Raw genomic sequence first — 121,896 nt, forward strand, 5'->3', positions numbered from 1 at the left:
GAGCATCACGCGAATGTCATTGAGTCAATTTGAAACCTATTGGGAGATCACACCCGACGGCACTGTTCTACTAGACCTAGCACAATGAATACAAACCAAATAATCAACGTATTTAGTATGGATCCATACATGTCCCAGTACAAGTCCTATTGTATACCATCGGACTTCATTGAAAAAAATCCAAGTGTTAACAATACCTTAATCATTGTTAATTGCAGTTCATCGACTTTGAAGACAGGTCACTGGCTACGCATCTTTCAAACAGCAAAGAATATTGAATTTTTTGATCCTCTTGGCCTATCGTATAAATTCTATACACCATACATCAGCAACTTTATTGAAAGCAGTGGGAAAACTATTATTCAAAATCAACAAAAAGTACAGGATTTAACGACTAAGACATGTGGCTTTCATGCAATACTCTTTTTCATGTTCAGATGTCTTGGCTATACCTACTGGCGGCTTCTCGACATCTACGTTGACTTACCTCGATTGAACGACTTTCTAGTGGAAAATATACTAACAAGCGTGTTTAAGATTGATTTTAGTGCCCTACGAATAAAATGTTCCAAAAATGTATGTGAAATTTTTTATTAATAAAAATAATGTATATACATGATAAAAACGACTTTTCTACTCTTTAGATTTCATCTTCTACTAGGTATAGGTATTCGTCGACAACAACTAATGCAGGTAGATTATCCGAATTGACAGTATACTGATCTTGATGTACTGCAATTTCAGGGTCACATTTTCTACAGTAGAGTGTAACTTCACTCTTGTCATATCTCTTTGTATAGTCAATTATACTATTCTCATTCATTCTATAGAATTCACATGTTTCAATTTGCTTATTTGAAGCAATTTCACAAACAGTGTCCTCAAGTGTCGAATCACACTCCGTCACAGCCAAATAAAAATCAGTGGGTTTATAATCATTACATCCATTGTCTTCACAACGTTTACTTAGAAACCATATTCTTTTGTTGTTCCAGCATTTGAATCACTGACTCGGTTGCACCTCTCAGAATAATATAAAACCACGATGATACCAATCACGTAGCAATAAACTAAAATCACGCTTAGGATTCTTTCCAATCATACCGGGATATGTATTCTCCCCCTGATTACATTTATCATAGTGGCAATTGGAGCATAGGTGCCCTCTAGGATGAGAGTCACACACCTCTTCAAGACAGGAATTACAACCTTTAATTTTTACAGCATATCCTCTGTGCAATTTACACGGGTTGTACAATCTACACTTTTCATCATACTCATCAATCACTGTGCAATTCTCACATGATGACCAGCTGCCTAGTGTGTACATACATAGCGGGCATGTATGGAACATTTTTTCTTGTGTTGACACTCTCACTGCCACAAAGAATATGAGCTAGCAACAACAAAAATTTGACTTGAATAGAGAGAGAGAGGGAGAGAGAGAGAGAGGAGTATATCATCCTTGAACGCCATCTTTCTCATGAGAAAAGTCCTAAATTTCTAAACTAATGTTTAAAAGCAAATCCACAATATTATTTTGCCGTGTCGTGATCAATACATCAATAAAGTGTGTAAATGCATTTGAATCACGACGTAGAAGCTTCATACAATAGTCTAATGATGGAGAATCAGTTTTCATTATATCGACAAGCATTCCCCGAGAAAATATCTTCCTTTGAATAGACAGCTCTAGAAAATCGTCATCTAGAATCAAACGTTTTTCCATAAGCACTAGATTCCCCATGATTCGTTCTTTCTCAAATCTATCCATTTCTTAGAGTCCTAACACTCTCACTACCAACTTCAGACTAACCAGAATTTTTTCTACTCTAAAAAATATACGCTAGTCTACTATAGAAAGAAAATTACCTTTGATTTAGAAACAATTTTATTGAGCATAATTACAACAATAATATTCACTGATGCATTTTTTTTCTCATCAATATATTTCACTAGCACATCTAATGCGGCCCGAAGTCTATTTATATGCCCAATATTCAGTTTCGCAGCAAAACATAGTTGCTCCTCCATCTTAAAATTGCTTAATGATATTACGTATCTAGCATACATATCGTCCCATTCAAGGCATAGTCTACAGCCTCCGGTTATTTTCACAGCCACATTTGGTACTCGTATATCGTTGCTGCTGCTGCCGGCTCCATCATTAATCTCCAATAATGTAAATGCACCACTCATTTTCTCTACTAATATCCTCTCAAATAAACTATTCCCTCTGAATTCAATTCTCTTACTAATATGAATTGTAATGAAAACCATTCCTTTTATTTGAATCCAATCACCAATCAAGTTATCGTATATTGAGCAAGCTCCGCTGTCTCTGATTGGCTCATAAAATGGATGTTGCCTCAAAAACCAGTCCGGTTGACTTATACAACCTTGACTATAGTTTCAAAACATGCTTGGCCACTTTGTAGGTAAAGGATTGATCGCTTTTTACAATGCATACGTCAAACAACACTGCATATTCTTATGCAATTCCTTGTACAATTCAAATATATAGATACATTACTACTGTTGTAACCTCTCACATAATTGAGAAAATAATAAGCCCCTTCTCTCCGAAATTTATCATACAAAAGTCAAACTTTACTATGAAGGGGGGAGGGTAGAGGAGGAGGCAGCAGCTGCACTCGTATAGATCTGCACATTGTACTGATCATGGTATTAGAAAATGACAAAAATCATAACGTACCTGAGGAAAACTGATTGATTTAAAGGAAATACAACTTAATAAGTCCCTTCTCTTGAAATATAAAAGAAAAACTTTAGCGTAAAGAAATGAAGGGGGGATAGAAGGTAGTAACCCCACTCATATTTAGTATGGCCCTGAATATAAAATAGAAAAAGAACAAAAACTAAAAAATGGGTGAATGCCTCCAACCCATGATATACAATAATAAATGGTCTAACAGAAGAGTAAAGCGGTGAAAGTCTAAATTTTCACCACAATGCTTCAAGAGTGAAAGAGCTCAGTTAGTTTTACGCATCTTGGTTTTAAATGATAAAATTTTCTGGTCATAACCACATATCTAGACACCTGGTTATATTTGTCTCATTCTAAAATAGAATCAGAAGAACGCAAGTTGAACTTTGGAGTAAAAAGCGGGTGAGGGAGAGGGGAGAGGTAGTTGCACCCGCATTTAGGATAATTTATGTTCCCTTAAATTTTCAATGTCAGTGTTCATTATGGTTTTAAAAAGAACACTTGTTTTTATTTCATCACAAGTAAGATACTGACTTCATAACTCCGGCTAAAAAAAAGTAGAAAACGTATAGATAAACAAATAATTCAATGTTATCCCTATTTAAGGCATTTTTATTTTTCGTAAGAAGCATCTTAATGAAACACATGGAAAGTATTAGATGAAGTGGAGAGAAGAAAAAGAATTTTCCTACGTATATGATAATGACTCGGAAATTTTTTTTTTGGGTTTCTCACCCCTTTGAAATTGTAAAACAACCTCTCTTCACCTTTAGAAGCATACTATAAAATCCTTACTGAGAGAAAACTGTATATATGTACAATATCTGACAATTGCATGGAAATCTTTCTTCCATGCAATTGTCGTTATCACGTTAACACGAACTGTTAAAAAAACATACTTGGCTAGGAATGTTGCTCGTGTTATGGCATGAATGTGCTTCCAGGCTTTTGTCCCACCCTTTCCTTTCTTTCAGAATATTGACGTCTCATACACTTAGGAAACTCATGTGAACGAAAGGTGAACTTAGGTGAACGAAACTTTCAGGAATGGGTTTATAACCCAGAATAGAGCATAGGAAGATATTTTCGGCCTCTTTCATCTCAAACCTTATCTTATATATTAGGTTTAAAAGATTCCACTAAAATAGCTCCTAATTTAGTTAAATTGCAAAAAAGAACAATTTTTTTCAACTGAAAGTAAGGAGCAACAACATCCTTTCTCGAGCCATTAGTGGTGCAACAGTCCCGGTTGCGATCCCCTTGTCAAAAAAAAATTCTGTTGAAAATAAGTAACTCACTAAAATGCATCAGGTAGAAAGTTCGCGATAATTTTACGATGATTTGATCGATTTAATTGCTTTGAATTGAATAATTATATATTAAAGAGTATTTAAAAAGACCTGGAGGACACTGTGATTTTTGCATATTTGAGCCATTATTACGACCTTCTTACCATTTTAATTTCTCATTTGGGTTTAAGCATATTTTCTTATCAAGGAAATATTCAAGGCAATTTCTTATCATATTTCTTATCATATTTTCTTATATTACTTTTGGTCATTTTTAAAATTAATAAGTAAATGAATCTTTTGACACAAAGAATGGTATTTGCAAGTATTTTATTTACCAATCGACATTCAAAACATTTGAACAGGAAATATTATCACTTGAAGCAAATACAACTAACTAAACCCTTTCATCCTTCAAGAATTAAACTTTAAAATTTAAGGTAAAATTTAAACTTTTTGTCTTTTCATCAGTTTTGATCGGACCTCCTGAGGCATCTCTACTAAAATGCCTATCTCAAAATTTTGATCGGGTGACTTTGGGAAAAAATAAGTGTGGGAGGGGGCCTAGTTGCCCTCCATTTTTTTGGTCACTTAAAATGGACATTAGAAATTTTAATTTCCGTTCCAATGTGCCCTCCCACGATATTCTAGGACCACAGGGTCGATACAATCACCCCTGGTAAAAAAATAAAAAACAAAAAATAAAAAACAAACAAACAAATAAACACGCATCCGTGATCTTTCTTCTGGCAAAAAATGTAAAATTCCATATTTTTGTAGATAGGAGCTTGATTACTGCATTCAATGTCATATTTTTTCTACCTAGCACTCAAAAAATGACTTTTTATAATATTTCCCGAGATAATGTCTCCTCTTCTGGAATGCTAATGCACTAAAAGTCGTCCATAAGCTAGAGGGAACTAGCTATTTAAACTTTTTGTCTTTTCATCAGTTTTAGCTAAATTATTCGCTACTCAAGCAGCAAATAATTATTAATAATGACAAAAGCCAAAAAAAGACTTCCCGGTTGTTACACTCTTCTGTAACTTATCTCTTGCAACAGAGCGTATTTTAGAGCCAACCACTGTTCAAGGAACAAGTTTAATTTGCTTTGTTCACCTACGCTGAACAAAATGGCTATCTCAAAATTTCTGTTGGATGCGTTTCGGGAAAATACAACGTATGTGGAGGAGTTCCCCATATTATCTAGTTCCTCATATTATCTTTTCATCCTCAGAATCCAAACACCTATCTAAATTGACAAGTTTATTCATTTATATCAATCAAATGTGTTTATCACCCCTCCTCCCTAAAAACTATGTTTCTTAATAAAAATAGCTAGACGAACGTTTCATAACTGGATTCAGGGCATTTTTCTAATCTAGAACCTTTAGGATATATTTCTTTTATAATTTATTCTAGGTCAAATCATTTGTTAAAGAATTACAGTAATTGAAAAAACATCTTTTAACAATTTTAAGATTAAGTTCGGAAAATTTAAAGACTAGGATTTGGGGAAAGATTTAACAAAGCACTGAATAAAAATCATGAAAATTCCTAAAAATCCTCTGCGAAAAATTATGACAGCGAGAATAATAAATCACTCAAACTAGAGACAAATCAGAAAGGACTACAACCCTGTTGCTACTAAAAAGAGGCTTTGCACTTTCCCAATATAGAAATTGAATGATTAACATCCAAAGACAAACTTACAAGTAGAAACTTGACCAAAAAGGGATAAGTCTCTGTTCCTAGGAGCTGAGAACAGCCCACTGTTTATCGCAGAACCTTTGATGATATCAACGTTGGAAACCGTTCTTGGCATTTGAACATGATTTCAAATCTTGTGGCAGATTGCTTCTCCATGGGAACACAAACTAAAGGCTGAAGAGACGGCCAAACTTCATTCTCAAATGTGCTTGCAGAAATCTAGAATAACTGAAACTTGTCATCAAGTTTTACTTATAAATATAGATATAATTTCTCACAAAAGGTCAAAAGGCCATGGATAATACAAATACAACAAAACACATAAAACATAATAATAAGTTCAAATACTTTTGAAAATAACACTACGATAGAAAACCCTCCCTATGACTCCTCCCCACACTCACAAAATTTCCCAAATTTATAATATCCACTTTGCAACAATTTCCTATTTTATTTTCTAAACCCCTTCTACCATGACATCCCTTCCAAATATTTCCCTTCTAATTACCTTCAGTTCTTCACAATAACATATAAAATGTTCTGAATCTTCAGACTCCCCGCACATCGGACAAGAGAAGGAACCACTCCATATCTTAACCCTCCCTAAATACTTTCTTCTCCCCCCAAGCGGCATAAGCTTTCCCCTTGCTGATAAGACCCATTTTAAAGTACCATTTTGTAGCCCAAATTTTAGATGTATTTCTTCTCCCCAGGCTCCTTTAATTGTATTATATATTCCGAGGGATTGTGACTTAAACTTGTCTTCTTGCCAAACTTGGATCCCTCAATCTTGTAGCACTTTTTCCACAGCTTTTGCAATCAATCCTGTTTCCACCCCTGGTCCAATGCCGTCATTCCACCAGCCTGATAGCCCACAATTGTCTAGTATACTTTTAATTTGCGCAGGCCAAGAAACTTTTCTTTTATCCAATAACAATTCATTGAAAGCATTTTTTGTTAGGCGATAATGTTGCATAGCAATATTTTTTTCCCAAAAACCTACTATGCGTACTAATCTTTTATTTCTTAAACTGAAGAGACCCAGTTCGCACTTTATAACAATGTTATTGAACATTTTATCTATCCCTATAAATCTTTTAAAATAATTAAGCTGTATTCTCTCAATTCCCCCCCCCCTTGGTCTCCATGTCTCTGCCCCATAATGTATAGCAGGTTCTAATCTACTTGCAAAATACGCTTTTGTAGCTTGATATCCTTTGTTCCCATACCCTCAATATAACTCTTTAAAAATATGCCAGTTAAACTTTTGCCTTTACTTGAGTAGGGTAAGAGGTACCATTTCTGACGGAGGTATAGCAATTACCATGTTATTCTATAGAAGCTATAGGAAGACGTTTCTCTGGTTTGGTGGATATAGTCTGGTTTGGTGGGTACAGTCTGGTTTTGTGGGTATAGTCTGGTTTAGTGGATATAATCTTGTTTGGTGGGTATAATCTGGTTTGATGGGTATAGTCTGGTTTGGTGAGTATAGTCTGGTTTGATGGGTATAGTCTGGTTTGGACACTATGAACGATATTAATTAATGTTTTGAACAATAGGAGTGTGATTGATTCTAATTAGTGATTGGATAATTTTTTAACATGAAATCTCTGAATAAAATATTTTTTGGGGGAGATGGGGTGATTGTGTACTGTATAATACACATTTGATGTTTGGACAGTGTTGTCAATTTAAAATAGTTTAACGTTCCCTCCTCCCCCCATTTCTGAGGGCAGGGGGGGTCAATTTTGGAGAGAAAACCTAAAATACTCAGAATCAAAATTAAATGGGGAAGGCTCAGCGACCCCTCCTTCCCCCATTTCTCAGGACAGGGGAGGGGGGATTTTCCATGGAAAAGGGGGAGGATATTTTTATATGAAAACAACTTCAAAGGTATTTCGGGGAGGGTAGCTCACTTCATATACGGGATAATTTCCATTCGTCTTAGTTTTTAACGATGCTCCTTATTTCTAGTTGAAAATGCTTATTTTTTAATTTAATTGGGAATGAAAAGTCAAAGTCTAACATAAAGGACAAGGTATTTCGGAGGGGGGAAGCTAACTTCATATACGGGATAATTTCCATTCGTCTTAGTTTTTAACGATGTTCCTTATTTCTAGTTGAAAATGTTTATTTTTTAATTTAATTGGGAATGAAAAGTAAAAGTCTAACATCAAGAACAAGGTATTTTGGAGGGGGTAGCTAACTTCATATAAGGGATAATTTCCATTCGTCTTAGTTTTTAACGATGCTCCTTATATCTAGTTGAAAATGCTTATTTTTTAATTTAATTGGGAATGAAAAGTCAGATTCTAACATAAAGAACAAGGTATTTCGGAGGGGGTAGCTAACTTCATATACGGGATAATTTCCATTCGTCTTAGTTTTTAACGATGCTCCTTATTGATTTTTCAAAGTTCATTTTGAATTTCTTTCGTTGAAATGCAAGAGTTGGAATATTTCAGAAGTGTTTTGTTGCAGTTTACCCTGTCACAGTTACATTCTCTTAATTTTTCAAAGTTCATTTTGAATTTCTATCATTGAAATGCAAGAGTATTTCGGTAGTGGTTTGTCATGGTTTACCTTGTCACAGTTACATTCTCTTGATTTTTCAAAGTTCATTTAGAATTTCTTTCATTGAAATACAAGAGTTGGAATATTTCAGTAGTGTTTTGTCGTGATTTAGCTTGTCACAGTTACATTCTCTTGATCTTTCAAAGTTCCCTTTGGTTTTAGTTCATTAAAATGGGAGAGTTGGAATATTTCAGTTGTTTTTTATCGTGGTTTATCTTGTCACAGATACATTCTCTTGACTATTTCAAAGATCATTTCGAAATCATTTCATTGAAATTTAAGAGTTGTAATATTTCAGTAATATTTTGTTGTGCTTTACCTTGTCACAGTTACATTCTCTTGATCTTTCAAAGTTCACTTTGGTTTTATTTCATTGAAATGCAAGAGTTGGAATATTTCAGTGGTGTTCTGTCGTAGTTTACCTTGTCAGAGAATGGTTTACCATGTTACAGTTACATTCTCTTGATTTTTCAAAGTTCATTTAAAATTTCTTTCGTTGAAATGCAAGGTTTGGAATATTTCAGTAGTGTTTTGTTGCGGTTTACCTTGCCACAGTTACATTCTCTTAATTTTTCAAAGTTCATTTTGAATTTCTATCATTGAAATGCAAGAGTTGGAATATTTCAGAAATGTTTTGTCATGGTTTACCTTGTCACAGTTACATTCTCTTGATTTTTCAAAGTTCATTTCGAATTTCTTTCATTGAAATGCAAGAGTTGGAATATTTGAGTAGTGTTTTGTCGTGGTTTACCTTGTCACAGATACATTCTCTTGATTTTTCAAAGTTCATTTCGATTTTCTTTCATTGAAATGCAAGAGTTGGAATATTTAAGTTATGTTTTGTTGTGCTTTACCTTGTCACAGTTATATTCTCTTGATCTTTCAAAATTCACTTTGGTTTTATTTCATTGAAATGCAAGAGTTGGAATATTTCAGTAGTGTTCTGTCATGGTTTTCCTTGTCAAAGAATGGTTTACCATGTCACATTTACATTCTCTTGATTTTTCAAAGTTCATTTTGAATTTCTTTCGTTGAAATGCAAGAGCTGGAATTTACATTTCAGTAGTTGAGTTATATTTCGGTAGTGTTTTGTTGCAGTTTACCCTGTCACAATTACAATCTCTTGATCTGTCAAAGTTCACTCTGAATATCGATCCTGGAAATGCAAGAGTTGGAATATTTTGGTAGTAGTTTGTCCTGGTTTATCTTGTTACAATTACATTCTCTTTATTTTTCAAAGTTCATTTTGAATTTATTTCATTGAAATGCAAGAGTTGGAATATTTAAGTAGTATTTTGTCGTGGTTTAGCTTGTCAAAGTTACTTTATCATGATCTTTCAAAGTTCACTTTGGTTTTATTTCATTGAAATGCAAGAGTTGGAATATTTCAGTAGTTTTCTGTCGTGTTTTAACTTGTCACAGATACATTCTCTTGATTTTTCCAAGTTCATTTCGAATTTCTTTCATTGAAATGCAAGAGTTGGTATATTTCAGTAGTGTTTTGTTGTGATTTACCTTGTCACAGTTACATTCTATTGATATTTCAAAGCTCAATTTTTTTTTATTTCATTGAAATGCAAGAGTTGGAATATTTCAGTAGTGTTCTGTCGTGGTTTACCTTGTCACAGAATGGTTTACAATGCCACAGTTACATTCTCCTGATTTTTCAAAGTTCATTTTGGATTTCTTTCGTTGAAATGCAAGAGTTGGAATATTTCAGTGGTGTTTTGTTGCGGTTTACCTTGTCACAGTTACATTCTCTTAATTTTTCAAAGTTCATTTTGAATTTCTTTCGTTGAAATGGAAGAGTTGGAATATTTCAGAAGTGTTTTGTCATGGTTTACCTTGTCACAGTTACATTCTCTTGATTTTTCAAAGTTCATTTTGAATTTCTTTCTATGAAATGCAAGAGTTGGAATATTTCAGTAGCGTTTTGTTACAGTTTACCTTATCACAGCTACATTTTCTTGATTTTTCCAATTTCATTTTGGATTTCTTTCGATGAAATGCAAGAGTTGGAATATTTCAATAGTGTTTTGTCATGGTTTACCTTGTCACAGTTACATTCTCTTAATTTTTCAAAGTTCATTTTGAATTTCTTTCGATGAAATGCAAGAGTTGGAATGTTTCAGTAGTGTTTTGTTGTGGTTTACCTTATCACAGTTACATTTTCTTGATTTTTCAAAGTTCATTTCGAATTTCTTTCGATGAAATGCAAGAGTTGGAATATTTCAATAATGTTTGGTTGTGGTTTAACTAGTCAAAGTTACATTTTCATGATTTTCAAAGTTCATTTCGAATTTCTTTCATTGAAATGCAAAAGTTGGAATATTTCAGTAGTGTTTTGTTGCAATTTACCTTATCACAGTTACATTTTATTGATTTTTCCAAGTTCATTTTGAATTTCTTTCATTGAAATGCAAGAGTTAGAATATTTCAGTAGTCTTTTGTCATGTTATACCTTTTCAAAGTTAAATTTTCTTTATTTTTCAATGTTCATTTTGAATTACTTTTATTGAAATGCAGGAGTTTGAATATATCAGGGCTGGTGTGCAATAATTTACCATGTCACAGTTGCATTCTCTTGATTTTTCAAAGTTCATTTTGGATTTCATTCGATGAAATTCAAGATTTGGAATATTTCAGTAGTGTTTTTTCAACGTTTAACTTTTAACAGATACATTATCTGGATTTTTCAATTTTAATTTTGAATTTCTTTCTTTGAAACTACAAAGTTGCAACGTTGAAATAGCGTTTTGTCATGGTTTACCTTGTCACAGTTACATTCTCTTGATTTTTCAAAGTTCTTTTTTAATTTCTTTCGTTAAAATGCAAGAGTTGGAATATTTCAGTAGTTATTTGTTGTAGTTTACCTTAACAAAGTTACACTCTATTAATTTTTCAAAGTTCATTTTGAATTTCTATCGTTGAAATGTAAGAGTTGGAATATTTCAGTAGTGTTTTGTTGTGGTTTACCATTTCACGGTTACATTTTCTTGATTTTTCAAAGTCCATTTTGAATTTCTTTCGTTGAAATGCAAGAGTTGGAATATTTCAGTAGTGTTTTGTTGTGGTTTACCTTTTCACAGTTACATTTTCTTGATTTTTCAAAGTTCATTTTGAATTTCTATCACTGAAATGCAAGAGTTGGAATATTTCAGCAGTGTTTTGTCGTGGCTTACCTTGTCACAGTTACATTCTCTTAATTTTTCAAAGTTCATTTTGAATTTCTTTCGATGAAATGCAAGAGTTGGAATATTTCAATAGTGTTTTGTCGTGGTTTACCATGTCAGAGTTACATTATCTTGTTCAAAGTTCATTTCGAATTTCTTTCATTGAAATGCAAGAGTTGGAATATTTCAGGAGTGTTCTGTCGTGGTTTTTTTTAAGGTTAATTTAGACGAGGTTACGTGCGCGCACGTCGTGCGCGCACGTAAAAAAACACGTAAAAAAAGCACGTAAAAACACGACTGTAGTGTTCTGTCGTGTTTAAAAAAACACGACAGAACACTACTGAAATATTCCAACTCTTGCATTTCAATGATAGAAATTCAAAATGAACTTTGAAAAATTAAGAGAATGTAACTGTGACAAGGTAAACCGCAACAAAACACTACTGAAAATATTCCAACTCTTGCATTTCAACGGAAGAAATTCAAAATGAACTTTGAAAAATCAAGAGAATGTAACTGTGACATGGTAAACCATTCTGTGACAAGGTAAACCACGACAGAACACTACTGAAATATTCCAACTCTTGCATTTCAATGAAATAAAACCAAAGTGAACTTTGAAAGATCAAGAGAATGTAACTGTTACAAGGTAAAGCACAACAATATATTACTTAAATATTCCAACTCTTGCATTTCAATGAAAGAAATTCAAAATGAACTTTGAAAAATCAAGAGAATGTATCTGTGACAAGGTAAACCACGACAGAAAACTACTGAAATATTCCACCTCTTGCATTTCAATGAAATAAAACCAAGGGGAATTTTGAAAGATCAAGAGAATGTAACTGTGACAAGGTAAACCACGACAAAACACTACTCAAATATTCCAACTCTTGCATTTCAATGAAACAAATTCGAAATGAACTTTGAAAAATCAAGAGAATGTAACTGTGACAAGGTAAACCATGACAAAACACTTCCGAAATATTACAACTCTTGCATTTCAATGATAGAAATTCAAAATGAATTTTGAAAAATTAAGAGAATGTAACTGTGACAAGGTAAACCGCAACAAAACACTACTGAAATATTCCAACCCTTGCATTTCAACGAAAGAAATTTTAAATGAACTTTGAAAAATCAAGAGAATGTAACTGTGACATGGTAAACCATTCTGTGACAAGGTAAACCACGACAGAACACTACTGAAATATTCCAACTCTTGCATTTCAATGAAATAAAACCAAAGTGAACTTTGAAATATCAAGAGAATGTAACCGTGACAAGGTAAAGCACAACAAAACACTACTGAAATATTCCAACTCTTCCATTTCAATGAAAGAAATTCGAAATGAACTTTGAAAAATCAAGAGAATGTATCTGTGACAAGGTAAACCACGACAGAACACTACTGAAATTCTCCAACTCTTGCATTTCAATGAAATAAAACCAAAGTGAACTTTGAAAGATCAAAAGAATGTAACTGTGACAAGCTAAACCACGACAAAACACTACTGAAATATTCCAACTCTTGCATTTCAATGAAAGAAATTCGAAATGAACTTTGAAAAATCAAGAGAACGTAACTGTGACAAGGTAAACCATGACAAACCACTACCGAAATACTCTTTCATTTCAATGATAGAAATTCAAAATGAACTTTGAAAAATTAAGAGAATGTAACTGTGACAGGGTAAACCGCAATAAAACACTACTGAAATATTCCAACTCTTGCATTTCAACGAAAGAAATTCAAAATGAACTTTGAAAAATCAATAAGGAGCATCGTTAAAAACTAAGACGAATGGACATTATCCCGTATATGAAGTTAGCTACCCCCTCCGAAATACCTTGTTCTTTATGTTAGAATCTCACTTTTCATTCCCAATTAAATTAAAAAATAAGCATTTTCAACTAAAAATAAGGAGCATCGTTAAAAACTAAGACGAATGGAAATTATCCCTTATATGAAGTTAGCTACCCCCTCCGAAATACCTTGTTCTTTATGTTAGACTTAGAAATTTCATTCCCAATTAAATTAAAAAATAAGCATTTTCAACTAGAAATAAGGAACATCGTTAAAAACTAAGACGAATAGAAATTATCCCGTATATGAAGTTAGCTGCCCCCCTCCGAAATACCTTGTTCTTTATGTTAGACTTTGACTTTTAATTCCCAATTAAATTAAAAAATAAGCATTTTCAACTAGAAATAAGGAGCATCGTTAAAAACTAAGACGAATGGAAATTATCCCGTATATGAAGTTAGCTACCCCCTCCGAAATACCTTTGAAGTTGTTTTCATTTAAAAATATCCTCCCCCTTTTCCATGGAAAATCCCCCCTCCCCTCAGAAATGGGGGGAGGAGGGGCCGCTGAGCCTTCCCCTTGAGGCAGATCCGCTTTATTTTCGATTCTGAGCATTTTTGTTTTTCCCTCCAAATTTTACCCCCCCCCCTCCCCTGCCCTCAGAAATGGAGGAAGGAGGGGCCGCTGAGCCTTCCCCTTGAGGCAGATTCCGTTTATTTTCGAATCTGATTATTTTTGGTTTTCCCTCCAAAATTGACAAAATTGACATTCAAATAATTGCAAAAATTGACATTCAAATAATTGCAATTCAATTACTTTCCTTTCCCTTAAATAGCTTTCAATGTCATTAATATACAGAAAAAATAACTTGGGTGACACAGTACAACCTTGTTTTACCCCTAACCTGCTAAATATTTCCCTCAATGTTTCCTTACTAACCCGCGCTATAAACTTTACCGTCAAATGCATTTGTAATAAAATTCGCACAAACTGATGTGATAATCCTAAGTTAATCAAACAATGCATAAGAATTTCCCTATTTACACTATCTCAATCCTCTTTCAAGTCCAAAAAGGCCACAAATAACTTATCCTCTTTTTTCCTGGTATATTTCCTAATTAGACTGGTTAAAATAAAAATTTGATCTATAGTACTATAATTTTCGCAAAATCCTGCTTGTATTTCGATAACTTTCTGTGATTTTTCTAGCCACAAGTCTAATTTATTCCCTAACACTTTCGCGAAAAGCTTGCTTGCACTATTGCCTAAACTGATCATACAGTAATTCCCAAGATGCAGGCTATCCCCGTTTTTATATAACGGTATGATGACAGATGTATTCCATTGCTCTGGGCACTGGGGGTTGTTGATAATCGACGAAAATGTCAAAGCGATAATTTGGACGACCCATACTTTTGCCCATTTCCATACTTGCATTTGGATTCCGTCTAAACCAGGAGCTGAATTATCCTTCATTTTTTTCATGGTAGTAGAGTAGTACATTCCATTTCTAGCCGATTATGTTCCTTCCAGTGCTATTTGGGGAGATTACGTTCCATGGCACCTTTCCAGAGCATGTACTTATGGATTCTAGCCGATTACGTTCCTTCCCATGCTATTATGCTTCGCTTATGTTCTTCCCATGCTATTCTAAGGGCTTATATTCCCTCCCATGCTATTTTAAGGGCTTATGTTCCCTCTCATGCTATTCTAAGGGTTTATATTCACTCCCATGTTATTCTAAGGGCTTATATTCCCTCCCATGCTATTTAAAGGACTTTTGTTCCCTCCCATGTTATTTTAGGGGTTTATATTCCCTCCCATGCTATTTTAAGGGTTTATATTCCCTCCCAACCTATTCTAAGGGCTTATATTCCCTCCCATGCTATTGTAAGTGATTATTTTGCCTCCCATGCTCTTATAAGAGCTTATGTTCCCTCCCATGGTCTTCGAAGGGTTTATTTTCCCTCCCATGCTATTCTAAGGGCTTATATTCCCTCCCATGCTATTCTAATGGTTTATATTCCCTCCACTGTTATTCTAAGGGTTTATATTCCCCCCCTATGCTATTCTAAGGGTTTATGTTCCCTTCCATGATATTCTATAACGCTATTTTCCTTCCATTGTTATTCTATGGCAACTCTGCACCTTTTCAAAGAAAGTGAGTATAAAGGGTTAAAGTGATTAGCAATTACGAGCGGGGATTCCCCGCTCGTAATTGCTGTTCTATAACGCTATTTTCCTTCCATTGTTATTCTATGGCAACTCTGCACCTTTTCAAAGAAAGTGAGTATAAAGGGTTAAAGTGATTAGCAATTACGAGCGGGGATTCCCCGCTGTTTTTTTTATCGAAAACTAATTGTATTTATATAATTGTAATTGTATGTACTAATTTTTATCGAATCGAAATTGTCAAATTGCGTATTTAGGAATGCTTTTGTAGGGAAAGCTGTCAATCACCCATGTGTTATCCACAGTTCCATTGTTGAAGTCTGTGCTATCAAGAGCGATTTCTGATTTGTTTTGGAGAATTGCCTTTAGCCAACAATAGTTTAGAAATAAAAAAATTTAACAAGAAATTGCTGAAAAGTGTTTTGGGGGAGATGGGATGATTGTGTACTGTATAATACACAAGTGATGTTTGGACAGTGTTGTCAATTTAAACTAGTTTAGAAATAAAAAAAATTAACAAGAAAAGGATGAAAAGTGTTGTGGGGAGAGATGGGTTGATTGTGTACTCTATAATACACAAGTGATGTTTGGACAGTGTTGTCAATTTAAAATATAATTCGATGTGTTGTAAATTTAAAATAGTTAAGAAATAAAAAATTTAACGAGAAATGGCTGAAAAGTGTTTTGGGGGGGAGATGGGTTGATTGTGTACTGTATGATACACAAGTGATGTTTGGACAGTGTTGTCAATTTAAAATATACTTCGATGTGTTGTCAATTTAAAATAATTAAGAAATAAAAAAAATTTAACGAGAAATGGCTGAAAAGTGTTTTGGGGAGAGATGTGTTGATTGTGTACTGTATAATACACAAATGATGTTTGGACAGTGTTGTCAATTTAAATATACTTCGAAGTGTTGTCAATTTAAAATAGTTAAGTAATAAAAAAAAATTAACAAGAAATGGCTGAAAAGTGTTTTGGGGGGAGATGGGTTGATTGTGTACTGTATAATACACAAGTGATATTTGGACAGTGTTGTCAATTTAAAATATACTTCGATGTGTTGAAAATTTAAAATAGTTAAGAAATAAAAAAAATTAACGAGAAATGGCTGAAAAGTGTTTTGGGGGGAGATGGGTTGATTGTGTACTGTACAATACACAAATGATGTTTGGACAGTGTTGTCAATTTAAATATACTTCGAAGTGTTGTCAATTTAAAATAGTTAAGAAATAAAAAAAATTAACAAGAAATGGCTGAAAAGTATTTTGAGGGAGATGGGTTGATTGTGTACTGTATAATACACAAGTGATGTTTGGACAGTGTTGTCAATTTAAGATAGTTTAACGTTATACTATACGAAGAAGTTGATACTAAAGGGGTGTAGATGACAAAAAAAGAGTTGTAATAATGGATAGCTTTATTTCTTCAATGTGTTCCATATAATACATAAGTGATGGAGTGATGGGACTGGGGTGTTTTATAGTACTTATATTGTGACAGTGGAGGGGAGAGTTGCTAGCGAAAAACCCATGTGGATGAGTTGAAATAAAATTTTTAACGAGAAATGTCTGAAAATTGTTTTTGGAGGGATGGAGCGATGACAGATTGGATGTCTCAGACTAGTGATAGTGCTGTACTGTGGTTCGAATTGCTTGTGAAAAACCCAAATTAATGACTTGAAATAAAATTTTTAACAAGAAATGTCTGAAAAGTAGTTTTTGGGGGATGGGGCAATGACAGAGTGGATCTCTTAGACTAGTTATAGTGCTGTACTCTGGCATGAATTGCTTTCGAAAACCCGGATGAATTAGTTGAAGATAAAGTTTAACAAGAATTATCTTAAAAGCATTTCTTGGGGAATGGGGCGATGACGGAGTGGATGTCTTAGACTAGTTATAGTGCTGTACTCAGGCATGAACTGCTCTCGAAAACCCGGATGAAATAGTTGAAAATAAATAATTAACAAGAAATTTATGAAAATAATTTTTTTGGGAGGTGGTGGCGATGACAGAGTGGATGTCTTAGACTAGTTATAGTGCTGTACTCCGGCATGAATTGCTTTCGAAAACCCAGATGAACTAGTTGAACATAAAGTTTTAACAAGAAATGTCTGAAAAGTAATTTTTGGGGGATGGGGCGATGACAGAGTGGATGTCTTAGACTTTTTATAGTGCTGTAATCTGGAATGAACTGCTTTAGAAAACCCTGATGAATTGTTTTAAAATAAAGTTTTAACAAGAAATGTCTGAAAAGTATTTTTTTGGGGGGTGGGGGTGATGACAGAGTGGATGTCTTAGACTAGTTATAGTGCTGTACTCCGGCATGAATTGCTTTCGAAAACACGGATGAAATTGTTGAAAATAAAGTTTTAACAAGAAATGTCTGAAAAGTATTTTTTGGGGGATGGAGCGATGACAGATTGGATGTCTCAGACTATTGATAGTGCTGGACTGTGGTATGAATTGCTTGTGAAAAACCCAAATGAATGACTTGAAATAAAAATTTTAGCAAGAAATGTCTGAAAAATATTTTTTGAGGGATGGGGCGATGACAGAGTGGGCGTCTTAGACTAGTTATAGTGCTGTACTCTGGCATGAATTGCTTTCGAAAACACGGATGAAATTGTTGAAAATAAAGTTTTAACAAGAAATATCTAAAAAGTATTTTTTTGGGGGATGGGACGATGACAGAGTGGATGTCTTAGACTAGTTATAGTGCTGTACTCTGGCATGAATTGCTTTCGAAAACCCGGATGAATTAGTTGAAAATAAAGTTTTAACAAGAAATGTCTGAAAAGTATTTTTTGGGGGGATAAATAAATTTTTAACAACAAATGTCTGAAAAGTTTTTTTGGGGGGGATGGAGCGATGGCAGATTGGATATCTCAGACTAGTGATAGTGCTGTACTGTGGTACGAATTGCTTGTGTAAAACCCAAATGAATGACTTGAAATAAAATTTTTAACAAGAAATATCTGAAAAGTATTTCTTGGGGGATGGGACGATGACAGAGTGAATGTCTTAGACTAGTTAAAGTGCTGTACTCTGGCATGAATTGCTTTCGAAAACCCGGATAAATTAGTTGAAAATAAAGTTTTAACAAGCAATGTCTGAAAAGTATTTTCGGGGGGGTTGGGCGATGACAGAGTGGATGTCTTAGACTAGTTATAGTGCTGTACTCTGGCATGAATTGCTCTCGAAAACCCGGTTGAATTAGTTGAAAATAAAGTTTTAACAAGAAATGTCTGAAAAGTATTTTTTTTTTTGTTAAACATGATTGGCTGAAATAAAAGCGGAACTCTTAAAATCACAACTAAAGGTCAGTAAATAATTCCTTTGTATTTTTTTGTTTTTTTTTTGTTAAACACGATTGGCTGAAATAAAAGCAGAACTTTTAAAATCACAACAACTAAAGGTCAGTAAATAATTCATTTGTTTTTTTTGTTAAACACGAGCTATTGTAGAAAATAATTTCAAAGTACCAAGTCAAATGATAGTTACGCTATTGTAGAAAATAATTTCAAAGTACCAAGTCACATGGTAGTTACGCTATTGTAGAAAATAATTTCAAAGTACCAAGTCACGTGATTGTTACGCAATTATAGGTAATAATTTCAAAGTACCAAGTCACATTATAGTTACGCTATTGTAGAACATAATTTCAAAGTACCAAGTCACATGATAGTTACGCTTTTGTGGAAAATAATTTCAAAGTACCAAGTCACATGATAGTTACGCTATTGTAGAAAATAATTTCAAAGTACCATTTCACATGATAGTTACGCTATTGTATAAAATAGTTTCAAAGTACCAAGTCACATGATAGTTACCCTATTGTAGAAAATAATTTCAAAGTACCAAGTCAACATGATAGTTACGCTATTGTAGAAAATAATTTCAAAGTACCTTCTCATCTGATAGTTACGATATTGTATAAAATAATTTCAAAGTACCAAGTCACTTGATAGTTACGCTATTATAGAAAATAATTTCAAAGTACAAAGTCACATGATAGTTACGCTATTGTGGAAAATAATTTCAAAGTACCAAGTCATATGATAGTTACGCTATTGTATAAAATAATTTCAAAGTACCAACTCACATGATAGTTACGCTATTATAGAAAATGATTTCAAAGTACCAAGTCACATGATAGTTACGCCTTTGTAGAAAATAATTTCAACGTACCAAGTCACATGATAGTTACGCTTTTGTAGAAAATAATTTCAAAGTACCAAGTCACATGATAGTTACGCTATTATAGAAAATAATTTCAAAGTACCAAGTCACATTATAGTTACGCTATTCTAGAAAATAATTTCATAGTACCAAGTCACATGATAGTTACGCTATTTTAGAAAATTATTTCAAAGTACAAAGTCACATTATAGTTACGCTATTCTATAAAATAATTTCAAAGTACCAAGTCACATGATAGTTACGCTTTTGTAGAAAATAATTTCAAAGTACCAAATCACATGATAGTTACGCTATTGTAGAAAATAATATCAAAGTACCAAGTCACATGATAGTTACGCTAATATAGAAAATGATTTCAAAGTATCAAGTCACATTATAGTTACGCTATTGTAGAAAATAGTTTCAAAGTACCAAGTCAAATGATAGTTACGCTTTTGTAGAAAATAATTTCAAAGTACCAAGTCACATGATAGTTACGCTATTGTAGAAAATAATTTCAAAATACCAAGTCACATGATAGTTACGATATTCTAGAAAATAATTTCAAAGTAACAAGTCACATTATAGTTACTCTATTGTATATAATTATTTCAAAGGACAAAATCACATGATAGTTACTCTATTATATAAAATAAATTCAAAGTACCAAGTCACATGATAGTTACAATTTTCTAGAAAGTAATTTAAAATAACCAAGTCACATGATAGTTACGCTATTGCAGAAAATAATTTCAAACTACCAAGTCACATGATAGTTACGCTTTTGTAGAAAATAATTTCACAGTACCATGTCACATTATAGTTACGCTATTGTAGAAAATATTTTCAAATTACCATGTAACATGATAGTTACGCTATTGTATAAAATAATTTCAAAGTACCAAGTCACATGATAGTTACACTATTGTAGAAAATAATTTCAAAGTAACAAGTCACATGATAGTTAAGCTATTGTAGAAAATAATTTCAATGTACCAAGAAATTTAATTCAGGAAATTATGAAAAAAAAATTTAGACGGGGTTACGTGCGTGCACTTTATTTTCTACAATAGCGTAACTATAATGTGACTTGGTACTTTGAAATTATTTTCTATAATAGCGTAATTATCATGTGACATGGTACTTTGAAATTATTTTCTACAATAGCGAAACTATCATGTGACTTGGTACTTTGAAATTATTTTCTACAAAAGCGTAACTATCAAGTGACTTGGTACTTTGAAATTATTTTCTAAAATAGCGTAACTATAATATGACTTGGTACTTTGAAATTATTTTCTACAAAAGGGTAACTATCATGTGACTTTGTACTTTGAAATTATTTTCTACAATAGCGTAACTATAATGTGACTTGGTACTTTGAAATTATTTTCTACAATAGCGTAACTATAATATGACTTGGTACTTTGAAATTATTTTCTACAAAAGGGTAACTATCTTGTGACTTGGTACTTTGAAATTATTTTCTACAATAGCGTAACTATAATATGACTTGGTACTTTGAAATTATTTTCTACAAAAGGGTAACTATCATGTGACTTGGTACTTTGAAATTATTTTCTACAATAGCGTAACTATAATGTGACTTGGTACTTTGAAATTATTTTCTAAAATAGCGTAACTATAATGTGACTTGGTACTTTGAAATTATTTACTACAATAGCGTAACTATCATGTGACTTGGTACTTTGAAATTATTTTATGCAGTAGCGTAACTATCATGTGACATGGTACTTTGAAATTATTTTCTACACGAGCGTAACTATCATGTGACTTGGTACTTTGAAATTATTTTATACAATAGCGTAACTATCATGTGACAAGGTACTTTGAAATTATTTTCTACAATAGCTTAACTATCATGTGACTTGGTACTTTGAAATTATTTTCTACCTTAGCGTAACTATCATGTGACTTGGTACTTTGAAATTATTTTCTACAATAGCGTAACTATCATGTGACTTGGTACTTTGAAATTATTTTCTAAAGAAGCGTAACTATCATGTGACTTGGGAGTTTGGAATTATGTTCTACAATAGCGTAACTATCCTGTGACTTGGTACTTTGAAATTATTTTCTACAATAACGTAACATTCTTGTGACTTTGTACTTTGAAATTATTTTCGACAATAGCATAACTATAATTTGACTGGGTAATTTTAAATTATTTTCTATAATATCATAACTATAATATCACATGGTACTTTGAAATTATTTTCTACAATAGCTCGTGTTTAAAAAAAAAGCAAAGGAGTTATTTACTGACCTTTAGTTGTTATGATTTTAAAAATTCCGCTTTTATTTCAGCCAATCGTGTTTAACAAAAAAAAGGAATTATTTACTGACCTTGAGTTGTGATTTTAAGAGTTCCGCTTATATTTAAGCCAATTGTGTTTAACAAAAAAAAGCAAAGGAATTATTTACTGACCTTGAGTTGTGATCTTAAGAGTTCCGCTTTTATATCAGCCAATCGTGTTTAACAAAAAAAATACTTTTCAGACATTTCTTGTTAAAACTTTATTTTCAACTAATTCATCTGGGTTTTCGAAAGCAATTCATGCCAGAGTAGAGCACTATAACTAGTCTAAGACATCCACTCTGTCATCGCCCCATTCCCCAAAAACAATTTCAAAGTACCAAGTCACATGATAGTTACGCTATTGTAGAAAATAATTTCAAAGTACCAAGTCACGTGATTGTTACGCAATTATAGGTAATAATTTCAAAGTACCAAGTCACATTATAGTTACGCTATTGTAGAACATAATTTCAAAGTACCAAGTCACATGATAGTTACGCTTTTGTGGAAAATAATTTCAAAGTACCAAGTCACATGAAAATTACGCTATTGTAGAAAATAATTTCAAAGTACCAAGTCACATGATAGTTACGATATTGTATAAAATAATTTCAAAGTACCAATTCACATGATAGTTACGCTATTGTAGAAAATAATTTCAAAGTACCAAGTCACATGATAGTTACGCTATTGTAGAAAATAATTTCAAAGTACCTTGGCATCTGATAGTTACGATATTTTATAAAATAATTTCAAATTACAAATTGACATTATAGTTACGATATTAAATAAACTAAATTCATTGTGCACTGTCATAAAGATTCTAAGCTAGAATAGAAAATAATATAACAGTATCAAGTCACTAGGTATATACGCTATAGTGGAAAAAAACTATTTGTTAAATGCAAACTGGTCGTTGAACTAGTGTTTATAAGAATTTCAAAATACCAAGTCACATGATAGTTACGCTATTGTAGAAAATAATTTCAAAGTACCAAGTCACATGATAGTTACGCTATTGTAGAAAATAATTTCAAAGTACCAAGTCAAATGATAGTTACGCCATTGTAGAAAATAATTTCAAAGTACCAAGTCACATGATAGTTACGCTTTTGTAGAAAATAATTTCAAAGTACCAAGTCACATGATAGTTACGCTAATGTAGAAAATAATTTCAAAGTACCAAGTCACATTATAGTTACGCTATTGTAGAAAATAATTTCATAGTACCAAGTCACATGATAGTTACGGTTTTGTAGAAAATAATTTCAAAGTACAAAGTCACATAATAGTTACGCTATTGTAGAAAATAATTTCAAAGTACCAAGTCACATGATAGTTACGGTTTTGTAGAAAATAATTTCAAAGTACCAAGTCACATGATAGTTACGCTATTGTAGAAAATAATTTCAAAGTACCAAGTCACATGATAGTTAAGCTATAATAGAAAATAATTTCAAAGTAACAAGTCAAATGATAGTTACGCTATTGTAAAAAATAATTTCAAAGTACCAAGTCACATGATAGTTACGCTTTTGTAGAAAATAATTTCAAAGTACCAAGTCACATGATAGTTACGCTATTGTAGAAAATAATTTCAAAATACCAAGTCACATGATAGCTACGCTATTGTAGAAAATAATTTCAAAGTACATAGTCACATGATAGTTACGCTATTGTAGAAAATAATTTCAAAGTACAAAGTCACATGATAGTTAAGCTATTATAGAAAATAATTTCAAATTACCAAGTCACATTATAGTTACGCTATTTTAGAAAATAATTTCAAAGTACCAAGTCACATGATAGTTACGCTATTATAGAAAAGAATTTTAAAGTACCCAGTCAAATGATAGTAACTCTATTTGAGATAATAATTGAAAATTACCAATTCACATGATAGTTACTCTTTTATAGAAAATAATTTAAAAGTAACAAGTCACATTATAGTTACTCTATTATATAAAATAATATCTAAGTACAAATACATATGATAGTTACACTTTTTTAGAAAAATATTTAAAACTAACAAGTCACATGATAGTTAAGCTATTGTAGAAAATAATTTCAATGTACCAAGAAATTTAATTCAGGAAATTATGAAAAAAAAATTTAGACGGGGTTACGTGCGTGCACTTTATTTTCTACAATAGCGTAACTATAATGTGACTTGGTACTTTGAAATTATTTTCTATAATAGTGTAACTATCATGTGACATGGTACTTTGAAATTGTTTTCTACAATAGCGTAACTATCATGTTACTTGGTACTTTGAAATTATTTTCTACAAAAGCGTAACTATCATGTGACTTGGTACTTTGAAATTATTTTCTACAATAGCGTAACTATTATATGACTTGGTACTTTGAAATTATTTTATACAATAGCCTAACTATCATGTGACATGGTACTTTGAATTTATTTTTTACAAAAGTGTAACGATAACGCGATATGTTACTTTGAAATTATTTTCAAAAATAGCGTAACTATCATGTGACTTGGTAGTTTGAAATTATTTTCTACAATAGCGTAACTATCATGTGACTTGGTACTTTGAAATTATTTTCTACAATAGTGTAACTATCATGTGACATGGAACTTAGAAATTATTTTCTACAATAGCGTAACTATCATGTGACTTGGTACTTTGAAATTATTTTCTACAATAGCGTAACTATCATGTGACTTGGTACTTTGAAATTATTTTACGCAATAGCGTAACTATCATGTGACATGGTACTTTGAAATTATTTTCTACACGAGCGTAACTATCATGTGACTTGGTACTTTGAAATTATTTTATACAATAGCGTAACTATCATGTGACAAGGTACTTTGAAAGTATAAAAGTTTAACAATCATGTGACTGGGTACTTTGAAATTATTTTCTACAATTGCGTAACTATCATGTCACATGGTACTTTGAAATTATTTTCTACAATAGCGTAACTATCATGTGACTTGGTACTTTGAAATTATTTTCTACAGTAGCGTAACTATCATGTGACTTGGTACTTTGAAATTATGTTCTACAATAGCGTAACTATAATGTGACTTGGTACTTTGAAATTATTTTCTAGAATAGCGTAACAATCATGTGACTTGGCACTTTGAAATTATTTTCTACAATAGCGTAACTATCATGTGACTTGGTACTTTGAAATTATTTTCTACAATAGCATAACTATAATGTGACTTGGTACTTTGAAATTATTTTTTACAATAGCATAACTATCATGTGATATGGTACTTTGAAATTATTTTCAACAATAGCTCGTGTTTAACAAAAAAAACAAAGGAATTATTTACTGACCTTTAGTTGTTGTGATTTTAAAAATTCCGCTTTTATTTCAGCCAATCGTGTTTAACAAAAAAAAGGAATTATTTACTGACCATGAGTTGTGATTTTAAGAGTTCCGCTTTTATTTCAGCCAATCGTGTTTAACAAAAAAACAAAGGAATTATTTACTGACCTTTAGTTGTGATTTTAAGAGTTCCGCTTTTATATCAGCCAATCGTGTTTAACAAAAATAAATACTACTCTACTCTGGCATGAATTGAAACTTTTCAGACATTTCTTGTTAAAACTTTATTTTCAAATAATTCATCCGGGTTTTCGAGAGCAATTCATGCCAGAGTACAGCACTATAACTAGTCTAAGACATCCACTCTGTCATCGCCCCACTCCCCAAAAAATACTTTTCAGACATTTCTTGTTAAAAATTTATTTTCAACTAATTCATCCGGGTTTTCGAAAGCAATTCATGCCAGAGTACAGCACTATAACTAGTCTAAGACATTCACTCTGTCATCGTCCCATCCCCCAAAAAATACTTTTCAGACATTTCTTGTTAAAAATTTTATTTAAAGTCATTCATTTGGGTTTTTCACAAGCAATTCGTACCACAGTACAGCACTATCACTAGTCTGAGATATCCAATCTGTCATCGCTCCATTCCCCCAAAAAAAATACTTTTCAGACATTTCTTGTTAAAACTTTATGTTCAACTAATTCATCCTGGTTTTCGACAGCAATTTATGCCATAGTACAGCTCTATAACTAGTCTAAGATCTCCGCTCTGTCATCGCCCTATCCCCCATAAAAATTATTCTAAGATGTTTCTTGTTAAACGTTTATTTTCAACAATTTCCTCCGGGTTTTCAAAAGCAATTTATACCATAGTACAGCACTATAACTAGTCTAAGATTTCCACTCTGTCATCGTCCCATCCCCCAAAAAATACTTTTCAGATATTTCTTGTTAAAACTTTACCGGGTTTTCGAAAGCAATTCATGCAAGAGTACAGCACCATAACTAGTCTAAGACATCCACTCTGTCATCGCCCCATACCCCAAAAAATACTTTTCAGACATTTCTTGTTAAAAATTTTATTTCAAGTCATTCATTTGAGTTTTTCACAAGCAATTCGTACTACAGTACAGCACTATCACTAGTCTGAGACATCCAATCTGTCATCGCTACATCCCCCCAAAAAATACCTCTAAGACATTTCTTGTTAACCCTTTATTTTCAGCAATTTCATCCGGGTTTTCAAAAGCAATTTATGCCAGCGTACAGCACTATAATTAGTCTAAGATATCCACACTGTCATTGCCCAATCCCCCACAAAATACTTTTCAGACATTTCTTGTTAAAACTTTATCTTCAACTAGTTCATCTGGGTTTTCGAAAGCAATTCATGCCAGAGTACAGCACTATAACTAGTCTAAGACATCCACTCTGTCATCACCCCCCCCCCCCAAACAAATACTTTTCAGACATTTCTTGTTAAAACTTTATTTTCAACTAATTCATCCGGGTTTTCGAAAGCAATTCATGCCAGAGTACAGCACTATAACTAGTCTAAGACATACACTCTATCATCTCCCCATCCCCCAAAAAAATACTTTTCAGACATTTCTTGTTAAAACTTTATTTTCAACTAGTTTATCCGGGTTTTCGAAAGCAATTCATGCCACAGTACTGCACTATAACTAGTCTAAGACATCCACTCTGTCATCACCCCACCCCCCAAAAATACTTTTCAGACATTTCTTGTTAAAACTTTATTTTCAACTAATTCCTCCGGGTTTTCGAAAGCAATTCATGCCAGAGTACAGCACTATAACTAGTCTAAGACATTCACTCTGTCATCGTCCCATCCCCCAAAAAATACTTTTCAGACATTTCTTTTTAAAATTTTATTTAAAGTCATTCATTTGGGTTTTTCACAAGCAATTCGTACCACAGTACAGCACTATCACTAGTCTGAGATATCCAATCTGTCATCGCTCCATTCCCCCAAAAAAAATACTTTTCAGACATTTCTTGTTAAAACTTTATGTTCAACTAATTCATCCGGGTTTTCGAAAGCACTTCATGCCAGAGTACAGCACTATAACTAGTCTAAGACATCCACTCTGTCATCGCCCCATCCCCCAAAAAAATACTTTTCAGACATTTCTTGTTAAAACTTTATTTTCAACTAATTCATCCGGGTTTTCGAAAGCAATTCATGCAAGAGTACAGCACTATAACTAGTCTAAGACGTCCACTCTGTCATCGCCCCATCCCTCAAAAAATACTTTTCAGACATTTCTTGTTAAAATTTTTATTTCAAGTCATTCATTTTAGTTTTTCACAAGCAATTCGTACCACAGTACAGCACTATCACTAGTCTGAGACATCCAATCTGTCATCGCTCCATCCCCCCCCCGAAAAAAGTAATTATAATATATTTCTTGATAAATATCGATTTCCAACTATTTGAGTCGGAGTTTTGAAAGAACTACATTCAGTGGTGCCGCAATCTAGCTAGTTTAGTAAAGCCACTCTGTCATCGTCCAGCCCTCCAAAAAATACTAATCAGATATATATCTTGAAATCTTTATTTTTAACTATTTCATCTGGGTTTTCGAAAGCAATTCATGCCAGAGTACAGCACTATAACTAGTCTAAGACATCCACTCTGTCATCACCACCACCCCCCAAAAAAATACTTTTCAGACATTTCTTGTTAAAACTTTATTTTCAAGTAATTAATCCGAGTTTCCGAAAGCAATTCATGCCAGAGTACAGCACTATAACTAGTCTAAGACATCCACTCTATCATCTCCCCATCCCCCAAAAAAATACTTTTCAGACATTTCTTGTTAAAACTTTATTTTCAACTAGTTTATCCGGGTTTTCGAAAGCAATTCATGCCACAGTACTGCACTATAACTAGTCTAAGACATCCACTCTGTCATCGCCCCCACCCCCCAAAAAATACCTTTCAGACATTTCTTGTTAAAACTTTATTTTCAACTAATTCATCCGGGTTTTCGAAAGCAATTCATGCCAGAGTACAGCACTATAACTAGTCTAAGACATCCACTCTGTCATCGCCCCATTCCCCAAAAAATACTTTTCAGACATTTCTTGTTAAAACTTTATTTTCAACTAATTCATTCGGGTTTTCGAAAGCAATTCATGCCAGAGTACAGCACTATAACTAGTCTAAGACATCCACTCTGTCATCGCCCCATCCCCCAAAAAATACTTTTCAGACATTTCTTGTTAAAAATTTTATTTCAAGTCATTAATTTGGGTTTTTCACAAGCAATTCGAACCACAGTACAGCACTATCACTAGTCTGAGATATCCAATCTGTCATTGCTCCATCCCCCCAAAAACAATTTTCAGACATTTCTCGTTAAAAATTTTATTTCAACTCATCCACATGGGTTTTTCGATAGCAAGTCCCCCCTCTACTGTCAAAATATAAGTACTATAAGACACCCCGGTCCCATCACTCCACCACTTGTGTATTATATGGAACACATTGAAGAAGTAAAGCTATCCGTTATTACAATTCTTTTCTTGTCATCTACACCCCTTTAGTATCAAATTCTTCGTATAGTACAACGTTAAAATATTTTAAATTGACAACACTGTCCAAACATCACTTGTGAATTATACAGTACACAATCAACCCATCTCCCCCATCTCCCTCAAAATACTTTTCAGCCATTTCTTGTTAAATTTTTTTATTTCTTAACTATTATAAATTGACAACACATCGAAGTATATTTTAAATTGACAACACTGTCCAAACATCACTTGTGTATTATACAGTACACAATCAATCCATCTCCCCCAAAACACTTTTCAGCCATTTTTTGTTAATTTTTTTTATTTCTTAACTATTTTAATTTGACAACACCTCGAAGTATATTTTAAATTGACAACACTATCCAAACATCACTTGTGTATTATACAGTACATAATCAACCCATCTCCCCCGAAAACACTTTTCAGCCATTTCTCGTTATTTTTTTATTTCTTAACTATTTTAAATTGACAACACATCGAAGTATATTTTAAATTGACAACACTGTCCAAATATTACTTGTGTATTATACAGTACACAATCAACCCATCTCCCCCCAACACACTTTTCACCCATTTCTTGTTAAATTTTTTTTATTTCTTAACGATTTTAAATTGACAACACTGTCCAAACATCACTTGTGTATTATACAGTACACAATCATCCCATCTCCCCCAAAACACTTTTCAGCCATTTCTTTTTAATTTTATTATTTCTAAACTATTGTTGGCTAAAGGCAATTGTCCAAAACAAATCAGAAACCGCTCTTGATAGCACAGACTTCAAAAATGGAACTGTGGATAACACATGGGTGATTGACAGCTTTCCCTAAAAAGGCATTCCTAAATACGCAATGTGACAATCTCCAGTTTTTGATTTATAAAAAAAAACAGCGGGGAATCCCCGCTCGTAATTACTAATCACTTTAACCCTTTATACTCACTCTCTTTGAAAAGGTGCAGAGTTGCCATAGAATAACAATGGAAGGAACATAGCGCTATAGAATAGCATGGAAGGGAATATAAACCCTTAGAATAGCATGGGAGGGAACATAAACCCTTAAAATAGCATGGAATGGAATATAAACACATAGAATAGCAAGTGATGGACTATAAATGCTGAGAATATCACGAGATGAAAAATGCACCCGTAGAATAGACTGAGAGGGACTAAAAAACCTTAGACAACAATAGGAAGTAACAAAATCTTCTAAAATATCGTGGGAGGGAACATAAACCCTTAAAATAGCATAGGAGGGAATATAAACCCTTAGAATAGCATGGGAGGAAATATAAAACCCTTAGAATAACATGGGAAGGAACAAAAGCCCTTTAAATAGCATCAAACATGTCCTCAAACCTGTCCCCGCTCATTAATTCTCTATTGGATGTGTAGCTCCTGATTTCTTCTAATTCTTTATTTTCTAAGAAGTCCGCCCATCTTGTAGCCTTGATTGCAGCTTTTTCCTCGTTCGTATTCCCAGTTGATTCTTTAACAAGCTTCCAAAACTCTTTTGATTCATTCTTTCTAAAGACTAACCTTAGCCTTTCAGCTTTTTGAATCTCAAACTTCCTTTTTTTACTTATAATCCTTTCTTTACCTCTTGTAATTCTGATACAGTTGTTGAAAATCCTCTCCTTCTTCATTTAATTTCAATCCCTTATGTACCTCCCAAAGTTCCTCCCTTTTAATCCTACATTCCTTATCATAGACTGTCCTAAAAGCCTGATTCCCTCTATATTTGCATATTTTCTCTCCTGCACCGTAAACTATAAATTTTAATTTATATCACCCAAAATTTACTTTCTGTGCCTTGAATGACCAGAAACGTAATTTTAACGTATAACTCCATCACGGAAGGCTATCATAATGACAATAATTGATGCGAAAACCCACATAGTGCATAAAGTCCAGCTAATCATAATAAAGAGTGCCTACTAGAAACAAGCATTGCCACTTTCCAAGACATTCTAAGAGTTAAATTATGTACACGATCCTAGCTTCATAGCTAAAAATAATAGCAAAATGCTTGCAAGTTGGAAATGCGAGAACGTGTTTGTAGCCTGGGGTCCCGTGTATTCCCCCCGCGGAAAACACATGTAGAATATATTGTGTAGAATCAACCAGTTCGTGGTAACGAACTTTAAGCACCCGTAAGGATTGAATCCGGCCAATAGTAACCAAAACTTTAAAAAAAAAAGTTTTATTGGACTGCTTTGAGTGAAAAAAAGGTGCCCAATGAAAACATCAAAAGAATTAGCTTTTATGCTCATTCTCAATATATACAAGTATTAAGTTTGATATTGCACATCAATGCTACGAAACCGATAAAATTTCCTTAATTTTGAAAAATGAGGACTCTCAAAAAGCTAATTGGTTTGAATGAAAACCATTAGATTCGGTTTACTAAAAATCTTACTGTGGAGGTTTAAAGTTCGTATCTACAAAAATATTGGATTTGGCAGATTTTCCCATAAGAAAATCACGGATGCGTGATTTGTTTCCCCGTCATGATCGTATCAAACTGATGGTCCTTAAAGACCAAGAGAGGACGCATTCGAACAGAAATTAAAAGTTGTAGGGCCCTATTACAGTGACGGAAAATTGTGCCACGGAAAAATTGCGCAATCTTTTTTTGTTTTGCCATTTTAAGGCCCCAAACTACAATTTAGCCCATGGAGGACCAAGTTGTAATTCATTAAAAATCTGAGATAGTCAAATGGTTAAAAAATATCAAAGAACAATATACTGAGATTACCGCTTGCGAAGCTTCTTGTTTTTTTAGTTAAGCTAAACTAAACTAAAAAAGACCCTTAAAGGTCCCTCAGACGGTCGCAAGGGGTGGGCTGGTATCATGTACCATAGTTGTCAGCAGGAGCGTTACATTTGGAGGTGAAGAGGGACATTCTCCCCCAATGTTTTCAGAAAGTCCGACAATAAATTTAAATCGGTTTAATAGTGGCACGAAGCACCACTTATTTAAAGCCTTAATTTTTTTTTTTTTTGGGGGGGGGAGGGGTAAATAAGCTGATGCAAATATGTGACGTACACCTCTAGTCGACACCGGACCAAATCAATGCAAAGCCATTAATAGTACTTCTTAGTCCCAGCCAGCTATCTCTGGGCACTTCAATTGTAGGGCAACTCTTTTACAGATGCCTCTATTATTAAATTATTATTACTATATTGAAAGAAAATTATTTTCTTTACCCTTTATCTTAACCCTGTTATGATAACTGAGCCCGTAAAACATGAAAGAAAATAAAATATATAAAAATATAAAATAAACACAATAGGATATTCTACATTTAACATTCTGCCTATATTTTTTAAAATAGGCAGAGTATTCTAAAATTCATTCTTTTCTTCATTATTTTCGTTCGCTATAGTTTGTCTTTGGCCACTTAATTTTGCATGTGATGGTAACTTTCCCCAGGATGAGTTTTTCACGGGGAGGAATTTTCTGCAAGGAGGCAATTTTCTGCGGGGAGATTTTCCAGGGGAAATACACCTAGCACCAGCAGGCCAAAGTCAAGAAGACTAAGCTGCTAAAATTGGGAATAAACGAGGATGAATAAGTGATGTTAGGTAACAAGCAAATTGACCGAATACCTTGGTTGAGAGTACTAACTAGTCGAATACCTTCATTTAACTAGGTAGGGTCGTATTATTAGTGAGGAAGAAGCAAAGACAAACGAAGTTGAACAGGCGAGGCACAGGGCGTTTTTCACATTTGAACAAGGTTTGGAAGAATAGGAAGATATGAATTTGAGCCAAGGGTTAAGATACAAGACGCCATGATAATGATGGTGGTCATATACAGGTCTAAAATATGGATGCTTCAAAAGGTGGACGAGAATATGCTAGATATTTTCCAAAGGATTTGTCTAAGGCTAGTTCCAGCTATTTATTTGGATGACCGTGCACTAAAGAACAGGCTGTACAAAACATAAGGTTAGATATCCACTTCCTTACCCTATAATGAAAGAGAGATTAAAATCATTTAATTACGTTTTACACATGAAGGAAGTTAGCTTGCCTCAAATTTTCCTTATTGGTGATCTGGATGGGGCTGTTGTGGTAACAGTTCCTTCAGTTGGAGGAGGGGAGCTCTGAATTTTGTTTCCCTTCCTCATAGATTTTGAAAATTACCTTTATGGGGGGGGGGGGTATTTTTATTGAAATATACCGTTTTTGGTATTTTTATGGAAAAAACTGAAAAACAACAAATTTGCCCCTTCTCCTCGATTTTGATAAATACATTATACTTTCTTTTTTTTAATTGTGAATTGAGCCTACTAGGTGGTAACCATAAATAACAATTCAAAGAAAGTAGGATCTTCAAAAGATGGAGTAAAGAGTGAAGCTCTGAATAGACTGCATACCTAACGAGAATGCCTAACTTTATTGTGCACAGACGACTTGGAGTTACAATGAGTTGTCAGTAGTGGTAACAATAAATCAGCTAGCTCTATTCAAAGATAAGCCTGACTAATTCTTCATTTACACGAAAATTACACGAAAGAAATTCGGGTCAAATTACACGACAGAAAGACGAAAAATACTAAAAGTAATGGTACATAATAAGTAACAGGATGATACAAGAGAAGGAAAGGAAAAAGTAAAGGAAGGTTGGTTTGTCCACTATAAGGCTTCTAGAAAACAAAAATTGATCATTCCATTCTACTATATTTAAAATGGCTTCCTTCTTACAAGTATCTTATGTGAACATAGACACACAAACATTTAACCTTTTAGGGGGGGGGCTACCACATTATTTGTAAAAGGGGGGGGGGGGGGCTACCACATTATTTGTAGGGGGGTTACCACATTGTTTGTAAAAGGGGGTGAATTGACAAAAAACAAACATTTAAAGCCAATACTTCTATTTTTTAAGGGACTATTTTATTTAATTAAGCTACAGTTTTGATTATTAATTCAAGAGGTTGTTTGGACAGCGGCATTGAATTCAGGAAGGAGGAGGTTGCAGAGGGGTAGTTGCTCCCTCTGGGACCACCAGTCCCGGCGGATTTTACATATTATCAAACCATGTACACCTTGTACTGGTGTATGTTAACTGAATAAAAGTATTGTATTATAGCCAACATCTCTACAATCTAAATTCAATCCCTCGAATATTCCCAGCTGGTACACCTCATTAGTCAGGTCATAGCTTAAGGCACGCTACCAAAGTTTAATTACCTTAGGACCACAAGCATCTCCCCTATAAAGGCAGAAATAAAGGTATCAGCTACAACTTCAACCTATTACCTCAAAATCACTTTACCACAGCTGGTGGCGGTGGCAAAAACTGGGTCGAAAGGGCTAGATAAAAATTGGACATTGAAAGATGAAAAAATGGCTTCCCTATCAACGGTGCTTGAAATTGCGAAAATTATAACAGAATACGTGGGAATTTCAGATGTCGATGAGTTTATCGAAAAAATAAAAATTTTCGACGAATTAACTGAGTTAGTTGACGATAAGGTCAAAGAGCAATACGTTGCAGCTACATTAAAGGGAAGCACCCTTAAACACTTCAAAACAATTAAGGAAACAGAGCCCAAGGACATTAAAACTCTAACTGAATCTTTTAAAACAAGGTGTTTCTTAGAGACTTAGAACAGATGTAATAACATTCAATACCTCAACTAGTATCCCAGGATTCGTTCTTTATCTTAATGAAAAGTGATATTTCAATACCTCAATTAGTATAAACTAATAGAGGTAGTGACATAATAGGGGAATATGCAGATAAAATTTTTCGGTCTGTGTGCTTACAGTTAGAGAAAGGCGGAAATGACGAGACTATAGAGAAAGTACAATTACATACTTTTACGCAAGGGTTACCAAAAAGGCTATTAAGACCAATATTATCACAAAAACCATAAAATCTAGAGCAGGTTATAATTCTAGTAGAAACAGAGGTAAAAATTGGAAGAATGTATAGAAATAGCTATAGACCCCATGCGGAAGGGCAAATCATCAAGCAATATAGGAAAAATTCAATTGCTATTGTTGCGGCAAACCGAATCACTATGCGGGAGATTCTGGCACAGAATGACCCAAAGATGGCAATATAAGACTACGTACAGAATTAAGTTTTTTTTAAGGAAAAATATTAAGAGTTGGGACAACTCTTCTCAAAATAGGAAGTACTGTGGTGACGCTATCATACTAAGTCAAAATTAGATTTTAGTAAAACATTAAGACGCAAATACAAAGTTGTAAAAAAAAAAATATAAATAAAATGTATTTTTTATACATTTCGTTAACCACATCATATCGGGCCCATTGACGCACATAGCAAGGAAGTGGTGATTTCTCAATTTCCTATTAAGTATACACCTGCCAGGATGTGTTCTTTATCTTAATAAAAAGTGGTATTTTGAAACTTTGTATTTGCGCCTTAATGTTTTGCTAAAATCTAATTTTGACTTAATTTGATGGCATCAACACAATGCTTCCTATATGAGAAGAGTTGTCCCAACTCTTATTATTTTTCTTTTAAAACAACTCGATTTTCTACATAGTTCTTTTACTGCCATCGTTGGGTCATTCTGTGCCAGCAATCTCCCACATAGGAATTCGGTTTGCCACAACAATAGCAATTGAATCTTTTTCTATATTGCTTGGTAATTTGCCTTCCCGCATTGGGTCTATAGCTATTTCTGTATATTCTTGACCTGCCACTATTCGATCTACTATTTTCCTCGGGAGGAGGAGGTGGGTGACCATATAACATGGTATTACAAGTCATTAAGGATCAAAATACCAAAGGATTGGTCGTCAAATAGGGAGGGGTCAGTCCATGGTGGGAGATTTCAGCCTTCGGCCTAATTCTTTCAAAATTGTTTGAAAGTAGTTTTGAAAGAATTAGGTCAAATTATTAACCTAACCTGTGAGCTAATATCAGATTTTAGAGATCACCAGTGTTTGGAAGCCAAAATAACACTAAATAATTATAGTGGTGTATAATAGGGTCCAAATATTCCGGTTTTAATCTCTGATCGTATATGCTATCCTGTATGCTCATGATATATTTTTCAGCTGTAACTTAATACATGAGAATTTCAGGCTCTTAGGTGATTTATAAAACTGCAAAAAAATCACGATTCTAAAGATAATTTAATTTCCAAATAAAGCAATTGAAAAGTTTTATGTTTTTATTGGATTGGTAAGACGTACAATTTTTGGACTGCATACTTAAGGTCTAATTATGCAATAGAATATATTTCTAATAATTATGGGAATTGCTTCAAGGTGGAGGCTAATTCCCTTTTTAATCTGAGTAAAATATTAACAATGGATTAATTTATTAAAAGAGTGAAATTGTGCAAAGATGACGACACCAGCTGCGTTGAATGATTCCAAAAACCTGGTGTCTGACAGGACACATTATCTTGCATGATTGGGGAGAAAAATTATCGTTTCGGTGATAAAGAGCTCGGCACACATAACTGATTTCGGGGACCGGTTTCAGCATCAGTGAACAAACGATAGCGGTAAGATAAATTTGTTGAAAGAAAAATTTATTGCGCGAGATTTTCAAAATAAAAATCATGGACACAAATAGTCAACTGGAGTTTATTAATAGTTGCAATTTGATCTGAGCTTAGTTCTCAGTTTAGTTCTCAGCTCAGTAGTGGGGTTTTTCACCAGAGACATCTCTGGCTGACTGTTTATTTGTATCCCTTTTTTATGATCATGATGAAAATCGGCGCCAAATCAATGCTGATTTGAAAATCAGTTCCTGAAATCAGCTACGTGTGCCCAGGCCTTAAGAGTATTTTATGTTACCAAGATCTTACCGCCGAACGGTAAGATTTTTTGGTTCTTTCGACAATACACTTGCATACCATAGATTTTTCTCCAGCTGGCGGCAACGCTGCTATTGTGAAGGTAAATATTTGAAAATTGACACTGCTTACATTGACAATTTGTAAACATTAGGTATTTTGAGATTAAGGGGTTAAAAAAAACATAAGTTAGTACTCCATATACCTTCGCAAAAATTCTGAAAAGGTATTTATTTAGCCTTGGCCCACCTCATAAGGAGAGATGTTGAGAAAACAATTCTTACTTTAAAATATGTATAATGATCCTAGTTCTTATATTATCCAAGGGGAGAACCTTTATCATCAAGTCTTTCCTCTAAAAATCCTTCTTTTTCAAGCTTAAAAGAAAATGTTTCCAAAACCCATGCTAAAAGTACCACGTTGCTTAAGTCTTTTGAAATTGCCGCTGTAAACTGCCACCAAATAATTTGTTTTATAGATAGCGTATAGCACGTGTTTAGCATGTGTGTCAAAAAATGTGTTTAAAGAAAAAGAAGTGGTAAATTGAAATTATAGAAATTGTGAATCAAAATGAAATTTTCGCCACTGCTCATTAAAAAAACCTAACTTAACCACTAGTACCTGAAGCCGCGCCGCGCCGACATGACGGAGGCAAATGTGTGATTTAGTATCGGCGGCGGCGCGCCACCACGGGCGCCCCCAATTTTTTGGTGGTGCGCCACCGATTTTAGACCGGCGGCGCGCCACGGCGCGCCAATTTTTCTAATTAAAAATAATAATAAAAATTCCACTTCACCAAGCACGTTCAACCTCAATTTTAGTAAGGATTTTTAAATGGTTGGCTAAAAACATACAAGAACAGTATGACAAAACAGGAATTTTTTGGGCCGTGCGGAAAGTGTTTATGTTCACCATCGATCAGACCAAGTAGAATTCTCAGTTTTAGCCACTAGAACCAGGGAAACCTATGTTGTGTTTATGTTTAACATCGCACTGTTCCTATAAAATCCCGTGTTTAGTCATTTCCATCTTGTTAATGATTTGGGCTAATGTGTGTATAACTTTCAAAGTTCGAAGTTCAAACATCTCCTGTTCATCAAATACATACGAAAAGGAAGTGAAAAAAAAAATAACAACATCGAAAAAACACTGTATACAAATCAGATACCATAGCTTAACAACACCAACAATTTTAAATCAGTGGCTACATCACTTCAGTTACAATTGATGTAACAAAAGTCAGTTTTTTCACTCTGCCTGGAGCCATTGATCTTTTTGCAGTCACTATCAGTCCTGTCGTGCTAAAAAGCCGTTTAGCTGGGGCACATGTGGCCGGTACAGCCAGAACTTGACGAGCGTAAACTGCCACTCGTGGGATCTGATACTAATATTGGACCTTGGGGTCCCACAGAATGCTGCAAATGGGCTGCTTCTTTGTATCTGCTGAAGTAAGTTGTTTTATAAGGGAGAACAAACCTGCACCTTCACCATAGGGCTCCTGCGCACTACACTACAGGAGGAACTAAACTGCACCTTTACCCTCTTTTCTTATCAACACGGAATAACCCTCCGAAATTCTTTTCTGAAGGGAGTGGTATAACGTTTCAAGTCAAAGTTTAAGGCTACTTCAACTTCAGTGTGCTCTGCTAACTGCGCAAAAAAAATGTAATTCATTTTTATAGATATATTTCTATACTAGCTCTAGATAATCTACCAAGCAGGAAACTACCGCAAATCAGCATCGATAAATAAATGAAACCCAAAACGAACAAAAATAACAATAAATAACTGAGTCAAACTCAAAACGAGCAGAAATTAACATAAGTTGGGCTCAAAACCCCTATGCCTTTCCAAAGCCAGAACATAATTTTCACTTTACTGAAAAAATATAAATGTTTTTACTTTTATAACTGTAATAAATCAAATAATATTAACATTTTGATAACTAAACATCAGTATATGTATATTAAACTGACAATACATATTCATTTTTGTTTATGTCAGTAAAGTGCAAAATATGTTCTGGCCTTGGGAAGGCACAGGGGGTTTTGAGCCCAACCTATGTTAATTTCTGCTCCTTTGGAGTTTGACTCGATTGTCTATTGTAATTTCGGTTCGTGTCAGGTTTCATTTATTTATCGATGGTGATTTGTGGTAGTTTTCCGCTTGGTAGATTATTTGATTTTAGTTTTGCTCATTTTTGGTTTAATGGAGTTCTTTACTTTTCTTTGAAAAAACTTATTTTTTTGGAAATAGTTTTTTTAATTAATTTCTGTTCGTTTTATATTTACATAGTCTTTTCAAGGAAAAAGAAAATCACACTTTAAATCTTTTCGTTTTTTTAAGAATTTATAGTTTGGCCTGCTATTTGTATGCTGGAAAACAATTTTCAGCAAAATTTAACAACATAGACCCTTATAAAAATCTGGATACAAATAGTAGTGTTTAATTTAGTTTCATACCTCCTCTAGTTGACCTGAAATGGAAAACTTGATAACATTTGCAAAAAATTTGTTTACTTTCTTTGATAGCTTCGATACGCTTACGCTATTTTGATTTGGTCAAATTTTAAGAGCAGAAGAAGCCCTGAAAGTTTGAACATAATACCCTAAGTCGTTCTTGGGATACTGCTGAGATGCCTTATTGGGAATTAGTATAAACACAGTGCATTTTGATTTAATCTTAAGGCAACATTAACTTTTTAAACATAACGGCAATTGGGTGGGGGGGCTTGGGAGGGGGATTAGTTTCCCTTCAATCACTTTCGACTATTAAAAAGGACATCAGCCCTTTCTATTCTCATTCGAATGAGCCCTTTTTGAAGTTCCTACGACAACTTCTTCGATACAAAGTGCCCTGGTCTAAACAACAACAACAACAAAAAAATGATGCATTATACCCACATCGATCTCTACTATAAAAATGTCAAGCCTTCCAATCACTTTCGATTATTAAAGGGCACTAGGCTTTTCGATTTCCAAACTAATGATCCCTTTTTTGAGTTTCTACGAAAACGCTTTCTATAAACACCTTATATGCCCCCAGGGCATAAATTACAACCCTTACCCTAAGGGCTGTGAGGGTGGTTGTCATCCTCTAAGACCTATTTTCTAGAACTTTCAACTACGTTAAACAAAATGGCTATCTCAAAATTTTGATTGTATGTGTTTCGGGAAATGGTGGGCGTGGAAGGGGTGTTAGTTGCCTTCCAATCATTTTCGACTATTAAAAAGGGCACAAGCCACTCTAATCTCTCATTGAATGAACCCTTTTCGAAGTTTCTACGACAACTTCTTCGATATGAAGTGCCCTGGTCTAAAGGAAAAAATAATAAATAATGCATTGTGCCAACATCGTTCTTATACACCCCCAGGGCATAACTACAAAACCCTTGCCCTAAGGGTTGTGGGGGAGTAACCTCCTCAAAAAACATATTTTCTCTCTGGAAATCAGTTACTCTGAACAAAATGGCTATCTTAAAATTTTGATTGGATGTGTTTGGGGAAAGGGTGGGCGTGGAAGGGGTGTTAGCTGCCTTCCAATCACTTTTGACTATTAGAAAGGGCACTAGTTATTCCAATTTCCAATGGAATGAGCAGTTTTTGAAGTTTCTACGAATACTCCTTCGATACGAATTGCCCTGGTATGGAAAAAAAAAAAAAATAAACAATACATTGTGCCAACATTGTTCTTTACTTAGACATCTCGATTGCGCTGCCTATGACAACATCCTGAATTGCCTAATGCTCTTTTACCTACCTCTTTTCATCCGAAAAATCAGAACGAAAAATGAACAAAATTTTAAAGTGGAAGGTAGAATTTTTGTTTCAAGAAAAATTTCTTCTTCTCCTTCCTACGAACCGATATACATGGCGAGCCCAAGATGACAGTATTAATTTTTAAGAAACAGATTAGCCGGGATGACGGTTGAAGCCCGGAGGTCGATATCGATAGCCAAAAAAGATAAAAAAACGGCGGCGTATTAGTGCCGCCGCCGCCGTTAGAATCAGCGGTGGCGTCAGCGCGCTGATGTAACCTCGGCAGCACGCCGCCGTTTTTTTTTTTCGGCGGCGTGCCGCCGATTTTCGGCATGGCTTCGGGGTCTACTAACCACTGCTATTAATATTTTGTATTTACGCCACTGCTATTCGCCCTTCGCCACTGCTATTAATATTTTGTATTTACGCCACTGCTATTCACCCTTCGCCACTGCTCTTTTAAAAAAAAAAAAAAAAGACCGGCATGAACGCTATCTATAAAAGAACTTATTAGGCGGCAATTTAAAAATACTTAATCATTGAATTAAAAACATGGTGATATTTGGAAACTTTTTCTCTTTTGAGGATTTTTAGAGGAAAGACTTGATGATAAAGGTTCTCCCCTTGGATAATATAATAACTAGGATCATTATACATATTTTAAAGTAAGAATTGTTTTCTTAACATGTCTCCTTATGAGGTGGGCCAAGGCTAAACAAATACCCAGCATTGAATGGTATATTCACTTTAGTTGTTTCTCAATAATATGATTTGGTATATATTTACCTAAATGTCATTTGTGATGCAAATGGATGTTATATTTAGATTGAGGATGCAATTCTAGGTATATATTTGCGCATTAGGGGGGGGGGGGTATAGATACTGTGAATATATAGGTTCTAGAAAATCTATGAATTTCATAGAAAAACTGGAAAAACAAGGAAAGAAATGAAAATAAAGGCTCTCCCCCTACAAAATATGTCAACTAGGATTATTCTGCATATTATGGAGTAGGAATTGTTTTCTTAATATGTTTTCTTATGCCCAGCTGGACTCCTAGGCTTAAAATACTGGTTGGTCAATTGGCTAATTCAAAGATTTGTATATTTATACACTGTCAAATTAGCCATTTGGTGGTATCCCGGGTTAGGTTAGGAAAATGAAACTTTCAGGGATGGGTCTACTGGCTGTTATATGTCTTGGGAAGGTAGTATTATGAAGTACCTATCTCCAATCCTCCCCCCTCTAGAGGGTCCTGAAATTTGCCTACATGACAGGTCTATTATCTATTAAAATTTTGACAAAACAACATTTTACCTAAATTTTCAGTTATAAGTTTCTTTTTCTCTGGCTTTAGTTCTGAAAATGCAATCCATGTAATTTGAGGATAATTTTAAGCCAAATCAATTTTTTTTCAAAAATTTAGGAAATGTATTTACATATCTTTAAAACCTAATAAATTGGGATTGAATAAAATTTAGAAGCTGACAACAATTTTGTTGCAGTTCACTTAAGCAGAAGAGCTATTTTGTAAGGTTTCACTTTTACAATACACATATTTTTAAAGTTCATCAAAGGTCAGGACCCTCTAGAGAGAGAAGGAGTGGAGATAGGTACTTCAAAATACCTTCCCAGTACATACTTTAACCTATAGACCCATCCCTGAAAGTTTCATTTTCCTAACCCTAACCCCTTTCCAAGATAGCCAAAAGTAGCTAAAGTAGAATTTTACCTAAAATGGTAAAATCTAATCTCCTTCTAATTAAAAATATTTTTGCTATCTAGTTGGAAAATTTTGCCCATCCCTATAGGAGAAATCTATATTTGCCAACTAGTTGACAAGAAACATTTCCCTAACAAAACTTTTATTTTCCAGCCAGTTGACTAATAACTTCTCCCCAGCAACACTTAATTTTGCCAACTAGCTGGAAACAAACATTGCCCCAGAAAACAATTCATTTTCTAATTAGTTGACTAGTAACTTCTCCCCAACAAAACTTTATTTTTTTAATAGGTTTTCACCCTGGCCTATTTATTATAGGCTGGGCGGCTTGAAACTGTTAGTGCAAACATCTCTAAGAATAGAAGAGTAAATTAGTCAAATTTCCAAATAATGGTAAAATTTCAGTTTAGCAGCACTTCTCAAAAAACATGGTAGGCTAATAAAACAAAAATAGTAATGTTCTTATTTCATGTGTTTTTTCAATATAGTAGTTGTTATCCTACAACAAAACAACCCTCCCTCCCTGATGATCCAATCAATATATACAAAAGTAAAAGAAAATTCCAAAAAGCAGATGACAATTTGCTAGATGTTTTCCATAGAAATTGTCTACATAATGTTCTAGGTACCCAGATGACTGACCATATTTCAAACAGTGGGCTGTACAAAAAATGTGGTTCAATCCTGCTTTCTATGGCTATAATGAAAGAAAGGTTGGGATGGCTAGGGCAGATTCTGCAGACAAAGGATGACAAATTGCCAAAGATTTCCCTTTTTGGCCAACTGTCTAGGGCTAAAAGGAAATCAAGTTGTCCTTGTCTGAGGTGAGAGGATGTCATAAAGAAAGATGTAAAGGAAATGGGAACTTCCTGGGTGGGGAGAAGTTACTAGTTCAAAAATAAATTGTTTTCTGGGACAGTGTTTGTTTCCAGCTACTTGGCAAAATTAAGTTTTGCTGGGGAGAAGTTATTAGTCAACTAGTTTGAAAAATTAAGTTTTGCTAGGGAGAAGTTATTAGTCAACTAGTTGGAAAATGAAAGTTTTGCTGGAGCAACATTTATTGTCAACTAGTTGGCAAATTTAAATGATGTTGGGGATAATTTATTAGTCAACTAGAATGAAAATTAAGTTTTGCAGGGAAGAAGTTATTGGTCACCTAATTGGAAAATTAATTAATCTCTAGGGCAATGTTTATTTTCAGCTAGTTGGTAAAATCAACTGTTGCTGGGGAGAAGTTATTAGTCAACTAGTTGGAAAAATACAGTCTTTATGTGGAGAAGTTACAAGTCAACTAGTTGGAAAATGAAGTATTTTCTGGGGCAATCTTTGTTTCAAGCCACACATGAATTGGAAATCAAGTATTTTGCAGTAGGCATCAAGACAAGGCTAATTGTAGAAAAAAGCCAAGACAGATAGTCTGAATGATTGAGAGGGAAATCTGGGATAAGCCCTTTTAAGGATTGTATAAAAATGATGTTAGAAGGAGATAGGATAGTAACATTCAATATAAGCTTATAAAGTAATTTTTTCCAATAGTCAAAGGGTAGAATCCCCTTTTTCAATAGGCTTTCACCCTGGCCTATTTATTATAGGCTGTGCTGCTTGAAACTGTGAGTGCATCTCTAAGAATAGAAGGGTAAATTAGTCAAATTTCCAGATAATGGTAAAATTTCAGTTTAGCAGCACTTGTTAAAAAACATGGTAGGCTAGACTAATAAAATAAAAACAATAATGTTCTTATTTTGTGCTCTTTTTCAATATATTAGTTGTTATCCTGACAACAAAGCAACCCTCCCTCCCTGATGATCCCATTAATATATACAAACCTAAAAGAAAATTCCAAAAAGTGGATGACAATTTGCTAGATGTTTTCCATAGAAATTGCCTACAGATTGATCTGGGTATCTGACTGACTGGCCATATTTCTAGGGCTATAATGAAAGATAGGTTCAGATGGCTAGGGCACATTCTGCAGATGAAGGATGACGAATTGCCAAAGATTTCCCTTTTTGGCCAACTGTCTAGGGCTAAAAGGAAAGCAGTTTGTCCTTGTCTGGGGTGAGAGGATGTCATAAAGAAAAATTTAAAGGAAACGGGAACTTCCTGCAAGGGGATAAGTTACTAGTTGGAAAATGAATTCTTTTCAGGGGCAATGTTTGTTTTCAACTAGTTGGCAAAATTAAATTTTGCTGGGGAGAAGCTACTAGTCAACTAGTTAGAAAATGAATTGTTTTCTGGGGCAACGTCTGTTTCCAGCTAGTTGGCAAAATTAAGTTTTGCTAGGGAGAAGTTATTAGTCAACTAGCTGGAAAAATTAAGTTTTGCTGGGGAGAAGTTATTAGTCAACTAGTTGGAAAATGAAAGTTTTGCAGGGGCAACATTTATTGTCAACTAGTTGACAAATTTAAGTGTTGCTGGGGAGAAGTTATTAGTCAACTAGTTGGAAAAGGAAAGTTTTGCTGAGACAACATTTATTGTCAACTATTTGGCAAATATAGATTTCTCCTATATAGATGGGCCAAATTTTCCAACTAGATGACTAAAATGTTTTTAATTATAAGGAGGTTAGATAGTACCATTCTATATAAGCTTATAAAGTATTTTTTTCCAATAGTCAAAGGGTGGAGTCCTGCTTTTGACTATCTTGTAAAGTAGGCTAGTTGAACAATTTGGATGAAATTTTCAGGAATGCATTTAAAGGCTTGATGATGTCATGGGAAGATTTTACAAAACCCCATGTCTGCTCTTTGTCCCTCTAGAGAGTGTTGACCTTTGCTAGTCTTTGTGTTTTAAAAATGCAGTCTTTCTAAAATGATCTTCTACTTAAATGAGACCCAAGAAAAGTGTTTTGAGCCTCATGCCTTTCTCAATTCCAATTTAAAAGATCTGTTCCATCATGTGGATAAAATTATACATTTGTTTGCTGATGATGGCAAACTTTTTGGCATTGGAAACCCACAGAATATCCAATAAAACGTAGACAAGCTACAGGATTGGACTCAAGACTGGCTTCTTCTATTCAATATAATCAAATGCTGTATTTTGTATCTTGGACTTTACAACCGAATGACTACCTACTCAATTCTCAATCCCATCACTAAAATAAGAGAACATCTAGAGTATAGAGAAGAAGAAAGGGACTTTGGTAGCAATGTTGGTGACAAGTTGAGGTTCCACTACAATGTTCAGTATTGTGTTTCCTGAGCTAAATCCATCCATAGTCTTAGCTATTAAAACAGACCATCAGTTGCTGAGAGGCCATAATATTCATAAAACTGTATAAAGCTCTTGTTAGACCCCATCTTGCCTTGCATGTGACTTGCTGGTCCTTCTTATTGGCAAGATGTAAAGCTCATCAAAAATATTCAGAGACAAGTAGCAATGTGTGTGAAAAACCTAAAATCAGCAGTAAATATCTAGGTGGGGCAATAACTTAGCTAGGATGAAAGTGAAAACGCCATTTGATGCCTTTTTTATGCTCTTTCATAATTCAAGAATCACTTCTGGGGCTAGTTGCATCTTGAGACCTTAACGGGGTCCTTAAGGTATTTTATATGAATAATGAAAGAGCATAAAAAATCATCAAATGATGTTTTCACTTTCATCCTAGCTAAATTATATGACTAACTGTAAATTTACCCATCCCCACCCCCTAAGGTGCAAATATATACCCTGAATTGGAATATACTCTGAATTGTGGACAGCAAAGTTTCAAATCAGAAAATTCAGTGCTATTATTTCTGACCGCATTCAAAAAACTTGACATGGTAGGAAAATGGTTTATATTTGAGTTGCCTAATAAATGAGGTTTGAATTATTATTAATGAGTATTTTTGGAATATGTTACACTTGAACAACTCATTTTTAAACTAGTTATTTTTTAACCACTCTTCAATAACTTAACTGGTGTTGTAACTTCCTTATGTGGTATAAAAAATTAAATGCCTTTGGTGCCCCTTTAAGGGCTAATGATGCTACTAATCCCAGAAGAAATTTTGGAAATATAAAAGAGTATAAAAAAAGGCTTCAAATAATGTTTTCACTTTTTCCTTGCTAAGTTATTGTGTCACCTAGATATTTACCAAATCAGCTTTGTAGTAGGATCACCTCAAGTGACTTAAGCTACCTACCCTTGTCTACAAATGCATGCATAGCAATATAATGCTGACTTACAAACTTCAAAAGAAAAACTCTACCATCATCATCAGCAGCCATAGTACCTGCCATCATCACACAAGAGGACACTCCAAGAAGCTGCCAAAATTAAGCTCCCAATCGAGAATCCATCAAATGTACTTCCCAAGAACAGTCATAAACCGCTGGAATCAATTGAAGGATTCGACTTTCAGTACTCCTTCCATCCAGTCTTTCAAATACCAAATTAACAAGGAGTAGGAGAAGAGGCAGTTGAGGTTTGACTGGGTGTCATCAACTGAAGAGCACTAAAGTTCCAGAGGACCATAATGCTTTCAAATGGATTAAGGTGATTAGAGTAAGGTTTAAATTTGTTTTCTACAATTAGAAAAGTGCCTTTATATGGCTTACAATTCTAGGCTACTGACATAACAAGAATTGAATTTTGAAATCTACAGCCATTTAGAAGAGATTGAGAATTCAAAATTAAGAAAAACATTTTTTTTTTTCATCCAAATTTGGATTGGCTAGGGAAAATACACCTTTCTTGGAGCCTTGGCTATACAATCTTTTAAGCAGTAGAAATAAAGAAAGGGTAGACATAGTATCTTGGCAATACCTTCCTGGGGTTTTTCGCCTGGATTCTTGTCTAGGAATTTCATTTGCTTAACTGAACAAGGGTAGTTACTGTCCCCCATTGTAACCATAGAATTTTGATTCACAAAAACTAAATTAAACAATACTCACTTGTTTCTTGCCCTAGAAAAAAATAAGCACTTGAAATGAGAAAGAGTAGACATTGTGAGATTCAGACTGATCTTAATCAGTTGTAGATTTTCCATTGGGTTGTATTTTGTGATTTTCCATTGGGTTGTATTGTTTGTGAGTCATTGTTAGTGTATTTTTAGTGTTTGCAATGATGTGTGTTTTTATTATGTATATACTTTTTTTCATTTTTTCCTAAGTGCATTTTTCTATGTATAGAGGGTTCAAATAAATTATTATTATTGTAGCTTAGTAATGCTTCCTATGGTACATTTTTGCCCCTGGATTCATTTCTGAAAATTTTATTCACCTAACTGAACTAGGGAATGTGCTGACCCCTATTGTAATCATTGAATTTTGGTTACCAAGAAAACTAAATTAAACATGACTCACTTGTTTCATTTAAGGTCCAAATTGTTAAAATTTCCACACATTGTAATACCAGCAATAGAATATATGTCTCTTCTCTTCTAGATATGATTGTATGTAATTTTTGTTTTGTAGACAGTACATTTTGACCACTAAACTTATTGTTTCTGAGGATGAGCAAAAGGAAAGCAGATTTAGACAAGGATGACTATGGAATTAGAGTGCCAGGAGATAGGCTTGAAATCCTTGATACAGGGGAAAAATCTACCAAACATACTCTTGATTCAGATGAGGATGAAGATGAATTTGAGCAACCTAGTTCCACATATGATGTTTCTAGAATGGAAGGTAATTTTTTTCGATCTTAAAATTCCCATTTGAACCATCTGTTATAAAGAGGAAATACCAGACTTTTCAAACGCCATATAACATAAAGTAATCTCTTATGGCCAATGAAATCTAGATCGAGGTTAGTAAAGAGTCATGTGTATCAAAGGTTTATTTTTCATAGAAATGATCATACAATGCTCTCAAAGAGCCTGTTTAATTTTATTTTCTAAGCTATGGTGCTCTTTTTAAGTGCCATAATGGCTTGGAGAGTATCTTTCCTACTTTTTTAACCCCACATGAATTCTGATCAAAATTTAAAAATAGTCATTTTGATGAGGAGAAGGATGGTTGGATCTTCTAACCAATCTGGCTCCAAGCTGATTTGATCAGTGCAGCCCAGGGTTTAGGGTCTAAAATTAAGATAATCTGTTATTTAGAATTAATTTAAAAAACTTTTTCCACAAAACAATTTTTTCAAAGAAAAGTAAAGAGCTACATTAAGTCAAAAATGAGCATAAATAAAGTCGAATAATCTTCTATGCATGAAACTACCAGGAATCACCATCAGTAAATAAATGAAACTCAAAGCAAACAGAAATTACAATAAATAACCAAGTCAAACTCAAAACAAGCAAAAATTAACATGATTAGTGCTGAAAACCCCCATGCCTTCTCGAGATCACAACATAATTTGCACTTCGCTAAAAAAAATGATTCCGGATTGTCAATTTAATATACATATACTGATACTTATCCCTAAAAGTTTTAACAATTTCTTATTTATTAAAGTAAAAACAATTGAAAACATTTAAAATATCTTTTGTTTTAAGTAAAGTGCATAATGTCAATTATGTTCTAGTCTTAAGAAAGCATGGCGGTTGTCAGCACTACTCATGTTAATTTTGCTTGTTTTGAGTTTGACTTGGTTATTTATTGTAATTAATGAAAAAAACTTCTTCCACAAAATAAGTTTTCAAAGAAAAGTAAAGAACTCCATTAAACAAAATATGAGCAAAAATTAAATTAAATAATCTACCAAGCGTGAAACTACCACAAATCAGCATCGATAAATAAATGAAACCCAAAACGAACAGAAATTACAATAAATAACCGAGTCAAACTCAAAACGAGCAGAAATTAACATCAGTTGGGCTCAAATCCCCTATGCCTTCCCTAGGCCAGAACCTAATTTGCACTTTACTGAAAAAAATATAAATGTTTTTACTTTTATAACTTTAATAAATCAAATAATACTAACATTTTGATTACTAAATATCAGTATATGTATATTACACTGACAATGAACATTCATTTGTATTTTTTCAGTAAAGTGCAAATTATGTTCTGGCCTTGGCAAGGCATATGGTTTTTGAGCACAACTTATGTTAGTTTCTGCTAGTTTTGAGTTTGACTTGGTTATTTTATTGTAATTTCTTTTCGTTTTCGGTTTTATTTATTTATTGATGGTGACTAGTTGTAGTTTCACGCTTGGTAGATTACTTTATTTTATTTTTGCTCATTTTTGTTTAATGGAGTTCTTTACTTTTATTTGAAAAACTTATTATGTGGAAAAACTTTTTTTAATTAATTTCTGTTCGTTTTGTATTGACATAGTCTTTTCAGAGAAAAAGAAAATAATACTTTAAATCTTTTCGTTTTTCTTAAGAATTTATAGTTTGGCCTGCTATTTGTAAGCTGGAGAAAAATTTTCAGCAATTTTTAACAACATACACCCTCTTAAAAATCTGGACACAAATAGTAGTGTTTAATTTAGTTTCATACCTCCTCTAGTTGACCTGAAATAGAACACTTGATACCATTTGCAAAAAAATCTGTTTACTTTCTTTGATAGCTTGGATACACTTACTCTATTTTGATTTGGTTAAATTTTAAGAGCAGAAATAGCCCCGAAAGTTTGAACATAATACCCTCAGTCGTTCTTGGGATACTGCTAAGATGCCTTATTGGGAATTACCATTAACACAGTGCGTTTTGATTTAATCTTATGGCAAAATTTAGTTTTTAAACATAAAGTCAAATGAGAGGGTGGGCGTGGGAGGGGGATTAGTTTCCCTCCAATCACCTTTGACTATTAAAAAGGGCATCAGCCCTTTCTATTTTCAATCGAATGAGCCCTTTTCGAAGTCCCTACAACAACTCCTTCGATACAAAGTGCCCTGGTCTAAACAACAACAACAACAACAAAAAACTAATACATTATACCCATATCGATCTTTACTATAAAAATGTCAAGCCTTCCAATCACTTTCGACTATTAAAAAAGGCACTAGGACTTTCGACTTCCAATCAAATGAGCCCTTTTTGAGTTTCTACGTCAACACTTCCTATAAACACCTTATATGCCCCCAGGGCACAAATTACAACCCTTACCCTAAGGGCTGTGGGGGTGGTTTTCATCCTCTAAGACCGAATTTGCAGAACTTTCAACTACGTTAAACAAAATGGCTATCTCAAAATTTTGATTGGATGTGTCTGGGAAAATGGTGGGCGTGAGAGGGGTGTTAATCTTTCTCCAATCACTTTCAACTATTAAAAAAGGCACTAGCCCTTTAAATTTCCAATCAAATGAGCCCTTTTGAAGTTTCTACGACAATGCTTTCAATAAAAACCTTATATTTCCTCAGGGGAAAACTTACAACCCTTGCCCTGAGAGCTGGGGGGGGGTTTCATCCTCAAAGATCTAATTTCCAGAAATTTCTACTACGTTGAACAAAATGGGTATCTGAAAAGTTTGATTGGATGTTTTTGGGGGAATGGTGGGCGTGAGAGGGGGGTTGGTTGCCCTCCAGTCACTTTCAACTTAAAAAGGGCACGAGCCCTCTGAATTTCCAATTGACTGAGCCCCTTTTAAAGTTTTTACGACAATTCTATCATTAAAAACCTTATATGGCCCCAGGGCATAACTTACAACCTTTATCCTGGGGACTCTGGGGAGTTTGTCATCCTTAAATACATAATTTCCAGATCTTTCAACTACGTTGAACAAAATGACTATCTCTAAAGTTTGATTGAACCTGTTTGGGAAAATGGTGGGCGTGAGAGGGGGGTTAATTACTCTCCACTCCCTTTCGACTATTAAAGAGGTCAATTTCCAGTCAAATGAGCCCCTTTTGGAATTTCTGCAACAACTTTCTATATAAACCTTATATGCCCGCAGGGCATAACTTAAAACCCTTGCAGTAAGGGCTCTGATGGGGCTATCATCCTAAAAGACCTAATTTGCAGAGCTTTCTACTACTTTAAACAAAATGGATATCTCAAAATTTTGATAGGATATGTTTGGGGGAATGGTGGGCGTGAGAATGGGATTAGTTGTCCTTCAATCACTTTCGACTATTAAAAGGGCACTAGCCCTTTCAATTTTCAATTGAATGAGCCCTTTTTGGTGTTTTTACGACATCGCTTTCTATAAAAACCCTGGGCATAGCTTACAACCCTTTCCCTGAGGGTTGTGGGGGGGGGGGGTCGGTTGTCATCCTTAAAGACCTGATTTCCAAAACTTTCAACTGCGTTGAATAAAATGGCTATATATAAATGGCTATGTTTTTGGGGGAAAGGTGGGCGTGAGAGGGGGTTTAGTTGCCCTCAACTCACTTTCGACTATTATAAATGGCACTAACCCTTTGAATTTCGAATCGAATGAGCCCTTTTTCAAGTGACTACGACAAAGCTTTCAATAAAAATCTTACGTGCACCAAGGGCATAACTTATAACCCTTGTCCTAAGGACTGTGGGGTGAATGTTCTGCTCAAAGGTGTAATTTTCAGAACTTTCAATTGCGTGGAACAAAATGGCTATCTCCAAATTTTCATTGGATATGTCTGTGGAAATGGTGGGCGTGGAAGGGGTGTTAGTTGCCTTCCAATCACTTTCGACTATTAAAAAGGGCACTAGCCATTTCAAATTCTAATCGAATGAGCCCTTTTTGAAGTTTCTACGACAATGTGTTCTATAAAAAACTTATAAGCCCACAAGGCAAAACTTACAACCCTTGCCCTGGGGTCTGTGGGGGAGTGTCCTCCTGAGAAGGGTAATTTCTGTTTGGAAATCCACACCACTGAACAAAATGGCAGTCTTCAAATGTCTATAGGCTGTGTTTGGGGGAAAAGGTGGGGGAGAGAGGGGGGCTAATTGCCCTCAAATCACTTTCGACTATTAAAAAGGGCGCTAGACCTTGGAATTTTAAATTGAATGAGCCCTGTTTCAAGTTTCTACGACAAAGATTTCAATAAAAACTTATATGCCCCAAGGGTATAACTTATAACCCTTGCCCTGAAGAATGTGCGGGGAGTGTCCTGCTCAGAGGTATAATCTCCTGAACTTTAACTGCGTGGAACAAAATGGCTATTTCAAAATTTTGATTGGATGTGTTTGGGGAAATGGTGGGCGTGGAAGGGGTGCTAGTTGCCTTCCAATCACTTTTGACTATTAAAAAGGGCACAAGCCATTTCAATTTCCAATCGAATGAGCCCTTTTTGAAGTTTCAACGACTACGTGTTCTATAAAAGCTTTATTTGCCACCAGGGCATAACTTACAACCCTTGTATTGAGGGCTGTGAGGGGGTTGTCATCCTCAAAGACCTAATTTACAGAACTTAAAACTACGTTGAATAATGTGGCTATCTCAAAATTTTGATTGGATATGTTTGGGGAAAAGCTGGGCATGAGAAGGAGGTTTGTTGTCCTCCAATCCCTTTTTACTATTAAAAAAGGCACTAGTCCCTTGAATTTCCAGTCGAATGAGCCTGTTTTGAGGTTTCTAGAACAATACTTTCTACAAAAACCTTGTATGCCCCCAGGGCATAGCCTAACCCCCGCGCCCCGAGGGTTGTGGGGGAGTGTCCGCCTCAAAAAGATATTTTATATCCGGAAATCAGCTACGCTGAACAAAATGGCTATCTCAAAATTTTGATTGGATGTGTTTGGGGGAATGATGGTTTTTGGGGGGGGGCTTGTTGCCCTCCAACCACTTTTGACTATTAAAAAGGGCACTAGCCCTTCAAATTTCCAATTGAATGAGCCTGTTTTGAAGTTTCTACAACATCGCCTTCTATAAAAACCTTATATGCCCCCAGGGCATAACTTAAAACCCTTGCCTTGAGGGTTGTGGGGGAGTGTCCTCCTCAAAAACACATTTTCTATCTGGAAATCAAATATGCTGAACAAAATGGCTATCTCGAAATTTTGATAATTTCCAATTGATTGAGCCCTTTTCGAAGTTTCTACAACAACTCCTTTGATGCGAAGTGCCCGGGTATGGAGAAGAAAAAATAAATAATACATTGTGCCCCAGGGCATAACTTAAAACCCTTGCCCTCAGGGTTGTGGGGGAGTGTCCTGCTCAAAAATATATTTTCTATCTGGAAATCCACTACGCTGAACAAAATGGCTATCTAAAATTTTGATTGTATGTGTTTGGGGGATTGTTGGGCAGGGGGGAGGGGGGCTAGTTGCCCTCCAATATCTTTCGACTATTAAAAAGGGTACTAGCCCTTCGAATTTCCAATTGAATGAGCCTGTTTTGAAGTTTCTACAACAACGCTTTCTATAAAAAACCTTATATGCCCCCAGGGCATAACTTAAAACCCTTGCCTTGAGGGTTGTGGGGGATTGTCCTCCTCAAAAACACATTTTCTATCTGGAAATCAACTCTGCTGAACAAAATGGCTATCTCGAAATTTTTATTGGATGTGTGTGGGGGAATGATGGGCGTGGGGGGGCTAGTCGCCCTCCAATCACTTTTGACTATTAAAAAGGGCAATAGAGCTCTTGATTTCCAATCGAATGAGCCCCTTTTAAAGTCTCTACGACGACCCCTTCCATATAAAGTGCCCTGCTCTAAAGGAAAATAAATAATATATGGTACATTGTGCCAACATTGTTCTTAAATGCCCTCAGGGCATAACTTAAAACGTTTGCCCTGAGGGTTGTAGGGGAGTGTCCTCCTCAAAAAGATATTTTCTATTTGAAAATTAACTACGCTGAACAAAATGGCTATCTCAAAATTTTGATTGGATGTGTTAGGGGGAATGGTGGGCGTGGGAGGGGGTTAGTTGCCCTCCAGCTACATTCGGCTATTAAAAAGGGCACTATACACTCCAATTTCCAATCGAATGAGCCCTTTTCGAAGTTTCTACGACAACTCCTTTGATACGAAGTGCCCGATGATGGAGAAAAAAAAACACTTTGTGGCCACATACTTAGGCAGCGCTAGCGCGCTACCTATGATTTCTGTTTGTTTTGAGTTTCATCTCTTTATTCATGATGATTTTTGGTAGTTTTATTTGCCTTTATTTCTGCTCATTTTTGGCTTAATGAAGCTTTTTACTTTTCTTTGAAAATCTCGTTTCGTGGAAAAAGTTTTTGAAATTAATTTCTATTCGTTTTCTATTGACATAGTCTTTTCATAGAAAAAAAAATATGTCATATCTTTTTGTTTTTTTTAACAATCCTTAGTTTGGCTTGCTATTTATGTGCTGGAGAAACTTTTTTAACAATTTTTAATCCTGACACAAATAGTATTATTTAACTTAAGTTTATACCTCCTCAAGTTGATCTGAAAAATAAAACTTTATATCATTCCCAAAAAATTATATCTATGTTCTTTGACAACCTGGATACACTTGCACTCTTTTGATGTATTTAAATTGCAAGAGCAGAAGTAATAACAGTAGTAGCCCCGAAAGTTTCAACTTAATACCCCCAGTCATTCTTGATATATTGCTGAGGTTTCTTATTAGGGTACCAACCGTACACACAGTGCCGCCATGCAAAAAGTGGGGTAGCATAGTAGCAATGCTATTTTGTAGTTTTCATGGCCTGGTAAAATTTGTTGGCAGATTTTGTCTGAAAATAACAGTGCTTCTACTACCCCCAAAATTTTGGGGTTCCCCAAAAGTCTCTGTCTTATAAAAAGAATTGGTTTCTCAAAAATCCCCTTTCGTTCAGGGCTGCCACCCCTCGTGATTTATCACTTATGACTATCCACCCCTAGTAGTGTTGTAACTGGTAAAATTTATCACAGTAAAATGGGGTATTTGCGTATTTTACTGTAATTTTATGGATCCCTGTAAAATTGGTATTTTACCTATTTTGCCAGTATCTTACGTATGTTACCAGTATCTTATGTAATTTACTGACGTTTTACGACGCCTTGAAATTTTCACAGCTTCAAAACATGCTATACTGTGCATAAATAATCTCTCTTTAACAGGTAGACAAAAGCAGGTTTGGATATGATTTATCGATTTTCTTTATATATAGCTGTATTACCTCAGCTCTATTTAAAGATTAAATAAAAAAAACAAGTTTTTTAAACTGAAAGTAAGGAACGACGTTAAAACTTAAAACGAACAGAAATTATTCCGTATATGAAGGGGGCTGTCCCCTCCTCAACGCCTCGCTCTTTACGCTAATGTTTTTTTATTGTTTAAAAAAATAGAGTTGTGAGAAAGTCAAACTTCAGCGTAAAGAGCGAGGCGTTGAGGAGGGGACAGCCCCCTTCATATACGGAATAATTTCTGTTCGTTTTAAGTTTTAACGTCGTTCCTTACTTTCAGTTTAAAAAACTTGTTTTTTTTATTTAATTTTTGAACGTTTTTGAATTAATGCAGGTTTTGATTTTGGCTCACCGTACATGAATAATTAAAACAAAATTTGCATATTATATTTGGTTAAATGGCTTTCTCGAAACTTGTTTAATTTTATTTACGAACGTTTTTATTAGTAATAAATATACGTAACCTAGAATTAACTTACGTAACGAACTTCTATATTCATAAATTTTTAACACGTATATTAGGGGGTTCGCCCCCTAGTCAATACTCTGCTCTTTAAACTATAGTTCGAATTTTTTTTCCAGTTCTTTAAAAATAACCTCTTAATCACAATCAGTTGATCAGTTGAAAAACTTGTTTTTTTTATTTAATTCCTGATCTTTTTCTTTAATAATGCTGGGAAATCAGGCGCCCCCTTCCTCGCACTGTCCCTGCCCCCCTGCACCCTTCCTTCATGGAAAGAGCCTTCCATATAGCCCCCGGCCCTCTCCTTCCCCACCTACCAGAAAAAAATCTCCTCTGAAAAAGTCTGTATACTTCCCAATAACCAATACTATATGTTAACATTGAGTAAAGTTCATAACTTTCAGCCCTCCCCCTGGGGACTTTGGAAGATCAAGTCATCCTAAAAGACATTTTTATCATATTTTCGACCATGCTGAACAAAATGGCTATCTTAAAATTTTGATTGGGTGACTTTGGGAAAAAAATTAGCGTGGGAGGGGGCCTAGTTGCCCTCCATTTTTTTTGTTAAATGAAAATGTTAAATATAAATTTTAATTTCCGTTCAAATGAGCCCTCCTACGATATTATTGGACACCTGGGTCTATACTATCACCCATGGTAAAAATAAAAAAAAACCAACCAAAAAAAACAAAAAAAAATAAAAACGCATCCGTGATCTTTCTTCTGGCAAAAAATGGAAAATTCCACATTTTTTTAGATAGGAGCTTGAAACCTCTAAAGTTGGGTTCTCTGATACGCTGAATATGATGGTGTGATTTTCATTAAGGTTCTATAACTTTTAGGGGGTCTTTCCCCCTTTTTTCGAAAATCAGCCAAATTTTCTCAGGCACGTAACTTTTGATAGGTAAGATTAATGAAACTTATATATTTGAAATCAGAATTAAAATCTGATTCTTTTGATGTATCTATTGGTATCAAAATCCCGTTTTTTAGAGTTTCGGTTACCATTGAGCCGGGTCGCTCCTTACTTACAGTTCGTTACCACGAACTGTTTGATCGTCTGTGGACTTCAATCTTTTGTTATCAAAACAATAAAGTGTATTATAGATTATAGTACAGGGGATTAGAATTTTGAAATGGTGAAATATTAGCTAAAATAAAATTATATTAGTTCAATGAGCTGTTGAAGACAGAAACAGCTTCAAGCAGGATTGACATATGACAAACAAGAAAAAAAATTTAATAGCTGTGTAAAAATAGGGCAATGTCAGCCAGTGGGCAGAAAAGAAGCAAAAATTACAGAAGCAGATAATGTCAAGGATTTCTGCCCAGCCATCTTCAGGGCTCAAAAAAAGAAGGAAAATTAATTTGTTGAAGTAAATCTAACAGAGTAGAAGAAAGACTGAATCCAACAAACCAAAAAAACAAGCTAGATTAATTGAAAGACTATTCACCAACAAGACTGGGTAAGAAGTCTCTGTATTTGTTAATTAGCCAGAACGCACTCAAGTTTTTGATCTGAATGTAAGATCCGAGAAAATCGGTTTCATAGCCACAAAGACAAGCGACGGGTGACAGAATGCATTATTAAGTAAGTAAGTATGACGGCACTAGACACTCAAGGTCCAAACTGGTGGTGCTGATCTCCGTTTTGTGGTCCTTCAGCCAGGAAGGGCAATGGGGGGTTGGTCAGCCATCCTGTGCCTTTGCACACTCTTCCTCCTTACCTACCCCAAGTTTCTCCAGGTACCCATTTAAAGCTGGATTGACTCTGGCTGAGCTTATAGAATTACGCCCCTGACTTCCGTCCCAAACCAAATAACAAGCCACGCCAGGGATCGAATATCCCCTCCCCTATTTTCCCCTTGGATACTTCCAGATCTTCATTTGAAGGAAAATTGAAATTTCTACTCTCCTTTTTAAGTCAAGATGCAATCGTATGGCATTACCTATGGTAAATACCCCTAAGGGTTTAATGTATTAATATTGGTTATTTCTTTTATCCCAAAGGCACTTCATGTGTAAGGGGTGGCCATAACTTTGAAGGGTGGTCAGCTTCAGTCAATATGAAATCGAAAGTTCCAGTGCCCTTTTCTAAGATATAGCCTGCATTTCAACCAATTGCTACCAAATGAGTTATCAACTACAGTGTCTTTAAGAAATTCTAGTTTAACGATCCTTGTGTTTCAGCAGTTGTTTTGAAAGAATAAAGTTGTTTTGAATAAACATATAATTAGTTCTAAAGAGAGAGAAGTTGGAAGGGTGGATACAAAAACAAATATATAATCATCAGGGCCGTATGGAGGACTTTTGTTTGGGAGGGGGGCACAAAAAGCTTTTAGAAACGCATCAAAAATGTGTTTTAACCAAAGGGATAAACTAGACTATTAATTAAATTGACGAAACTCTAGATGAAGAGGTTTTTTTGTTTTTTTTTTAAGCCCAGGAAAATCAGAATCATTAAAAAATTTCATTAAAAGCTGCAAGTTATGCTTAAAATGAAATGCTCAACTGGTGTTGTAGCTACAGGGCAACTCTAAAACACCAATTTTACCCTATATTTCCTAGGGAGTAAGCTACCTTATTTTGCCCTGTGTTACCGTATTTTACCGTTTTAGCTTATTTTACCAATTTTAATTTCCGAGTTTTATTTTACGGTAATTTTATAACACTAATCCCTTTTGACTATCACTTAACTCGGCATAATTTTTCCACTACTTTCCAAGCTTTTGTGTCAATTATTTACTATCAAACAGTTCGTGGTAACGAACTGTAAGTAAGGAGCGACCCGGCTCAATGGTAACCGAAACTCTAAAAAACGGAATTTTGGCACCAATAGATACATCAAAAGAATCAGATTTTAATTCTGATTTCAAACATTTAAGTTTCATCAAGTTTAATTTTACCCATCAAAAGTTACGTGCCTGAGAAAATTTGGCTGATTTTTAAAAAAAGGGGGAAAGACCCCCTAAAAGTTATAGAACCTTAATGAAATTCACACCATCATATTCAGCGTATCAGATAACCCTACTGCAGAGGTTTCAATCTCTTATCTACAAAAATGTGGAATTTTGCATTTTTTTTGCCAGAAGAAAGATCACAGGTGCGTGTTTATTTGTTTGTTTGTTTTTTTGTTGTTTTTTTTCCAAGGTGTAATTCTATTGACCCAGTGCTCCTAGAATATCTCAAGATGGTTCATTGGAACGAACATTAAAATTCTTAGTATCCTTTATAAGTGACCAAAAAAATTGAAGGGCAGCTAGGCCCCCTCCCACACTCATTTTTTTCTCATAGTCAACCGATAAAAATTTTGAGATAGCCATTTTGTTTAGCATAGTCGAAAATCAAATAAATATGTCTTTTTAGGATGACTTAATCCCCCACAGTTCCCAGGGGAAGGGCTGCAAATTATGAACTTTGCCCATTGCTTAAATATGGTTTTGGTTATGGGTAAGTATACAGACATTTTCAGGAAGAATTTTTTTCGGATGGGGGGGAGGGGGCTGGAGGAGGAGGTTACTCGGTAGAATTTTTCCGTGGAGGATTTTTCTTTGGGGTAAGGGACATTTCTATGAAGGGGGCGCCGGATTTCCAAGCATTATTTAAAAAACGATCAGAAATTAAATTTAAAAAAAACAAGTACTTTCAACTGAAAGTAAGAAGCAACATTAGAACTTAAAATGAACAGAAATTATTACGTATATGAGGGGGTTCTCCCCCAAGTCAATACTTCGCTCTTTACGCTACAGTTTTTTTTTAGTGCTTTCAAAAGAGCTATCTATTCTAATTAAACGGCCTTTGTGATTCAGGGGTTTGTAAATTAAATTTTTTTTTTACTTTTAACGTAAAGAGCGTGGTATTGACTAAGGGGAGAACCCCATCATATACGTAATAACATATACGTAATAAAAAAAAACAATAAAAAAAAAAACAAGCGATACGGCTCAATAGTAAGCGAAAGTTTTAAAAACGGAACTTTGATGTCAATAAATGTATAAAAAGAATGCGCTTATAATGCTGATTCTAAATATATGAATTTTATTAAGTTTAGTATTACTCATAAAAGGCTACGAGCCTCAGAAAACTTACCTGATTTTTTAAAGAGGGGGGAAACATCCCCTAAAAGTGAAAAAATTTTAATGAAAATCACACCGTCAGATTCAGCGTATCAGAAAACCCTATAACTTAGGCTTCAAGCCCATATCTGCAAAAATCTGCAACTTTGTATTTTTTGCTAGAAGAAAAATATACGAATATAGAAGTTCGTTACGTAAGTTAATTTGTAAATTACGTCAGAACCAAATTTAGAGACAGCCATTTAGCAAAAGAAAAGTAAAATTTTTATGCAAATTTTGTTTACTTATTCTATGACGGCGAGCTAAAATAAAAGCTGCATTAACTAAAAAACGATCAGAAATTAAATAAAAAAACAAGTTTTTTAAACTGAAAGTAAGGAGCGACATTAAAAATTAGATCGAACAGAAATTATTCCGTATATGAAAGGAGCCGTCCCCACCTCAACGCCTCGCTCTTTACGCTAAAGTTTGACTCTGTCTCACAACTTTATTTTTTAAAACAATAAAAAACTTTAGCGTAAAGAGCGAGGCGTTGAGGAAGGGACAGCCCCTTTCATATACGGAATAATTTCTGTTCGTTTTAAGTTTTAATGTCGCTCCTTACTTTCAGTTTAAAAAACTTGTTTTTTTTATTTAATACATCAAGAACCAGATATAGATCATTGAATTTCTGACCTTTCTTTCTAAGCTGGTAAAAGCACAATGTTTATAAGATTATACCATTTCATCAAAGATTCTCTTCTGACTTGTGGTAAAGAATTTCATTTGAAAACGTTTACGATCTGAGTGTAATTCTGAGCATTGATGCAGAAGGTTATTTTAGACAGCTGGACATTGAGTTTTAATTTTGTTTTCTTTTTCTATTCTGTTTAATTTTCAAAGGTCTGAAAATTTGAGAGTTAGATTGAAAAATTATTCCAAAATGAAAATGGGATTTTTTATATGACCATTTTAAAATCAAAGCATGAAACCTATGCAAAGAGAGGGGGAAGGGATTTCGTGATAAATGTGGAGATATTTTCATTATCCAGCTAACATACCACTCGAGACCTTTTTCTATACTCTTTCAAAATATAACTGTCGTTTTACTCAGAAATTAAATCCGTTCAAAATGATACATTTTTCTCTTGTTTTCTGAAATTTAGTTTTAAGTCTGATTTTCTCTGATTTTCTTTTAAGTTTTGGACATAATATATTAATCTTAAATACATACTAATTGAATACATTAATAGGTCAAGGGAGTTGATCTTTTTTGCCATGAATCTCCACCATTTAAAAGTTTGTTGAATTTTGCTTTGTTTGGTATGTAAAAATTAAGTACTTTTCGTTTTTCCTTGATTAATTAAAAAAAACCTTATCCACAAAATAAGTTTTGCAAAGAAAAGTAAAGAGCTCCATTAAACAGAAAATAGCAAAAATAAAATGAAATAATCTACCAAGCTTGAAACTACCACAAATCAGCATCGATAAATAAATGAAACCCAAAACAAACAGAAATTACAATAAATAACCGAGTCAAACTCAAAACAAGCAGAAATTAACATGAGTTGGGCTCAAAACTAGTGTTGGGCGATAATTTGATCAAACGATATATCGAAATATCGATATTTTTACTTTCGATATTCGATAATCGATATATCGATTTCGATATTTCTGATCAGTTTTTATTCAGATTAACTCTTGGCTTTGCCAAAGTTAAAAAAAATTGTGTACTTATCTGTTAGCCACTACACACTCGAGAATCTGAATCTATAAAATCATACGACAACCGGTTTATTGCTGTTTGTGCACGGAGACAATTAGCTTCGAATCAGTGGAAAACTAAATTGTAGCTATGTTTTAATAAATATTTAGTTGGTATTTTGGTTTATTTAGTTTAGGTTACTTATTGCATGCAGCCCCGCTATACTTAACCCCCACCCCACCATCCCCCTAGTGTGCAAATATACAGCCCAAATTATATATATATATATATATATATATATATATATATATATATATATATATATATATATATATATATATATATATATATATCTCCTATCTATTTCCCAAGCATAGCGGTTGTTTCTACCCCGTACCTGTAGATCCAAATTCTCAAGTGTGTACTGGCTGATAGAAAAGTACCAACGATTATAATAAAAGTGTATTTTGCACAATTTTTTTAAACTTTGAATAATAGAAAATCAAGCAATAAAAACAAACTTTGATTACAAGAGTGAATATCATAGAAATCTAGACTTGAAATTACTCGGGCTCAGGGTAAAGAAAGATGACCTACTTACTACTTTTGGCTATTCAAACTCAGCAAAATGTCAGTGTTTTTTCCCTGAGCATTTGTTCTACCCACAGTTTATATAATTATCCAGTAAGCTTATCGCAGATCCTTTCTGGTCTTCGTTCTCGGTGCGAACAAAAAGCTCCTCCCACTTCTTTCTTCACTTATGGATCAGTGTGTTTGCGTCTATCAATGAGAAATGGTTACAAAGTGCATTATTCGTAATAGCGGGTTTCCACTTGTTTCCGATTGTTTCGCGTCTGACTTGTCTACCCGTGAAAAGATATGATGCCGCTTATGTTTCTATCTGCAAAAACGTTCTCTGGAGCACTCGCACCCCGGTCCGGGTTTTTATAATGGGTGAGATAGGGAATGATCATACTGGATAATTATATAAACTGTGGTTATACCTTTCAGTGATTAAATAAAAAAAAAAGAAAACAGGTTTTTTTCAACTGAAAATTAGGTTCAGCATTAAAACTTAAAACAAACAGAAATTATTCCGTTTATGAGAGGGATGCCCTTCATACACGTTTTTTCTAGTATTTTAAAAACAAGCTTCTTATTCTTATTAAATAGCCATTGTGTTTCAGGAGTTGTTTTTAAATAATTGGAACTCTTTAAAGGAGGGGGTAACTCCCCTTGCATACGGAAGGATTTCTTTTTGTTTTAAGTTTCAATATGTCTCTGTAGTTTCCGTTGAAAAAACTTTTTTTTATTTAATTTTGGTTGTTTCATTTAATGCTAGGAAATCATCACTACAAATCCGTCCCTGCTGAAAATTCCACCCAGATATTTACTCCAGGGAACTATTTGGGATTACTCAGGCAGCAAAAGCTAGTAGTATGCGTCGTCTGGATTTGCTCGGAGGTATAGCAATTTCAACGTTATTCTATAGAAGCTTTACACCTTTCCAAAGAGATTCAGAGCTCCCTCACATGGCATTATACTATGTTCCATCTTGTGCTAGTTAGGACCTTGCATAACGTGTTATGAAGGACAAGTCAGACATGTTTCTGGGCCAAGCAGACAAGTTTCTGGGCCAACCAGACAAGTTTCTGGGCCAACCAGACAAGTTTCTGGTTTGGTGGGTATAATCTGGTTTGGTGGGTATAGTCTGGTTTAGTTTTTCAAAGAGAGAGAGTATTTGACATTTTTGCAAAAAGGGATTCGCAAATTGGACACTATGAAAGATATTAATTAATGTTTTGAATAATAGGAGTGTGAATGATGCTTTACCTTTCTGATGTGGTCTGTATAATACACAAGTGATGTTTGATAAGTATTGTCAATTTAAAATAGGATCTAACGTTCCCTTCGTCCCCCCATTTCTGAGGGCAGGGAGGGGAGGGGTCAATTTTGGAGGTAAAATCAAAAATACTCGGAATCGAAAATAAAGCGTGATCTGCCTCAAGGGGAAGGCTCAAAGACCCTTCGTTCCTCCATTTCTGAGGGGCAGGAGAGGTGGGGGGTCAATTTTGGAGGGAAAACCAAAAATACTCAGAATCGAAAATAAATGAGATCTACCTCAAGGGGAAGGCTCAGAGGCCCTTCGTTCCCCGATTTCTGAGGGCAGGGGAGGGGGAGGTCAATTTTGGAGGGAAAACCAAAAATACTCAGAATCGAAAAATAAACGAGATCTGCATCAAGGGGAAGGCTCAGAGGCCCTTCGTTCCTTCATTTCTGAGGGCAGGGGAGGGTTCAATTTTGGAGAGGAAACCAAAAATACTCAGAATCGAAAATAAATGGGATCTGCCTCAAGGGGAAGGATCAGAGGCCCTTCATTCCCCCATTTCTGAGGGCAGGGGTTTAGCTGTTTAGGGTTTTCAGATCTGAGTTTTTTAGATTTTCATGGATGTTTGACACCTAGGATTTATTATTCAAGAATTAAATTTTAGTATTGTATGGCTTTATTCTCCATAAATCATGAGTAACAATTCTTAAATAGTTGTTTAAGGTTTTCATAACCACGTTTTTTTAGATTTCTGTGCGTGGCTGGGTCCCGGGGCTTGTGATTTGAGAAGCTGACCTTAGTATTTCGTGAATTGATGTGCCTGAAATCATGAATTAGAATAGTTAATTAGCTGTTTGGGTTTTCAAACCTAGTTTTACAGATTTTCGTGGGTGTTAGGTTCCTGGGATTTATTATTTGAAAAGTTAACTTTAGTATTTCATAGTTTGACTTGCCTGAAATTATGAATTAGAATATTTAATTGGCTGTTTGGGGATTTTCAAACCTAGGTTTTTTATATTTTCGTGTGCGTTTGACTCCTGGGGTTTATTATTTGAGAAGTTAACTTTAGTATTTTGTGGTTTTACGTGCCTGAAATCATGAATTAGAATAGTTAATTAGCTGTTTGGGTTTTCAGTCCTAGTTTCTTAGATTTTCGTGTGAGTTAGGTTCCTGAGATTTATTATTTGAGAAGTTAACTTTAATATTTTGTATTTGACGTGCCTGAAATCCTGAATTAGAATATTTAATTGGCTGTTTGGGGATTTTCAGACCTAGGTTTTTTAGGTTTGCGTGTGTGTTTAACTCCTGGGGTTTATTATTTGAGAAGTTAACTTTAGTATTTTGTGGTTTTAAGTGCCTTAAATCATAAATTAGAATATTTAATTAGCTGTTTAGGTTTTTCGGACCTATGTTTTTTAGATTCTAGTGGATTTTTGACTCCTAGGGTTTATTATTTGAGAAGTTAACTTTAGTATTTTGTGGTTTTAAGTGCCTGAAATCATGAATTAGAATAGTTAATTACCTGTTTAGGGTTTTCATAACTAGGTTTTTTAGATTTTCGTGTGTGTTTGACTCCTGGGGTTTATTATTTGAAAAGTTAACTTTAGTATTTCATGGTTTGACGTGCCTGAAATCATAAATTAGAATAGTTAATTAGCTGTTTGAGTTTTCAGACCTAGTTTTTTAGATTTTCGTGAATGTTTGACTCATGGGGTTTATTATTTGAGAAGTTAACTTTAGTATGTAACAGATTCTTTCTTGAAGTCACCTCTTGGATACACAATACAGAAATTTCATTAAAGAAATTATGAAAAAATTGTAAGTAAGTAGCAAATTCTTTCTTAAATTCACCTGCTGGATAAACAAAAAGACATTTCGTTCAAGAAATTATGACAAAATTCTAAGTAAGTAACAAACTCTTTATTGTTTTCACGACTTAGATATACGATGTAGAAATGTAGAAATTCAAGAAATTCAAGAAATTATGAAAAAATTCTCAGTAAGTAACAATTTCTTTCTTGAAGTCAACTCTTGGATACACAATACGAAAATTTCATTCAAGAAATTATGAAAATATTTGTAAGTAAGTAGCAAATTTTTTCTTGAATTCACCTGCTGGATAAACAAAAAGACATTTCGTTCAAGAAATTATGAAAAAATCGCAAGTAAGTAACAAACTCTTTATTGTTTTCACCTCTTGGATATACAATGCGGATATTTCATTCAATAAATTATGAAAAAATTGTAAGAAAGTAACAAACTCTTTCCTGAAGTCACATCTTGGATACACAATGCAAAAAATTGTATGTAAGAAGCAAATTCTTTCTTGAATTCACCTGCTGGATAAACAAAGACATTTCGTTCATGAAATTATGACAAAATTCTAAGTAAGTAACAAACTCTTTATTGTTTTTACGACTTAGATACACGATGTAGAAATTTAATTCAAGAAATTATTAAAAAATTCTCATTAAGTAACAATTTCTTTCTTGAAGTCAACTCTTGGATACACAATACGGGAATTTCATTTAAGAAATTATGAATATATTTGTAAGTAAGTAACAAACTCTTTATTGATTTCCCCTCTTGGATATACAGTACAGATACTTCATTCAATAAATTATGAAAAAATCGCAAGTAAGTAGCAAATTCTTTCTTGAATTCACCTGCTGGATAAAAAGACATTTCGTTCAAGAAATCTTGACAAAATTCTAAGTAAGTAACAAACTCTTTATTGTTTTCACGACTTAGATACACGATTTATAATTTATTCAAGAAATTAAAAATAAAAGGAAAGTAAGTAACAAACTCTTTATTGATTTCACCTGTTGGATACAAAAAAAAAAACATTTCATTCAAGAAATTATGACAAAATTCTAAGTAAGTAAAAAAAACTCATTCTTGAATTCGCCGTTTGCATGTACAATACAGAATTCATCCTATGGGACCTCTACACGTGATTAAACATGTTTTAAAACTACACGACATTTTCGTGTCTTTTCTTTGCCGCCCGTCAAAACGACTGAGCACTCCCTACTAGGTCCTAAATATTGCAAAAAAGTAAGCCGTATATACACTTTTCGTGTTCATCCAGGCTGGTTTCTTACACCACACCCATTTTTTTTAGGGGTCAATAAGACACAGTAGAGATTGCTCAATATACGATAACTTGATTGGTGATTGGTTACACACCACAACGGCGCATACTGAGAGAGACATGCAAAGTCGACATAGCTTTATTTCATTTTTTAAGGTCAATTTAGACGAAGTTACGTGCGCGCACGTCTGAAAATCCCCAAACAGCCAATTAAATATTCTAATTCATGATTTCAGGCAAGTCAAAACAGGAAAGACTAAAGCTAACGTAAGAAATAAGAAACCCTAAGAATCGGACGTCCCCGAACATCTAAAAAAATAGGTCTGACATCCCGAACATCTAGTTAACTGTTCTAATTCATGATTTCAGGCACGTTAATTCACGAAATACGAACGCCCGATGCTCAAAACACAAACCCTGGGGCAGAAACACCCACGAAAATCTAAAAAACGTTGGTCTGAAAACCTTAAACAGGTAATTAACTATTCTAATTTATTAGTTTATGCACGTAAAACCAAAAAATGCTAAAGTTAACTTATCAAATAATAAACTCCAGGAGTCAAATATCAACAAATATCTAAAAAACCTAGATCTGAAAACCCTAAACAGCTAAACCCCTGCCCTCAGAAATGGGGGAATGAAGGGCCTCTGGGCCTTCCCCTTGAGGCGGATCCCATTTATTTTTGATTCTGAGTATTTTTGGTTTTCCCTCCAAAATTGACCCCTCCCCTGCCCTCAGAAATGGAGGAAGGAGGGGCCTCTGAGCCTTGCCCTTGAGGCAGATTCCATTTATTTTCGATTCTGAGTTTTTTTGGTTTTCCCTCCAAAATTGACCCCCTCCCCTGGCCCTCAGAAATGTGGGAACGAAGGGCATCTGAGCCTTCCCCTTGATACAGATCTCGTTTATTTTCGATTCTGAGTATTTTTGGTTTTACCTTTAAAATTGACCTCCCCCCTCCCCTGCCCTAAGACATGGGGGAACGAAGGACTTCTAAGCCTTCCCCGTGAGACCGATCTCTTTTATTTTCGATTCTGAGTATTTTTGATTTTCCCTAAAAAATTGACCCCCCCCCCACCTCTCCTGCCCCTCAGAAATGGAGGAACGAAGGGTCTTTGAGCCTTCCCCTTGAGGCAGATCACGCTTTATTTTCGATTCTGAGTATTTTTGATTTTCCCTCCAAATATGACCCCTCCCCTCCCTGCCCTCAGAAATGGGGGGACGAAGGAAACGTTAGATCCTATTTTAAATTGACAATACTTATCAAACATCACTTGTATATTATACAGACCACATCAGAAAGGTAAAGCATCATTCACACTCCTATTATTCAAAACATTAATTAATATTTTTCATAGTGTCCAATTTGCGAATCCCTTTTTTGCAAAAATGTCAAATACTCACTCTCTTTGAAAAACTAAACCAGACTATATCCACCAAACCAGATTATACCCACCAAACCAGAAACTTGTCTGGTTGGCCCAGAAACTTGTCTGGTTGGCCCAGAAACTTGTCTGCTTGGCCCAGAAACATGTCTGACTTTCATAACACGTTATGCAAGGTCCTAACTAGCACAAGATGGAACATAGTATAATGCCATGTGAGGGAGCTCTGAATCTCTTTGAAAAGGTGTAGAGCTTCTATAGAATAATGTAGAAGCTATATCTCCGAGCAAATCCAGACGAAGCATTCTACAAAAGCTTTTGATTATTATATTTGGGGGAGGGAAACATATTGGCTAATAGATTGCAAACCCATCTGCCAGTTTTACAAAATGCGCGAACTTTCGTCCAAGTTATATAGAATATCTCTACTTCTTTTAGAAAATCCTCAATTTCATTTTTGGTATTTGCCTGGTAAATACCAGTTATCTGATGTTTTGAGTAGACCTGCTAACGAAACTATTGAAAAATCTAGACCTATCGAAATGACAGAAGATGAACTTGAATTTGTCGCTGCGGGCGTAAATTCAAGCGAAGGAGTGGATTTCGTAGGAATTGAACAGGAAATAATGTCCAAATTACAAAGAGAAGACGAAAAATTAAATTTAGTAATAAAACTGATTGAAAAAAATGAGACTGAACTAGATGCCAGAGAAGCGTCGGGAAATGGTTCAGAGGGTCATAAAAATGGGACTGAACCAGACGCCAGGGAAGTGTCGGGAAATGGTACAGGGGGTAACAAAAATGGGACTGAACAAGACGCCAGGGAAGCGGCGGGAAATGGTTCAGGGTATCAACAAATTAGGCCTGAACTAGACGCCAGGGAAGCGTCGGGAAATGGTTCAGGGTATAAACGAACTAGAACTGAACTAGACGCCTGGGAAGCGTCAGGAAATGGTTCAGGGGGTCAAAAAAATCGGACTGAACTAGACGCCAGGGAAGCGTCGGGAAAGGGTTCACTGTATAAATAAAATAAGACGGAACTAGACGCCAGGGAAGCGTCAGGAAATGGTTCAGGGTATCAAAATAATGGGACGGAACTAGACACCAGGGAAGCGAAATCAGTGAACTCACAAATCCTACCACCAAAATTTTCATTTCCCAAGTGTTTCAAACATAACTTTTCGAAAATTTTAACCCCCCCCCCCCCTACCTTTCCTCAGATATTATGATAAAATACCTATCTTCGAATTTGACTTGAACTTTATCATAAGTAGCCTATCAAATTACTTTTTAAAGTTGTATTTACGGAAGTAATTTAATGGATTTTTTCCAGAGTTTAGCTTTATTTCGGAAGAGAAACATCACCTGGTAAAAAGAAAAAGAATATTAAACTCGGAAATAGTTCTTTTTTGTTTTGTAGTTTCACTTTTTTAGAGTTTTGGTACCTGTTAGGTCGATTTACTTACAGTTCATTACCACGAACTGTTTGGTCAATCTTCAAACACAGATATCAGGTAGCAGAGTAAGATATTAAGACCAATCGTTTGTAAAAAAATAAGTCTGAAAATAATATAGAACTTTACAAGAAAACAATCTGGAAATAATAACCGTATTTTTACACTGGCTATAACATAGAATTTTTTATAAATCATGCTTTGGGGTCGCTTCCATTTTAATTAACTTTTCCCTGAACTTGAATATAATCTATAGCTTAATTTCGCCTCACTAAGAGGAGGGGGGTTGCAATTTTTATGATACGAAGATTATATTTAGGAAAAGTTTCGAATGGAAAATTAAATTCGACAACATCTTTTGAAATTCTGTTGTTTTTATTTCAGGATTAGTTTTCATAGAGGGTTAATAATTGTTCAAGCAATGGAAGTTGTGGAGGTAGGCCTAGGTATTTAAACAAATTACCAATGCCCTAAATTGAGCAGAATATCTATTCCATAAAATTTTATTCACCTACTTAACAGCTTTCCTAGACCGTAAAAATATCCTAAATCGCAGTTGATTTGCAGATTGAATTGAGCATAGACACCCAGTAAAAATATTGCAAGGGGGAGGAAGACACCAGAATAGCAATAGTGAGAGGAGGAGGGAGAGGGGAATATATTTGAAGATAAAAGATTATATGCGAAGTAAAATTACCATAGGCAGCGCGATAGCACTGCCTAAGTAAAGAACGATGTGGGCACAATGTATTATTTTTTTTTCTTTCTTCTCCATACCTGGGCACTTCGTATCGAAAGAGTTGTCGTAGAAACTTCGAAAAAGGCTCATTCGATTGGAAATTGGAGTGGCTAGTGCCCTTTTTAATAGTCGAAAGTGATTGGAGGGCAACTAGCCCCCCTCACGCCCATCATTCCCCCAAACACATCCAGTCAAAATTTTGAGATAGCTATTTGGTTCAGCGTAGTTGACTTCCAGATAGAAATTATCGTTTTGAGGAGGACATTCCCCCACAAACCCTCTGGGAAAGGGTTATAAGTTACGCCCTGGGTCCAAATAAGGTTTTTATAGAAGGCTTTGTCGTAGAAACTTGAAAAAATGCTCATTCGATTCGAAATTCAAAAAACTGGGCCCTTTTTAATAGTCGAAAGTGATTAGAGGGCAACTAGCCCCCGCCCCCCATGCCCATCATTCCCCAAAACACATCCAATTAAAATTTTGAGATAGCCATTTTGTTCAGCGTAGTTGAATTCCAGATAGAAAATATGTTTCTTAGAAGGACAATCCCCCAAAACCCTCAGGGCGAGGGTTTTAAGTTATGCCCTGGGGGCATATAAGGTTTTTATAGAAGGTGTTCTCGTAGCAACTTAAAAAAAGGCTCATTCGATTCGAAATTCAAAGGGCTAGTGCCCTTTTTAATAGTCGAAAGTGATTAGAGGGCAACTAGCCCCCCCCCACGCCTTCCCCAAACACATCCAATCAAAATTTTGAGATAGCTATTTTGTTCAGCGTAGTTGATTTCCAGATAGAAAATATATTTTTGAGAAGGACACTCCCCCAAAACCTTCAGGACAAGGGTTTTAACTTATGCCCTGGGGGCATATAAGGTTTTTATAGAAGGCGTTGTCGTAGAAACTTCAAAAAAGCCTCATTCGATTCGAAATTCAAAGGGCTAGTGCCCTTTTTAATAGTTGAAAGTGATTAGAGGGCAACTAGTCCCCCTCCCCCCCCGCTCATCATTCCCCCACACACATACAATCAAAATTTTGAGATAGTCATTTTTTCAGCGTAGTTGATTTCCAGATAGAAAATATGTTTTTGAGGAGTATACTCTCCCACAACCGTCGGGACAAGGGTTTTAAATTATGCCCTGGGGGCATATACGGTTTTTATAGAAGGCGTTGTCGTAGAAACTTCAAAAAAGGCTCATTCGATTGGAAATTCAAAGGGCGACTACCCTTTTTAATAGTTGAAAGTGATTGGAGGGCAACTAGCCCCCCCCCCCACGCCCATCATTACCCCAAACAAATCCAATCAAAATTTTGAGATAGCCATTTTGTTCAGCGTAGTTGATTTCCAGATAGAAAATATGTTTTTGAGAACGACACTCCCCCAAAACCTTAAGGGCAAGGGTTTTAAGTTATGCCCCGGGGGCATATAAGGTTTTTATAGAAGGCGTTCTCGTAGAAACTTCAAAAGAGGCTCATTCGATTCGAAATTCAAAGGGCTAGTGCCCTTTTTAATAGTCGAAAGTGATTAGAGGGCAACTAGCCCCCCCCCACGCCCATAATCCCCCAAACACATCCAATCAAAATTTTGAGATAGCCATTTTGTTCAGCGTGGTTGATTTCCAGATAGAAAAGATTTTTTTGAGGAGGACACTCCCTCACAACCCTCGGGGCAAGGGTTGTAAATTGTGTCCCGGGGGCATATAAGGTTTTCATAGAAGGCGTTGTCGTAGAAACTTCAAAAAAGGCTCATTCGATTGGAAATTCAAAGGGCTAGTATCCTTTTGAATAGTCGAAAGTGACTGGGAGGGCAACTAACCCGCCTCTCACGCCCACCTTTTCCCCCAACACACTCAATCAAAATTTTGAGATAGCCATTTTATTCAACGTAGTTTTAAGTTCTGTAAAATACGTCTTTGAGGATGACAACCCCCTCAAAGCCCTCCAGAAAAGGGTTGTAAGTTATGCCCTGGGGGTCTATAAAGTTTTTTTAGAACACGTTGTCGTAGAAACTTCAAAAAGGGCTCATTCGATTAGAAATTAAAATGGCTAGTGCCCTTTTTTAATAGTCGAAAGTAATTGGAAGGCAACTAATACCCCCTTCCAAGCCCCCATTTCCCCGAACACATCCAGTCAAAATTTTGAGATAGCCATTTTGTTCCACGCAGTTAAAGTTCGGGAAATTATACCTTTGAACAGGACACTCCCCCCAGAGTCTTCAGGGCAAGAGTTATAAGTTATGCCCGGGGGGGGGGCATATAAGTTTTTATTGAAATCTTTGTTGTAGAAACTCGAAAAAGGGCTCATTCGATTGGAAATTCAAAGGTCTAGTGCCCTTTCTAATAGTCGAAAGTGATTTGAGGGCAACTAGCCCCCCTCTCTCGCCCACCTTTTCACCTTTTCGCCCACCAATCACATCCAATAAAAATTTTTAGATTGCCATTTTGTTCAGTGTTGTGGATTTACAGATATAAATTATGTTTTTGAGGAGGACACTCCCCTAAAGCTCTCAGGGCAAGGGCTGTAAGTTATGCCCTGGGGGCATATCAGGTTATATAGCACGCGTCGTATTAGAAACTTCAAAAAGGGCTCATTCGATTGGAAATTGAAATGGCTAGTGCCCTTATTAATAGTCGAAAGTGATTGGAAAGCAACTAACACCCCTTCAACACCCACCATTTCCCAAACATATCCAATCAAAATATTTAGATAGCCATTTTGATCCACGTAGTTTAAAATTATACCTTTGAGCAGGAAACTCCCCCCCCCACATTCTTCAGGGCAAGGGTTATAAATTTTTGGAAATTAGGTCTATAAGAATGACAACCCCCCCCCAACCCTCAGGGCAAGGGTTGTAAGTTATGCCCTGGGAGCATGTAAGGTTTTTATAGAAGGTGATGTTGTAAAAACTTCGAAAAGGGCTCATTCAATTGGAGATTGAAAGGACAAGTGCCCTTTTAATAGTTGAAACTGATTGAAGGGCAACTGACCCTCCTCTTACACCCATTATTTCCCAAAAACCTCACAACAAAATTTTGAGATATCCATTTTATTCAACTTAGTCGAAAGTTCTGGAAATTAGGTCTTTTAGAATGATAACCCCATCAGAGCCCTCAGGACAAGGATTGTAAGTTATGCCCTGGGGGCGTGTAAGGTTTATATAGAAAGTTGTTGTAGAAATTTCAAAAGGGGCTCATTTGATCGGAAATTGAAATGGCCCTTTTTAATAGTCGAAAGTGAATGGAGAGTAATTAACCTCCCTCTCACGTCCACCATGTCCCTAAAAACATTCAATCATAGTTTAGAGATACTCATTGTGTTCAACGGAGTTGAAAGTCCTGGAAATTATTTATTTGATAACGTTAAATCCCCCTGAGCATCCAGGGCAATGGTTTTAAATTAAGCCCTGGGGGCATATAAGGTTTTTATAGAACGCGCCGTCGTAGAAACTTCAAAAAGGGCTCATTCGATTGGAAATTGAAATGGCTAGTGCCCTTTTTTTTATAGTCGAAAAAGATTGGAAGGCAACTAACACCCCTTCCACGCCCACCATTTCCCAAAACTTATCCAATAAAATTTTTTAGATAGCCATTTTGTTCTACGCTGTTTAAAGTTCAGGAAATTATACCTTTGAGCAGGACACTCCCCCCACAGTCTTCAGGGCAAGGGTTATAAGTTATACCCTGGGGGCATATAAGGTTTTTATTGAAATCTTTGTCGCAGAAACTTGAAAAAGGGCTCATTTGATTGGAAATTCAAAGGGCTATTGCCCTTTTTAATAGTCGAAAGTGACTTGAGGGCAACTAACCCCCCTTTCACGCCCACCTTTCCCCAAACACATCCAATGAAAATTTTTAGATTGCCATTTTATTCAAGGCAGTTGAAAGTTTTGGAAATTAGGTCTTTAAGGATGACAACCCATCCCCCTCACAACCTTCAGGGCAAGGGTTGTAAGTTATGCCCTGGGAGCATGTAAGGTTTTTATAGAAAGCGGTGTTGTAAAAACATCAAAAAGGACTCATTCAGTTGAAAGTTGAAAAGGCTAGTGCTCCTTTATTAGTCGAAAGTGATTGAAGTGCAACTACCCCCCCCCACCTCTCACGCCCATCATTTCCCCAAACACATCCAATCAAAATTTTGAGATACCCATTTTGTTCAACGTAGTCGCAAGTTCTGGAAAAAAGGTCTTTTAGAATGACAACCCCATCAGAGCCCTCAGGACAAGGATTGTAAGTTATGCCCTGGGGGCGTATAAGGTGTATATAGAAAGTTGTTGTAGAAATTTCAAAAGGGGCTCATTTGATTGGAAATTGAAATGGCCCTTTTTAATAGTCGAAAGTGAGTAGAGAGTAATTAACCCCCCTCTCAATGACAATACCCAACATAAGTTGGGTGTTAGTTGCTTTCCAATTACTTTCGACTATTAAAAAGGGCACAAGCCATTTCAATTTCTAATCGAATGAGCCCTTGCTGAAGTTTCTACGACAACGCGTTCTATAAAAACTTTACAGGCCCCCACGGCATATAAAGTTTATATAGCCCTTGTCCTGATCCCGAATAACTTACAACCCTTGTCCTGAGGACTGTGATGGGGTTGTCATCCTCACAGACCTAATTTCCAGAACATAAATTACAATAAATAACCGAGTCAAACTCAAAACGAGCAGAAATTAACATAAGTTGGGCTCAAAACCTATGCCTTCCCAAGGCCAGAACATAATTTGCACTTTACTGAAAAAAATACAAATGAATGTGCATTGTCAGTTTAATATACATATACTAATATTTAGTAATCAAAATGTTAATATTATTTGATTTATTAAAGTAAAAACATTTATATTTTTTTCAATAAAGCGCAAATTATGTTCGGGCCTTGGGAAGGCATAGGGGTTTTGACTAGTGTTGGGCGATATTTAATATCGATATTGATATATCGATATATCAGAGCAAATATCTATATCGAATATCAAAACAAAAATATCGATTTCCAAAACGATATTTGAACATATTTGACTATTTTCGGCCTTTTCTGCTACTGTCAAACGTCCTGCAGAAAAGATCCAACATAGAAAATTATTTGGGAAATGGGCGAGAAGAAGAACAATGATGTATTTAATCCATTGACTCATACATGCTGATACACAGCATACTTACCTGTACCCATAAGTTGGCGTAGCCTGTTCTCAAACTAAAAATACGTTTAGTCAGAAGGACTTCCAAATGTTGCTGAGATCCTCCAAAAGGCCTTGGCTGTATTAATGCCTTCTAAGCTGATAGACCTTGCTCATATAGAAGAGAATTGGCTTTTTCTGCTGAATCGAAATATATAGGATTCATTCAGTTTAATGTTCCCATCAAAAGATACGAGCCTGAGAAAATTTGCGTGATATTTGGGAAAGGGGAGAAACCCCCCAAAAAAGTCAAAGAATCTTAAAGAAAAGCGTGCCATCAGATTCAGCATATCATGGAACCCTACAGTAAAGATTTAACCTCCCGTCAGCATAAATGTAGAATTTTGTATTTTTTGTCAGAATAAAAATCACGGATGCATGTTTATTTATTCCTCTTTCTTTCGCCAGTGTGATCGCTTCAATTCAAAGGCCCAAGAATGTTGGGAAAGTGCTCGTTCGAAAGAAAATAACAGTTCTAGTTCCCTTTTAAAGTGACCCGAGATATTGGGGAGCCAATAACCCCCCTCCCACGCCCTTTTTTTCCCTGAAAACACCCGATCCCAATTTTGAGATATTTATTTTGTTCACCATAGTTGAAAGATTGAAAAAGTGTTCCTCCGGAGAGACCCTGACGCCTCTCAACCGGATGACAGGTATTACCGTTGTGACTGTGCCTATTGTTGAAGTATAGTATTTTTTATTTGTAAGTCAATTGGCCGGGTTAGGAGAGGTGGACTTTTCTGTGGGGGGATTTACGACAGGTAGAATTTCCCATGGGCAGGGACGTTTCCGGGTGTAAGCTTTCTTTTGTTGTTAAATAGTTAGGCGAGTCCATCCAATGGTCCTTACAAACTATTACCATTTCTCAGAGCTATATATTCAAGTCCATAGATATTTCATATAATTCAAGGCCATAGATATTTCGTATAAAAATTCTTTATTTATATCAAAGCCATAGCTAGAAGAACACACTTATCTCGTGCAATACATAAGTTCGACCCCCTATTTCCGGGTTAAACACACAAATATAAACTTGTCTTTCTACAGGTTTATCAATATTTTCTAGGAATCCTTTCACCCTTCACAATACTCGTTAAACGTATATTCGAAGAAATCCCTTGGGTTCCGTGACAAACAAAGCTGTGTTGCGACAAAAATATTGGCAGCTAGGTTAATCTATTAACACAATTTAAATCAGGAAGAGACTTTACAATCCACCCCCCACTTAAGGAGAACCAAAGTTCTTATTATTTGAGTGTACCAACTCCGTATAAGAATCCCTGGCAAAACAATTTTTGGCGTTATATTGATCCGAAGTTTTCCTGGTTGTTCCTGTGGATAATAATAGAGAATTGAATTTGTCACCCGTAATCCATCCATGATTTTGAGTAACCATGGTTTTGGGTACCCTGAACCATTTCCCGACGCTTCCCTGGCGTCTAGTTCCGTCCCATTTTTGTGCTACCCTGAACCATTTCCAGTCGCTTCCCTGGAGTCTAGTTCAGTCTTAGTTTTTTTATACCCTGAACCATTTCCCGACGCTTCCCTGGCGTCTAGTTCAGTCCCATTTTTTTGACCCCCTGAACCATTTCCCGACGCTTCCCTGGCGTCTAGTTCAGTCCTAGTTTGTTTATACCCTGAACCATTTCCCGACGCTTCCCTGGCGTCTAGTTCCGTCCCATTTTTTTGATACCCTGAACCATTTCCTGACGCTTCCCTGGCGTCTAGTTCAGTCCTAGTTTGTTTATACCCTGAACCATTTCCCGACGCTTCCCTGGCGTCTAGTTCAGTCCCATTTTTGTGACCCCCTGAACCATTTCCTGACGCTTCCCTGGCCTCTAGTTCAGTCCTAGTTCGTTTATACCCTGAACCATTTCCCGACGCTTCCCTGGCGTCTAGTTCAGTCCCATTTTTTTGATACCCTGAACAATTTCCTGATGCTTCCCTGGCGTCTAGTTCAGTCCTAGTTTGTTTATACCCTGAACCATTTCACGACGCTTCCCTGGCGTCTAGTTCAGGCCTAATTTGTTCATACCCTGAACCCTTTCCCGACGCTTCCCTGGCGTCTAGTTCAGTCCAATTTTTGTGACCCTCTGAACCATTTCCCGACGCTTCCCTGGCGTCTAGTTCAGTCCCATTTTTATGACCCTCTGAACCACTTCCCGACGCTTCTCTGGCATCTCGTTCAGTCTCATTTTTTTCAATCAGTTTTATTACTAAATTTAATTCTTCATCTTCTCTTTGTAATTTGGACATTATTTCCTGTTCAATTCCTACGAAATCCACTTCTTCGCTTGAATGTACGCCCGCAGCGACAAATTCAAGTTCATCTTCTGTCATTTCGATAGGTCTAGATTTTTCAATAGTTTCGTTAGCAGGTCTACTCAAAACATCAGATAACTGGTATTTACCAGGCAAATACCGAAAATGAAATTGAGGATTTTCTAAAAGAAGTAGAGATATTCTATATAACGTGGACGAGAGTTCGCGCATTTTGTAAAGCTGGCCGGTAGTAGTTGTATGAGTAGAAGTATTTGTTTTAGGATACAAATATTTTCTTTTGATTAGTTCAACATCCCCCACAACAAGCTCTATCAGTTTCAACTTTACACACCAAACTGTCCCTTTTTTTGCAAGGCTTTTTTTGCACTAGTTGTTTGATAATGTGTCACTAATCCTATAATTTTTCATTATGTTCTTATGAGGTGGCTGACGTTTCTTTAAAAAAAAAAGCTTTTCAGTAGATTTATTGGATCTATAAATAGCTGCCTGGGGAGGAGGGGGTCATTCTACATGGTAAAAGATTGTTGAATATCTCTTAAAAAGTATTTATGATTACAATTTTTTGGTGAATGTAATCAATTAAAGGGGCAGGCCTGTACCAATTCAGTTACTTTGGCTAGGTCCTACATTTGAGGAAGCGGGCTTGATTTTGGAGGAAAAGGCGAAAATTGATAATCATACAGAACATATGCACAATTGTAGGGATAATCATAAGATGTGTTAGTTGTTCAGTAATGGAATAGATTCGAGGGGAATTATTCTAGAATGTAATTTTATACACATTTTTTTCCAAAAAGTAAAGCAAAAGTATTATTCACGATCTTTTGTCTTGTCTGTATAGGCCAGGAAGAAGCAACATATGATATGTATGATGGCATCAAAGTTACTCCATTCAATCTAAAAGAAGAAGAAGAAGGTGGTCACTTTGATGAAAGTGGATTCTATGTTTTCAAAAAAGAAGAAGATATTAGAGATAATTGGCTGGACAATATTGATTGGATCAAGGTATTGTATAACAATTTCAATGAAGTTAAGCTTTGTTTCGTTTGTTCAGGAGTTTCAGTCACCATATCAGACTGAATATGTTTTTTAAACTCTGAATCTGTGCTCTATACTTAACTCTTGGATGCTCCCAAGTAATTGCGTCATTCTTGAGATTACTGACAAATAACTTCTCGGAAGTGTATTTGCTGATAAATTACATAGTTTGAATAATTATGCAGGAGTTTACATAGAAGTCTAGTAATAACTTTGTTAAATATATTCAAGATTGCATAACCAACATTGGGACAAGGTGACCATACTAGTCCAGGGACGTAATTTGCTATGGGGTAGGGGGATGTTGGCAACTGCCCCCCGCTAGACCACAGTTTGCCCCCCCCCCCCGTGGAAATTTGGTTTCTACGAAAATCTTGTCAGAACTAAGATAAGCCTGCATAGTTCAAGCATCCAGAGAGACGGGTCAGTTTTTTTAGTATATCTTTGGCTTTTATGGTACTGTGTGGCTCACTTTTTCATTTTCCAATGTTATTTTCGCTTGATTTGGTAAAATTGGCTCCAACTTTATCCCCTCCCCTTCAGGATTTGACGGAATTACGCCATTGTACTACTCGATTTTTTTACACTCAATCCAAATTTACTGCCTAATTCAATTGCAAATGTACTCCCTTACCTCCTGATTGTCCCATATGTAGCCCTTATTATGTATTTCTCTGTTACATCAATCTAGTTATCAATACATTATAGCCTAGTATGTAATTTAAACGTTTGTCTTAGTCTTTATGTCCCCCTAATTCCTGATTGTTCTATATATAGCCCTAATAAATTATTTCTCCTTGACTTCAATCTAGTCACATGGTATAGCTCCTATTTTTAAACGGTTATCTTCCCAGTCTTGAATTTATCACACAATTTTCCAAAATATTATTGAAATGATTTTAAAACGTGGATGATAATGGAAGGAAGCAGGATAATCTGATCAATAGAAACACCCCACATATTATATATTGATAAAGTTTGAATCAAGATTGTTTGCCAGTTTCCAGCCAAATGGGAGTATAAGGAGTGGCCAAGTGTGTGAAGATGAAACTTTTAGTGAGGGAATGTTTACGAAAATTTTGAACTAAATCAAAAGATACTATGTGCGTGCAGGTTGTCAAAAGGGCTTATGAGAAATAACTTAAGAGCAGCTTATAGTATTGAGTTGAAACTTTCTACTGCTGCTACGACTACTACTACCTGTACATCTACTAGTGAGGCTGAGGATTAGGTGAAACTGTCAGAGAATGTTAAAGAATGAAACTTTTGTACGTAGTGCAAAACGCACTTAGGCTAAAGGTATTAAGGTAAAATTTTCAGGAAGTGTGCTGGGATACGTTGAACTAAATCAAAACACACTATTTGCTTGCAGGTTGTCAAAAGGACGTATCAGCAATCTCTCAAGAACAGCCTAGAACATTAAGCTGAGACTTTCAGGACATATTAAGCGGGATGTTGAATTACTCAAACGGCATTACGTGCATACTGCTACTAATGTTGCTGCCACAACTACTACTACTACTGATCCTAAGGGAATTAAAGTGTAACTTCAAAGGAATGTCTAGAGGAATATTGAACTAGATCAAAATACAATATGTCCATGCATGTCGTCAAAAAGGTTGTATCGGCAATATCCCAGAAAGGGCTCTAACTTTCAGGGCATGTTAAAGGGGGTCGTTGGACTTAGCAAAACGCATTATGTGCGTGCTACTACGACTACTGGTACTACTGATGCTACGAACACTACCACTGCTACTGAAACTAAGGGTAGTAACATGGAAATTTCTTAGGATATTGGGGGGATATCGAACTAAATCAAAACGCATTATATCGATGCAGATGGTTTGGGATCAATGGATAATTCTTCTGGTTTTGGTCTGTTTTGATGGCCTTTTATGTGCTGAAAAACCTCTTCCTAACTAATTTACCTATTATCATTTACTTCCTCGTAGTAGCATAATATTTGTAGGCATGAAAATGTAACGAGTCGGAGGTAATATCCTTGAGATTGCCTGTGTAGGGTTTCGACTCTTGTTGATAGAAGAGCATCGCCAAGTGTAGAAAAACGTTGTGACCAAGATGGATCCAGGGTTGTACAAATCCTCCATTCAATTGAGGTCCCCGGACTTCTTGCTGTTCGGATCTAAGCTAGCTTAAGCACTTTGCATAGACTTGGGAAGATATGCTAGTCCCCGTCCTCCACTCGTTCTGGGACTTTTTTTTTCCTGAGGCGAAAATAATTTCAATGATTATTGTAGAATAGAATATGAAAATTGTAACTTGGAATGTTATAACGTTAAAAAATAGCAATCGTATTGACATTTTTCTGACAAGTTCAGACGCTTCAAACTGGACTTGTTAGGAATATCAGGAACTCATATCCCAGGGCTAGCAAACATGAAATTAGGTGAATTACTCAGGGGCAAAAGATGGCGTGCATAGACAGGAAGTAAGGCTTATAATGAATAAGGAAGTTGCTAAGTTTTGTTTTGGTTGGGAAGGTATTAATAATAGAATGCTAGTTGCTCATTTTATTACTAAACAATTAAGGGTATCAGTCATAGCAGTATGTGCCCCTATAACACCCACTGACGGAGATAGGAGTGAATCAGATGAATTCTACTTACAGCTACAGGAAAAAAATAGAGAGGGTAACAGGTAAAGATGTTGTGTTTCAGGAGATTTTAAACACACAGGCTGGTAGAAACAGGGATAGAAGGTATTCTAGCCTAGGTAAATTTGGTGCTGGAAAGAAATAGTAATGGCTACAGACTGCTGCAATTTTGTAGCTATTATGATAACAATAATTTACTTTTAACCCGCTACAAAACATAAGCGGATTACTAGGAGAAAAGAAACGTAAAGAAACTTTAATATACACAAATATAATGCACAATCACTAACGGCAAAACAGTCTAATTAACGGGTGGAAACAATCTAGAGAAAAAAAAAACAGCATTATCAGCTAAAACAGTATTTAATCTTTCGAATTACTCAGTAATATCCGTAGTACCGTATTTACTAACAATGGCATGATTACGGTAAGAACGAGGCAAATAAAGTAGGTATTTCAGGTACCGAAAGTACATCACTCGAATTGATTTTAATTGCTTCTTCTGGAGCAGTGGATACATACCAGACATAAATAAAACGGAGTGGCCACAGAATGTACTATAAAGATAACATCTAAATTTCTATAACAATCTAGTTATTACCAATCCAGTTCTTAGTCATAAAATTGGCCCATAACATGGTATTTACGGGCTGGAAAGACATCTAACCTTATTGATTATTTTATTGTAAACTGAATACTGGCAGGATCAAAACAAGATACTATGGTATATAGGGGTGTTGTTATTGATGCTAAAAGTAATGACCACCATCTAGTAGTGTCTAGAATTAATTTAAAGCTGAATTTTAGGAAGGGTAACTATCTTCCGTGAAGCTATATCGCCGGTAGACTCCAGGATGAGAATTTGAGAGAAACTTCCCAGGAGCAGTTGCATGCTAAACTGAAGAGTTTAATATTTGACAATGTAGAAGATGGATGGAATGATTTTAGGAAAATAGTTTATGAAGTCGCTGATAGGAGTATTAATGAAAATGGTTTATGTTCAATACAGAGGAGGAGGGGCTTGTACAAGAATTTTTGAGTGATAGATCATGATTAAATAAGAGGATTGTAAAGAAAGTGGAGAAAGCATTAAAATATGAACTATGGAGGTGTGAAGTGGAGGCCATGGATAAAATTACCGAAAATCTGGAAAATGCAGGCAGACGGATTAGTAGTAAAATATTGTACTGGAATGTCAACAAATTAAGAGGGAATAGTCAATCTGGACTTGTCCCAGTTAAAGAAGAGAGATGGGTAGAACATTTTGAGAACTTGCTAAACCGTTATAGGAGAAGATATATTATAGGAGATTATATTATAGGAATTATAGGAGAAGATATAGAGAAGAATGAATACGTTTGTGACACTTTGGGTAGGAAAAAAGATTTATTTTGCGAAGAAGAATTAATGATAGTACTGAGAGGATTAAGAAATGATAAGACCCTGGGTGCTGATAGTGCGGTAAATTTGTTTTTTGAATATGGTTGTTATGAGGTTAGGAATAAGTTGCTGAAGATTATGAAAATTATTTTTGAAAAAAGGGAACTACCTAGCCATTTTAGGAAAGAATGAGCATGATAATTATAGAGGCATTAGCCTGGTTTCTGTAGGTAGTAAACGCTTAGTATGATGATAATTTTTAGACTTAGAGATGTTGTAAATAATGTTGTAAGAGAAGAAGTATGGTTTCTTGATAGAAGAGCATCACTAAGTGCTGGAAACCATGTTGTGACCAAGATGGGTTCAGGATTGCAGGAAGCCTCTATTCATACTGAAGGTCCCAGGGATTTCCTGCTGTCCGGTTCTAAGCCGGCTTAAGCGCTTCGGTGTAGACCTGAGAAGATGTGTTGGTCCCCGTCCGACATTGGTTCTGGGAACATTGCTTTTCCTGAGGCCAAAATAATTTCACTGATTTAAAAAATATGAAAATTGCAACTTGAAATGCTGCGATGTTACAAAATAACCATCGTTTTGATATTTTGACTGACGAACTCAGACGTCCCGAACTGGGTTTATTGGGAGTTCAGAAACTCGTATCCCAAGAATAAGAAACATGAAATTAGGTGATATAGAATTTAGTTACTCAGGCAGGAAGGATAGGGTACATACAGTAGGGCTCATGATGAATAAGGAAGTTGCTAAGTCCTGTTTAGGATGGGACGATATCAATAATAGAATGGTATTCGCTCATTTTATGACTAAAAAGTGCAGGGTATCAGTCATAGCAGTATGTGCCCCTGCTGAACCAATTGACGCAGATAGTAGTGATTCAGATGAATTTTACTGACAGTTACAGGAACAAATAGACAGTATCCCAGGTAAAAATATTGTGTTTTTATTAGGAGATTTTAACACAAAGATCGTTAGAAATAGGGATAGAGGGTATCCTAGCCTAGGTAAATTTTGTGTAGGAAAAGAAAATAGTAATGACTACAGACTGTTGCAATTTTGTAGGTATAGCAATTTAGCTATAACTAATATAGTATTTGGTCATAGAATGGCCCATAAGTTAACATGGTATTTACATGATGATAGGACAGCTAACCATATTGATTATGTTATTGTATACTGAAGACTGGTAGGATCAATACAAGATACTACGTGTATAGGAGTGCTGTTATTTATATTAAAAGTAAAGATCACCATATAGTAGTGTCTAGGGTTCATTTAAAGCTGAAATTTCGGAAGGGTAACTACCTTTCGGGAAGTTGTGATGTTGGTAGAATCCAGGATGAAAATTTGAGAGAAACTTCCCAGGAACAGTTTCATACTAAAATGAAAATATTTAAAAATTTGACAATGTAGCAGGTGGATGGAATAATTTTAGGAATATAATTTGTAAAGCTGCTGACGGTGTCTTAAGGAAGAAAGTTAAGAACGCAGCTAGGTATATTAGTGAAACTGCTCTATGTTTAATGGAGAGGAGAAGGGGCTTGTACAAGAATTATCTGAGGAATAGATCATATGAAAATAAGAGGAATGTAAAGAAAGTGGGAAAGGTATTAAAATATGATTTTATGGACTTATGGATGATTTTATGGACCTATTTGAAGAACAATTAATGAAACTTCCGATTAACTCTGCCATGTTTTATTATGGGGACTTTAATACTGACCTTATAGATTAGTCATCTGCTAGCACTGAATTTATTAATAGAAGTCTTTCTAATGGGTTTCATCCTTGTATAAATATTCCTACAAGAATTACGGGAACATCAGCTAAGCTTCTGGATAACTTCCTTTCTAATGTGCCCTTGAGTCTTCCCAGGGTCCTTATCAACGATGTATCTGACCACTTTGGAGTTTTGGCTAGCTTTAGAACTGTAACGAAGGTATTTAAAGGCAAAAAATCAAGCATTCCAGTGATCAGTAAAAATGCGATGGTAAAACTTAAAAATGATGTAGAAAAGGTGTATTGGTATGAGGTTCTAGGCGAAGTTCAGGATGCAAATTGGAGATTTGTTTTATTTTATGAAAAGTTGCAGAGTTTGATAAGTCAAGTAGTCACATTGAAACCGTTTAATAGAAAACAGTCTAGTAAAAAACCTTGGATTAGTTCTGTGATTTTGAAGAAAATAAATGTAAGAGATAAATTGTTTAGAGCTCAAATAATTTACTTGACACAAGAAAATAAACAATTATATAAAATTTATCGAAATAGGTTGAACACAATTTTAAGAAATGAAAAAAAGAAATATTTTGAGAAAAAGTTTAAGGAGGTCGAAGGATGCCTTAAGAAAACCTGGGGACTAGTAAAAGAAGTGATTGGATTAAAAATAAATAAAGTACCTGATGAATACAATGGGAGAGACTTTGAATTTGAAAATTATATATGTAATGAATTGCAGAGTTATTTTTCGAATATTTGTCTGAATCTAGCTATGTCAATTGTACCTGATAGTGGCGATCCAACGTTCGAGTCCTTACTGAGGGACCCGATTGATGTATCTCTTCACCTTAAACTTGTAACAGTTGATGAAATTAAAAAAAATTATTTATGGGTTGCGTAGTAATTCATCTGGTAGCGATCATATTACTTTAAAAGCACTTAAATGTATTTTCTTGTTATAGCTGAAGTTTTATGTGGGTCAATTAGTGAGTGTTTTCGTCAAGGAAAATTCCCAGATTGTTTTAAAGTTGCCCGTGTTACCCCAATTCTTAAGGGTGGTATTCAAAATGATCCAGGAAACTATAGACCGATATCTGTTTTACCCATCATTTCTCGTGTTTAGAGATTTGTTTTAGTATTAGAATGAACTTGTCACTCTACCAGTGATAAGTTACTGGTAGAGACACAATTCGGGTTCCGTAGAAAAAGGACAATGGAATAGGCGATGATTTATTTGACAACTATTATTAATGATGTATTAGATAAAGTTTTTGAAGTAATTTTTATATTATTAGATCTGATGAAAGCTTTTAACGCTGTAGACCATGAACTTCTACTTAAGAAGTGTGAGGTGTATGGTTTGAGGGGAAAATCATTAAATTTTTTTGCAGTTTTTTAAGTAATCGTTATCAGTATGTCCAACTAAGTGATTCTTCTGCAGGAAAAAAACGTATTGAAATAGGTGATCCGCAAGGATCAGTTCTTGCTCTTATACTATTTTTGATATTTATTAATGATTTACCAAATTGTCTAAATATTTTTTGCTATAGAATAAATGAACTAATGGTAAACCCGACTAATGAAACAGTTTTACTTCTTGCTTATGATACAACTGCCATTATCACAGCTAAGACAGCGGAGCTGCTCCAGATTTCCATGAAGGGATCAGTTAGTAGAATTATAGGATGAATGAGAGTAAATAAACTAAGGATCAACATGGCTAAGTCTAAATTTATTATTTTCTTGCGATCACCAAACTTTTACTCATGTATCAAGGAATTAGATATGTCTAATGGCGTTATAAAACGGACTGCGTCCTTTAAATACCTTGGGATTGTAATAGATGAAACCCTATCTTTTATGCAACATGTAAATTTAACTAGCACAATTCTGGCGAGAAATCTAGGTATAATGAAGAAACTCCAACATTGTTTTCTCAAATCTGTCGTTCGCCATTTTTATTTTTCTTTAATACACCCGTATATACTTTATTGCTCGAGTATTTGGCTCTCTGCTTTTCTTCTATCCTTAAACCAATAAGAGTTCTACAAAATCATGCAGTAAGAATATTAGCCGGCATATCTCCACGTAAGTCTGTTCGAAAAATTTACCCAATTTTAAAAATTTTACCTGCTGCAGGCCTTCGTGAATTCTACGTATTGTAGTTTACTTTGGGACTGCAGTAGGATATTCTGCTTCGTTGTTTTGGTGATTTATTGTCCATTAGGTCTACTGTTCGTTCTCACGATACAAGGGGTAGTGCGGACTTCTATGTACCTAGAGGTATTTCCTCCTGTTCATGTTTTTTTGTTTTTTTATATAGGTACGCGGAAATGGAATAGTTTAAATAGTGATATTAAGATTATTGGAGACCCCAATATATTTAGAAAAACCATTAAGGAACTGCTTTTCGCTGAATATGAGTTTTGACTGATTGATTGATTTATTTATTTATTGTATGTTTTGTTGATATGATGTTCCCGGAGGAAGTACAATATATGATATTATTTTGTATTTATTGTTTAGTGTGGTGGTATCAGTGGTGTCGGTGGCCAAGTGTTCTTTTTGTTTTAAAGATTTTGTTTTCTCTACTTCCCCCACGGACAAGCTTCGATTTTTAGGGGAAGTAGCAATAAGTTTTGTTGATATTTTTTTTTCAATAAATCCTTCTCTCTCTCTCTATGAACTAAGGAGGTGTGAAGTGGAAACTATGGATAAAATTGCTGATGATCTGGAAAATGCTGCCAAACGGTATAATAGTAAAATAGTATGGTGGCATGTTGATAAAATGAGATGGAAAAATCAATTTGAACTTGTCCCAGTTAAAGACAAGAACTGGGCCAAAATTAGTGATAAGGAAAGAGTTAAAGAAAAATGGCCAGAACATTTTTAGAATGTACTAAACCAGGATGAAGTTACAGGAAAAGGTATAGAGGAAAATGAAAAAGTTTGTGACACCTTGGTTGTGATGGAACATTTATTTTGTGAGGAATAATTAGCAACAGTAGTAAAAGGATTAAAAAATGATAAGGCCCCTGGTACTGATGCTGTGGTAAATGAGCTTCTTAAATATGGTGGCTATGATGTTAAAAATAGGTTACTTAAAATTATGAATAGGATTTTTGAAGAGGGGGAAGCATCTAGTTATTTTAGGCAAACCCTAATTAAAACCCCGTGTAAGAAAGGTGATAAGAATGAGTGTGATAATCATAGAGGCATTAGCCTGGTTTCTATAGGCAGTAAATTACTTACTATGATGATACTTTTTAGACTTAGAGAGGCTGTAGACAAAGTTTTAAGAGAAGAACAGGGTAATTTTAGGAAGGTTAGAGGATGTGTCTACCAAATTTTCACTCTTAGGTCAATCATCGAGACGGGCCTGAGTCATCAAACACTTTTAGTCCTCAGTTTTGTAGATTATGAGCAAGCGTTCGATTCTGCTGTTAGAAGTTTCCTTATATGGTATACCAGACAAAAACACTAAAGCGATTAGTACTAAGTACGAGAATAACACTGCTGCGGTTAAGGTAGGAAATGAGTTTAGCAGCTGGTTTTTTATTAAATCAGGAGTCTAGCAGGGTTGTATTCTTTCTCCATTTATGTGCATCATTTTGATGGACTTTGTCTTAAGAAGCACAGGAAAGGCAATGGGAGAACGCGGAATCAAATGAGGAAGAAAAATGTTCCTGGGCTTAGATTATTCTGATGATTTAAGCATCCTAGATGAAAGTATGAGCAAAATGAATGAACTTGTAGAGGTTTTGCGAGTTAACGGTGCTAGAATAGGTTTGAAAATTATTAATAAGAAGAAAAAGTCGCAAAGGCTAGGAATAAGTGAAGATGAAGAGGTGAAGTTGGGTATCGAAAAGATCGTTAAAGCAGACAGCTTTACTTGCCTTGGTAGTGTTATTAGTTTTAAAAGTAAAAGGCGCAGGGTGTTTTTTCACAGTTGTATAAACTTTGGAAGTATAGAAAGATAAGTCTGTGAACCAAGATTATAATATTGGAAGATACAGTGATGACAGTGGTCAAATATGGTTCTGGAGCATGGGCGCTCCGAAAAACGAAGGAAGATTTGCTTGATTTTTTTTAGAGAAATTGCCTACGGATTATTTTGGGTACCCGACTGACTGACCGTATTCTAACACTAAGCTGTTTGAAAAGTGTGGTTCAATACCGCTTTTTAGGGCTATAATGAGAGAAGGCTGAGATGGCTTGGGCACGTTGTGCGGATGAAGAGTGAAAGGTTGCCAAAGAATGTTCTTTTTGGCCAACCGTCTAGGGCTATACAGAAAGCAAGCCGTCCTCAGTTGGGGTGGGAGGACGTCGTAAGAAATATTTAAGAGAAATGGGAACTTCCTGTGAAGGTGTAAAGAGGGAGACTGAATAGATTGGGATGAAGGAGGAGCGTGTGTAGCTGTGTTGGCCTCAGGTGGCTTGGTACTGCGGTGATTTGTTAGTAGTAGTCACTGTATATAGATAATATAACTGTATGATCACAGCTGGTGATTTTTGGCGCTTCATTCTCGGCGCGTACAAACAGCTCCTCCCAGTTACTCTGACATTAGCGGGTCATTATGCATATGAAAGTCACTGAAAAATGGTGCGAATTTGTATTAATCGTAATTGCGAAAGCAGAAAGACATTTGGCGAGCCGTATTTTTTTATGCGAACACGTGCATATTACGAAGTAAAATTTAAGAATCAGGAAATTCAGAGACATACCTATCAAGGAAAATAATCTAGCAAGTAATTATTTTAGTTTTAGTAGTTAAAATATTTGATTATCTCTTTTTTTGAACAAAGGGGCAACATTTTTACTCATGTGTTTGGTTGTCTCCTTAATGAGCTCCTCAGTACTAAAGTAAGTAGTAAGTATGACGGCACTAGACCCTTAAGTTCCAAACCGGTGGTGCTGATCTCCGTTTCGTGGCCCTCAGCCAGGAAGTGCAATGGGGGGCGGGGGGCCAGCCATCCTGTGCTTTCGCTCACCCTTCCTGCTTACCTTCCCTAGATTTCTCCAGGTACCCATTTAGAGCTGGTTCGACTCTGGCTAAGCTTACAGAGTCACGCCACTGACCCGCGTCCCAAACCCAAATAACTGGCCACGCCAGGGATCGACCCGTACCCCTTGGGACAAAGGATTCTCAACCCAGCGCACGTCCGCTCCTCAGTACTACCGACAATAAAAATCAAACCAATATCAATAAACATATGTGAAAAAAGGAAGTGACTATATTTAATTTAGCTGCAAATCTGCGTTCATGCCCACCACGTAATTTTCCTTGGAGAAAAAATTGATAAACTTTCGGAACTGGAATATCAATGCAAAGCGCCAAATTCCATAATCAAATGTCATCACGTTACGGCATTGTTCAAATAAAACTTATTTTTAACTTGATTATCGTTGTAAATTCATTCTTTGTTTTTCTGTTCATTCTTAAACCGATGTTATATTTACCTTTTGCATTATTCTTATACTTCTGCTACATTCTTAGTTTAAAGTAAATTTTTAATTTTCTTTGAGAAACTTCTTTTGTGGAGAAGTTTTTTAAAATTAATTTTTAAGGAATCTAGTGAACTGTGATAGATAGATGGAATTTACTTTGATGGAACTGTGTGAATTCTTTTGTGAAGAAGTTTTTAAAAATTAATTTTTAAGGAATCTGGTGAACTATGATGGATAGATGGAATTTACTGTGATGGAACTGTGTGAATTTATTTCTTCTACATTCTTAGTTTGTTGTAAATTTTTACTTTTCTTTGAGAAACTTCTTTGGTGGAGAAGTTTTTAAAATTAATTTTTAAGGAATCTAGTGAACTATGATAGATAGATGGAATTTACTGTGATAGAACTGTGTGAATTTACTTCTGCTACATTCTTAGTTTAATGTTAGTTTTTACTTTTCTTTGAGAAACATCTTTTGTGGAATTTTTTTTTTCAATTAACGCTGTAATAAGTCGAAATTTGTTATCAATCTTACAAAAAATAAAAGAAGCGTCACTTGTACAACCTGTTTTTGACCATTGAATTGTAAATTCTTTTAGTTGTTGGGATAGTATCCACCTGAAAAAACTATTAAGTTATGTAATTTTTGCGTATAAAAGCTATAAGAAGACCTTTTTGAAAAGTGAGTGCAACCCCACTTCAAAAATTTTCCACACATGTTCAAAGGGGGGTATCTAAATTTAAGTCTTTCATGGGCAGTCTACGGTATGCTCTCCTCTGCAAAAGAGTAAAAGAAGAACCCCCGTCTCTTGTTAAAAGCTACCATAAAGGAAAGGGCTGAAATATGTAAGGGTTATAGGGTACTAGAGAGAATAGACTGAAAACATCAGTAAGGTTGCTTTGACTAAATGCAACTGTTCACCTGTGGTTCTCTTGATAGCTGTCCCTTGCCAAAACCTAGGATCTACATAGAAATTATTTTTTAATCTAAGAATAGACATATCCTAATCTTAACACAGTAAGTCTAAAGCAACTGTCAGAATTTTTTTTGATCTACAAAACTTTGTATGATACGACCTTGTGTCTCCAGGGGGTTAAAAATAGATTTCACTGGTTTTCACGGCCTTGACCTAGTACGGACATACCAAAAATAATAAAAGCCTAGTGTCTATGTCCGGTACAAGGTTTTGGATGAGGGCTATCGTGAATCATTCTTGCACAGCGAGAAAGATGTTCCAAAGGCTGCCTCGCCCTGCCTCTCGAGGAAAAATCCAAAAATGTACTCAAATAAATTATTATTTAATCCTTTAATGTTGTTTAATTCTTTGGCAAAATTTTAGATCAAAGAAACCACAGAGAAATATGGCAGTGATGTAGACTCAGATGTTTCGGAGCATACTCCTATGGCAAATAATGATGAATCCATTGAACTTTATAAACAAATATTAGAATTTCTAAAACCTGGTGAAAGTGTTGCTAAGGCAATCAGGCGGCTAGGTAAGTCTCTCTCTCTCTCTCTCTCTCTCTCTCTCTCTCTCTCTCTCTCTCTCTCTCTCTCTCTCTCTCTCTCTCTCTCTCTCTCTCTCTCTCTCTCTCTCTCTCTCTCTCTCTCTCTCTCTCTCTCTCTCTCTCTCTCTCTCTCTCTCTCTCTCTCTCTCTCTCTCTCTCTCTCTCTCTCTCTCTCTCTCTCTCTCTCTCTCTCTCTCTCTCTCTCTCTCTCTCTCTCTCTCTCTCTCTCTCTCTCTCTCTCTCTCTCTCTCTCTCTCTCTCTCTCTCTCTCTCTCTCTCTCTCTCTCTCTCTCTCTCTCTCTCTCTCTCTCTCTCTCTCTCTCTCTCTCTCTCTCTCTCTCTCTCTCTCTCTCTCTCTCTCTCTCTCTCTCTCTCTCTCTCTCTCTCTCTCTCTCTCTCTCTCTCTCTCTCTCTCTCTCTCTCTCTCTCTCTCTTGAGTTTCCCTACAAACAAGTGATTGGATACTGCCTCCTTTCCTAACTGTAAATAAAAACTAAAAGCCTACTGCTTCATTGGCGCTTAACTGAAAACGGATTATATTACAAACACTTTCTTTTCCAGTTCTTACAGCATTGAACATAAAAATACAATTACAGCGAAATAAATTCTTGAACTGATGGATCTTTCAACAATTATTATCATTATACATCAAATATTCCATTTGATGTGTTTATACTTTCCAAGACTTTTCAAGACGCATATAGTTTTCAGTAAAGCTCCAATGACGTAGTAGGTTTTAAAATTTTACAATGAGAGAAGGAGTCATACCCAAACTCTCGTTTTTGATGATTTTTGATTGTTTCAAGCATAATTTGCATATTCAATTTAAGTTTCACTCGTTTTAAGATGTATTTATTAATTTACATTAATATCTATTGTATGTTTTTTGCATTGATTGTTTATTTAATCTCTGTTCGTTTTAACTTTCATTTGTTCTTCAAATGAAAATATTTTTTTCGTCTTAAGCTTGATTTTCATATTCAATCTAAGCATTACTCGCTTTAAGATCTATTTATTCATTTATATCATTACTTGTTTTATGTTTTCGCTATGATTGTTTATTTAATTTCTGTTCGTTTTGGGCTTCATTTATTCTTTAATAATAATATCTGGTCGTTTTGAGTTTGAATTTTAAAAGGTATTTGTATTTGCTTAGCTTAAGTTTAAAATGGCCTTTACTTTTCTTTTAAAAACTGATTTTTTTGGAAAGTTTTTTTTAAATAATTTTTGTTCGTTTTTGATTGCAACAAATTTCAAGTTTTTAAAAATTCCTTATTTCAAAATCAGACTTTAAAAAAAAAAATCAAATATTCATCAAAGTATCAAAACTGGTATCAATGTAACAATATCAAAGGCAAAAATTGGGTTTTGGTCAGCCTTGGAGTTTTTATTATCTGACGTTTGAACTACTTTTAATAAAATGGTTACCTCAAAATTCGTATCGGATGGGTTTTGGAGCATAGGGCGTGGGGGGACTAATTAAGCTTCGGTCACTTTTGACTCTATAAAAGAGAACTGGAACTTTCTATTTTCAATCAAATGAGCCCTCTCTGAAGTTTATGCGAGTATCCCTTCTATAAAAACCATATAAATCCCCAGAGTATAACTTACAACGCCTGTCCCTCGGCCCTGGGAGGTTGTTTCGACCCTGGAGTTTCAATATCTGATGGTCGAACTATTTTTAACAGAATGGTCACCCGAAATTTTTATCGGATGGGCTTATCCATCCGATACGCCCAAAGGCGTGGAGGGTTTTCACTCTGTGAAAATGAACTACAACTTTTAATTTCCGTTCAAATGAACCCTCTCTGAAGTTTATACGAGTATACCTTCCATAAGAACCATATATGCCCCCAGAGCAATACTTACAACGCCTGCCCCGGCCCTGGGGGGGTTGTGTCGACACAGGAGTTTTCTTATCTGACCTTTGAACTATTTTTAACGAAATGACTATACGTAAAGGAGTTTTATTATATGATCTTTGAACTATTTAATGGCTACCTCATATTTTTTATCAGATGCATTTAGGGGAAAAGGGCTTGGGGGGCCAGTTGCCCTCTGATCACTTTTGACTCTTAAAAAGGGCTGGATTTCAATATCCAATCAAATGAGCCCTCTCTGAAATTTATACGAGCATCCCTTTCATACGAACAATATATGCCCAGGGCATAACTTACAACTTCTGCCCCCGGGCCCTGGGGGGTTGTGAAGACACCTGAGTTTTTGTTATCTGACTTTTGAGAAATTTTAACTTAATGCCTATCTCAAAATTTTTATTGGATGCATTTGGGGAAAAGGGGTGTGGGGGGCTAGTTGCCCTCCAATATCTTTTGACTCGAAAAAACTTAACTAGAACTTTCCATTTTCAATCAAAAGAGCTATCTCTAAATTTTTTACGAGCATCCCTTCAATAAGAACCATATATTCCCCAAGGGCATAACTTACAAAACCTGCCCTCGGGCCCTGGGGGGTTGTGTTGACCCCTGAGTTTTCGTTACATGGTCTTTGAACTATTTTAAAAAAAGCTATCTCAAAGTTCTTATCGGATGGGTTTGAGGAAAAAAGGGTGCGGAGGGGGGGCTAGGTGCCCTCCTATCTCTTAACTCTTAAAAAGTGAACTACAACTTTCAATTTCCAATCAAATGATACTTCTATAAAGTTAATACCAGCTTCCCGTCCATAAGACCCATACTTGCCCCCAGGGCATAACTTATAACGCCTGTCCTTGGGCCCTGGTGGGTTGCGTCAACACCGTAATTTGTGTTATGTAATCTTTGAACTATTTTTAACAAAATAGCTATCTTAGAATTTTTATTGGATGCATTTGGGAAAATAGGGTCTAGGGGGGGGAGCTGGTTACCTTCTAATATCTTTTGACGCTTAAAAGGGGAACTAGAACTTTCAATTTCCAATCAAATGAGCCCACTGAAATTTATACAACAATGTTGTCTATACAAAACCTTATATGCCCACAAGGTATAACATACAACCCTTACTCTGAAGGCTGTGGGGAAGTTGTCCACCTCGAAGACCTAATTTCCAGAACTTAAAACTACGTTTAATAAAATGGCTGTCTCAAAATTTTGATTGGATGTGTTTGGGGAAAAGGTGGGCGTGAGACGGGGGGTTAGTTGCCCTCAAATCACTTTAGACTATTAAAAAGGGACTAGCCCTTTGAATTTCCACTCGAATGAGCCTTTTTTGAAGTTTCTACGACACCGCCTTCTATAAAAACCTTATATGCCCCCAGGGTGTAACTTAAAACCCTTGCCTTGAAGGTTGTGAGGGACTGTCCTCCTTAAAAACATATTTTCTATCACGCTGAACAGAATGGCTATCTCAAAATTTTGATTGGATGTGTTTGGGGGAAGGATGGGCGGGGGGGGGGGGGCTAGTTGTCCTCCAATCACTTTCGACTATTAAAAAGGGACTAGCCCTTTGAATTTCCAATCGAATGAGTCTTTTTTGAAGTTTCTACGACACCGCCTTCTATAAAAACCTTATATGCCCCCAGGGTGTAACTTAAAACCCTTGCCTTGAGGGTTGTGGGGGAGTGTCCTCCTTAAAAACATATTTTCTATCTGAAAATCAACTACGCTGAACAAAATGGCTATCTCAAAATTTTGATTGGATGTGTTTGGGGGAATGACGGGCGTGGGGAGGGGCTAGTTGCCCTCCAATCACTTTCGACTATTAAAAAGGGCAGTAGCCCTTTGAATTTCCAATCAAATGAGCCTTTTTTGAAGTTTCTACGACAACGCCTTCTATAAAAACCTTATATGCCCTCAGCGCATAACTTAAAACCCTTGCCCCAAGGGTTTTGGGGGAGCGTCCTCCTCAAAAAAATATTTACTATCTGCTGAAATCAACTATGCTTGGTGACAAGACTATATAAAAATGGTGCTTGGATGTGTTTGGGGGAATGATGGGCGGGGGGGCTATTTGCCCCCCTATCACTTTTGACTATTAAAAAGGGCACTATTCCTTTGAATTTCTAATCGAATGAGCCTTTTTTGAAGTTTCTACAACAACGCCTTCTATAAAAACCTTATATGCCCCCAGGGCATAACCCTTGCCCTGAGGGTTGTGGGGATTGTCCTCCTCAGAAATATATTTTCTATCTGGAAATGAACTACCCTGAACAAAATGGCTATCTCAAAATTTTGATTGGATGTATTTGGGGGAATGATGGACGTGGGGGGGGGCTAGTTTCCCTCCAATCACTTTCGACTATTAAAAAGGGCACTATCCCTTTGAATTTCCAATCGAAATGAGCCTGTTTTGAAGTTTCTACGACAACCCCTTCTATAAAAACCTTATATGCCCCCGGGGCATAACTTAAAACCCTTGCCCTGAGGGTTTTGGGGGAGTGTCCTCCTCAAAAACATATTTTCTATGGGGAAATCAACTACGCTGAACAAAATGGCTATCTCAAACTTTTGATTGGATGTGTGTGGGGAAATGAGGGGCGTGGGAGGGGCTAGTTGCCCTCCAATCACTTTCGACTATTAAAAAGGGCACTAGCCCTTTGAATTTCCAATTGAATGAGTCTGTTTTGAAGTTTCTACGACAATGCCTTCTATAATAACCTTATATGCCCCCAAGGGCATAACTTAAAACTCTTGCCCTGAGGGTTGTGGGGGAGTGTCCTCCTAAAAAATATATTTTCTGTCTGGAAATCAACTACGCTGAACAAAATGGCTATCTCAAAATTTTGATTGGGCGTGTTTGGGGGAATGATGGAAGTGGGGGGGGGAGCTAGTTGCCCTCCAATCATTTTCGACTATTAAAAAGGGCACTAGAACTGTCGATTTCCAATCGAATGAGCCCCTTTTGAAGTTTCTACGACGAGCCCTTCCGTATGAAGTGCCTCTGGGAAAAAAAAAATAATAATAAAACATGAGAGCCGTATGGCCTTTACTATGGGCAACGCTACAGCGTTGCCTCTGATAATACAGTCAAGTCTGTTTGCTGTAAAATACATGACCGAGAGAAGGGATAAACCCTAAAATTATGCTTAATAGCGCATGAGGAGGAGCTTTTTCAGATGATACTAACCTTGTTTCTGGGCTACTCGACTGGTTAGACTTATCGAAGATGCTTTCGATATTGATGAATAGTAGGGCTCGAAACCCCTATGCCTTCCCAAGGCCAAAACATAATTTGCAGTTTACTGAAAAAAAATATAAATGTTTTACTTTTATAACTTTAATAAATCAAATAATATTAAGATTTTGATAATCAAATAGCAGTTTATGTATATTAAACTGACAATGCACATTCATTTGTATTTTTTTCAGTAAACTGCAAATTATGTTCTGGCCTTTGGAAGAAATAGGGGTTTTGAGCCCAGCTTATGTTAATTTCTGCTCGTTTTGAGTTTGACTCTGTTATTTATTGTAATTTCTGTTTATTTTGTGTTCATTTATTTATCGATGCTGATTTGTGGTAGTTTCACGGTTGGGAGATTATTTGATTTTATTTTTGCTCATTTTTGGTTTAACGGAGTTCTTTACTTTTCTTTGAAAAACTTATTTTGTGGAAAAAGTTTTTTTAATTAATTTCTGTTCGTTTTATATTCACATAGTCTTTTCAGGGAAAAAGAAAATCATAGTTTAAATCTTTTCGGTTTTTTTAAGACTTTATATTTTGGTCTGCTATTTGTATGCTGGAGAAGAATTTTCAGCAATTTTTAACAATATACACCCTCTTAAAAATGTGCACAAATTTATTACTGTTGGATATATTTTCATAAGTCCTCTAGTCGACCTGAAATAGAAAGCTTGATACCATTCGCAAAAAAATATGTTTAATTTATTTGATGACGCGGAAACAACTGCACTACATTGATTTGGTTATGTTTTAAGAGCACTAGTAGCCCAGAAAGTTTGAATATAATACCCTCAGTCGTTCTTGGGATACTGCTCAGATGCCTTATTGGGAATTAGCATTAACACAGTGCATTTAGATTTAATCTTAACGCAACATTTAGTTTTTAAACATAATAGGCAAATGGGAGGGTGGGCGTGGATGGGGGATTAGGTGCCCTCCAATCACTTTCAACTATTAAAAGGGCACTAGCCCTTTCTATTTTCAATCGAATGAGCCCTTTTCGAAGTTTTTACGACAATTCCTTCGATACGAAGTGCCCTGGTCAAAAAAAGGAAAAAATAAGAATACATTGTACTCACATCGCTCTTTACTCTAAAAAGGTCAAGCCTTCCAATCACTTGACTATTAAAAAGGGCACTAGCCCTTTCTATTTCCAATCAAATGAGCCCTTTTTGAGTTTCTATGTCAACGCTTTCTATAAACACCTTATATGCCCCCAGGGCAAAAATTACAACCCTTGCCCTCAGGGCTGTAAGGGGGCTGGTCATTCTCAAAGACCTATTTTCATGGCCTTTCTACGACACTAAGCAAACTAGTCATATCAAATTTTTTACTGGATGTGTGTGGGGAACATGGTTGGCGTTGTAGGGGTGTAGTTGTCCCCCAATCACTTTCGACCCATAGAATGGTCACCAGCCCTTTCAATTTCCAATCGAATGAGCCCTTTTGAAGTTTCTACGACAACGCTTTCAATAAAAACCTTATATGCTCCCAGGGCATAACTTACAACCCTTGCCCTGAGGGCTGGGGGTTGTCATCCTCAAATACCTAATTTGCAGAACTTTCAACAACTTTAAACAAAATGGCTATCTAAAAATTTTTATTGGCTGTGTTTTTGGAAATGGTGGGCGTGATAGGGGGTTCAGTTGCCCTCTAATCTCTTTTGGCTGTTAAAAAGGGCACTAGCCCTTTCAATTTCCAACTGAGTTAGCCCTTTTTGAAGTTTCTACGACAACGCTTTCTATAAAAACCTTATATGCCCACAGGGCAAAACTTACAACCCTTGCCCTGAGGGCTCTGGCGGGAGTTCATCCTCGAAGACATAATTTCCGGACCTTTCAACTACTTTGAACTAAATGACTATCTTAAAATTTTGATTGGATTTTTCTGGATAAATGGTGGGCGTGGGAGGGGTGTTAGTTGCCGTCCAATCACTTTCAACTATTAAAAAGGGCACTAGCCGTTTCAATTTCCAATCAAATGAACCTTTTTTTAAGTTTACACGACACCGCTTTCTGTAAATACCTTATATACCCCCCGGGCATAACTTACAACACTTGCCCCGAGGGCTTTGGGGGGGGGGGTTGTCATCCTCAAAGACCTAATTTCCAGATCTTTGAACTACGTTGAACAAAATAGCTATCTCAAAATTTTGATCGGATGTGTTGGGGGAAGTGGTGGGCGTGGAAAGGGTGTTAGTTGCCCTCCAATCACTTTCGACTATTACAAAGGGCACTAGCCTTTTGAATCTCCAATCGAATGAGCCCTTTTTGAAGTTTTTACGACAAGTTATGCCCCCAGGCTTTTACTTACAACCCTTGCCCCTGAGGGCTGTGGGGGGAGTGTCCTCCTCAAAAACATAATTTCTATCCGGAAATCAACTACGCTGAACAAAATGGCTATTTGCAAATTTTGATTGGATGTATTTGTGGAAATGGTGGGTGTGGAAGGGGTGTTAGTTGCCTTTCAATCACCTTCGACTATTAAAAAGTGCACTAGCCATTCCAATTTCCAATCGAATGAGCCCTTTTCCAAGTTTCTACGACAACTCCTTCGATACGAAGTGCCCTGGTATGAAAAAAAATTATTCGATACGAAGTCCCCCAAAAATGTTTGGGGGAATGGTGGGCGGGTGAGGGGGGTTAGTTGCGTTCCAATTACTTTCAACTATTAAAATAGGCACTAGCCCTTTGAATCTCCAATCGAATGAGCCGTTTTTTCATGTTTTTACGACGACGCTTTCTATAAAAAACCTTATATGCCCCCAGGGCATAACTCACGACCCTTGCCCTGAATACTGAGGGGGGAATGTCCAGCTCAAAGATATAATTTCCGGACCTTTCAACTGCGTTGAACAAAATTGCTATCTCAAAATTTTGACTCGATGTGTGGGGAAATGGTGGGCGTGGAAGGGATGTTAGTTGCCCTCCAATCACTTTCGACTATTAAAAAGGACACTAGCCATTTCAATTTCCAATTGAATGAGCCCATTGTGAAGATTCTACGACAACGGTTTCTATAAGAACCTTATTTGCCCCCAGGGCATAACTTACAACCCTTGCCTTTAGGGTTGTGTGGGGGGGGGGGGGCTTTCATCCTCAAAGACTTAGTTTCCAGAACTTTCAACTACGCAAACAAAATGACTCAAAATTTTCATTGGATGTGTTTGTGCGAAAGTTGGGCCTGAGAGGGGGGGGGTTAGTTACCCTAGAATTAATTTGGCTATTAAAAAGGACACTAGCCCTTTCAATTTCCAATTGAATGAGCCCTTTTTGAACCTTTTACGGCAAAGCCTTCTGTAAAAACCAGATTTGTCACCAGCGCATAACTTACAACCCTTTCCCTGAGGACTCTAGGTGGAGTGTCATCTTCAAAGACAAAATTTTAATACCTTTAAATTACGTTGAGCAAAATGGCTATCTCAAAATTTTGATTGGATATGTTTGGATAAATGGTGGGTGTGGAAGGGGTGTTAGTTGCCTTCCAATCGCTTTCGACTATTAAAAAGGGCACTAGCCGTTTCAATTTCCAATCAAATGAACCTTTTTTTTTAAGTTTATATGACACCGCTTTCTGTAAATACCTTATATGCCCCCTGGGAATAACTTACGACTATTAAAAAGGACACTAGCCATTTCAATTTCCAATTGAATGAGCCCATTGTGAAGATTCTACGACAACGGTTTCTATAAGAACCTTATTTGCCCCCAGGGCATAACTTGCAACCCTTGCCTTTAGGGTTGTGTGGGGGGGGGCTTTCATCCTCAAAGACTTAGTTTCCAGAACTTTCAACTACGTAAACAAAATGACTCAAAATTTTCATTGGATGTGTTTGTGCGAAGGGTGGGCATGAGAGGGGGGGGGGTTAGTTACCCTAGAATTAATTTGGCTATTAAAAAGGACACTAGCCCTTTCAATTTCCAATTGAGTGAGCCCTTTTTGAACCTTCTACGACAACACCTACTATAGAAACTTTATAAGTCACCAGGTCATAACTTACAATCCGTACCCTCAGGGCTGTGGGGGGAGTATCATCCTCAAAGAGATAATTTTCAGGTCTTTCAATTACTTTGAGAAAAATGGTTATCTCAAAATTTTGATTGGATGTGTCTGGATAAATGGTGGGCGTGGAAGGGGTGTTAGTTGCCTTCCAATCGCTTTCGACTATTAAAAAGGGCACTAGCCGTTTCAATTTCCAATCAAATGAACCTTTTTTTTTAAGTTTATACGACACCGCTTTCTGTAAATACCTTATATGCCCCCCGGGCATAACTTACGACTATTAAAAAGGACACTAGCCATTTCAATTTCCAATTGAATGAGCCCATTGTGAAGATTCTACGACAACGGTTTCTATAAGAACCTTATTTGCCCCCAGGGCATAACTTACAACCCTTGCCTTTAGGGGTGTGTGGGGGGGGGGGGCTTTCATCCTCAAAGACTAAGTTTCCAGAACTTTCAACTACGTAAACAAAATGACTCAAAATTTTCACTGGATGTGTTTGTGCGAAAGGTGGGCATGAGAGGGGGGGGGGGGGGGTAGTTACCCTAGAATTACTTTGGCTATTAAAAAGGACACTAGCCCTTTCAATTTCCAATTGAGTGAGACCTTTTTGAAGCTTCTACGACAACACCTACTCTAGAAACCTTATAAGTCACCATGGCATAACTTAGAGTCCTTGCCCTCAGGGCTCTGGGTGGAGTATCATCCTCAAAGAGATAAATTCCAGGCCTTTCAATTACTTTGAGCAAAATAGATATCTCAAAATTTTGATTGGATGTGTCTGGATAAATGGTGGGCGTGGAAGGGGTGCTAGTTGCCTTCCAATCGCTTTCGACTATTAAAAAGGGCACTAGCCGTTTCAATTTCCAATCAAATGAACCTTTTTTTTAAGTTTATACGAAACCGCTTTCTGTAAATACCTTATATGCCCCCCGGGCATAACTTACGACTATTAAAAAGGACACTAGCCATTTCAATTTCCAATTGAATGAGCCCATTGTGAAGATTCTACGACAACGGTTTCTATAAGAACCTTATTTGCCCCCAGGGCATAACTTACAACCCTTGCCTTTAGGGTTGTGTGGGGGGGGGGGGGCTTTCATCCTCAAAGACTTAGTTTCCAGAACTTTCAACTACGTAAACAAAATGATTCAAAATTTTCATTGGATATGTTTTTGCGAAAGGTGGGCATGAGAGGGGGGGGGGGGTTAGTTACCCTAGAATTAATTTGGCTATTAAAAAGGACACTAGCCCTTTGAATTTCAAATCGAATTAGCCCTTTTTGAAGTTTCTAAGACAACGCTTTCTATAAAAACCTGATATGCCTCCATGGCATAGCTTCCAACCCGTGCCCTGAGGGCTCTGGGGGGGGGCTTTCATCCTCAAAGACTTAGTTTCCAGAACTTTCAACTACGTAAACAAAATGACTCATAATTTCCATTGGATGTGTTTGTGCGAAAGGTAGGCATGAGAGGGGGGGGGGGTGTGGTTGCCCTAGAATTACTTTGGCTATTAAAAAGGACACTAGCCCTTTGAATTTCCAATCGAATGAGCCTTTTTTGAAGTTTCTACGAAAACGCTTTCTGTAAAATCTTATATACTCCCAGGGCATATAAGATTTGCCCTTTGCCCTTGTCCTGAGGGCTGGGGGGGATTGTTCTCCTCAAAAAAATAAATTCTATCTGGAAATCAACTACGCTGAACAAAATGGCTATCTCAAAATTTTGATTGGATGTGTTTGGGGAAATGGTGGGCGTGGAAGGGTTTTTAGTTGCCTTCTAATTACTTTCGACTATTACGAAGGACTAGCCATTCCAATTTCCAATCGAATGAGCCCTTTTTGAAGTTTCTACGACAACTCCTTCGATACGAAGTGCCCTGGTATGAAAAAAAAAAATAATAATATTTTGTGCCAACATCGTTCTTTACTTAGGCAGCCTGATTGCGCTGCCTATGATAGTGATGACATTACTTTGTCCTATCTTTGTAGTGTCGTAATAGTCGAAAGTAATCGAACGCTCAAACAGCAAATTTGTTTTGCAATCGATTTGTAAGTCGAAGACCAAGTGACAAAATTTTTCTACCAATTAGGAGTATTCTCCTTAGATGGTATGAACTTGTTATTCTTTCCTGACAATTCTGTGTTTAAACAAACTTTTTCGCATGCTGACCAATGATCTGCGAGCCGATCTCCTGATTCTCTGCCTCCGGTCGAGAGTGCAGTGCGGGGTTTGGAGCAGATCAGATCAGAGGGCAACTAGCCCCTCCCGCCCTCCACTTCTTTGGGTGTATCGGATGGATAAACCCATCCGATAAAAATTTGAGGTGACCTTTTTGTTAAAAATAGTTCAACCATCAGATATTAAAACTAAGGGGTCGACACAACCCCCCAGGGCCCGAAACAGGCATTTTAAGTTATACTCTGGGGATTTATATGGTTCTTATAGAAGGGATACTCGTATAAACTTCAGAGAGGGCTCATTTGATTGAAAACAGAAAGTTCTAGTTAACTTTTAAATAGTCAAAAGTGACCGAAGCTCAATTAGTCCCCACACGCCCTTTTTCTCCAAACCTATCCGATAAAAATTTTGAGATAGCAATTTTGTTAAAAATAGTTCAAACATCAGATAATAAAAAATCCGAAGCTGACACGAACCCATTTTTTCACTTTGATATTGTTACTTTGATATCAGTTTTGATACTTAGAATATTTGATTTTTTTTTTTTTTTTTAAGTTACATTTTGAAATAAGGAATTTTTAAAAACTTGAAATTTTTTACAATTAAAAACGAACAAAAATTATTTGAAAAAAACTTTCCGAAAAATAAGCTATTCAAAGAAAAGTAAAGGCCATTTTAAACTTAAGTCCAGCAAATACAAATACCTTTTAAAATTAAAACTCAAAACGACCAGAAATTACTATTAAAGAATAAATGAAACCCAAAACGAACAGAAATTAACTAAATAATCATAGCAAAAACATACAACAAGTAATAATATAAATGAAAAAATGGATCTTAAAGCGAGTAATGCTTAGATTGAATATGAAAATCAAGCTTAAAACGAAAAAAAATATTTTCCTATTGAAGTATACATGAAACTTAAAACATACAGAAATTAAATAAACAATCAATGCAAATAAAAATACAATAGATAAAAAAGTAGATTTATAAATAAATCTTAAAAAGACTGAAACATGAAATTAATGTGCAAGGGAAGCTTGAAACGAATAATAATCACCACAGACACGAGTTTGGCTATCGCCTTCACTCACTGTAAAAGTCTAGGACCTGCTGCGTCATTGGTGCTTACTCAAAACTATATGCGTCTTGAACAGTCTTTGAAAGTATAAACAACATCAAATTGAATATTTGATGTATAATGATATTAATTGTTGAAAGATCCATCAGTTCAAGAATTTATTTCCCTGTAAGTGTATTTTTATTTCTAATGCTGTAAGAACTGGAAAAGAAAATATTTGTAATATAATTTGTTTTCAGTTAAGCGCCAATAACGCAGTAGGCTTTTGGTTTTTATTTACAGTTAGGAAAGGAGGCAGTACCCAAACACATGTTTGTAGTGAAACTATATTCGTCTTTAACAACGTTAAAAAGAGCTAATAAATTAAACTGAATGTTTGATGTATAGTGATATTAAATGCTGAAAACTCATCAGTTCAAAATGTTACTATAATTTTATGTTTATTTTCAATATTAAGTACAAAAGAAAATATTTGTCATAAAATTGGTTTTCAGTAAAGCGCCAATGACGCGGTAGGTTGGAGGTCATACCCAAACTTTTTTTTGCGGAGAATTATCTTCGGTACAAGCTCTATATGTATTTTGAGTTTAGGTTACCCTCGTTTTAAGCTGGATTTTTCAATCTACAATAGTATCTATTGCGTGTTTTATCACATTAAATGTTTATTCAATTTCAGTTCGCTTTAAGTTATATTTATAATTCTAAATGAAAGTATTTTGTTTCATTTTTAGCTTGATTTTCATATTCAATCTAAGCTTTACTCGCTTTAAGATCTATTTGTTCATTTATATTATTACTTGTTGTACGTTTTTGCTATGATTGTTTATTTAATTTCTGTTCGTTTTGGGTTTCATTTATTCTCTAATAGTAATTTCTGATCGTTTTGAGTTTGAATTTTAAAAGGTATTTGTATAGGCTGAGCTTAAGTTTAAAATGGCTTTTACTTTTCTTTGAAAAACTTATTTTTCGGAAAGTTTTTTTTTAATTAATAATAGGGAAAACACCATCAATAAAACAGGTTAAAAAGTATTGTTAAAGGAGTAGATAAAATTCTCCGCCTTTCTACAGCTTCCACTTATGTGAAACCCGCAAACATGTTGCTCAGGGATATGATGCGTTGTGTGAGCCTCTTCATCTCTTTGAAAGGACTGAGGATACTCTAGTTCAGTTTGAGTAGCTTGACTGGTAACAAACCTACAGCATTGAACAGATACATCAGTACTGGGACATTTTGAGCTTGTTTTCTTACCCTGGTTTAAGCACTATTCACAAGTAAAAAGAAATAATCGTTCCGAGGGCTTCTGCAGATGAAGGACAATGTCTGCATCAGTTGCAGCTTATCCCGCATGGGTGCGGTGTAAGCAATGATGACAGTCAAACGAGCGGCTGTCTTTTTTCGGTTCGTCACATATGAGGCAACTCAGATCAGGACCTGAGCATTCTTTTCTTTCCACTGTTGTGCTTTCTATAGCAGCCTTAAGTTTCGGTGAAACGCCAGGAGTGGATGTTGATTTTGTCAAGAAGTTATCACTTGGGAAAATAGTGTTCGTTTTAAATTGATCATTGTTCTTCTCGTTGATATTTGGCTGTTTTGGACTGTTGTTTTTCGACTTCAATTTAGTCAGAGTACAGGTCTTTGGAGAATCTTTTTGCGCAAAAATTACTCACACAAAAGATGAGACCATTTATTGCATTTGATACATTGTGCGCAACCTGTTTTGCTGTTTGTTTTGAATAGATGTCGTAATGTTCTGGGTACAATATAGATACGGCTACTTTGCTCACAGAGTTCAATCCTCTTAGGGTTTTAAATCTCTTTGCCAAGTATCTGTACTTATTAAGTCACTAAATCCCAAGGGATTTAATATTCAATTCTTTACTTTATATTCAAGTTGCAGAAATGTCAATGGCAAATAAATAAAATAATCAGATTATAAATGTCTCTAGAAAAATCACACAGGTGGAACCCTTACTTTATTGAAAGGTTAATATCCAAAATAAGGTGTTTACACAACGAACTCTCGATCATGACTTTTATGATCATATTTGCCAGGTATTTGGCAGAACATATAGCCCAAACCAGTGTAATCACTAGCCCAAAAATAGCGAACGCTGTTATAACCTTATTATGCCCTATTATTGCGCAATTATGGGTAAAAAGAGGAAAAATACAATTGACATATCAGATAACCTACGCATAAGCGTAGGTCAAAAGTGAAATAAAAGGCCTGTCAACGAACAAAAATTACCACCCCTCCACGTATGCTATCGTAAAAGTGACTATTGCTTTACTGAAAGGAAAAATATATAAAAACAAAAAGGTGAATTGTCCTTTATACACTCTGTTTATTGCATGCATACCTTATTGTATCTTGCACAAACTTTGTACTACAAAAGTAAAAATTCCAGATACAGATTAGCAGCAAACAACTGCTCCAAGGAATGTTTTAGAGCCTCACTACAGCAGGGGCAGATCCAGGATTTTCTTTAGTGGGGGGCACATAATAGGTTGCTTCGATAAACTTGCAAACAAAGAAATACCAGCAATTAAAAGCAATTAATTAATTTGTATGACAATTATGCGTCATACAAAAAATAGTAAATTTTAAAAAACACCATGTCATAAAAATAAAATAAAAAGTTGTTAACCATCAATAAGAAATATTTTATTAATATAGTATCAAATTTTCTGCATAATTTTTCGCCTTTGCACTTCTGACCACTATAGTGAGTGAGTTAAGTTTTATATTGTCAAAAAGAAATTGGTCTTGAACCATCTTTTTGGGGTCATGTATTCTTTATGACTATTTGTATAGGTCAAACCATTTAGCAAGTCACCTAACTTTGTGGCATCGCTTAGTAATTATGATATTATTTAAAAGTAGGATTTACGGCTTAAGATACAACTTGTATATTCGTGAAAGATGTATTAAACATTAAATACTAGTTCTTTTAGGGGTGTTACAAGAAAAATAGAACAAAGAGATAGAAATATGTAGAAGACATTTAAAACGAGGCTTTTAAGTATAGACAATAAAGTATTAACTAATCACTATTTCTTTTTTAAAATAGTGTTTTAATTAACAGCGTCAACTTTGACGAAATCTCAAAAAATTACTAATAAAAGTTTCAATTTTCCTAACAACGCAGCGTATCTTTCCACTTTTTAAAGTTTAATATATTTTGCTTCAATGATAGAATTGCAATTTTATAAGAGAAAGTCTATTTCTTTATTTCTACTCCCGCCATATCTATTTATAACACGGTCGATGTCTACCTCAATGTTTTGGTGAACGTTTATGATGGCTAGTCTTGTCAGTTTAAAGCTCTTCGTTAGTATTTCCTCATCTATTCATCTTAATATATTCGAACAAAGACCATCGCCAGAAAAATATGAACTCTAATTAAGATGCATGTAGGTATGTGCTTCAAACTAAGTATACGAGTCGAAATACTCCTTAAAAAACAAATAATTATGTTTTTGTTATTTTTGCGTTTGATAGGTATAGATTGGTGATTTAAATTCTCAGGGTTTGAAGCTGTGGTAGATTTTTAATTTTTTTTTTTTTATTGAGATTTTCAGATATTCAATTCAAGCGTTTAAATCTCGATGTCTGTTGAGCACAAAGATAAAAATTTGAAATCGGGGTCAGATTTTGCATTAAGTAAGAGACTTGTCCTGTAAAAATTTTGATTTATAAACAACTAATCGTGGAAATATGATTGTATGGTACCACCACCTACCGGAAACGAAAGGATCAACCAAATGGAGGTCGCGAGTTTTCTACAGAACTGGCTAAAATACCACAAGCAAGAACCACCACCAGGGTTTTCTCCAACAACAAAATGGTTGGAGAAACACAAGAAAAACCCCCACCAACCTGATCGAAAACAAAATCACAACCGAAGGCGCAGCTACTGGATCTCATCTCGTTCAACTTACCAGCCAAGGGATCCCCCTGGTCACCGCTTCCCAAACAGTCACCAATCGACGGGGGGGCCTTATCTGAAACCAACCAGTATTCTAGTACAGGAAACACTTGTTTAAATATGGAGACAACAGCAAAATCTAATTCAAAATGCCTCACTATCCCTCCCACCTCAACAGGTACTCACGATCTGGGATTGGAGACTCCTGATCCTTCTTCTTGCAGCCTGAAAAGAGGGAAAAAGAAAACAAGTTTTAATACAAGACCAATCTAATCTTACCGTTTTCCAACAATAGCCCTGTCAAATGTTCGATCTCTCAACAACAAGGCAGAGGATATGGAAGTTTTCCTGAGGAAACCTGACATTGACATCATGTGCCTGACAGTAACATGGATCCCGTCTCCTACCTTGGCCATTATTGATGGGTATTCCTGTTATATTTTCCCAAGCTGCAGTGCATTGGGAGAGCCCAAGACTCACGGTGGTGATGTCGGTTTCTCCTGCAAAAAAAACGTGCCTCATAGGATTCTGAATGTCGCAGTACCAAAGGACGATGACATCGTGGCTACCAAAGTTTCGTGGCTGTGGGCACGACCAAAAAGGCTTACCTCGGCAAGTGTCGTCATTGATACGCCACGGTAGATTTCCCACCAAGAGGACCATATCGGCGACAACTAGTGAAATACCTCCAACAAAGTTGCGACTTCATCAGAACAAAATATCCATATGCAGGAATCTTTCTTTGTGGGGACTTCAACGACTTCAACTCCAACTGGATCGAAAGCTCTACAGCCCTGCATCAAATAGTTAAAGTGAAAACACGGGGAGAAAACACCCTTGACTTGATCTTCACTGCACTTGGTGATTTCTACTTAGATCCTTCGGCGGAAGCACCACTCTCAACCAGTGATCATGCAAGAGTTATATTACGGCCAAAGTCAACAATGAAACCTACTAAACCAACCCAGTTCACCTACCGTCCACTTGCAAAAGAAGGTATAATTGGCTACAGAGAATGGCTCAACTCAGTATGCTGGTTCCGCCTTTTCGAAAACAAACACGAAAACAGCATGACTGAACTCCTATATGAACAAACAATTCGAGAGTACGAACGACTCTTCCCTGAAAAGCGAGGTACAATTAAGGCACAGAATAATTCATGGGTTACTCCGGCAAGTAAAGCAGCAATGGCAGAGCGAGACATGCTTTATGAGACAAAGCCACACTCTGACGAATATAAACGGAGGAGAAACATAGTTGTTAGACTACTAAAGCAAGCTAGACGTCTGTATGGATACCAAATTTTTGCCAAGTTGTCAGCCAGTGACCCAAGGAAGTTCCGCACAACTGTACAGAAACTAGTGGGACAGCAGAAGTCTAAATCCATCCTGAGGGACAAGCAAAGAGAGAATGTAACCGCAGAAGCAATTAATGCACACTTTTCAAATATTTGCCACCAATAGCCTCCCCTCAAGACTATGCCATAGAATGGTCCAATCGAAATCATCCCTATTATTACAGTTTCCCAGATTCAAGAAAAGCTCGAAAACCTAGACATTAGGAATGTCTCGTACCCTGGTGAAATTCCTGTAAGGCTGATACATGCATGCTCCCCCCCTACTGGCTATACCATTGGCTATGGTGTATAACCAGTGCCTACTGGAAGGCATTTTCCCAGATAAGTTCAAAAAGGCATTTATCACACCAATTCCAAAGAAAACATCACCATCCGATCTCAGGCCAATCTCAAAGATACCCATCATTTCAAAAGTCTTCGAAGATTTTATTTTACAGTGGCTACTAGCAGAAGTAGAACACAAAATCAATCATATGCAGTTCGGTTTTCGTCGAGGACACAGCACAACACATTATCTGGTCAGATTACTTCATGATCTACTAGAGCACCTAGAAAATCAAGAGGCCCTTGCTGAAATAATCATTTCTGATTTCGTGAAAGCTTTCGATCTGCTTGATCATGAGACTGTAATCAACGAAGCCCGTGCCCTGGAAGTCTCGCAGTTTCTCTTATGTACCATTGCATGTTTCCTTTATGGTCGTCAACAGTACGTACAACTCGAAGACGGGGAAACATCCGACTTCCAAGACATCACGTGTGGAGCTACCCAAGGAAGCAAGTTAGGTCCCATCTTATTTTTTTATTGTCATCAACCGACTGATGAGACAACACAAACAGAGGCATAAATTTGCTGATGATCTTTCGCTAAGCCTGCTGCACTTCCTGTCACAATCACCCAATCAGCTCATACCCCTTGTTACAGAGCTTCAGCATCAAGCTGATCAGGGGAAGCTCCAGATAAGCCTCGAGAAAAGCTGTGTAATGAATGTCAACTTCCTGAAGAAGAAGATGAAGAGCATAAATGAATCCACGCCTCTCCATACATAGAACTCCGTAAATATACTTGGCATCAAATTTAGTGATGATCTCACGTGTGTAGATCCCCTCAGCCCTATCACGGCACAAGCATCTGTTTTTCTCAAATCTTGTGCACGGCTCCTACTTCTAGTACTAAGACAGCAACTCTTTCTTTCGTGTTCTAAACCATATTTACGGACAGTAATGATGCATGGCTGTCATGTCTGGAACCCATTACTTACAGAGAATCACAGAAATGAACTGGAAAAAATTCAGAAAGAAGCCTGTAAAATAATTCTTGGGTCGAATTATAAAAACTATGAACAAAGCCTGAGCCAACTCAAGCTCCAAACCCTAGAGGAAAGGAGGCATAAAAGGCTGATGTAGTTTGGAGCTGACATCCTGAAGTCCTCAACACACCGAAATATCCTTCCTCCGTTTACTTCAGAGACCCACGCACACAAAACAAGGTTGGCAACTCTGAAAGAGGGAAAAAAAACTGTTGGAGTGCCCGCCTACACACTCGGCAACAATATATCTAAAATCCTTTGTGCCCTACTACGTCAGATATTACAACAATAGTGTCCTGAAGTAGAGGTGATGTTTCATCATTTTAATTTTCTTGGTGTTGTGTCTTTTTGTGCTTTTCTTTTTTTTTGTGCTTAAATTGACGATACCCATGTTATTGAAGTGTGATAAAGGGAACGACTAAAGATTATTGTTATTATCAAAATAAGTATAGAAAACATCAGCGATATATATAGCAGTTTCTACAATTTTATGGACAAATATATGTAACCCCTATATAAAAACATAACTATATTTTGCGACTAGTTGGTATTGAGAAGGTGAGAAATACTTAAGTAATATAGCAGTTGCATTCCCTTTCTGTGGTTAACTCAAGTGGTGTGAATTTCCCCTTTTTTTCAATATGTCATTAGTAAATGTTTGAAAAAAAATCGATATCACTCCACTGATGCAAACTGAGAATTCAGAAACCCATTTATACCAATTAGATAATGAAAATAAAACATAATTATTTGCCTTCTTTTATAAACAATATTTTGAAAATCTATTTTTCTTAAGTGATTACTCTGACCTTTGATGGAGTATTTCGACTCGTATACTCGGTTTTAAGTGTATACTTATACAAACCTTTATTAAAGTTCAAATATTTCTAGAGTTAGGCCTTTATTTTAATGTTTTAGGACAAACAGAGGAGGTGATATGTCATATAATGCAGAGCTTTAATCATAGGCAGATTTTACTGAAAAAAATTATTTAAATTTTTTCATTTTTTTAACTTTAAGAAATCAAAAATCAATTAAGATTTTGAGGAATAAATATTAGTATATGTATATTAAACTGACAATGCACATTTTTTTCAGTGAATTCATTGGAATTTTTTTCAGTAAAGTACAAATTATATTCTGGCTTTTAGAAAGCATAGGGGTTTAGAACCCGACTCATATTAATTTCTGCTCGTTTTGAGTTTGACTCTGTTATTTATTTTAATTTCTGTTTGTTTTGGGTTTCATTTATTTATTGATACTGATTTGTGGTAGTTGTATGCTTGGTAGATTATTCTGTCTAATTAGTATTAAAATTCTGTCTTATTAGTATTTATGTGTTGCATTCACACTGGTGTTGGAAAATTTCGTCTTGTTAGTATTTATATGTTGCATTCACACAGGTGGTGGAAAATCAATGACTGCATCTCAACGCTGGAAGCAAAAGAAATCTGGAAATGTAGAAAGTACATCCGGTGACAGGGAAGCGGTTTTGAAGCTTACTGGATTAGCAGATAAAGTATTATCCAATTATGGAAATATGGATGTCTACCAGGAAACTTATGAGAGCATTAATTTCAAGGTAGTATTAAAAGTGAATATATCTACTGCAGCGGTCGGGGAACCGGGGTTAATTACCCCAAATGGGGTAAAAGTGAAAATTTTGGGGGTAAAAATGGAACTTTTGTTAGTAAAAGGTATGTATTTTTAATTTGATATTTTATAAACCTGTTAGTATTCTTTCAACTTAAACAATTTAGTGACACATGCAGGCCATGCCATTTCACTCCCCACCACTAGAGTGTTCTCGAGTTAAATCTTTGTGCACTAAAGCACAGCCCCGGCTACCTGCTCAGTCTATGACATGCCGTCATGGCATGACGGCATGACGTCATGGCATGAAACAAATACATTGACGAGTCATGGCCAGTTTTTCTAGTTAGTTGCGGACAAGACCAAAGTTTTATCACTAATCACCAATATATCGATAAAGATTAGCCGCAATTTGAAAATTTAATTCAAGTATTTTAATTATTAAGATTGTAAATTTTATCAAGGGACATGCACTAAATACGCGGCTATTTCGTGAATTATGTCAGGATTTTGAAGCTGAATATGTGGACCTACTTTAAAGTAAGGTGGCTTTCTCATGGAAATGTAGTAAATTGAATATGGGCTCTCAAAACTTAAGTCGAAATCTTTATGGTTGATCAATAAAATATTCTCGCAGAAAAGCTTAATAACTCTTCCTTTGTTACATATCTCGCATATTTAGTGAACATTTTTGAGGGTATAAATATTTTAAACAAAGAATTACAAGGAAAGAATATTAATATCATTTCAGCAAGAGAAGTACTGTCAGCGTTTGGATTAAAGCTGCGATATTGGAAACAGCAAGTAGAACAGAACAAGATAGCTTCTTTTTCATGGTTAGCTTTTCGGAAGATTGCGAAAATAATACTTTTGCTGACATCAAGGATACAATAGTAAGACATCGAACTCAGAAAGCGGTATTCAGAATACTTTCCAGATCTTGATACTCGTGCTGTCAGTTGGACTGTAGATCCTTTTAAATGTGAAATTGCTGAAATGATACCAGAAGAACCTTCAGGTTTGACGGAAGCAATTCTTGAAATTCGATCTAATACTGAAACACGCATTCAGTTTGAGAGTAAACCAAACCTGTCGTATTTCTGGATGTCAAAAGCTGCAGAGGCTTTCAAAATTGTACATGAAGAGGTGGTTAAAAAATTGCTGCCATTTGGAACAGCATATTTGTGTGAAAATGGCTTTTCCACTCTAATGAAAATAAAAACTAAGAACAGAAACCGATTAAACACCGAAGACTGTATTCATACCGCTCTTACATCAAAAAGTCCTAATTTTGAAGCAATTATATCGAACATGAAACAACATCATTTCTCCAAAACGTGAAGGAAGAATGTTTTCAATTATTCTTTTTTTCTAATTTTTTCAATTCTAATTTTTGTTTGTACCGCCATTATTATTATTATAATTAGTTGCAGTACCACAAAATATCAATACTCAATTGTACCCCAACAGGTTTCAATTTGTTATATATATATTACTTATATTACTATTATTACCCTTATGTATTGCTAGTACTAGGTATTACTTTCATAAATTGAATAAATGACGTTTAAATTTAATTATTAGTTATTGTTTTCTTTTCAAAATTATCATGAGAGGCTGTAATATGAAAGATGCTAAAAAGGGGCAATTTTTTTTTTTTTTTTTTTTTTTGCTCTTCGCCACGGGGTAATATCAACTTAAACAAAAATATTTTTTGGTTATGATTAAAGAAGTTCCCCGACCGCTGATCTATCGAGACCGGTACGGTCAAAGTGATAAATAGGGTGAAAAATATAAAAGACTTGTGAGTCTAATTAGAGTAAAGCCAAGACAGATTTTCCCTGTGAAAGGTGACTTTAGCATAACTTTTTCAGAGTTGCTTAAAAATGATTAATTTCACGTCTTCATGATAGTCTATCATTCTAAGCAGTACTAATGCAGACAGGCATACAGTAAGGCTAATACTGATAGTCCATCAGTTCCGTGAGCTTATGAGAGTATTAATTTCAATTTATGATTAAAAGTAGATGTATCTACACACTGAGAAATATCAAGAGTTATTTTAAGATCTTTACAGCCTAGAATAAAATTGTGAATAATTTCGTACGCCAGAGTACCTTTTCAGTATGTAAATAAAAGGAAATTTAAAGCTAATATTTATCAAAAGTAATAAAAACACTGCTTAAAATATATATTTATGCATCCATAGTAGTAATTTTAAAAAAAGCATTAAAAAATTAACATAATTAAAAGTGTTTAATCAACACACTTTTGATTAAGACAGTGAACTAAATAAAATAACAAACCTCGATTATTTTGGCTTCGCAAGAATTTAGTTCTCTCTAACTTTAAACAACTTTATTTTCCCTTGATAAAGGTTTGTGTATCAAAATACCTTAACTTCAATATTTTATTTAGTTCAGTGTCTTAATTAAAAGTTTTACCATGGTTTTGTAAGTTTGAACTTTTATTTTACTGATGAAGAGACAGTAGAACCCGCTTGTGGGCTTTGATAGTCTTTTCTTCGCTCAGGTGGAAACTCGGACCTTTGGCACTGGTTAATGCATCACGCCATATAATATTGCAAATGGATGGGCAATATATATATATATATATATATATATATATATATATATATATATATATATATATATATATATATATATATATATATACGAGGGCAATTCAGAAACTAACTTCCGGTTGATTGAAAAAAATACACCAAGTTAAGTAAAAATATTTTAATATATACATCTTACAACTACATCTTTGCACTATTTTTCGACATAGTCTCCATAACGATTGAGGCACTTATCGTATCTCTTCACAAGCTTTGAAATTGCTTCTGCATAAAAATCACCCACTTGTGCCTTGAGCCAGCCTGTGACCGCATCTTTGAGCTCTTCGTCGTCATCAAACCGCTGGGACCCAAGCCATTTCTTCATATGCATGAAGAGGTGATAATCGCTTGGCGCCAGATCTGGGCTGTAAGGTGGATGGTTGAAAACGTCCCACTTGAAGGACTCAAGAAGGGCTATTGTTCTGCGAGCAGAGTGAGGACGGGCGTTATCGTGGAAAAAAACGATACCAGAAGTCAGCATACCTCGGCGTTTGTTCTGTATAGCCCGTCGGAATGTTTTTAGTGTTTCACAGTACACTTCTTGATTAATGGTCGTCCCACGTTCCATGAATTCAACCAACAACACCCCTTTGACATCCCAAAACACCGTTGCCATCAGTTTTCTGGCAGAAAAATCTTGCCGGGCTTTTTTTGGTTTGGTAGGTAAATCTGAATGTGCCCACATCTTTGACTGTTCTTTTGTCTCAGGGTTCACGTACTTAATCCAGGTTTCGTCACCGGTCACGATTCTGTTTAACAATGGTTCTCCTTTGTCCTCATAACGCGACAGAAAGTTTAATGCAGAGGCCATTCTTTGAGTTTTGTGGTGGTCGGTAAGAGTTTTGGGCACCCATCGTGCACAGAACTTACGGTAACCCAATCTTGCTGTCACTATCTCGTACAAAAGTCTTAGAAATCTGTGGAAAATCAGTAGAAAACTCCGCCATTGTGAAACGTTGATTTTCACGAACTTTTGCATCAACTGTCTGAAAGAGTTCGTCAGTCACCAAGGATTGTTTACCACTCCTCTCTTCATCATGAACGTTTTCTCGTCCACTTTTAAATAAACGTACCCATTCACGGACAACTCCTTCACTCATAACTTTTGGTCTGTACACGGCACAAAGCTCACGATGAATAGCTGCTGCAGAGTATCCTTTGGCTGTAAAAAAAACCTTATAAGAGCACGCACTTCACATTTGGCGGGATTTTCTATTGCAGCACACATTTCAAACTACCACAATAACTAAACTAGCGCAGGTACGATGTTCACTCGACTACGGCTTGATGCCGACTGACCTGCTGAGTGCGTGAATGCACAGAGGGCGCGCTACTCCCCCCACTACACGTACTGTGACCAATCGGAGGTTAGTTTCTGAATTGCCCTCGTATATATATATATATATATATATATATATATATATATATATATATATATATATATATATATATATATATATATATATATATATATATATATATATATATATATATATATATGTATATGTATATATTACCGAGAATGTCCGAAGTATCTTTTTTTTTTCTCCATGGATGTAGTCACCTTTGCCAGTCAACTTTTTCAGTTTAATGCAAGGTTTAATTATGACAGGTTAGGTTAGCTTAGGTTAAGTTTTTAGCTTAGGTTAACTCCCTTGAAAACGGAGGATTTAAGATCAGAGGATTAAGATAAGTAAGTAAGTATGACGGCACTAGACCCTTAAGGTCCAAACCGGTGGTACTGATCTCCATTTCGTGGCCCTTCAGCCAGGAAGTGCAATGGGGGGCTGGGGGCCAGCCATCCTGTGCTTTTGCACACCCTTCCTGCTTACCAGCCCCAGATATCTCCAGGTACCCATTTAGAGCTGGGTTGACTTTGGCTGAGCTTAGAGAGTCACACCACTGACCCCCGTCCCTAACCAAATAACCGGCTACGCCAGGGATCAAACCCCTGCCCCTTGGACACAGAATTTTCAAACCAGCACGCCAAGAGGATTAAGATACTGTATGCTAAAAATGAATTTGCCTTTAATTCAGTTAGGAATTTATACAGAGTTTAGAGTTCGTTCAATAATAAGTTAACAAGAAAATCACTTCAACATCGTCTTCCCCGTAAGGTTCAAGGAAGGAACAGGGGCGAAAAAAGATAAAAACATTTACCAACAAAAAAAATATGAAAAAAAACCGCAAAATTAGTTTATTTGTCATTTTGGGCTTTTCTTTTTTTCATGTTGCTAAACATTTTAATTGTGCAAGGCATTTAATTCATTTTTAGCAAAGCTATGCTTTTCATATATTTTTTTGTCATTATGCAAATTTCCTAGTTTCAAATCATTTAATTGTATAAATTGCCGAATTCCTCTCAGTATGAAGATGGATATAAAAAATTTTATTATCGACATCGTCCGGAGGATCAATGAAAAAATTCCCGAATTTTTTGGTCTTCGCTCTTCCGCTGGAATTGCTCGTGTTTCAGTTTAACCTTTATGTTAGAGACTTGGGATTAAGATTTTCCTTTCTGCAGCGTTGTTATAATTTCGTTCATTAATTAAATTAGCGTGTGTTTTGCCTAAATTAATAAAATAGAAGATATCTTTGGTCAAATACCGCTTGCTAGACGTAAATTACGGCGAATACGTTTGGCCAGTATCAAAATTCGTCAGTGCTGCCACTTTGAACCGGGAAAATAAACATACAAAACTATCTAGTAAAATTTGACAACTCTTTTTGCAAACACTAACAGTGTTTGCAGTGTTAGCTAACAGTGAATCTACGCTTCGAGTAATTCATAGTCCTGTATACAGGGCTGTGTACGGGAGGAGGGGGCCACGGTTTTTGTGCTTCCCCCCCTGAATCTTTAACCGATTCGTGAAATACATAGCAAAAATGGACATAAACAAATTTTTTATGTGTTTTTTGAAGTTTTTCCTGTAATGCCAAATTTCAGTAGAAGATTTCTATTCTTAACATCTCGAAATGTTATTTTAACTTCTTTAAAAGCATTAGTGTCACTTCATTTTTTAGGGGGGGGAAGAGGGGTGCAAAATGTGTCCTTTCGAAATCTAGGAGTAAAGGTAGATTTGTCAATTTTTTTTCAATTTTTTCAATGAAAATACCAATAAAGGTATTTTGTGATGAAAAAAAATACTCCCTAAAAAAGGTGTTTAAGAAATAGATGTGAGGGCTAAAACTCGAGAGGGGCCCATTACCCATCCACCCTCCAATTGACCCCACTGTCTAAAAGGCTGTTGTCCCAGAGAAAAGACTAAAATTTCAATATCCACTGCTGCTTAGAAATTCCCACATGTTATTTTAGCTTCACTGAATAGTTGAATTTTTCAATTATGCGTGCTCTTCTTTAGAAATTGCTCAAGATTAAACGGTTGCTTTGATTATCTGAAGTTTAAGGTAATTTTGATTGTGGTATGATTTAATTGCCCCAGTAGTCAAGGACTCTTTAAGAAGGCTCAGAAATCAGCTAAATGAGACAATTATGTAGAATCAGGAGTGCCAATTCACGCAAACGTTGGGGAAGAAAGGACTTTTTCCCAATTTTTTCTTAAATGAAAATACGAAAAAGATGTATTTTTCAAAAATCAGGGGAGAGATGTCATTGTTTGTTCAACTTCTTCAAACAAAACGCAAGAAGAGGTATGTTTCAAAATTTAAGGCTATTTAAAAAAAATGAAAGAAGGAGGAGGACAATTGCTGGAATACCCCGCCCTCAATCGATTTCCCTGTTTGGGACTATTTTAGTTGTTTCTGAGTAACTGAAATTTATTTGTGATTTACTTCCCCCTGAGAGCTACAGATCTGGTGGCTGCAGGATGCAGTGCAGTTTTTGTTAATGCGTTTAGGTCCTTCGAAAGAACATGACCATCGTTTGGTGCTAATTTTTGGTTTTAACAGGAATATTAAGTTGTTTTTATTGGCGGTGTTGCTTGCCGTTTGTAGAGCAATTAAAATAGTTTTTCCTTAATTATGCGCAAGTTTTTGGAAAAGTGCTTAATTTTTCGCCAAGGATAAATATCTCAGGGCCCAGTCCGCCCTCAACCCCTCAAATTTTCCTAAATTTTTGGGCATTTTTTACTTAAATAATCAAATTAAGTTCTTTTTATTGTGACAACATATGTTGTATATAGTTTCGATCTTTTGTGAGAGGGGCTGCCCCTTCTCCTCAAGTGGTGCGTTTTGTTCATATTTTTGAAAAAAATTGCATTAATATAGGGAAAACGTTACATTCTGAAATCTTCTTTTCTATTATCTTTTTTAGCTGAAAAGGGCAGCAGAAGAAGCCATTAAAGAGCCGGCGGATATGTTTGCTGAAGAATTCGTTGAAGAAACACCAGCAAAACCAGTGGCCCTTGCAGGTAAGGTTTACCCGAAAATATGACAAAATGTCACATTAAATTGTCATTTTACATAATTTATTTTTCAAAGCCCATTGGTTAAATAAATAAAAATTAAAAAATGACCTGAAAGGGATATAGATTGTGACCATGGGTTCTGGCTGTAACTAGGACCAAGGATGGTTATAACGACAGTGACGCTCTGTTTGATTTGAATGTGACGGATCTGCATCAAGGGTTGTTGTCAAGGTCATATCTGGGGGTGGGGGGTTGAGCTCCCCCTCAAAAAAAATTTGTTCGACTTTTACACATGTAACAAAAATGAATATAAACAAATTTTTGATGCGATTTTTTAAGTTTTTTTTGTTACAGCCCCCCCCCCCCCGAAAAAAAAAATCATTTTGTACCCCCCTCCCCCCTGAAAAAAAATCCTGGATACTGCCGTGGTTGTTGTAAACTTAATTATCATCCGGGATTTTGTGTTTACCTCATAAGCCTTAAAAACTGATTTTACTTCTATCCTTATTACTTTACAGTATGCATTGTAACACTTTAACACTTGCTTTAAGATTTTATTATTTTACTGCTGTTATTTACCTTGCTTTGCACTGAAACACTTGCTTTACGCTTTTATTTACCTTACACTTCGCAAGTTAAACTTTTCTATTTTTCATCTTTTTTTATTTTTTACTTTACGAATTTTGTATTTTAGGAATTTTAATTATTTAAATTAGCATTCAATGGCATTAATTCTTCCATATTCAATTGTGTGTGAATATCTTGTTTTTAAATCATAAATTTGCTGGTCTCGTTAATCACCACACAATTTAAGTTGTAAAGAGAGTAGTTTTATTCATTTTTTTTTTATATTCATTATGACAGCCCTTCTATATGTAACTTGTTATTGGTGTCGAACCAACACTGGTACAACTTATTGGAGTGGTATGGTTCGCGGTCACCACTATTGTATTGCATCGACCACCGCTGGTGCCACACTTATATATGGGGCCCACGCTGGCGGTTTCGTTAGCTATGGTAACGTGATCGAAGGGTCAAAAGTGCCAAGGGTACCACCACCTGGGTCACCAATAATATCTCTAGCTATCTCTTTGGAGGGTAAACAGACCCTCTTGTCGATATGATAGTGACGTTATTTCTCGCGCTTTTTTCCTACCCTGCTTGGGTTCGAGGAAAAATAATCTACATGGTTGTAGAAAATAGCTCACGTGTATTCATCTAAAGGTCACTTGACGAAACACATTTCTAAACTCCGAAACTAAAACTCGACTCAGACTCTGAAAATGGATTAAAATGAAATAACCACTTCTGCATATAGAACTTTTTGTAGGCGTGGACCCTGGCCAATCCTATAAATGAAAGCTACAAAGTCAAAGGCATTTTGAATATCATTAACTATCAATGGCCAAGTCTGGGAAGACAAAAATAGAATTTAGCTTGAAAGTTTACTTATTGCAAAACTACTAGGTTAGCAACGGGACTTTAACTTATCATTGAAAATTATGTTATAGGCAAATCTAAGCAAATGTAAATTATGGAAAAGAAAACACGTCATTTACCTGAAAAAAAAGAATTAGAGGTGGAACCCCAACACTTGTAGTTTCTAAACGTGAAGCGTTTTTTTTTTTTTTTTTTGTGCTAATATTCCTGGCTTTTCTTCTAGCTTGTCTTCCTAAAACATCTTATGTTACTACCCTAAAAAGCAACTGATAATTTCATATTAAAACAGATTGCTGGTATTCTTTTTTATTTTGTATTTAAATCAATATTTAAATTAAATTTATGTTTCTAAGTCTTGATGATTTTGCAGGACTGAATTATAATTTTTGACAATAGATTCATTTTCAATAGATTATTTCACTGACAGGCGCTGGTTTCCACCTAATTTATCAATAATATAGAATCATTTAAAAAAAAATCTTCCTAGACACATAAAACAGAATGCTGGCCTATTATTTTTGCTAAGGTAGCGATGTTAAATCGATATTAAACGATGTAATATCGATAATAGCAATACTAATAGACAATATCGATATTAATTCATGAGGAAGGATATTACAGCAATATTTAGACCTTAAATCGAGTTTCTGAGATACGTCTTGGAACTTTGCTATTAGCATTTCTGTAATTCTTAAAAAAAAATTAACACATCTCTTAGTTTCTCAAGATGTATTTGATCTGTGAATATCAACTTATATTTGAAAGACATTCATGTTTAAAATTCTTTTTTGTTCTTTCTAGAACAAGTCATGTGGGAATACAAACTAGAAAACAAAGAAGATGCTTCAGTTGAAGGACCTTTTACTTCTGAACAGATGAATGAATGGACCCGTACCGAACAGTTTGAAGGAGATATTTGGGTGAGGCGAGTTGGACAAGAAAGTGAATTTTATAATTCAAGGCGCGTAGATTTTGAGCTGTACACCTAGCTTATTTATTCTTTTTGTATTTTTTTTTTTTCCAATATATTTTTGAATCTTTCAAATTTTGAAACAAGGATTATATTTATAGTTTTTAATTTCTTGTTTGTCCTTAAACGTCTTTGCATTTTTCACGCTTGTGTGCTCATTTATCTGTTTTGTCAAACGGTTCTTCATAACACTACAACTAAAGAGTAACACCTGCAAAAATATGTTGGATTTATTGCTTCTAAATATGCTGGATTTACTGCTTCTAAATATGTTGGATTTATTGCTCCTAAATATGTTGGATTTATTGCTTCTAAATATGTTGGATTTATTTCTTTAAAATTTGTTGGATTTATTGCTTCAAAATATGTTGGATTTATTGCTTCTAAATATGTTGGATTTATTACTTCTAAATATGTTGTATTTATTGCTTCTAAATACGTTGGATTTATTGCTTCTAAATATGTTGGATTTATTGCTTCTAAATATGTTGGATTTATTAAATTTAATGGTAAGCCTCAAAAGGTTTTACGATAGGTAAATGTGTATACTTTCAGAAACAGGGGGGTGGATACACTTTTACAATGATTTGACCCTCGTCAGATTATCGCATCGTCAGATTATGGATGCCCAAGAACACTCTGTTTTTCGTTTTTCAAAGCTCTCAACTTGGAAAATGCGAAGTTTCATATTTTTCGCGTCATGGATTTTTTTTTTTTTTTTTTTTTTCATGGGGATGTTCTTATCGGACCAGTGGTCTTAGGATTTCAGGAGGGGTTTCACTAGAACGAGAATCCCAAGTTCTAATTTCCTATTTAAGAACCAAAAATAATTGGAGGGCAACTATATCTCCCTGTGCCCATCCTGGCCAAAAAAATGCGTGTCGTCAATGCTTAAACATATTCATTTTGATTATATAGTTTGAAATACAACAAAAATATATATCCTAAAATAGCATGGCCCGTGCAGCCCTGGGACAAGAGCTCATAAAAAATTGTCCATTTATATCGAATGATTCATAAATAAATCTTTATTGAAAATTTAAATTT

At 35.6% G+C, this 121,896-nt stretch overlaps 1 protein-coding gene across 3 annotated transcripts; it reads left to right on the top strand.

The window, feature by feature from the left end:
- The first annotated feature begins 36,761 nt into the window (after nt 1-36,761).
- holn1 (CD2 antigen cytoplasmic tail-binding protein 2 homolog holn1) lies at nt 36,762-120,907 on the top strand. 3 transcript variants are annotated; one of them, XM_089087086.1, is made up of 7 exons: nt 36,762-36,781; nt 47,512-47,724; nt 78,013-78,176; nt 90,721-90,877; nt 111,263-111,441; nt 118,346-118,442; nt 120,681-120,907. In XM_089087086.1, exons 2-7 carry the CDS (start codon nt 47,550-47,552, stop codon nt 120,866-120,868), a joined length of 960 nt encoding a protein of 319 aa, XP_088943212.1. In that variant the 5' UTR covers nt 36,762-36,781; nt 47,512-47,549; the 3' UTR covers nt 120,869-120,907. The 3 variants fall into 3 exon arrangements, with proteins under 3 accessions (XP_088943212.1, XP_088943210.1, XP_088943211.1); XM_089087084.1 differs by lacking the exon at nt 36,762-36,781 and adding an exon at nt 40,911-41,050 and having other exon boundaries at nt 120,681-120,906; XM_089087085.1 differs by lacking the exon at nt 36,762-36,781 and adding an exon at nt 40,939-41,000.
- Nucleotides 120,908-121,896: the final 989 nt, after the last annotated feature.

Source organism: Artemia sp. Qi Xiang Cuo, chromosome 3 (genome assembly GCF_049724085.1).
Source record: "Artemia sp. Qi Xiang Cuo chromosome 3, ASM4972408v1, whole genome shotgun sequence".
Taxonomy (NCBI): domain Eukaryota; kingdom Metazoa; phylum Arthropoda; class Branchiopoda; order Anostraca; family Artemiidae; genus Artemia; species Artemia sp. Qi Xiang Cuo.

What these genes read in the sequence shown, in the direction of transcription:
- holn1 (XM_089087086.1), top strand. Translation starts at nt 47,550, where the DNA reads ATGAGCAAAAGGAAAGCAGATTTAGACAAGGATGACTATGGAATTAGA. An exon ending in TGATGTTTCTAGAATGGAAG is followed by an intron (nt 47,725 to 78,012) that starts GTAATTTTTTTC and finishes TTGTCTGTATAG; the next exon opens with GCCAGGAAGAAGCAACATAT. An exon ending in ACAATATTGATTGGATCAAG is followed by an intron (nt 78,177 to 90,720) that starts GTATTGTATAAC and finishes GCAAAATTTTAG; the next exon opens with ATCAAAGAAACCACAGAGAA.